Genomic DNA, 111,052 nt, shown 5'->3' with positions numbered 1-111,052 from the left:
TTCACTCTAGTCTTACACTGCTAAATTAGGGACGGCTAGCACATATAGCGTGGCCCGGCATGGCCAAGCGCGTTAAGGCATGCGACTCGTAATCTGAGAGTCGCGGGTTCGCATCCGCGTCGCGCTAAACATGCTCGCCCTCCCAGCCGTGGGGGCGTTAATATGTGACGATCAATCCCACTATTCGTTGGTAAAAGAGTAGCCCAAGAATTGGCGATGGGTGGTGATGACTAGCTGTCTTTCCTCTAGTCTCACACTACTAAATTAGGGACAGCTATATGCAGTGGACTAACAACCTACTCACTTAAAAACTGTTACAGAAACTGCAGTGATTGCGGCCCTATGTTCCTTAAGGAATTGAGTGGCAGATGATGAGCACACATAGCCCTCGAGTAGCGTTGTGCGAAATTCAAAAAGCAAACAAACAATCATTTTAATAAAAAAGGTATTCACAGTGAAACTTTACCCCAAAAGTCCATCTAGTTCCTGTGTGTCTTTTTGATGTCTCGTTAGCTCTTTGTCATTTCTTTGAAATGATTGGACTATGAGACACGTCATCAAGGTATTGTTTCTTTACAGTTAATTTCTTATTGTTAATTTCGTACAATCTTGTCTGTTACAGTTCCTTATTTACAGTATACTCTAGAAACAGTTCTTTTATCAAACAAGCTTTTATCTGTAGTTCCTAGAAATATGCCCATTCAAGTTAAAACACCTTGTGATTTATGTTCTCCATTCCATGTAACTGTATAATTGATTCTTTCAGTTCTAAACTACTGATAGGAATAACTGATGTTTCGTACAACAGGATCTGACATTCTCATAACTTTTAGATGTGATTTTAGTAACTCATCAGTAAATTTAATAAATACTAATTCTGCTACTAACTGCAAAGCATTCTTTTCGCAGATACACTTACTTTTATTTAACTTAATTATCATATCCTATTCTTTATGAAACATATACATTATCTAAGGGTCACGGGTTCGAATACCCATTACACCAAACATGCTTGCCCCTTCAACTTTATAATGGTGTTATAATGTCATGATCAACTCCACTATTCGTTGGTAAAAGAGTAGCCTAAGAGTTGTCGATAGATGGCGATGACTAGCTGCCTTTCCTCTAGTTTTGTACCGCTAAATTAGGGACGGCTAGCTCAGATAGCCCTCGTGTAGCTTTGTGCGAAATTAAAAAAATAAAAACAAAACATTGATCATGCACTAATGAATCCATCATTCCATGAGAAGCATATGGGTAAAATAACTGAACAAGCCTTTCCAAATCCTGTGCAAGTTCAGCTGAGATATAATATATTCTCTGTATCCTGTAACTGAAGTTTGCTCTGTATGCTTTCTTCTTGTGTATCACTCCAATCCTGTTGAATGACGCCGTTATTATTGCTTTATATTTGTTATAACTTGCAGCTGGAAGTTTACCTAATGTTGTCAAAGTTTGTTCTTGTAAATGAGCAGAAAGATGAACAACTTTTTATTCACCATTCCTTCTGTTCACTTTAGAAATGAATATGAACTGAGCCTAGTATTTCTCCCACGATATTCTCCTATCATTATCTATTGGTTTCTCATTCAGCTGAAGATGGACTGCCTAGCCAAATTCTTGAACTGGATTTAGTAATGACATAGCTAGAATAGTCCAGGAAGGTCCTTTAGTAATAGACAATATATCAGTACAAGTAATAGACACATACCAAATAATATACCTGATCATATTTTGAAGTAGATAATGTTTTACGTTAAAACTCACAAAGTTGATGCAAAAAGAGGTATGAATGGTTTAATATTTGCATTTTATTATTCGTTTTCACACGTTTTATTTTCTCAATAATACTTCACAGTGACCCAGTAGCACAACGGGAATGCGAACCCACTACCCTCAGATTATGAGGCTAGTACAGATAGCCCTCGAGTAGCTTTGTGCGAAATTCAAAACAAAAATTATACGTTCACGGGTTTATTGATGTATGTTGATTGACACTTTTTACATATAAATAGTTCGACTCGATTTGGCAAAGAAAAGTAGGAAATTGTTGGCAAAGATGAAAAAAAAAAGAAGTTTAAAGCAAAAACAAAGATATAGAACTTAAAAAAGAGAATAGCCAGGAATTACTTTTGCTCTAAAAAAATTCTTTACAACTGATAATATTTGTGTAATTGACATCAAGAAAGAGTGCATACTGGGACATGAATTTATGCATAAACATGGATGTAAAGTTAAGATAGCTTCAACCAATTTCCAAGGTTACGACTATTTGTGATACATGGATGTTCCTACATTTGAAGTTGAACTTCTAGCGACAACAAGGAAGGTGGTCATTGTACTACCAAGTGAAATATTAATTACTGTTGGGAAAACTCTATTAGATGTGAAGAATAACTATGTCAAAAATGATTTAACCCAGGAAAGATTTACATCAGCTTTTGATAACATGAATAGTCACTCTTATGTCAACGATGACAAGGCTGGATTGCATCAAGATGGCATGATATGGCATAACAAGGAAGGATGGAATACAAAAATTAAGTAAGTGTTGGGAATAATCGTGTGTTGTACTGAAAAGAATTTATGATGTGATTTCTAGAATCCAGAAGTACAGGCATTCTAAGCCAAATGTCATCCATCATCATCATCTTTGAAAGTATGTTGACGGGAAAAAAATATCAGGAAAAACCCAACGTCTTGAGGAACCCAGGGTTCTTGTGGAGACTGCTCCCAGAAGATGATCAAGGATAGACTGCTAGTGTATTCACTCAATCACCTATATAAGGAGAACTCTGCCAGTGACAGGAAAGTCAGTGACAACAAAGGACCAGAGATCATCCCATCTGTATTCCAAGGACTGCAGAAAAGAAAATCACCAAAAGGTTTTAGTGAATAGAAAGTTTATTACCTTATTTTAATTTTAAGATTGTTGAAAAGGATTCGCAATCCGAAAAAAAAAAAGAGTTGTGAGTTCTATTTTAATATTGCAATTTGTTTGTTTACTAGAGGGACCTGCAAATCATAATGATAATGCAATGATAAAAAGATTTTGCAAAATATTGAGAAGAAGAGTTAGCTGTAAATATGAATTACCCAACCATTTAGTAAAGTAGCATTTAGTTATAAAAGTTATGCAGTTACTTAAGTAATTGGCAATGAAAATGTACCAGTAAATTTATTTTTACATTAGTATAAGTACAATTACCAAGGTAAATCTAACTGAAAGTCATTTGTAAACTTAAGCTTATGCTTTGCAACATTGTAAAAGTGAAATTAAGAAACATAATGAAAGAATTAAATATTTTTTATTGTTACGTGAACTTCATCTCGAACTGTTTTCATGAAATAATTCAAAAGAACGCACCTAAAGAAAGAACAACTTTGTAACAATATTATACAACAGGTGTATAACTTTTCTATTTGCAATGAGGGAGTTGTTTTTCTTCAGAGTGTGTTTTGGTACACAACACCATGAGTACTGATCCTGAATAACAAGTATCTTAGCCAAAAAAAAAACAAAAAACAACGTAGGTATAGCTGAATGCTTTCAGTAACTTTTTATTTCTTGATGGCTGAAAAGAAATACGCCTTTAGTTTGACGGCCTTTGGATGACAGCAGTTTACTGGACAGCGGCTACTAAATTCTGACTAGATTTTGGAAATAATCTCTAAAACGGTTACAAAATAATTTAAGTTTAGAGGGTAAAACAGTCTGTTGTAAACTATTTGTGGATGTGATGAGATGCAACAGAAATATATGTATATGAAAAATATATAAATAAATACAGGTGTGTGGTCCCTCACATTTACAAGAAGTAGTTTATGAGTCACCACTCCATCTCCTTCCTACTAGAACCCTACACTGTTTCAATTCAAAATGAAATGGTAGTGGAAAATGGATCTAGGTCGAAGAATAGTTGTGATAGCCGTTGTAATCGAAAGGGCAACAGTTTATTTGTTTTGTTTGTTTTTGATTTTCGAGCAAAGCTACTCGAGGGCTATCTGCGCTAGTCGTCTCTAATTTACCAGTGTAAGACTATAGGGAAGGCAACTAGTCATCACCATCTACCGACGACTCTCGGGCTACTCTTTTACCAACGAATAGTGGGATTGACCGTAAAATTATAACGTCCCCACGGCTGAAAGGGCAAGCATATTTGGTGCGACGGGAATTCGAACCCGCGACCCTCAGATTACGAGTCGAACGCCTTAACCTACCTGGCCATGCCGGGCAAAATGGCAACAGAGGACAGCATGGTTAAAAAGGTTTCACAGTGTGTGTTCTTGTTTTTGTTTGTTTGCTTCTTTTTAAATGGTTTATTTTGCATTAAGCGTCTCTGTGTTAAAAGGTTTATTTTCTATTACGCATTTCTTTAGTAAAAAGTTTTTCGCTGTGTATTTGGGATTTCATTGTTTAATGGTATTTCATAATCATATTAATTCGTGATGTTTGTAACTACATAGGTTCCAAAACTCGGTTTTGGATTAAAATGCAAAAGTATATAACAGAAGCTCTTTTAAAAGGTGGGTCTTTCTTCATCAGTCTGCTCATGATGAAGAAAGATCTACCTTTAAGAAGCGCTCAGGCTATGCATTATCATGCCAACGTATCATTAAGGGTTTCCTTTTTTTTATTTTGAGTGTATTTACTTCATTATATGTTACGTTATATTATTAACTCTGGGTAATTTGATTTTGATTATGCATCTGATTCTTTGTTGAAGGATATTTTGTAGTGACATTTTGAATCATGATAGTTTTTGTTAAAGGGATGTGATATCTTGAAGCGTATAAATGTTTTTATTAGGAATTAGGCAGAGTTAACGCTCACCTCGATCAAGGAATGAATCTAGACCTTGCTGGTTTTAATGTTTAAGTAAACTGTTCTGTTAAGTACATGCTTGAAGTAGGAAAATTTGTAAATTGTGATATATGAATAAATCACGCATTTATGGCTTGTACTACTGTACTATTTATTGTAAATTTACCATTTATTCCATATAGTGCAAGTACGTGACACAAAACATGTGGTTGCGAAAGCTTACTCAGTTGATTTAATTTTGGCTGTCTTTGTTCCTTTATAATTTTCGAATAGATAATACCTATTCTGCTCGAGAACATATTTTACTGCAGTGCTGTGCGCTGTGAAAGGATGTCTGCAGCAGTATTTTCCAATGGCAGTCTAGGTAATATCTAGAGGCTCTGGCTTAGCTAACATATGTTTGAATGAGAATGGTTAGTTTTGTGTATTGTGGATAGTCACTCTGGATGAATAAAATATTTCTTGAGAATTAAGAAACACCGCATTTAGTCAGTGTGGCACATGAATTAAGCTTGAACAGTTGAATTCATAATATTACATAGAAGTGATTGTTTCCATGTCAAAAACAATGTTTTCGTATTTTTGTCTGTTATAATAAAGATTGTTCAATTTGTGTTTATTTCCTTTTGATTTACCATTCACTTTGAATGACACTGAGATTAAGAATTGCTTTGTAATCTGTATTTTTTCCGAATCTTCTGTTATTAAGTGCTAATTGTTAATTGAGATATACTTCGATATAGCAAACCCTTATCTGTCTGAATTGTGTCATATGACTCTTACTCTTTTTGCACACTCAGAGTATCAAATTTTCTGCTATATTTTTTATTATTCTTTTTTTAAACTGTACTATAGATGGCAATCACAACTGCTGATAAATGTTATTGTTGAATGTTACGGCCATTTTAAACTTAGTGCAGTTATTTTTTTTTTATTATTAGTCGGTAACGTGAATTTTTATATTAAAGGTATGTTTGGTGTTACCAAAATATCTTCTTTTAATTTTTGACCATAAAATTACTTTAGTTATGGTAGTAAGGTTGTATTTTGTTACTGTAAATATTTTGGCTGTTGTTTCAACCCGCTTATGAGTCGGCGTTATCACTCATAACATCAACAGTTAACATTGTTGATAACAATGTATAATTTCATGGCGAGAATTCAATTCTAAACTTTAATTACAACGTAAATAATATTCGGTAGTTCGTAACGTTAGGACAGTACTTTCAGTTTTCGTGCTTGTAGTATTGATATTAATAATAGAAATACTATTTTGTTTGCTGCAGTTGTACTTTACTGCTTGTAGAAGTAGCATGTGATACGGCCATAATATAGTACTTATCGTAGGCCTAATAATACTTTAGTATTATTAGTTCTACTAGTATTAGTAAGTATCAGGCTTAAGCCTTCCAAGTATTGTCATATTTTTCTGTTGTGGTGCTGGTAAGACAAAAAGAGTTTTAACTTTTAGATTGTATGTACAGAAATAATGTAACCCTAAAGGCTGAAGAGGTTATTTTCTTTTAGAAGACACTGTTAGGCTTAACTTATGTGTTCAAGCATCGGGCTTCCATTTGAAGTTCAAACTTCAGGGAGGACATTGGATTCTTAGAAAGGGTTCAAAGAAGGGCTAGTAGGATGATACTTAGGATTGAATGTTTATTATATGGGGACAGACAAAGTTTAATATTTTGGAATTGTTAATTTTAAAGAAACTTGATGCATCACCTTTCTCTCTTTTTTTTTTTTTGTTCTCTATCATGAAAATGGTTGGACAGAAATGTAAATATTTGGTAAGGTAGGAATTACTTTCAGCCAATACAGTTTTATTTTTCTAATAGTGTGGTTGAATAGGAAATTAACTTCTTGACACATTCAGCATCATTCCTAGTTTAATAAACTATTTATCTTAAATATTTGTTTAAAACTACTTTTTGATGTTCATAATTGTGTTTTTATTTGTTTTGAGGGCAAAAGTTTTCTTGTAGAAATGCATCTTCAATTATGTTATGGGAAACTATGGGAAAACATATTTTGCAATACAGAATTTCATTCTGTGAATAACTTTTGAAAAACACAGCTATTCCATATATCTAGGGGTGAATGTATTAAAAACATTCTAGAATTTTTTTCTTTAGAACTTGTTTGAAACCTCTCTTCTGGAAAACTCGTTTATTCTCCCATTTTGACCAGTATGTTTAAACCAAACCACAGGTTGCACAAAATACAAGTCTTGGCTGTGACAATGGTCAAGATGAACCTGTCTTGGGCAACACAAAAGTAATCAGCAACTAGCACTAGCAGCAGAGCCCCCATAAAACTTGTGTATATATCCTCACAAAACATTCTTTATTGAGAATATGATCATGAATAATTAGTTATTTGATGACTCAACATTAAGATATTGTAATGCATAATAGATGCACAATTAAATAAAAAAAGCTAAATAATCTATAAATTTCAATATTTATATTCAGTTGAAGGAAGTCTACTAAAATTGATTTTTCTTGGAACATTTTTACTTTTTCCATTCCTGACTCAGGGCCCTAAGTGGTTGCCTAACTCACCTGTAGCTAAATTTAGTCCTTGCTAATAATGTTGAAAATTACAGCAAGGAATGTTTTATGTATATTAAAAGTAAGTTAAATATTAAAAAGGGGATTGAGCCTTTGCCAAGAGTTTTATTGGTGCCTGAGAGATGGCTCAGTTTTTGAATGTGTCCTTGTTGTACAACAGACGATATTATCAGTATTCCTGATCCTGAACATAGTATGGGAAATACTGAAATTCATCTGAATTGCTAAATTTTAACCTTTTTTTGGTAAGTGGAAAGACTGAGTGATTAAAAATAAGGCACCAGGAACAGACAACATTTTATCCAGGGTTTTGAAGGTGGTCAAAGATAAAATCTGACAGCATACTATATAAAATGTATGATTTAGTGTACAGTATATTACAAAATCATTCACCTGACCACAGTAAATCTTTCATCACCATCAAGACTGACAACAAGCATTATAACATTTCCTCAGTTACCACACTAGCTACAAGCTGGGAAATTCACCTTATTTACAGTTGCATAAAATATTGTAGTCACAGATAAAATTCATAAGCATTTGGTTTCTTATTCTAATTTACTTATCACTGTTTGTACTGTCTGCTATAGTATTTACTAATATAATCAAAGCCATTGTGGAACAGGTTTAGTTTGGATAGTCATAAAATACATTAACATTTCTAGCTGACTATTAATGCCTGTAGACTTGTCAAAATGAAGTTCAGATTGCAAAGATAATAAAAATTTAATCAGTTTGTAATTTTATTTAAATTCCTCATAATCTTCAAGAATAATTATTTATCCTCAGTTTTCATTTTTGTATTGATTTAATTAGATTTGATTTTTCTCTGTCATGTTATTATCAGACAAATTAATATTTCAGATTTGAACAGCAAAGGCTAGTGACTTTTAGGTGTCCTCTCTTCCACCACTTGGGGAGCAGATCGATGTTCTATGTTAAAGATATATTGTGTTCTTATTTGATTGAAACTTGACTGTTTCACTGGTCTATAGTTCTGCCAGGACCTCGGCCTTAAAGATGTTGGACCCCATTCATGATCAAGGACTTTGGTTCTGCACTGGGGCTTTCTGCACAGCTTGTATATGTAGTCACATGAACCTTCTTTGCACCTTTGCCGTTTGCAACTGTCTTTACAAGATGCTTCAAAACTTCATTCCTTACCAAAGCATCCCTCTTTGGATTGTGTTTTTCTTCCTTGGTGGACCATACTTTTTTAGAACAGAATCTGCCATTGCTCCTTTTGGCCTTCGTATCCAAGCACAGTTGGATGAATTGGGTCTGTTCATGGATAACATTGCTTTATCCACTTGTCAGCCTATCTCACCATGGCTTTTTACAGTCCCTAAATGTGACTTGTCTTTACGTCATCTGAGAAAAGCAGACACTACCGATTGGAAATACTGTGTTATTTGCTGAACATGTTTTGAACCATCCTTCCATTCCTATTTATACAGATGGTTCAAAATCAGGTGACTGTGCGGGCTCTGTCATGGTTTGTTGTGGTTCAGTGGTTGCATGCAGAATCCTCTCTACAGATTCTGTGCTCACTGCTGAACTGTATGCCATTTCTCTTGCCCTGGATCACATAGAAGCTATGCAGTACTCAAAGTGCACTATTTATACTGACTTGCTAAGTTCTGTACTTGATCTGGAATTGCTTCATGTCAGTTCACACCCTGTTCTTGCCAATATTCAAAACTGACTGGTCCATTCCTGATGAAACTTTGAAGAATGGATATCAGCTACAAAGTTTCATCATGAATATTCTGCCTAAACAATCTATCAAAGAATGGCCCATTTCTCTTTAAGATCAACTTTAATCCAGTTTTTCCGGATACTTGCCTATGTTGGTATTTGTGGGAATGAGCTCGCTGACACCACAGCTAAGTCTATCTGCTCTGGTACTATTACTGCTGTGTTTGTTTCCATACATGGACTATGGTCCTGTATTCAAGGCTTAGCTCCATGCCAATTAGCAGTTGACTTGGAGTGTGCAACATGAAAGCAAACTTTTTCAAATAAAACCCTATATTGGATCTTTGCCAGCTTGCTTTCTTAAGGATCGGAAAGAGGAAGTTGTTTTAACTAGACTGCGCATTGGTCACAGTTTTTTAACTCATTGTTTTCTTTTATCTGGGACTGATGCAGCAATGTGTTGTCTGTGTAATGCTCAGGTCACAATAAATCATTTTACTGTCTTGCCGTATTTATGACTCTGAACTACGGCACCATTTTAAACATGTTATGTTCCAAGGTTTATCCATGATGTTAGACAGAGTTATTGGTGATGGTGACACTGTCCACCTTTGAAATGTTTTTAGTTTTTTAAAGGCCATTAATATTTTTAATGTAATTTAAGTTTTTTAATTTATACATTAGACTTTTTTAAGAATCACAGTCCATCTAATTCAATTTGTGTGACATCAAATAACTTGAAACCAGGACTGAAAAGGTCAACTTCAGGTGACTAATGCTTCTGTTTGAATTAGCCATTACTCATCCTGGTGAGTTGTAATTAAAATTTTGCTACAAGTCTTTTTTTTAAACTTTATTACTTTTTGAAAATGGCCATAATGTCAAATAACTTGGAATCAGGAGTGGAAAGGCCAACTTCAAGTGACTGACAGTGGTTTTTGAACTTACCTGTCAGTCTTCCTGGCAAGTTATGATAATTACAATTATGCTACAGAGTCATTTACAACTTGTATCACTGTAGTTTTTCTCTTACTGCTGTAGACTAGATGTTAACATTGGTTTTAATGGTATTTATGTTTTGTTTTATCTTAATTTTCTTTTGTGGATTTTACTAAATTTACTTTAATTTTAACTTTTTACCAGATTTTTGGCATAGATAGCCTAGCTGTTTTGTGCCATAAAACACCAAACCAATCAACCAACTACCATGGTGTTACATTTCATGTTCAGGGGTGCACTTGATCCAGGTCTTTTGTTTTCATGTCCCCTGCTGATACAACAGTAAGTCTATGGATTAACAACACTAAAATCAGGATTTCGATTCCCTTCAGTGGAGACAGCAGGCAGCCTGCATTGGCTTTACTGTGAGGAAACACATTCTTTGTTTTTGAAAGTTAGATCCTCTTTATTGGGCTGATTCCCATCATGTTATTCTACTAGTTTGCCATGTTCTGGGATTGATGTATTTGGTGGCAGATCTATTGTTTCAGCCTGACCAGATTCTTCTGATAGCATGGATGCTGCATATGAAATTTTCTGTTGGATGTGCTCTCAGTTGGAGAACCTCATGAGTGATGCATTTTCCACTCATTGGAATACTCAACAACCAACAATTTTGGTCTGCTGTATCTCACTATTGGCAATGAATGCATCCATTCAGGACTTGATGTTATTGTATGTTTATGACTTCACACAGATTCATATGTTATCCAGAGTAGAAGCTTTGATCCATTCAGCTCCTTGTCAAAATCTGTTGTGCATCAGATTCGCTGGCTCAACCCTGTTTTTCATTTTTTGCATTACCTTCAGGAGTGCTTATCTCTCTAACTACCACTCGATGTGGATTCCTGTACATGGTGAGGGGACCTCCCAGTGAAGGTTCTGTTCTTTCAGTTTACCTCCTCTGGGATCTAAACATCCACCCATGTGTTTGCCGTGCGTGGCGACCCGTGAAGGGGAGGAGAGGATCCTGGTGGTTGAGGGGTCCAACCCTAACACACCACTTTGGCCTTGAATTCCTGTAGATGGGTGCCCCCCTTGGGTCAGTCAGCTGGTCCACTTGGACTAGGGTCAAACATGTACCAGCATTGGATGTTCTCAACAGGTGTTAAGGACATTGTATCTGATGCTGGTGTTTAGCTATAGTGCTCGCAAAACCCTGGCGTTGCTGCAATGTCCTTGCATGACATTGTAGTACGTCCCCTCGTAGGGCTCCATGGTGGGTGGGATCAGTGGGTACCAAAATTTTCCTTTGTTTCTATGGATCCTTCAACAACAAAATTTAAATAAAATACTGAAAAAACAGTCAATAGGTAAACAACCATGTCTTGAAGACTCTGAGCAGCAATCTTCAACATCTGTAACACCTGTATCCCATTTTCTTATATTACATTCTCTTTCGGAAAATCCTTTAGGGAAAATGTCTCCATTGTTCATTCAGAACGGACTAGAGGGGCTTGCTCGCTCTCTAAAGTCAGTAAAGAAGCTTCGATCTGGAGACATATTGGTTGAAACATCCACATCCCAACACAGTGAACTCCTCTTGAATTCAAAGGCAATTGGAAATGTACCTATTGAGGTTACCCCTCATGCTACCTTGAATTCATCACAAGGAGTTATTGTTGAGGTGGATTTTAAGAATGTCCCTGAGTCAGAGATTCTTGCTGGTCTCTCCACTCAAGGAGTTTCTGCAGTGAGGCACATCTCCACTCACATAGACAGAGTTACATTGCCAACAGATATCCTCGTTTTGACATTTACATCACCATGTGCACCTGCCACCATCAAGGCAGGTTATCTAATTTGCAGGGTATGGCTATACACTTCAAACCCTCTTCGATGTTTCCAATGTCAGAGGTTTGGCCACTCAAAGATGTCCTGTCGTGGTTCCTTGACATATGCTCGTTGTGGTGGGAAGGACCATGATGCCTATGAGTGTCACACGGACCCACATTGTGTCAACTGCAATGGTTCCCACCCCTTCACACTTTTGTTCTTGCCCAAAATGGTTGGAAGAAAAAGAGGTGCAGCATTTGAAAACGACTCATAACATTAGTTATCCTGAGGCTCAGAAATTGCTGCCTGCCACTCCATCTCGGAGATATGCTGCTGCGCTTCGTTCCACAACTACAGCGGGAGTGCAGACAGATCTCTCTGTGTCTCCAAGAGGATTGTTTTTAAAACAAATGAAAAACCTTTTGACCTCCATGGTTAAAAAGGTTGATGAATTGACTTCTACACCCATCTCCGTTCCTCCCAAACATTCCAACAAATCTCAAGATCTACATCCTTTGGTTTCAAATACAGGCATTTCTTCTGACACATCTTTTTCTCCCATCCCATGATGCAAAACAATCATTCGTTTGCATCCTCAGTCACTGGAATCTCCTTCCAACAACAAAGACCTGCTCAATCGACCCAGGGCAAGATCCATTGAGGTCGATAGACCTTCTCCTATTAAGGACAGTAAGGAAAAACGACATGGTCTTAAACAGAAGGGTTCTCCAGCCACTTTGCCTACCCGTCATTAAAAAATGGCCACCTTGATACAATGGAACTGTTGAGGCTTACGTTCCAATCTGGATGATATCAAAACACTGATTGCTTCCTACCATCCTGTATGTCTTTCCTTATAAGAAACATTTCTAAAACCTGCTGACACAGTCACCATTCGGCAATTTTCTCTGTACAGAAATGACAAACTGTGTGATGGACAAGTACATGGAGGGGTGGCACTGTTGGTTGATCAACATGTGCCCACCCTGTCTTTGTCAATCAACACACCCTTGGAGGACGTAGCCATCCGTGTTTCCTTGGGTCATACCATCACTGTTCTCTCTACCTGTCCTCTGGAGAGACATTTGATCAATCAGACCTTGATGCTCTAGTTGAACAGTTGTCATCTCCATTTCTAATCCTGGAGGACTGTAATGGACATCATCCCCTCTTGGGAAGTGCTGTTATTGATAGGAGGGGTCACTCTGTATAGTGTATGCTCTCTGATCACAATCTTTCTCTTTTTGCTACTGGTTCTTCCACTTATTTTCATGCACCTAGTCAGTCCTTTACTGCTACTGATATCTGAATTTGCTCCCCTTAACTATTTTCCCATTTTTCATGGAGGGTTGACAATAATCCACCAGGCAGTGATCATTTTCTTGTACTTTTGAGAGAGACTGGCCGTGGTTGATGCCACCCTACCTGCGTGCCCCTGTGGAATCTGGATCAGGCAGACTGGCCCACTTTCACTGCTCTCGCAGAACTTGATCCTGCTATCATGAATTGTCAGCCATTAATAGACATCTGTGTGGCAGCGGTAACTGACTGTATTGTACAAGCAGCTGATCAGTGTATTTCTAAAACTTTGACACGTTTTCCACAATATCCTTGTCTGTAGTGGAATCCTGCTTGCCACTTGGCATGGAAGGCTCAAAAACAGTCCTGGGATACTTTCCACAGATATCCCACACTTTTTAACCGCATCGCTTTTCCAATGGGCCCATGCACGTGCTAGGTGGGTAAGACGTCAAAGCCAGAAGGAATCTTGGATTAAGTTCACAACTAGCATATCTTCTACCACCAGTTCCAAGGTCATATGGGACAGGATTCGAAAGGTCAGTGGGCACTACAATTCTGTTCCTCTCTCCATATTGCTCTCTGATGGCCAAGAGGTAGCTGATGTCTGGAGCATCGCTGATACTCTAGGTGAAAGCTTTTGCCAGGTATCTAGTACTTCTGCTTGTTCCTGCACTTTCTTGGCCATCAAGACTCAGGCAGAGTGTTCACCTCTTTCCTTTCAAACCGACTGTTTTTTTTACTATAATTGTCCCTTTACACTGGTGAAACTGAAAATGGCCCTTTATCGGTCTGGCAATACATCTGTTGGACCTGATGATGTACACTATGACATGCTGCGCTATCTTTCTCCTGCTTCTCTTGATATTCTTCTAATTGTTTTTAACTGGATCTGGCAGGAGAATGGTTTTGCTGATGCCTGGTGCCATGCTATTATCTTAGCTTTCTCTAAACTTGGGAAAGATCCCAAGATTCCTTCAAACTACCGTCCAATTGCTTTGACGAGCTGTCTCTGTAAGACCTTAGAGAGGATGGTTAATGCACGTCTTGTTTGGTTCCTCGAATCAAACAACCTCCTCACGCCCACCCAGTGTGGGTTCCGACGACAGCATTCCACCATGTACCACCTAATTGTTTCAATATTCTTTGACATCGAGAAGGCTTATGACACAACATGGAGGTATGGCATTTTGCGAGATTTCCATATATATGGGTTATGTGGCCATTTACCCATGTTTATTAAAATTTTTTTAATGGACAGGAGATTCCACGTTTGTGTGGGTTCGACACTTTCTCGTTCTTTTGTACAGAACTTGAGGTCCCTCTGGGCTGTGTTTTGAGTGTCACACTTTTCAGTGTTCAAATTAATGCCATCACTGAACAACTCCCTCTCACTGTTACAAACTGGCTCTATGTTGACTACTTTCACATCTCGTGTTAGTTGTCGAACATGATATATATTGAGCGGCAACTACAAACTGCCCTCAATTGTGTACTGAAGTGGACTACGGTGAACGGATTTAATTTTTCTCTCTCTAAAACCGTTTGCATGCACCTTTGCTGCCAATGGGGTATCCACCATGATCCTGAACTTCATATCGGTGAAGTTTTGCTGCCAGTGGTTCCTGAGACCAAGTTCTTGGGGCTTATCTTTGACCGTAAGCTGATCTTTATGCCACACTTAAAGCAGCTACGGGTCAAATGCACAAGAGCACTGAACATCCTCTGTGTCCTCTCTACTGCCAGTTGGGGAGTGGATCGATGTTCTGTGTTAAAGATATATCGTGCTCTTATTCGTTCAAAACTTGACTATGGATCAATGGTCTATGGCTCTGCCAACCCTCGGCCTTAAAGATGCTGGACCCCATTCATCACTTCGACTTCGACTCTGCACTGGGGCTTTTCACACCTCCCCAGTTCAGAACTTATATGTGGAATCTCACGAATCTTCTCTGCACCTTTGCCGTTTGCAACCGTCTTTACTATATTCTTGAAAACCTCTCTCCTTACCAAAGCATCCTACTTGGGTATGTGTTTTTCTTCCTCAGGGGGCCTTACTTTTTCAAAACAGACAATCTGCCATTGCTTTGGCCTTCGCATCCAGGCACAATTGGATGAATTGGGTTTGTCCTTGGATAACATTGCAGAATCCACTGGTCAGCCCATCCCCCCATGGCTTATTACAACCCCCAAATGTGACCTTTCTTTAAGTCATCTGAAAAAGGCAGATACTCCCGATTGGAAGTACTGTTTTTTTTTGTTTACTGAACATCTTTCGAACAATCATTCCATTGCAATTTATACGGATGGTTCGAAATCAGGTAATTCTGTGGGCTCTGCCATGGTTTGTTGCAGTTTGGTGGTTGTGGGCAGAATCCCCTCTACAGCTTTTGTGTTCACTGCTGAACTGTATGCCATATCTCTTACACTGGATCATATTGAAGCTGAGCTGCACTATTTATACTAACTCCCTTAGTTCTCTGCAGGCCTTTGAATCACTTCACGTTTCCTCACACCCTGTTCTCACTGATATTCAAAACCAACTGGCCCAATTCTCATTAACATCTACTTCTATCCAGTTTTTCTGGATACCAGGCCACGTTGGTATTTGTGGGAATGCACTTGCAGACATGGCAGCTAAATCTATATGCTCTGGCACTATCACCACTGTGCCTATTCCATACATGGAGTATGGTCCTGTATTCAAGGCTCGGCTCTGGCAATCCATTTGGAGTAAGCAACGTGACAACAAACATTTTCAAATAAAACCCTATATTGGGCATTGGCTGTCTAGCTTCCGTAAGGTTCAGAAGGAGGAAGTTCTAACTAGACTACACATTGGTCACAGTTTTTTAACTCATCATTTTCTTTTATTTGGAACTGATGCACCAGTGTGTAGTTTGTGTAACACTCAAATCACTGTAAGCCACATTTTACGTTCTTGCCTTTGTTACGACTCTCAACGATGGCACTATTTTAAACATGTTCTGTCCCAGGGTTTGTCTGTAACATTTGACAGTGTTATTGATGATGGTAACACTGTCCACCTTGACAAAGTTTTAATTTTTTAATGGCAATTAATCTTTTTAACCTCATTTTAGTGTTTAATATTTATTCATTACACTTTTTTAATTGTGGTTCCCTTTTCAGTCTCAATCTCTCTAGTTCAATTTGACATTGTAAAATGGCCAGAACATTAAATAACTCGACACCAGTACTGGAAAGGCCAAGTTCAGGTGACTAATGCTGCTGTTTGAACTATCCGTTTGAACTACCCGTTAGTTGTCCTGGCGAGTTGTTATTACAATTTTGCTGCATGTCTTTTAACACTTTTATTGCTTCATCTTTTGGTACTGGCCATAATGACACATAACCCAGAATCAGGACTGGAAAGACCAACTTCAGGTGACTGACGGTGGTTCTTGTACTTACTTCTTAGTCTTCCTGGCGGGTTATGATCATTACCATTCTGCTACAGGAAGTTCTTTACAACTTTTTAGACTGGATGTCAACGTTGGTTTTGTGCTATTTTCTGTTTTTAATTGCTGTTTTGTTTCTTTTTACAAATTTTTCTACATTTACTTTACTTTTACCTTTTTACAGGACATTTGAATGATTTTTATTACGATTTTGCTACATGTCTTTTAACACTTTCTTATTTTACCTTTTGATAATGGCTGTTGTGACAACATAACCTAGAACCAGGACTGGAAAGGCAAACTTCAGGTGACTGATGGTGGTTCTTGTACTTACCTGTTTGTCTTCCTGGCAGGTTATGATCATTACCATTTTGTTAGAGAAAGTCCTTTACAACTTCTCTTACTCTGCTTTCTCTCTTAACATTGTTGACTAGGTGTCAACATTGGTTTTATGCTTTTTCTGTTTTTCAATGATGTTTTGTTTTACCTTCATTTCCTTTTATGTATTTCACTACATTTAATTTATTTTTACCTTTTTACTGGGCGTTTGGTCCAGATAGCCTAGCTGCTTTGTGCCATAAAACACTAAATCAATCAATCTCTCTCTAACTTACTCTTTGGCTGTTTCTGTTAATGCATCCATGACTTGATGTCACACACTCAGCCATTCTGAAGCTCCAGCTTCATGCATAGAAGCTATGCTGTCCTTTGTATGGCATCAGGGTTTAACTTGTGAGGTTACCATGTATCTATCTCATTCTTTGCACATTTCCCTGATGGACATTTATCAAAGGAAATGGTACACATGTCAACAACAGTGTATTATGAGGAGGTTGAAACCACTTCATCTGGAAGTGCCAACTATAATTTGTTTTTTGACCTGACTTTGTGATAAGGATTTTATGTCTTCCACAATCATATTATGCTAGGTGGCCTTATCAATTACCTTTATGTACTCTAGACAAAATTTGAATTCCCAGTGCTCTCCATTCTGCTTAATTTCTTTCTGGTTTTTCATAACAAACAACTGTTTCAGTTACCTAACTGGGTTACTAAGATGGCAGTACATGCTCTTTCTCAACATCAGTTTGAGTCCTTACTTTCAATACCATGTATCATCTTTCTGTTATGGTTAATTTTTTTATGCTGCTAGCCTGTGGATGTTACCAGTTCAGAGTTTTGAGTTGCATGCATACAGGATGTTTTATTATTCTACCTATGTCTTCCTATACCAAGGCAGATCCTTCTTACCTAAGATGCAGCCAGGGAAGAGAATTAATCCTTTTCACCTATTTATTTGACTGCAATTTCTCACCTCTATTACTGATTGTATTTCAATCACTTGCTCTGTTCACTGAGAACCTTAAAATGTTATTTTGCTTGCACTAATGACTTTAGAGATGACAGTTGACTTTTTATTCATTGAGATCTTTTATTTCCAGTTACTTTATTGGGAATGGTAAGAAAATTGATCCACATCTCTTATTCTGGGTTCTGTTTGGAGGTGAGTGGACTTCTGCAAGTCATGTTTCATCAGATTTTTCACATATGTACATCCTTAGCAGCCTGGTTGAATTCTCTTCTGGAATAAATTGCTGTGGCTGGTGTGGGGGCCTCCACCAGTACTTTTGTCTGACATTATTTGCATGATTTGGCAATATCTTTCTTTGAGAATTTGTAATTACCTCCAGTAGATTTCTTAACTACATCTGCTAGGTTATTAGAAGCTGTGGGTATCTTTATTACTAATATTTTCTCTTGTTTACTTTCCAGGCTTCCTTGCTTCATTTTTTCAAGATTCCACTCTGTGGTGGGTATTGCCCAGGCAGGTGTGCTTCATCAAATTAATTTCACACTGTCACCCCCTAATTCATTGTACTCTATATAGGTTGCAATAGGCTCTGCAGAAATGGCATGCTCCATAAAACCAATTATTCTTACTGGGTAATGGTTACTGTGTAATGCTGGACTGCAATTCATGGACTATCAGAGTAAAGCATAAGGGGAACATGCATTATTGGATTGAAGAAATTGGTGTTGGACTGTTTAAAAAAATTAAGGATCTAGCTTCACCTATTTCATTATTTCCAGAGCATTGTTCTTCAGGAATTCACAATGAGCACTACCCCTATCCTGTATGCTATTAGTAGAGCTTAGGGAGCTCTTACTACACTCAATTTCCAGTCACTGTGATGGTGAACAGAGGTTTTTTCTTCCAAGGTGTTTGGATGAATTTTCTCCATTCTTAGAGAATGGCCCTTTTACCTGACCCATGGATTTTTCTTTTTTTTCACATGTTGGTAGAAGATTCACTAGGCTACTCATACCAGTTCATGTTTTATGCTTGGCTATTGGGTAAGGTTGAGCTTTTCCCTTCTTTTTGATGAGTATTGATTAAGTACATTGTTCATGGATGAGTGTACATTCTGTTCCTGTAATTCACTTAATCCAAAGTGGTCCCATCCTTGGTACTTGGTTGAGCATAGTTTATTCCATGTCCTTCTCATAATTCCAAGGAAGGGTGGAATTTATCTTGCCCACAAGCTTAGTGAGTTAGGATGAGTGTTCATAATTCCAGTCCATATGCATTCTGTTTCCTTAGGTTGAGTCTGGCATGTTGGGATCCTGCCATTCTGAGTTTGGGATGTTGTCTTTTGGACTTCTTCAGGTTAAACAGAAAGTTTGTCCACTTCAGTGTTGCTTACATTCTTTTCATGATTCCAGTAGTTAGGAACTCATCAATCTATAGCTACAGGTTGTAGGATTCACTCACAAGTATATACATATATGTGTATGTATGTATGTGTGTGTGTGTGTGTGTGTGTGTGTGTGTGTAGTTGTCCAAATGCCGTAGCCACCAATTTGGGATTTAGGAACCATGACCCTATAATTCCCAACCCTGAGCAGTGAAACCTTGATTACTTCATTGGAATCTGTCAAGTAGTGATGATGGGATTATGTTAAGTTCCACTTACAGCACATGAATCAGGTTCTGGATGTAAATCATACCTTTTATGGATGTAGTGCAGTTTTCCTACTAAGAGTGGTAATCTTCTGTTGGCATACCAATAGTTTTTGCAGATGCATTCTGTATGGGTAATGCTACATAGATCTAAAGAGTCATTTCATTGTATTGTAACAATAATTGTATTCATTAGTTATGAAGAAACTACTTTGTTAATTAATAATTAAGCTTGCACATGAACTATTTATAAGTTTTTTTTTTATAACTATTTAACCCTCTGTGTACTGGTGGGGATCGAAGTGCTCGTATCATAATGTTTTAGAGTTGCATTCAGAGTAATTAAACAACTTTATTATCAACTTCTGTCAGTAAGCTTGTCATCAAATCTAGTTAGTGATTCAAATATTTCAATATTTACTTTATATATCACTTGACATTTGTTTGCTCTGAATTACATGTTCAACAATTATTTCTTCCCCTTTTTTGAGCTTTTAAATTTTAGTACAAATAACATTATAGGTATTGCTGAGGCAAAATTTAATAGCCTCCAGTCATCTTGATTTAGAGATTTAAGCCAAGAAGTCAAACCCAGATGCTACACCCTTCTATCACATATTGCCTTTCCAAATATCTTAATAATTTTGTCATCAGTTATAATGAATAGAAAGAGAAGAATTTACTCTACTAAATTACATATGATACTAGCTTGTTCTGTTGACAGCTTTTGAATTATTTGGCTACAGATTCAGAGTTGCTATCTCTGAATTCACCTCAAACATGGTAAGGGAATTGCTTTAATTTGCTAGTAGATTAGTTAGAAAACCAGGTAAATTATAGTAGTTACAGGACAATGTATTCTTCGTGTGTATTGTTATTTTGTGTTCTAAAATTTGGATTTGATATAAATAAATGTACTGTGAGTGAAAAAAGTACAAGATCGTCATACTAAAATTGTTGCTTTAATATGTATATTTGTTATTTATTTAACTAAGATGTAAATCTTTTTGGTTAGATATGAAAATGTAATGAAAATTTTAAAATTATTCTCAGTGAGGATTTCTTGCTAGTTGCATATGCATTATTTAATTCACTAATTTGTTTACTTTTACTTAAGCAATGTACTCACCAGGTGATTTCTTGTTATGCAGGTATAATAGTTAGTCATAGTTGAAAGAACAATATAATTGAAATGTGTAAGCTGCTGTAAACATGAGGATAAATTATTGTTAATTTTTTGCTATTACAAACTGCAGTTATTCAAGAAAAAAGGTAGTTCAGATGTGTTTTTTCCTTTTTTGTGGTAGTTATAAGGTCAGTCTAATTGACTAAGTCTGCATAGTATTTAGGTAAAGCAAATAAGAGATAAAATATAAACTTTTACTGAAAAAACTTAATAGGTTTTAGTGGTTGTGTAAGTAAAATATGAAAATTATGGTACGAAGGAAGAAATTTCTGTTATGAACATGAAAATTATTTTTGCAACAGAGGCCACTTAGGGTTTGAGTCAGACTCACTAAATTCAGAGACATTTACTAGAAATATTGTATAAATTTAGAGTTTTTGTGTACAGCCTTATTTTTAACACTCCTACGAAAAGACGTTTCTAGTCCTGATTTCTCCAAGCCCGTTCCCCTGGCTGTGGTTTTGCTAGATAGTAGATAGGGACAGTGGGAATCTTGTTAATCCATTCATTAATGGATTTAAATGGCAATTTCATTTAAATACAAAATTATTAGCCTAATATTAATAACCCTTCAAGTTGCTCTGGGGCCTATTAGGCCCCACTTTTCGTAAGAGTGTTAAGTTTACTAAAAGCTTATTGGTGTTTATGAAAGTATATAATGTTTTTAGTTATATAATTTATAGTAAACAGTAATTCTCCAACGTAGGGTTGGTTAAATTAATTGAATTTATGCACATAAGGTTAATTAGTCACTGATAATAATTAAAAGTAATGACTGTTTAACTATTTGCTTTGAAAACGTGTATTCTAAAGTGCAGTTACTGTTAGCTTCAGCTTACATAACATTTAAAGACAACAGGGGATCTGTTGGTCCATTTAGATTGTCTCCTGCTAAACTGAAGTGTATGAATACAAATATAGAACTAATAATAGACAAATTTTAAAACTTGACTGGTTGATTTAGGTTTAAATTTTTGTAGCTATAATTCTTGCTTAGTTATTTTGTTCTCAAAATAAACTTTTTGTCAGGTTTGGTAAAAACAAACACATGCTTGATAGTGTAACTTTTTTAAAAAAATTGGTAAACTTCATTTTTAATTTAAAATCTCATTTGTTTAACTTTGTAAAAAAAAAAGTAAATAATCACTTTTGTATCTGTCCACTAGAATTCAAACTGCACTGTAACTTCAATATGTGGCATGAAGCAAGAAAACAAGAAAAGAAGATAAGAGGAATTATGGTTGACTATAAGAAAAGAGCTGAAAGGAGGAGAGAATATTATGAAAAAATTGTATGTATAATTCAGAGTTGTGGAATGTACATTGGTATACAAAATACTGTTAAAATCCATAAAATATAGGGATCAGAATATTTGTTCCTGCATTTATAAGAAAGCTAACTTTGCTTGAGGATATTTATCTTTTCCGTTAGCTTTTACAATTGAGAATGTATGATCCATCTGTATTCCTTTGGTCATGGCAAATGTAAGTGAACATATTACAGGGATAAAGTAAAAAATTCATGAGGAAATAAAACTTTACATGAGAGTGTGTAATATTCTGGAACGTTTTCCTTGACTATTTAAAAATGTGAATGGTATTTTCATAGTTTTTTAAAATTATTACTTAATTTTGTTTTGTATTTCATGTGAAATATTTAGATCATAGTGATGAACTTGCACACATTGTATTTCGGTACAATGATTTCAAACATTAAGTGTCAAGTATATGTAAACCACAGAAAAAAATGGAAATGGACAGTAAAGAAAAAAGGAACACAACAGAATGGAAAAAATCTACTTTTACACTTTCAAAAGACATTATGCTGTGGATTTTTGTATGGTGGAGTATGTAGCCTACAAGACCATATTAATTCTGAGCTTGTTAGGAATAAATTGGGAAGTTTAAAGAATAAGGTACTTTTGCCAGATAATACTTCCCCGACTATTTTGAAGGAAGTTAAGGAATATGTGAACCACTTACTAGTATTTTCTGCAAATCCTTGAATAATGCCACAAGATTAGAAGTTCATTAATGTTTCAATTTTTTTGTGGGGGGTTAGTAAAAATAAGTCTTCAGTTCTATGTCTGTGATGGGAAAAGTTCGTAAAATTCTGATAAAGGATATTTTGCAAAGTCATTTCACAAAGTTTAAAATTTTGTTTGATAAAAACCATGGTTTGTTTCACTTGGGGAAATTCTTGTCTCACTAATCTTTTGACATTCTTTAAATAGTTTTCTGCATATGTAGATGGAGAGTAAGGGTGTAGATGTGGGGTATATGGATTTTTAGAAAGTATTTGACAAGGTGCCAAGTAAAAGGCTTGTTTAAAAAATGATTTCTGTAGGTGTGTGGGCTAAGTTGGCATAATGGATAGAAAAGTAGCTGGATGAAAGAAAGCAGTAGTGTTATAAAAGGATTTAGAGTATTTGGTGAGTTTGAATAAATTGCAGGTGTTTTATTTGATTGGTTTCTTAAGCCATATAAGCAGGTTGCTGTTGCTATATGTAGTAAAAACAGGATTTGACATTCTCTCTATGAAAATATTGAATACACTTCTAAAAAGGTTATAATTTAATTATATAGGTCCCTGGTTTGACCACATGTAGAAAATTTATTTTTGTGCTCCTTACCTTAAAAAGGATATTGCATTGTTCGAAAGAATTTAGAGAAGGGCTACTTGGATAATACTTGGGAATGCAACGTTGACATATGAGAATAGGTTGAGATCTCTGAAGTTTTCTCTTTTAAAAAGAAGAGTTACAGAATCTACTTGAGGTATTTCAGATTGTAAAGGGAATTGATGGTATTGATGTATCATTTTTTATTAATATTTAACTGACAAAATTAGTAGAACTAGGGGATATACATTTTGGCAAGGTAGAAGTAATCTTCAGCTGAGACAGTTTTATTTTTCTGACAGGGTGGTTGGACTCTGGTATGGGTTGCCATCGGATGTTGTGGAGGCAGTAAATTTAAGTGAGTTTAAGGGAAAGCTTGATAATTATATGAATGACAAAGCCTGACTCTGAGTTTTGTTTTAATAATTTATTTTACTGGATGAGACAGCCAAGATGGCCAAAGAGATTCCTTTTTGTCCTTAAATGTAATAGCATATTGTACTGTTAATCAGAACCAAAGTTCACAGTGAAGTATCTCAGAATTTTAGATTTGACCAGCACTGCTGAGCTATAAATTAAAGCAATCAAACTAGCAAATTACTGGACAGTATTGCAGTTTTTCTAGTGAAACCTAAAAGGATGTAGACAAAAAAAAATAAAAAATAGGCAGTACACATTTTGTAAGGAATATTTGAAAAGTTTTATTGTTGGGCATTAATACTGTGATAATGGCATTTCAGTCTCTTGTACAGCAAGAATGAGTACACAAGGTTATTATAACAGTGATTAACAAGATTGTTCCACTTGCTCATGGGCTGCAGGTTATGTTATCCTCATTAGAGCTGCATAATATACTTGAACCAAGTGTCAAATATCAGTGTAATTAATTATTTGCTAAGTCAGTTAGCACTTGAGCTAATGAGCTAGACTCACACTATCTGGTGTCTGTAGTTTTGCTATCAATGTGGACATAAATTCTGTACCCAAGTGATAATTGTAAAATAGAAATTATGCAAAGTGTAAATGTTTCTTCTTTTTCTCCTCCACATTACTCTTAATGTGTCTATGATTAACATGAACATTAGGCCTTTTTGCTACTGATGCTGCACTACAATGTAATATTTAAACCTTATTTAAATAATAAAATACTTTCTAAGTGTAGGATGGACCTCAGCAGTGATATGTTACAGACTTTGTTGAACTATATCATTCATTAAATGCTGACAAACTTTAACATTTAATTTTGCTTTCTTACCATTCTTAATGCTAATTTTAAAACAAAATACAGCCTTGTTTTTTCAAATTGTCTTGGGAGGTCTTTCTATATGTTATCTGAGAAAACTAATTTTTCTGTTATGGTATTAATCTTCTGTTACATTTCAGATGTACTGCAGGAAATGTTTTCTCTTGGCTGTATTCTTAATATTATAATTTGATGTTTTAGTACATTTTCCAGTAATCTGGAAGCTTTGAAATGATCATGTTTATAAAATTTTAAGTTTCAAATGAATTTGAAAAATTTTTCTTGTTTGACCAATGTTTTTACAGCTGTCAAAGTATTATTTTCACCAGTCTTAATAATTAAATTTTTATTTTAGAGCCAACAGATTTTTGCTGTTTGAGTTGCTTTTGTTTGATTTAACTTTTTCCCATTCTTTGGAACTATTTTGCAAATATTAGGTCACCATCTGTTTATACCTTACTGTGATATTGAACTGTGACCCATTGCTACAGCTGATGTCTTGTATTATTTTATTTTCTCCTCAGTGGTTAGAAACTTGAGCCATTCACATAAGATCACTTACATAAGTTTATTCAAGAACCATGAAATTCTCATTTGTGTGTAATTGCACTTTTAATTTTACATGTACTGATGTGAGATAAAAAAAATAATTCTTTAATTGCAAAAACCATTTCATAAGTTATACTTCAAAATTTTTGTAATAAAATGTAATCTAAATCTCAGTATCAAGAGCAAAAGTGTTTGTATGATGGAAACTATGCAATTTGTACTAGCTTGACAGTGAAGTTCAATTTATAACTTATGCTTTGCTCCTCAAAAATACCCATCTTCTACCTATGTAGGTAGAACAATTACATTCAAGAAGTAAAGCTACAAAAACCACGCATTTTGTGTGTTATTGCTTTTCTTCAAAAGTACGTGTAAAATGTTTAATAGTGTCTTATTAATATCCAGGTAAAGCAAATGCGAGATTATGTAGTAGTTTGAAAAAAAAAGCTAAACAATTTTTATCTTCTGTGATGATAAGAAAAACCCACTTGAATAGAATTATATACTTAAAAACGGCTGGTATGGGTAGAGAACCTGACGATGACTGAAGAAGGTCGAAACATTGTTCGCTCCTCTACTAGTGCTTTCTCTACCCATACCAGCTGTTTTTAAATATATAATTTTTATCTTTTATCATAATATTTTTTGTTCACTTTCCAGTGTATTTGGGTATCCATGCTTGTAATTATTGCTTAACCCTTTGACACAGGTTAAAGGTCATGTTATTGCATTTGTTTTTTATGAACCTAGGTCAGTAAGTTTGGTATCAACTTGAAAATTACAATTCAAATTTTAATATTACACATTAGTAATTATTTTAATTTAAAGTTAAATATTAAAAAAACACACCTGAATATTGATTTTTGTATGTTATGGGGTACGTTGAATGCAGCATTGGTTCGTATTAAATGTTTATGATGTTCAAATATGAAGTATATAGTTTCTTATGAGTTAGGAACTCAGATTACCAATATTGACAAGCTAGAATATAAAATAAGAACCTTCTATTTGTTTCTGTTTGCTGGGGTAGTGTTGGAGTTACTGACCTGAAAACACTGGCCATACCCACCTCTTTTCATTTTTGGAAATGCTGATGTACACCTGCTTCTGGCTGTGATGTATGAATAATCAGTTGAAAGTTCAGAATGTGACCCTAGTGGCTTTGCCAGTCTTTTTTAAATATGCAGATATGGATTTTTTTTGTATATAAGATTAAAACAGAATGATATGGCTTTAATGAGCTTGAAATGTCATGTATATTTTAGACTCAGATGTAGCTTAGTTACTAAGCTGGTTTTGTTGGAATTCTATATTGATATAGTGATGTAAGATTTTTTAAAATTTAAACATGTATGTATAAAACCTAAAAACTCTGTTTCACATCCTACACATGGAAAATATTATAAGGCTTAGCAAACTACAGAAAGTAGCAAATGAGTACAATGTTCATAGTTAGAAGAGATAATTATTTGCTATACTTCATTTACAATTCTGTGTTTTAAGAAGAATAAGTGTAGCAACTCATTTGTAAATATTAATAATGTACACATGTACATAATATACCTGTAATGTGATGAAATACTAGTCCACTGAAACACAGTCAAGACAGGTCACTTTATAAAAGCCTGTTTTGTGTTCTTGAATATGGTAATGTGTGTGCAGGTGAACCACATCATTGTAACTTCCATGATGTTAATCAGATACAACTGGAAAGGTAATATAATAAAAATAATATACACACAAATTATTTTGACCAAACAATTGTGTTTTTTTGTCGTAATTTTAATGAAAGGATAACATTTTTCTAATTGTTTATGGTGGTTACAGGTAGTTAGGGTAGAGAAAATAAAAGATAAAATATGAAGTTTTAGTGAAAAAATACATTTAAAATGTATTTAGGATTTTGTAAAGGTTACATAAATGATTTGCAATTTTGGGGATGAGTAATAGTTTTTTTAATTGTAATATGAAAGTCATTTCACTCTGACTTTTATGTACAAAATAACTTATCTTTACTAAGAGTCTGCCAAGTTTTGTGAAGATACACATATTGTATTAAAAGTTATAGTGTAAATACTTAAAATGTGTAAATGTGTTTACAAACTTGTATTTTTTACTTTGCCCATTTTAGAAGGGTTAATATACAAGATGTGAAAGTTGAAATTAGTAAGTGTATTTCTTTTTAATATTTTAGCATTTTGTATGAAAAGATTGAGTTCTGACAGACTGAATGTAAGTTTAATTATACATTTCTTTTTATTCATTTTGCAGAAATTAGATCCAGCACAGTTTTTGCAAGTTCATGGCCGACCTTGTAAAATTCATTTAGATCCAACTGTGGCCCAAGCTGCCGACAGCCCTGCCACCATGTAAGTTTACCTATTCTTCCTATTTAGAATGCCACCAATTGTTAAGAAAAAAACTAAGTTTCTATTATTATTGTATCCCTATATAATGTAGTTTATGATATTCCATATACACTTTAAATGAGAAAAACAAAATTGATAAAACAGAGTTTACACAGTTTTACAAATGTTGTGCTGTAGTTTAATATATGTACAGTTTCCAATGCAAATTTAAAAAAAATTATTTGATATTTCTAGTATTAACCTTCTTGCTAAAGGTTTGGTTAACCTGTTAACTGCCAAGTATTTCAGCTGCTACAATACAGCTATAATGCTTCTTTATTTTGTAACTTTTTTCGGGACGCCATTTTGGATCAAAGTTAGATATTATTGAGAACAAATTAATTCGTCCGTGGTACTGTGTTACCAATTGGCTTGGAAGAGTTATCTTGTCTATGGGACTGAACAGGTTAAATTGACTGAATTAATGACCTCAAATTTACTTTTTTGTTTTCATACAATAGTTTCTGATACATTTTATGTATATTTTCAAAATCTTGTAAGCTTTCAGTACTTATTAAGAGTCATTTGCAGACAAAAAAATCAGAATTGTTAATGAAGTAATTTCTCTGAAACTTTCTCCATAAATATATAGAGTCAAAGTGTTGAATTCTAACATCAGTAATTTTCATGTTGAGATTGAAAACACTTTTCTTCATCTGAAAAATCTCAAATTTTATTTGTGTAATCTGTAAAAAATTCCAAAATAAATTTCAACTGTTTTTTCCATAAAATTACTTGAAATAAAATTTCTTTACTTCAGAGAGTAGTCACTTTCCCACAAATGTCTGCAGGCAGTGAAAGGTGATATAGATGTGGGACATTGTGTACTTGAGCATCCACCTCTCACTCTTTAAATTTCAATTTCTGTATATATTGCTACTTTTTTATTTCTTATGTGAGACTGGTGAATGAAAGTTAAGACTGATAGATGGTGTATTCCCACTGTAGTGTAGGTTCTACTTCTTAAATCACCTCCAAAACCTAGGATGCTTTTTACAATCCAACATTATAGTTTGTGCCCTGGGATCTTTTCAATTTAGTGCAGTATTTTTTGTTTCAGCTTGTTTTTTAAGTTAAAACAAACTAATATATATCATATAAATAAATATATTTGTGTATTTACAGAGCTGGTCAAATATATCTGATATTTAGGGGCTACCAGTAAATAGCTTAAGCCAGTGAGCAGCAAGTGGTTCATCTTTACTTTATTATAGAGAAATTTGTGACCCAGTGTCAGTTTTGTTCAAGTTATTAATTTTATTTATTTACTGCAGAGATGTAGTGCTGACCAAAGTACATAGGCTCTCTTCCCACCATTTGTGGAGCCCTGTCATTTTTACTTCTATTTTGTACTTGTGACATATGGCACAGACTCTCTCCAGTAATAACCCCAAATTTCTTATTATAATACACAGATCAATTTCAATCAAGTAGTATTCATCCTTTCCACATACTTTTGTGCTCATTCCACTTCTATATTTTCATCCTATTTCCTTCTTTTGGTTGCTTGTGATTACTTCTGTTCTATTTTTTCTAGTTCTCTCAGCCTGTTTACTGTTTCATTTATAACATCATTCGTAGATCTTACCAGTTCACCTAAGGACTATGCCATATCAACTACAGTAACAACAGAAATTGTTCGTACCCTTGCATCCTGAGTGGTTTATTGCTCATAACTTAAACAGTATCACGAGTAGGCTAATAGAAGTATAATATATTATAATTATTATACTAATACACATCTACATAAATACTTATGTCAATTAAACAACAAATAAACTGTTTATAAACAAATAACCAAAAATTGGAGGAGCAGAAAGTGTTCATACAACTCAGAATGTGTGAATAAACTGATATTCCCATAAATATTTTCTTTAGTTTGGTGAATAAACTACATTATACCATTCCAGAACTAGACACTGGGTTCATAATTTTGGAATTTAGCCAGCAAAAAAATGTTCTTCCAGAAATTTAGCACTGTCTCCGTCATTACCTGTTTGGTCATCATGGCAAACAGGAAACAACTGTCCAGTGATTTAAAAAAACAGATTATTGTAAAATACAAGCCTTGTGTGTCTCTTTCCGGTATTGCTACACAACTTAATGTGCCAAAATCTACTGTTCAAAACACAATTGCCAAGTTTAAGCTTAGAGGATTAACTGCTAACCTCCCTTGTTCCGGATACTTCACCAAAATTCCATAGAGAACCAAGAGGAAGGTTCTCAGAGAAGTTAGTAGGAACCCTCATTTAACACATAATGACATACAGAACTGGTAAGGGAAACTGGGTTGAAGTAAGCACCTCTACAGTTACGAACATGTTATGCTCTTCTGGGTTCAAAGCATGCTGTTCTCATAGAACTCCATATTTAAAGCCTGTTCATTTAGAAGCACGATTGAGGTATGTAAGAAAGCATGTAGATAAACCCTTTATCTATTGGAAGAGAGTATTCTTTGGTTAGACGAGACTAAAATCAAGCTTTTCGGCCAGATTGATGTTTGCTATATTTTCCGTAAGAAGGGGGAACGAAATCTTCCAAGGAACACCTTCTCCTTTAATGAAACACAGAGGTGGCTCGATCATACTATGGGTTTCCTTCAGTTCTTCTGAATCGTGAAAAAAGAAGAGTACATTGATATATTAGGCACTTACATCAAGAATGATGCTCTGAACTTGAGGCTTGGGCGTCATTGGATCTTCCAGCACAACAATGACCCTAAGTACACATTGAACTTGAGGCTATTGCTGTCACCTGATTAATTGCCATTGACCAGGTCATCAGCCATCCAAAAAAACTTCAAGAGTTGGAGGCCTTCTGTAAAGAAGAATGGAAGAAAATAACAGCCAGTACTGTCAAACGCACAACAACGACCCTAAGTACACATTGAAATAGTAGTGTAGTGTACAAATAGGTTTGTAGTGTAGAAAGTTCTAGGATCTTTATAAATGTGCGTATGAAATGTGATAAGAAGTTACTTAAAAGGAAAAAAAAAAGAGATAGGCTGGTTAATTGTTAATTTAGTTGTAAAGTGTGTATTTTGGTTAATTTTAGTATGTGATAATCACAAATTGTAATAACAGAATGTAGAATAATTTTTGTCAAATGGGTCCTAATATAATTGAACCAACCTGTGTGGACTTTTGATGTAAAAGAGAATTATTTTAAGTTCTGGATTTGACTGTGGTAATCAACTGTGTAATGAACATTTGTATATATGTTTGATTTGTTTTATTTTATTATTTTAAAACAAGCGGAATGTGTGCCATTTGTTTATAATTGAAATTTCTTGTCAAGAAGTTGCAGATACATATTGTGAAGAATCTTCGCCATATTAAAACCGGACTTTTAAGTATTATTGCTTCATACACCCTCTTTCTCAAATGCTGATATGGTTGTGGAAGCTCCAAGTAGTGCTTGGTTAACTAAAATTATTGTTTTGTTTTAATGTTGCTAAAACAAAGCCATTATGCAAGGTGTTGATTTGATTATTCCAGTTGCTATTTAAGCTGTGTTTTGTATCTCCTGTATCACTTTTCATTATTGACTTTGTTGTTGATGCACGAAGTTAGATTTTATACACCATTCTGATGTTGCTCTCATCAGGTTTATGAGGTTCCTTTGCTGCTCTTTCTGGGCTGCAGAATATTTGAGAAATATTGAAGACTCTTCACTGATTCTCTCTCAGTTGATCAGTATGTCACAACATCACAATAATCAGAAAAATGATAGTTCTTTGGACTTTTCTGTTTGCATATGTTAGCATGAAGAGTGAAGGTCGTCTGTATGTGATGTAATGAATTTCCAATGCCCATCTAGTTGAATGTGAATTTGTTTTTCTCTGTAGTGTAATGGCAGAAGCTATTGTTTTTTCCTAGCTTCTAGCAGACCCTCCTGTTTTCATTACTGTGAGTGAAAGAGGTGCTTGCAATTATGTCATCATGCTATCTATATAGTTTCAGCCCAGGATTCCAATCTGTTGCACATTTTGTGTACATTAGGTACGACAGGACTTGTCAGGGATTCTTCTAGCAGGTTGGAACAATTGGTTTAAACAGATTTAGACTTCTGTTTGCAAAATCTCAACTTTATACACCTGATTTGCAGCATAACCAACATACATCATTTTAGACTGTCTGAGGCACCCAGAGTCTTCAGTTTTGTTGGTATTTGCAAGGTCAAACAAAACCCAACTGTGCAGTGTTCTGATGTCTGTATACACTGGTGAGTGCTATGTTTGACTGTTCAACATTTGAGATTTTGGATTCATTTGGTCTTGCTCCTCACATCTTGGTAGGAAGACAATCTCTCTTCTTTAGTTATATTTTGTGCAAGTCTTTTTTCTTATTTTCTTTTCCATGAGCTTTATTCATAAATATGATATTACTGTTAGTCTATATTTCTTTGTTGTGTAATAGTCTTTGAAGGGTTTGGGCAGCACTTCCATTAAGCAGTTACTGAGGTTCTTCTTTCTTTTCTTTCTATCATTGAAAACTTATCTTTTTAGTTAACTTTGTTTTCATTTCTCTAAAGAGTTTTGGAATATCTTTCACTGTCTGAGCCTGGCACAGAAGCCATCTTTGTTATTTAAAACTTTATTTCCAGTACATCCAGTGTTACTGGTGCTTTATGTTGAATTTTATTTTTGGCTTCTTGAGACTCCCATGTCACAGAGTCTTGCCTCTTCTTGAAGTGGATTGATATACCTCTATAAGGTTTTACATTTTTCTTCATCACATTTGAGATATTTACCGTTTTGTCCATAGGTCTTACCACAAGTGAACTTGATACACTTTTCATAACTTTTGCCAGTTTCCATAACAGTTTTTTTTTTTTCAATAAAATCTAGTGGGCCATATTACTGACAAAAATAGTCCCATGTTGCTTGCCTAATTTTCTATGTTTTCTTCGAGTTCTGAGGCAGTTTCATTGGATTCTGTTTTCTTTTGCTTGATATCACGGTATGTTCATTACTGCTTAAATATTCTCTTTCTAAACTTGCTCCACTTCTTATGATGCCCATTTAAATTTAGTGTGATTATCACATTTATTTGTCTAACTCTTCATTCTTTTTTGACTATCATCAATGCTTGTGGAGTATCTTGTATGCTTGCTGAAAGGTCAATATAATAACAATAATAAATGTTATGAGATTTAAGATATTTAGTTTAAACATTTATGTTTCTTTTTTATAATATGTTATCATTCTAGAGCAAAAAAAGACAATTTATATTAATTTTCTAATTTTATACAGTAATTATGATATCAGTCAAATTGACCAAACCGATACAAAGATTCATTTGTGGAAACAACAAAATATAAAGTTCTTTCTTAAGAAACATTTTATAAAACTATCTGGATATTATAAAGTTTTCACTTACAAAATAGGAAAGTTTTTGATGTATAAAAGTATTTTTAATCTTAAAATTAAAATTACTTTGCATGTGTATGTAAGCCTTGTAACATTTACTGAACATAAACTTGCTAATTTAAAAGTTAGTGTGTAAATTATAACAAGCACAAAATGGTTGAGGTATATCCTAGGTACCAAGCCTGTACTGAAAAGGTCAGTGGAATATATGCATCCTTATTCCAATGAAATATTGTAATTTTATATTTCAACTAGATATTGTGTGATTTTTACTGTTTTTTAACACCATTATGAAAAATGTTTTCTCCCGTGTAAAAATTTGCTTATATGCTTCAGTAGTTTGTAATGTTATTTTGACACCATATTTTATTAAAGTATTTCTTTAAAATATCCTGGAATTTTTCCTACAATTTTCCTTTGACCTCATACAAACATTTTAACCAAAGATACAGGAAGGTGGTTTTCTACTCTACTAGAAGCAGTTAATAACACTCACGGAAAGTACTTTTGATTTTGTTTTCAGATTCAACGTTTAAGTAACTGTCAAGTCTTTTGGGAATTTAAATACTTCATACTAAATATTTTTGACTGCATCTAGCAGTATTTCTGAAACCTGTTAAAGACCCTTCATAATGGGAATTTTAATTTTGTTCTGGGTTTTATGATTGTATATTTCCAAGTCATTTAGAAAGCAGAGTACAACAGTCAATGTCACTGTCTTTTTGCTATAGTTATTCTTAGAACCAGTTTGTGACATTCACATTGAGTAATTGATTTTGCTTTTATAGACAGTGTACACTTGTACTCAATTTGGTCATAATGCTGGGGTAAATTACCAGTGGTCCTTCTGGTTTTTCCTTAGACTGGACTCAGGTTTTTGTATAAAATGAAACCTTAAATTTTTATGCATACCTTGAGGAGTTTGAAAATTCGACTTTGAAGTTAAAAATCTAAACAGAAGTTGATATTGCTCTGTGTACTGGTATATCTAAATAAAATTGTGATTAATTTATTAAATATCAAGTTTATTTACTCATTCACCAAAAGTAAGTGATTGTTTTGTTACTGTTATGAAACTGTAAATTTGATAATGAACCTATGAGAAAATATAAGTGTTCATGATAGTTACAGTAATTTTGATTCTTCTGAGATATGAGAGACTGTTGTTTTTTATTTAATAATGATTGTTTTGAGTTAAAGCAGCGTGAGAAATAAATTTTAATTTTTTTTTAAAGGATGCCGTGGCAGGGCCAGACTGACACTTTGATCGACAGGTTTGATGTCAGAGCTCACCTTGATCACATCACTGAATATGTATCTCCTGTTGAGTCCATCAGGTATTATTCGAATTGGAGCAATTTATAACATTAAAGAAAAAACATAACTTGCCATATTTTACATGATTGTGACTCTTGAATAGGCTTTTAATAACAATCCCTCTGTTAGGCACGATTTTTAGACATTTTAATATTTTCATGTTCTTATGTAAAAGTTTTGAATTGCAAGAAAATTGTTTGAACTAGAAGTGAAAACTGTTACCCTATTTTTTATTCAGTTAAGTTTTGCTATTATAAGTGATACTACTTTAAGAGTTATAACCTACTAACCCTTTATTTACTTTGAATGACATTAAAGAGCTATGCTTATTTGTGTGTCTTTGACTACTGATGAATAAGCTATTCAAACCAGAATTTTGGCTTTAACTGGATTGTATCTGTATGAACTATAAAAACTATTAAGGCATAATATTACTGAAGTTTTAGAAATTAATAAGTTAGGAATTTATTGATTACTTTATCATAAAGTATTACATAGGACATAATATTTACTATTTATCTTATCATAAGGTGCTGGTTAAAAATAAACTTAGTGAGTTTGTGAGCTTGTCAAATATGCGAGAGCTCATCTTTGTTCTGAACACACAGCTGTTTAACGTTCTTTTCCTGTACTTGTTAAAGTTTGATGAAGTTAATTATTTCAATTTGTAAAATAGACTAATACTGAAGTACAATTTTGTTATATACAAATGCTTTTTTTTTTATTTCACAACACATTTAGAAATATGAATTAAAATTATATTTATGTATTCAGAAAGAATAAAATGTTTGTCAAATTCTTAGTGAAATTTCAAAATGTTAAATGTGGTGCAAATATTTTACTGACTCGCAATTTGCAGAATTTCATATTTGAGGTGGGATGTCATTGTTCATACCTTAACAGTGTACTTGCCCCTACACAAAGCTGCCTGTGTGGGTAAGAGGAAAGAAATGGGGCATGACTGAAAATGAATCATTTTAAATTTTGTATGGAGTTTGTGTTTAAACATGTAAATGGTATTGCAGACATATGCCAGATGGTTTGGTGGTCAGACAAGGCAAAATTGAGCTTTTTTGTTTAAATCCAAAGTGTTATTTCTGGTTCAAACCTGGTATAACACAACACCAAGCATGGTGGCAGTGGAATCATGTTATAGGGATGCTTCTCATCAGCAGGGTATGAGAAGCTTGTCAGAATTGAGAGGAAGATGTATGGTACAAAGTACAGGTGAGTCCCAGAGAAAAAGTTACTTGAATCAACCAAGAATCTAAAACTGTGTGAAAGTTTGCATTTCAGCAGGACAATGACCCAAAGCATAAGATTAAAGCCACACTGGAGTGGATTAAAAAGAAGAAAGTGAATGTTCTAGAGTGGTTCATTAAAAGTCCTGACTAGGATCGAATAGAAAATTTATGACAAGACTTGAAGCTTGCAGTCCATCAACAGTCTCCAAAGAACTTCTCAAAATTGGAGAAATTTTGCCAGAAAGAATAGGCAAAAGCTACACTATCCCACTGTGCAAAGTTGTTACAAATCTGTCTAAAAAGTCAGCAGTAATTGCTGTTAAAGATGCTTCTACCAGGGGGCTGAATACTAATCTGGTCAGGAAATTTCAGTTAATGTATTTTCTTTGCAGGTTTTGCTGATATTCAATCTTTTTCACATCTGACAGTGTTAAGTTTGATCATTAGATGTTTGAATATGAACAATTTAATTATAAAACAATTGTTTACATTATTTGTATTCTATTAAAATATGGCATTATTAGGGTGAATACTTTTGCAAGGCATGGTAATTGTTCAGCCATTTCACGTCAGGTTGATGAAATTCAAACGAAGTGTCATTAACATCACAGTGACTATTCACTTCATCAGAAGCTGGTATAAATCTTTCCTGGGCAAAGTCATGTATGATATTGTTATTCTTCACATCCACAAGAGTTCTTACAACCAAAACTAGTATTTCTCTTCTTGGTGGAACAATGACCACCTTTCTTGTCTCTAGAATTTCAACTTTTGTTGTAGTAATATCAATGTATTACAAAGAAATTTTCTGGTCATAGATTTGTAAACTGTTTGAAGCTATTACATGTGTGTACCACAGAATAATAAATCATTTTATATGAAAATTATACACAAGATGGGAAATCAGTATCGGACAGTCCTTCTCAAATTTGGTCTGGATCCAGATTCAGATTCTGAATCACTTTGAAGCATTTTTTTAAAATATGGAGATTGGGCATTTTTATGGTTTGTGTTAATTCTATCAACAATGGTTATAGGTCAAAAGTTATGTTATTGCAGTTGTAGACTTGCATTCAAAACTTTATTGAACTACTGTTTTATGAATGTATGCTATTGAGTTTGGTATCAAATTGTAAAGCTTAATAGAATAAGAATAATAAACATATATAGGTGTGTAATGTTAAGAGATTTAAACTGTTTAGACTAAACATTTGTGTTTTTATGTTATAATTTGTAGTTATTCTTTAACAAAAAAAGCATAATATACATGTATTTTCTAATTTTTGTATGATGGTTATATGAAGTTTGTCAAATCAACAAAACCTGTACAGGGGAAACAATAGTGAAAATAACAGATAAAATTATGAGTATCTTAAAAAAGTTTGATAATTATCTGAAGGTTATAAAAAATTTGCATGTGAAAATTAACAATTTTCTGATGCAAAAATTATTTTTAATCTTAAAATTAGAATTCCTTTGAATGTTGGATATTCAAAATTTAAAAAAATACAACAATAAAACATTACTTAAAAATTTTAAAACATAAACTAATTTTTTTGCAGATGAAAGCCCTGTAATGTTTGCTGATAATTTGCAGATAATTTGTGAAGATATGATTGCTGTATTAAAAATTACAGCATGAGAAATATAAAATACATAAAATTGATAATGAATTGGTCATTGGGACCATGCATATAGTGAAAGGGTATTAAATACTTGGATTGCAGAATTCACTACCAGTATGGGCTGTATATTACATAAGATTGAATAATTTTTATTGTTCACCTATTAAAACACTCAAGTGTAAAGAATTGACCAAAAGATGTTTCTGAAATCACTCACTGTCTATGTAAAAATCTATATGTAGGTTTAATTGCAATACCTATTTTATTTTTGCAGTTTTTATGTGACTGACATGACATCTAACCAAACAGTTATATAATCACCAACAACTTTGTTCAGAAATAGTTTAGAAAAATGTTTTAAAAACAAAGTCCCACTGATAGTTCTAGAATTAGTAAACATACACAAAAATACCCAATGAAAATATTATTTGAATCCACATGTTTCATAAACCCTTAGTTTTAGAACACCTACAATATCAAAAGATGTTTATAAAATTAGACATTGCAATACCATGAAATAATGACTATATATGCAAAAGATTTAAAACAATTTTTAATTAACCATGTGTACTCAGTATGCTGAATATCCATATGAAAACTGTCTACATTGTTTTTCCTTTTCAAGATTGTATGGACTTGGACTGGATAACGTAAACATTTCACCTTCAAAAACTCAGAAAATCATACTCGAAGCCCAAATGATCAATGATCCAAATAATTTTTTGTAGTTTGATGAGGAGTCTAAACTTAATGTGCCCATGAAATGTGATATAAATCTCATCACACTTTACAGTTATTAATTAATCTTGCTGCTTCTAAACCAATTAATGCCTTAAATTTAGTAGTAATTAATACTATCTTGTTATATTGTAATTTTCAATTACCATAATTAACATAATAGAAAACTAATCGATTACATACCATTTGATGTTGTATTTTATTTTTTTCTTCCTTGTTATTTTATGTTTTAACAACAAATATCTGAGTCAGTCCACTTCGGTGTGGATTCCTGTACGTGGTGAGGGGATCTCCCAGGGAAGATTCTGTTCTTTCAGTTTACCTCCTCTGGAATCTAAACATCCACCCACGTGTTTGCTGTGAGTGGTGACCCGTGAAGGGGAGGAGAGGATCCTGGTGGTTGAGGGATCCTACCCTAACACACCATTTTGGCCTTGAATTCCTGTAGATAGGCAATCTTGTGGTGGCTCCCCCTTGGGTCACTCAGTTGGCCCATTTGGGCTAGGGTCAAACAAATTACCAGTGTTGGATGTTCTCAAAAGGTGTTGTGGACATTGTTGTACCTGATGGGGAAGTGCTGATACTGGAAGGAGGGGTCACTCTGTAGAGTATATGCTCTCTGATCACAACCTTTCTCTTTTCAATACTGGTTTTTCCACTTATTTTCACACACCTAGTCAGTCCTTTACTGCTATTGATCTCTCAGTTTGCTCCCCTTCATTATTTTCCCATTTTTCATGGAGGCTTGGCAATAATCCACAAGGCAGTGATCATTTTCCTATAATTTTGATAGAGACTGGCCGTGGTCGATGCCACCCGACCTGCATCCCAGGTGGAAGCTGGATCATGCAAACTGGTCCTCTTTCACTGCTCTCATAGAACTTGATCCTGCCATTATCTGTAAGCTATCAATAGATGACTGTGTGGCAGCAGTAATTGACTTTATTATACAAGCAGCTGCTCAATGTATTCCTAATACTTCAACACATTTTCCATGATATCTTTGTCCATGATCATTTCCACATTTGTTGCACTAGTAGTGTTTAAAGCATTTTATTATTTACACTTGCAAGTAAGCTTTAAACCTGAAATTTTTAACATCTGATTTCTAAGATTTTGTACTACTTTGAGAGAAAACATGCTGGTTCTCCTTACAGTTCCTGATGATTACTGGCTTTGTGAAAATTTCTGCAGGTACTGTATTACAATAAAAATATGACTCAGGCAGAGTTTAGCCAAAACTTTTATATTTATAAAACAAGAAAATAACTATCTTATCCAGTTCTTTTTAGCATTTGGATGGATTAATGAATGCCATTAGATTCCTGCTGCATTGGCACATATTCATAAAATTTGCAGAGAGTTGAGTTTCCACTGTGGAATACCATACATGATCCAATTGACTCAGGACTTAGTTAAAAATTTACAGATATTTATCCAAATTAAGGATTTTTAATTGTGTAAAAATGTAAAATATGTGTATTAAACTCTGTTATGGTGTCATAAACTGTGTAAAATGAAATTGTTGTACATACAGACATTTATTTAATACAACAATTCTCTTTGTTAACTGTTGAAAGTTGGTTTAATATTGTTGAAGATGTACACACACACACACACACACACACACACACACACACACACACACATACATTGAAGTTATTGTGTACATATGCTAGTCATGTCATATATGGTTTTTGTTTTTATTTTAGGCTTTCTGAAGGAGAAATGGAAGAAGAAAGACTGATTAATTATGAAAGATATCGTACACTGGTTCAAAATGAATTTTTGGGAGGTATGTCTTAGTTTATAGTCTGTATTCGTAACATTATAAAATATTCTTTTACAATATGTTCATCTCTTGTTTGGTCATATGAATTTGTTTTTACATACATATGTTCTGTGTAACTTTGATGATAATAATAAGCCTTGAATTAAACTGGTTATAAAACATTATTTTACTGTATGTTGTTTCTTTGATTATATGAACTTTGTTTTATGTGTGGATCTATTTCTACCTAACTTTGCTGATAATAATAAGCATTTGACTAATTGCATTTGTGAGAGTAACATTTTGTGTTATTTTTCAATTTTAATATTAATCATTAATCAGCTGTAGATACAATAGCTTTGTAGCTATAACTTGTAAGGACTTATTTTTTATGTGAAGGAACCAAAAGTAATCTTGTTGAAACTACTACTATTGAAATTCATTATGCTAAATATATGATATTATAGCCAATAGAGGAGGCTAAAATTGTAAAGTTGTTGATTTTGAGCTACAAATATACTTAAATATTCATGTTTTTGTTTTTTCTGAATATATATGCAGTATATGTGTGTTTTATGTTTGTAATAAAAAACATCAGTATATGTTTGTAAGTATAAACCAGAAAAGATAATGGTCTAAACTGTAAAAAAAGATATAAACTTTAAATGAGTATCATATGATGAAGGTTGTTATTCTTTTTGTATTTATTCATCTTGATCTTCATTTCAGTTACTGAAGATAAATTCTTACACCAGATTTACCTGGAAGAAAGGTTTGGACCGATTATTAAGCCAGGAGTCGAAGATGAAAAAAAAAAGTAAGTTCAATTCTTGTATGATAAAAACCTTGTATGTGCTTAATAGTCCTTTATAGTTAAACTGGGTTTTTCTTTTATCACCATTATTGGCAGCATTTATATGATCACTACTTAGTAATTAAAGACAAAGTTGTTGTTACGCTCTAGAATTCAAACCAGAAAGGATTAGTTGAAACATAGTAAAAGGCATGCTTAGATCTTCTTAAAATATTACAAAATCTGATTTATGTTTGACATGTTTACTTTGGTTTATTAAACAAAGCTCTTTTCAGACATTTGAAAATGTCCCTGATGTTCACGAAATGATTTAATATAATACAGTGATCATGAAATGCAAAACAACAGAAAACTTGTCAAACATTTAGTGTGTTTTGAGTTTATATCAAAGTTACTAAGGCTATCTGCTTCACATTTAGAATTGCCAACTCAAGGGAAGTTAATCAGTCATCATTACCCTTCTTCACACCATCCATAAAAAGTTGATATTTATATTGCATCCACAACTTAATGTCTGGGAAGTAGCTACTTAAATAATACAATTTACCATTCTCTCTCTCTCTCATTTTATTTTTAAAAGCTTTTAGAACATTTTGATGTTTTGGTAAAAGTTCTGTAAGAGTTTCATTTTACCACTCAAGGTAGGATGGAAACTTGCAATATTATTCTTAGTGTAAAGCAGGTAGTATTTGTTTGATACTCTTAAGTCCATTTGTGAACACTATCTGAAAAATAATGGAAAAGGTAAGACTTAAACTTTTTAATACACTTAAGTAACAGTTGGGCAATTTCACATGCACATTCCAAGAGTTAACTCTTTCTACTGGGGTATCATTTACTGTGTGCATCACAAAGTTTTAATGTCTTACATTCAGAATTTTATTAAACTACTTTGTGATTATGTTATACCAAGTAGTATAACATAATGTGATAGCTAAAATCTATACTTTAATGGTATGTAGGTTTTAAGTTCTTAATTTTATAAGGCAATATTTTACAAAGGTCCTGATTTTCCTTTAGTGTGAGAAAGGTGACATATTTTCTTTAGGCATCCTGTGTTTTATATTTCATTCACTGTCGCTCCAGTAAATATGAAATTCAATGTAAATTACTAACTATAAAATCACCATTGCTCAGACAAAGTACAAAATTTATTGCTTTCAATTTTGTATGGTTACAGAGCTATTTAAAAAGAACCAGACTCCTTTTCCCATACTCACCTATAACATCCTCTCTTTCAGGATTTATAAATATTTATGCTCAATTGTATGTAATCTATAACTAATATAAAGCTGAAATTTTCATCTGTTAAATGACATTATATTACATTGTGTTCCAAACAGAAATTCCCTTTTACTACAAGCTGTGTTCACATGGAAAACATAATGACCAGCTTGGATGAACTTGTGATGGCTCTTACCACATAGCTGGAAAGCCAGAAAAATTGTGATAGTTAGAGGAAATTGTCTGATTTTTGCTTTTATTATTTTATGTTGTGTGGTGTATTATTTAATGAAATAAAAATGTTGTGGATTACTATCATCAGTATACAAAAAAGATAGGGTTAAATGTCATCAACAGTTGTCAGCGAAAAGGAAAATCACGTGGGTAAATGCTATAATTTTTGTTTGTATTTTATTTATTATTATAAAAGTAACTAAAATGTAAATTTAGGGATCTCTCTCAACTTGGGCTCGGCCATTTTAAATAAGTCTTGTGTAAATAATAATAGTGTGAGGCTTTCAGGTATGAGGTTAATACTTGTTGGTATGTTACTTTTTTCATTATTCTTTAAAACATTCTGTAATCATATTTCTGCCAACTTGGATGGAACTGAAATTCAAAAGCTGACAGTTACAGTCACAATATCAGTGATATCAGTAATATAATCAGTTTGTTGAATACCCTCCACTAAGTTTGGATATATTTGTTAATATTATCTCTAGATTAGCTGAAAAGAAGGTTGCTATAGGGTATACATATGAGGACAGTACTCCTCAAGCATCAACTTTCACCAGAAAAGACGAGGAAATAGAAGAAGAAGAGAAAGATGACGATGATGATGATTTGAGTGACATTGACTTGGGTACAGTAAGACTTTTTTTAATATGTGTATAATTGTTTGTGCAACATTATGTAGTACTGTAATACTAATGTTTTGTCCATAATCACTCAAATGAAACTAACTAATGAATTGATGACAGAAGCTAAATACTTGCTGAACTTACTGTGTTCTCACTATGTGGATAAGCAAACTTTCTTTTAAACAAAGACTGATCTTAGTTTTGACCTTAAAATTATTTATTGGACAACAATGTCACAGTTACAGAAGCTGCATTGAAGTACTTACATTGTGATAGGTACTTTATATTTAATGTTCTCTTACACGGGTCTATAGCAGTCCTGTGGAGAAATACAAGTATAAACCTTGTGTAAAGGAAGGACAAATAAAACTGATAAACCACATAAGCTGTGATCATCAGCAATATTTTACTTTTGTACCTGAAAAACTCTTTCAGATACTCTCTTGGTTTAAAAATGGATCTCAACTATATGTGTGAGTGGATTTTGTGAGAAAGCTCATGCAATTGTGTTTTTAACACATTAACCCTCTTGCAGTAGGTAGGCCCAAGCATGCATGTGACAAAGTTCTTCAGTTACATCCTCTGGGTTAAGGTGTTTGACTTGTAATCTGAGGGTTGCGGGTTTGAATCCCCATCACACTAAACATGCTCGCCCTTTCAAGCTGGGGGGTGTTATAATGTCATAGTTAATCCCACTATTCATTGGTAAAAGAATAGCCCAAGAGTTAGCAGTGGGTGGTGATGACTTAGCTGCCTTCCCTCTAGTCTTACACTGCTAAATTAGGGATGGCTAGTGCAGATAGCCCTCGTGTAGCTTTGCGCGAAATTTTAAAACAAACAATCAGTTGTATTCAAAATTTAGTTCAACTACTTTATTACCATTGTGTACAAATCAACTTGTTATCAAAATGTAATCAATAAATCAAGTTTTGATATGATTTAAATTTTAAGTTTTTAATGTTATAATAAAAAATATTTTTTTAAAAAATCATAAGTATACTTTAGTATGTGAATCATGACATTTGTTTTCTAAGTATCTTTTCTCTCGTGTATATGGTTATAGATACTACTTAAGCGAAGTTTATTTTTATAGTCTTTCATCTTATTTTTATGGAGACACAAACAAGAAAATCAGACCCACTTGCTACGCCAATTTTTCTCGTCCTCTGTTTCACAAGTTGTCAATAATTCATTGATTTTTATATACTACATTGTTAATGACAATTGAAAGGCAGAATTTTAGTGTATTGAATGATGCATAATGCTAAGTTATTTTCAGTATGGAGTATTGTCAATTTTTTCTTGAGTTTGAACTAATCTTGTGGTTTTCAGATTAAGTTGCAAAGTGAAATAATTTAGGCCTCTCGTGTTTAAGTTAGAAAGCAAGTTAAATAATAATTGTTATAGGAGATTGTTTGCTTTATCTCTATTGTTATTCATGTTCCTTAGGTGCATTATTTGAGTAAATAAAAATTTAGTATACAAGTACTATAATTATAAAAAAAAAGTAGGTTTAAGTTTCTTTGGCAACCAACAACAAAATACAAAAGAGGTCAGAAGTAAGTTTCATGTATGTTCTTTGTTTATAGTTAACAAAAAATAACTAATGCAAAAATTAGAAACTTGTTACATTAGGTAAGACAGTAATAAAATTCATGAGAGATGAATTGTAATGAGAGATGGGTGTGCTGAGTGACTTAAAACTTATATGGCAGGGTTAATAGTTAAATATGGTTCAAAGGATAATAAAATCATAAATTTAAGTATAATCAGGTGAAGACTGTTATGATGTTTAAGTTCTTTAGGATAAACAACTGTAGTCTTGTTTTATAATTTGCAGTAATTTGAGAAAGAAAAATGTATAATTTAGATTTTTTTGACAGTGTTTACAAGGTTGGTCAAATCAACATATAGTTATTGTAGAGAAAATAACATGAAATATAAAATGGTTCTGCAAAAGAAACATTTGATAGTAATTTGGAAGTTTTAGAGGTTGCACAAATGAAATTTTAAAATTTTCAGTTGAATTAAGTGTATTTAGTATTAACATGAAAGTTATTTTGCACCTGGAGCAATCAACATCCTGACTCCATATGTTCGTGGATAAATCTTTAGTAAAAGTATTGAATAAAAATAATGATTTTTTTGTGTACAAGACTTGTAATGTTTATTGAAATCTTATTAAATTTTGTGAAGATACATATTAAAAGTTACAGTATAGAAACACTGATTACTTTGTGGTTACAAGATTGGTCACATTGATTTCATGTGGAAAAAGTGAAATTGTTGGATGCAGTAGAAATGCTATGATGTTGGTTTGATTATTGCAGTGAAGTATGCTAATTTCTTTGATAAATCATGTCTTAGAATGGTTTCAACTAGTTTTAGGACTAGTCTATTAATGATGGGGTAGAATAATTCTTTAACTTGAACACATTAGCATACATATTCATAGACATATATAATATACATATTTTTTGATGTTTCATCTTGTTTATTTTAACAATATTACTTTTTCATATACTATTTCATGGTTTGTAAGAGTTTCCCTTTGCAGGCCAACAGTTTGCTTCTGCACTAGCATGCACATTAGGGCATTCTCTATCAGTTAGTTCAGAGGTCACTTTTTTCTATCATCATATAGACCAGGGGTTTCCAACTGTTTTGCACTCACGACATGAAAATGTAATTGATGAAATAAAATTAAAGTTATCCCAAGCTACTTCTAACAAGGCTACGTGACTCCCCTGCCAAGGCTTTGCTACCCCCCTGCCAAGGTTGGGAACCCCTGATATAGACGAAGTATAATTGCTTTAACTTTGAGGCTTCATGTTATATTATTCATATTTATTATTTTGTACCTGTTACTCAGGTTTTATGGAGTTATTGTCCCTTTTTTAAAATATGTATGTAGCGTTTTCTGCTTTGGAAAATTTTCAGACTATCTTTCTTTAATTTAGCCTCTGAATCTTTTGATTTTCTTTCACAAGAGGAAAATAAATTACTGTTATTTTCCGTAAATTTTGCTTCTGTTGTTAAGTGTGTGCTAAAATTATATCTGTGTCTCTTCTGTCCTAATTTCTTGTGGCATCTAAATGTAAAAGTTCTTTTGTGGTGAAGTGATACTTTTGTCATTCATATCCTTTCCTCATACTAGAACAGTTTAGGAGCAGTTTGAGGATACTTTTCTTCTTAGGAAGATTTTTGCAACTTTTTGGCTTTTTTTAGAGTCATACTTAAGAGTTAAGTGATTCATTTTTAAATGCAGAATTTCTTTCCTTGTTCTATCTGGTGATTTTGTATGGAACTTGAAGCTTTGGTGGTTTTTTATTATTATCTTGTGTTCTTGGCATTCTTTCTTTGGAAACTCAACAGTATGCCCAACTTTGTTTTCTCTTAAATGTTTTACAGTATGCTTTTTTACTTTAAGGAAAGAGCAGCTGAAATAGATTAAAATTTAACCTATTGCAGGTTTTTTTTCTGGTTGCATTTATTAAAAAGAACAAAAAACATTAATATTTAATTCATGCATTTTATTCAGAAAATTATTATAAAAAATCAAAATTATAAAAAAGCATAAAAATATATTGTGTAAAAAACATACAAACACTTGTATATTAACTTTCATTTGTGTATAGTAGGAACTTTGTACATGTAAACATGATTATTAATTACACCACAAAAAAGTCAGCATAAAACCATTTATTCTGCAAAATTCAGCCTAATATGTTTTCTACATCAGAAAATAAAAGATTGATTCAAAATAACACAAATTCAGAGGAGTAAGTCCAACATATTAACACAATCTGAGACTGTGTGTGAACTGTGCCAGCCACAAACATGTGGCAGTATTTGGCAGATCTATAGGCTAGAAGTTAAGTTTAGTTATTATTCATTTGTGTTTTGCTTTGAATTATAATGTGGAAAAATAAAATTTGGCGTATTTGCAGAAATAATCTTATTACTGAAGAGTTGCTTCAAGTTAACATTCAATAGTTTATAATTTTAAAAATCTAAGAGTAATACATTACTGTACTCATTTAGCAAGTGATATTATGAAGTTAAGTATTTGGAATACCAGATAATATTAAAAATGATGGTCTTTGTTGAATGGTACATAGCCCTCCATGGTGTGAGTTGTGTCATGAGTGCTACTTATGAAAAGTACAAAATTTGGGCAGTGAGTGTCACAAGATTCTATTCAGTAACAAATAAAGATATCTCTATATTTTTGGCTATAACAACATGCACTCAGATTAGTTTTATTCAGACTCATTACTCCATAAATTTACAAACAAATGTTTAGTTAAATAAATTTCATCCTAAAATCCAATTTTGTGTTGAAAAGACTTGTAATATTAGCTTCTTAAATTTTGTGAACATGTAACCTACTACATTAAAAGTTACAAGTGATTACAAGTTTGGTCAAAATGACCTAGTTTTGATTATTATGTTAACTTGCACGAAACTGTAACAACAGGTTTGTCTTTTATATTGCAGATGTTGGAATTAATGTTGAAGAGTTGACTGTGGAGCAGTGTACTGAAATGAATGCTTGTTCCACTAAATACGGAATGAAAGGAAATGATTACATCAGGTAAGATATTTCTTATTTACATATTTTTTGTAAGAGGGTAAAAATATTTGTACTTTTTTTCATTACTAGATCACTGCTACACGTGGGTTAATGAAAATGTTAGAGTACAGAAGATGTAGTCAATGTCAATTTTAATTACTTTAGAGTTGTTTTTAATGCAGTTTTTAATAAATTTTGTGCAAGTGTGGAGAAGAAACAAAAATTGGATCAAGCTGTAGAACTAAAAGACTATAATGTTAAATAATAATGTATTTTCCACAGTCTTCATCCATTTGATAAGTAAGACTTATTTAAATTATTTTTACTTTTAAAGTGGTACTAATGACTGCAGTTAGTTTGTGTCAACATTAACAATCAGTTCTATGAGTATAGACACAGTTACATATTTGTATATATAATACTGAAGCTTTACAGAAGTGAATAAATTAAGGGTGTTTATAGTAATTTTCATATATTTTTTGTGCTATCTTGTACTGCCCAGTAATAACTTGTAACACACATTTATGTATACTTCAACCAGTATTAAAAACATAAGAAATGCTTACTCACTTGGTACGTGTATTATTAGTTTAACATTCGGTTAAACTGTAAGATCATTAGTTATTGCTCTGAATATGATTTGAGTCAGTAAATTAATAAGTAACAAACATTCCACTCATTTTAAAGGATGCTTTAAAAATCAAGAGAGACATTGAGAGTGGAAGAACTTTAATAATTGAGTGTTCTTGTTGTATTTTCTTGCTGGACCTGTTAGTTATATTAAATTGCATTGGCTGTTTTTGATATTAAATTATCAGAAATGCACACCATGCTAAGAATAATGAACTAAAACCTATTTATAACCTGTGAGTTTGGTTACTAATAGTGTTCTGATGCTTCTAATAGTGCAGTTGAGAACACATAGTTAAGCAGGAAACCACTAATAGATTGCTAAGAGATTTGCAATAATTTTACAGTTTTCTTCATGAGGATAGAGAAGAAGCAGAACAGATTCGGCAGGCAAGAGAACTGGAAGAAGAAAAGGCTCTCTATTCTGTAGGCTTTTTTGTTACTGGTTTCATAGAAGTTGTATTTTTTGTGTTGGATAATAATACAGATAATTTTATTTTTTATTTATGGGGATTAAAATCTGTTTGATCACACTGAAGTAGTTTAATTTATATGAAAGGTCTTGAATTATTGTTTTCAGATCTGTTTGATCACACTGTGAAGTAGTTTAATTTATATGAAAGGTTTTGAATTATTGTTTTCAGATCTGTTTGATCACACTGTGAAGTAGTTTAATTTATATGAATGGTTTTGAATTATTGTTTTCACATGCAACTCAAATGATTTTTTTCTGAATCTTCTATTGCTCTAAATTCTGTTTTTTGAAAAAACCTTGTTTTTTAATATATTTTGATGAAAATGTGTTAAAATAAGTGTGAAAAATTACTTAGCTTCAAAACATCTATCTATTTTAGTTAAAAATTTAATATTATACTTGAAACAATAATTTTGGCTGTATACAAACAAAAAATTCATAATACTGTGTACGTTTCTGTATGAAGTGTAATCCCAAATTTTTTAACATTTTTATGTTAATCATGTTTTGTAAGAACGACATGGTACAATGCACTGTTCTTCAGTCATTATAACTACTAGTTCAATATGTCATTAATGTGAGTTAGAATTGCACTGGAAGTAATTGGAAGACTTGCATACATACTTTCAGTAGTAACTTAAATATCGACTTCATATTTAATGTGTTTATATTTTAAGGTTTGATACATTTGGTAGGCACAGTGCAAATACCATGTTTTGCAGATTTGTTTGCAACTTTGTGCTCAGTGATAATACCATAAATTTTAACCCAAATATTCAACAGTGCATTTATAATAATACAGAAGGTACTAGTTATCTGCTGTTTTGTTTGAAGAAATTATATGTGGAAATAAAAATAGAAATGAAAGTTATTAAAAAAACAGCATGTTTGTGACTTGATTATTGTATTTTCCTTCAGAGAGCATAATAAAACACATTCTTATTAGCAGTTAAATGCATGATGTTTGAAACACAAAATTTTTTTCTGTGACTAAATTGATGTAATTTGGAATATTTATTCCTTTTCTGAATTTATTTATCAAAAATCACATTTTAATATGAATAACAGTTTGAGAATGTTTAGTTTTCTCATCGATGACTTTATTAATAAATTTGGCTTTTACTCCCAACACGATACTTTGGCAGAAAATTTAGACTTAATTTGAAATAATACATTAGAAATGCATTCTTACTAAAAAGCTCTGTTTTTTTCTTTCTTAAATGTATTTTGAGTTTTTTGTGTTTAATAATTTGAATAATGAGTTTCCATTACAACTAGTTAAATTACTCTTGCTTTAAACCTTTGTTTTGTTTCATCCAGGGAAGAAAGTCTCGTCGAAAAAGAAGAGCTCTTCGAGAGAAGGAACTTCAAGGAAGGAGAATAACTAGTCCTCCAAGGTATTGTGAAATAAATTGTTTTCATGAAAAATAAAAGTTCTTACTGTTTTTAATGTTGTTATTAAATAATTAAAAACTACTTTTACTAGTAGTTAAGTGATTGTTTGAAGTTTTACTTCATTATTTGTTTATGAGTTTAAAAGTCTTAAAACAAAATAAAATTTTATGATTTATTTCATTATTGTTTCCCCATTTGATATATACTTCTATCAGTTATTGTAAAGTATCTGATTTCTAGGAAGTACATTTAAAATATTTTAAAACAGTGGTGAAATACGTATTCAGTGGAGTTCAAAGTTTCCATGTGGTTTATGCTCAGATGGAAAATTTTGAGCATTAACCTTAAAAGCAAAAATAATGAAACTATAAGTTTTTACATTAGCAGTTTTGAGCATTTTTTTATGTGCTTTACTTTGTTATTCTTATGACAAAGAAAATTTGGATACATGCCATATTTGAGTTTGTTAAAGATGGATTTTCCATAATATTATTTAAATATACAGGTTCTTGATTTGTTATTCTTCGTGTGTGTTTCTGTATGTCGTTGTTTTTGTTAGGTTACTTCATTGGTTGGGATTATATAGTTTGTGTTCCAATCATTTTTGTGTACATAGTTATTTAGTTGACACAGACTTCTTATTTATTAATTATAGTTTATTTGGGTGGTCATAACTCTATCTGTAGGTATTGTACTTTTGTAATTTTTTTTTAAATACTGAAAAGATAACAGCTTTGTTTTGGATTAATCTGCACATGTAGGTATGATACTTTTATGAATTTTTCAAATACTGAAAAGAGAACTTATGTTGGGACTTTATATATGTAGACATGATTGTTTTAGGGAATTTTTTAAACACTAAACGATAACAGTTGTTCTTTGGTCTAAAGATATTTTATGTCACCTGCCGAAAAATGAAAAGAGTGGTAAAGTTAGTGATTCCATTGCTTTACGCAAATTACAATAGATACAAAAACAACTAACCAGCTGGATATGATTGTATACATCATTTGGTCTGCAGTTTCAAATAAATTTGTGTTTGTAGTACTTTGCATCACTTGTGTCAATTTCATTTGTGTTGGACACAACTTAAAACGATTACAATCTGGTATTGAACTGTTTGGCCACATCACTGATTCAAACAGCCACTGTGTATTTCATATTGAATATAGTGTAGTATAGTATGGGAGCTTATGAAGTTAGTGAAGCAGTTATTAGCATTCAGAAGAAAGCATGGGTATATAACTTAGTTAATAGTTAATTAACATTTGAGACACTAGTGTCATAATAATATAGTATCAGAAATTTGTCAAAATTTATAATGATATTTTTAATTGCCTTTTGTTTTGTTTTTGAATTTTGCACAAAACTACAAGGGCCATCTGCACTAGCCATCCCTATTTTAGCAGTGTAAGGCTAGAATGAAGGCAGGTTGTCATCACCACCCACCACCAACTCTTGGGTTACTCTCTTACCAACGAATAGTGAGATTGCTGTCACATTATAATGCCCTCATTGCTGAAAGGGCGAGCATGTTTGGTGTGACGAGGATTCAAACCTGCAACCCTCAGATATTGAGTCGAGTGCCTTAACCATCTGGCCATGCCGGGCCTTGTCTTTTAAAATAAATGTTATTAAACAACACTTAAGGTCATAAGCACATGCTCAATATAATGGACTTGTACTATTTTTTATAGTGTTAAATATTTTGTACTACATTGCTTCATCCTTATTTTGTGAAATATTTCCATTGATGGCTGTTAAATACTTGAAATGAAATCTTGGTTTTAATGAAATTTGTAACAAATTAGAAAGTAAAAAAAAAGTAAATGGAAACTATTAAAAGACAATTTTATATATCAACTTATCATTTGAAGTAACAAATACATAAGTGTTTTCATTACATACTGGATGCTGATATTTGGCTTAACTTCACAAATGGTGTCAGTTTATGAAAATTTAAAAGCTGTTATAAAATTGTGAACATTTGTACATGCCACAGATATTTCACTTATTACAACTATGGTTTCACCAGTAAAGTCGTTATCAGTTACAGACTGAAATAGCTTCTAAACAGATATAAATACATCTTAAAACAAAGAAGTGAAAGTAACTCTGATACTCAGCATATGGCAAACGAGGTGAGAAATGGGAAGGTACTTCAGTTTATTTGATCATTTTAGATCTTTGCCTGGATTCATTTTTATGATTGTTTCTTTCTACTACTTCCAGACATTTTAAATGTATTTTTTTCTTTTTTTCACAGTTGTTTAGAATTTTGCAGTTTTTTTTAATTTTTAAAAATAAAACTGCTATTTAGTTTCCATAAGGTTGAGTCCATTTTTCCCAATTTCCAAATTTCTCAATGCCTTTCAACTCTTATTTCTGTAGACTGTTCGATCTGACCTACTTACACATAATTGCAGTCTCGATATCTTAATTGCCAAATGTCGCTGTGGCTGCATTTTACAGTTTTGTCTTTGTTGTTACATAATGTTTTCTCAAGATTGTTTGTACAGTACAAGGCTGTCTGTAAATTTCTTTGTTCAGTGTATTTATATATTTTGTGAAAATGTTTTCTAGTTTAATTTTTTGCCATTTCTTTTTTTTTTTAATTTTCATTTGGTACAGTATGCAGGCATTTTGATTTTAAGTTAATGGGCCTTTAATTTTTTAAACAGCAATGAATCAATTAATTTAGATGTCTAATCATTATTTACAGTAATTTGTTTTATTATTTTCAGTGCTGTTTCATAATCATCAGGTAACAAGAATAATGGATTATTCAATTTATACAAGTTGGTTAATTTTTTCCAACACTTTGATGTAGATCACATGAATAAACAAACTTTATATGTATGCCAGACAGTAACCTGCGCGAACGTAACTCGTGGATTAAAAACAACATAAAACTATTTATTTTATGTTATACAAAGCATTAAACAAGTTTATAGCAAGCCTGCTTTCTATTATGCGGTAAACTATAACTTTCATGAAAGTCTACAGGAGTGCCCTTTTAATGACAAAATTCAGGATTGGATCTTGGCTCTTCCAATCACATACAGTTCTTCTTAGGCCTCTCTTCATGGAACAATAGATTAGTAATCAAATTGCAGGATAGATTATAAACTAACTGATAACTAAAGATAAAATTTAAGCCAGTAATTAGCTGTTAGGCTTAGATAACTATAACAGGCTACCAACCATTATAAAAATATTAATTTTATAGTGAGCTAAACAAAACTGATTTTTTTTTTCACAGGATCTTAAGAGGAACTTAAATGTTTTGTATTGATTTACAGTTATGCTGCAAGAGAGAGTCCAACATACAAGCCATACACAAAGTAAGTGTACTTTGTAATTTTCAAGTGTTATTAAAATATTCATTTTATTGGAAGTATATTATACTTTGAAAATGTTTACAATTTTACTAAAAACCTATATGATAACTTACTTAGCCATTAACTCTTTATGTTTCCCTAGCTATTGTAAAATGATTATCACATTTGTCATGGTATATTATTACAAGAATAGTTAAGAACTAGAAACAGTGTATGATGATTTTAAAAAAGTCTTATTGTGTAATTATTTTTTACAGGTCTCACTCCAGCTCACGCTCTCGGTCACGATCTCCCATCAACGCTGGAGAAATAACCTACATTACCAGTTTTGGTGGAGAAGGAACAGATGAAGACCGTGGAAGAGCATCAGGGTTAGCTAAACAGAAGAGATCTTCCAGCACCCGTAGACACCATCATTCAGGGTCCAAGTCTGGCAAACACTCAGACAGGAACTCTCGGTCGGTAGAGTGAATCAAGTCCCTTCTCTCTCTCTCTCTCTCTGTTTCTGTGTCTTGTAGCAGTGTGACTTCACATGATCCTGGGGCTTTCTGACAACCACAACAACATAATGTGAATTTTCTTACAGTGAAGTCTAGGGCCTGGAATTTGAGATATTTGATGTTAGGGTTAGTATAATGGGAGAATAGTGACTTTAATATCATATCATCCCTCCAGTTGTGCTTAAAATTGTGCACTTTATATGTTCCAAAGATAACTTAAAGCAGTGTGAAACAGTTTGTTCTGAAAGGCGAGGCTACACATACAGCATTGATTTTTGTCATTTTGACACAAGAACAGAATAAACTGAAATATATATTGTAAAAAAATGTTCAAAATCTTATAAATAGGATATCTACAACACTTTTCTTATCCTTGGTTTCTTTCATGTAGTATTTTGCAACTGGAGGGAAGATTTGTCATCTGTACAAAACAAATTCTGAAGTTAGTGATGTCGAGAAAACCCACTTGTAGAGAAATATATATGCAAAAACGGCTCGTTTGGGTTCGCTCTTCTATGTAAATTAGTTTCTCAACTCAAACGAGCCGTTTTTGCATATATAAATTCTGAAGTTAATTGTATTTTATTAACAAAGCTCTTTCTTGTTTGAAAGTTTTAAAACCAAAATCAGTACAGGTAAAATGTCACATTTTTCCCATTATTTCATACCATATTATATATGTAAATTTCATGTGAATGAAAGAAAGCAACAGTTTATTGTACTTTCTTTAGAGTGTAAACTGCTACTAGGATTTCCAGGGTCATTAATTTTATGAATTTTCACTTTAAAAAATAATAAACCAGATGTCCACTGTAATGTATTTTTTTGTGTTTATTCTTACATTAGTTTGTCATAATTTGTTTTTCAAAATTATTACCATAGTAGTTGTTTTTTTCATGGTAAAATAAGATAGTACAGAAAATGAATTATTTTGTAGTTGGGTAGAAATAAGGTACTATAAGATAGTTAAATCTAACAATGTGGTTTCAGGTTTTTATTCTATTTTTGTGTATATATTTATTTATTCTAATGTTAATGTAAAAAGAACAATATTTACTTTTGTGTTCTTAGTTAAACATTTCCCATTCATTTTGCTACTTTAAAGTTCTTACCTATTAATGTAAGCCATGGTAATTTCTCCTACATACTCTTTTTGGAATATTGGATTGGCCCCAGGAAAACAAAAGGAAAATAATCATGAATTGTTGTGCCTAATAGTCAGTGCCAGTCAATGAGAAGAAATCCCTGTGAAATCATCATCATGTTGACATTGCTACATCTTTTTATCATGAAACTTGATAGCTCATGTTTTTTTGAGAACCGTACACAAAAGTGCTTACACAGAATATTGCATACCAGATGCAACTGAAAATTGTTTATACATATTTTATTGTATATAAGTTGGTATTTATAAATGGTTAATTTTTATATCTTATGTACCTAAACGTGTATGGCTGCATTTTGTATTTTTTCCTGAACATAATTATGTTGTTCATTATATGTGCATTGTGTGTCTTTGTGTTTAATTCTAAACAAGCATTATATGTGTTTTAGTATCTAACCTGCTGAGTATCATCTACTGTTAACAAAGTTGATTATTTTTATGACAAGAACAATCATTTATGTTTAGTCATTCTTCTACAAAAGTAATAAGAAGTGATCTCCAATTAGTAGCTTTGGATTATTAACTCGCTGTGTCCTGCTTGTTTGTGAGGTTCAGAGAAATATAATTCAGAATTGATTCATTACAACTGGGGGTTGCAAAGAAAGTTCCTTTTGTGCAATTGAGATGCTTCTGGTTGATATTCCAATTATTGTTATCGTGATTGTGTTGTTTTGGATTTGAAAACTCATAAGGACCGTATTTAGAAAGATCTAAAGCTTTCATGTATTAAACTTTAAAAAACATAGGCCAATTATATTTATTCTTTAATAAATATTTTTGAATGTAGATCTCAGAAGAAAGACTCTCCAGCTAGGAAAATCATAGGACCTGATCTACCAAGTGGTAGATCTCATAGAGGAAGAAGATCACATAACTCACGCTCTCCATCAAGATCCTCAAGACACTCTTCAGGAAGTTCTTGGTCATCTCGAAGCTCATCGAGGCACCACAGGAGAAGGCATAAAGTTTGGAGACGAGATGAAACAAGGAATAGACATAGACGAACAAATAGAAGGAGGTCTCGTTCGAGGTCGTCGTCTTACAGTTCTCGTTCTAGATCAAGATCTCGTAATCAGAGAAGAAGAAGAAGAAGTATCTCTTCTTCTAGGTAATGAAGTTTGTCATTGAGTTTGCTGAATTAGAATTGTTACCAAAGAAGAATTTCAGTATTATTCACATCGAAATCTAGCTTGCCAGATGTGTGTGTGTGTGTGCACACATCTGTTTACACAGTAAAATATGTCATTGTATTAAAGAAAACATTTTACCTACTTGTGTTATGAATGAGCAGCATGTTCATGAAAGTACTTATCTTAATTTAAAAATATATAATTCTGAATTTAACATATATTCATATAATTATGTTGAGTATTAAAGTTGCATTTCTTCTCATTGTGCTTTTTTAGACTGTATCTACAGTGCTGATTTAGTGATAGTTTGTGGTAGGTGAGAGTAAATACCAAATTCAACATACAAAGATACTGAAAAACTGTACATATGTATTTTGGAAGTTCTAGAGGTTATACAAATTCAGTAAATAACTATGATGTAGAGAAATATACTTATTTTTATTGTACATGTGAATGGCACTTTGCACACACAGTTGATTTTTTAAAATAAAAAAATATAAGTAAGTAGCGCTGGTTGGTACCATGTTTGTCTGTATATTAAACATGATTCTATTTCATTATTAAGATCCAGATCGCATTCTAGAACAAGGAGGAGAACAAGATCTAAATCTTCTTCACGTTCAAGATCAAACATAAAGCACAAAGGGCAATCAAATTCTAAGTCTCATTCCAAGACTCCAACTCGTGATTCACTTGAAGACCAACCAGTAAAATTACCAAGTCCACCACGTAAAACGTACTATCGGCCCAGCTTGTCTCGTTCTGGCAGTGAATTGTCAGAAACCAGTGATACTGAAATATCTGACAAGTCCAGCACCAAAATGTCTACAATACCGGGAGCCAAGTAAGTATAATTAGTATTAAAAACATTCGTTTAAGTAGTTTATCTTGCTCCCTCTACTTACTTGTAACTACTATTGGACATCACTCACTCTATGTATGTATGTATGTATAAATAGCTTTAATATTCTGTTCTAAGTTACGATATTTGCTGAGTATAACTTTGTAAGATCAAGTCTCATCTACCCACACAACTAGTGTTAAAACAGATTTATACTTTAATTCTATTTATTCTACTTAGTGTCATTTTTTAAAAAAATTATAAATAAATTGTTACAAATGTATAGTTTTTACAATTTGAAGTTGTATTTTAATTAATTTTTAAATTCCAAACATTTTGTAATATACTTCAGTACATTTTTGTAGGTGTAATTAAAATTCTAGAATTTTTATTTTAACGTGAATGCCCTTGCCATACCTTCTGAGAAGTAAAATGATGAAGGGTAGATTATTTACTGATTTCCATAATATGCATCTGATTGTTAACCTTGAAGAAAGATATGTAAATGTACCTGTCAGAAGGAGTCTTGATGCTTGAACATTGTTTCATTTAGTATCTTAGCATTTGAATTTCTTAATAAAAAAAAAAGAAATGTTTGTTTACATCAGGAAAAAAATTCTGGACAATCATAGCACGTTTTTATTAATATTTCCTTTTTTTACCATCCTGTGTTATATTGATAGTTATATTTAGTATTCAAATATATTTTGAATACTTTTATTTTGAAACATAAGTCTTCCTTAAAAAAAAAAACAGTTTTCTTGACCGACTTTAATAATAAAAGAAAAAGGGTAACAGTATTACCTTCTGTTTTCTTCAAAGATTAATAAGGCAGACAGTATTATGTTTATTTGTTTACAAAGGGTAAAGGTGGTTTGTAATACTTGCATAATATAATATCTGTAAATCCATGAGCATTTGATGTTTGTGATTTGATCATAATATCTGTTTAGCAAATGGAAAGACAAGGATTTCTGATATTATATATGATGAAATTCAAGTTTAGAGTAGTAAGGATATATTGCACATTTATTAACTACTGTACAAATATTGACTGATAATGGGGACAGTGGGTCATTTGTCTGGTAAAGTGACTGAAGTCTGTTTCCTGAGGCTTCCGTCCATGAGAAACCTTCACTTGCAACTTTTATTCACTCTTGAGAATCTACAAATGATCTTTTGCCTGAAATAACAAGTCAGTTATTTTTTTAAATAATCATGAATTTTTTTAACAAAACAATGATTATTTTATTGTACTCCCTTTCTGTTTTCAATTTTGTGTAATTAAACAGTTTTTCAGTATTTTAACATATGCAATTTCAATTTGTAGGTCTATTTATTTTACATATAACTATGGAGCCCACTTTTTAGATTATTATAATTTTTTATGAGAAATTTTTAACTTAACTGAGGATTGATCCATATTAATTCAGTAAGTTTATCACTGGATATCAGATCTCAAAAATGGTTGGTCCTTCATGTGTTTACAAATTACAAGAAATGTATGTAGTATGCACCTGTCTATTGTCACTGTAAAATTTACCAACAATACTGGTTATATTTCTTACTTTATCATCTACAGTCACTCTCATTGCAGTAGAGTATTCCTTGAACAGTTTTCTGTTACTTTGATGTTATTTTTAGTACTCTTACTGCCATTTTCTGCAATGAGACTGCAGCTGTTCACCTGTGAGTAATTGAAATCTTATACCATTAGATATGTTCACATCCATTTAGTGAGTTTTAGCAAATTTCTTATAATTAAATTTATGTGAATCAGAGTGTTTTCTCTGTACTGTGTAAAAACTACAGTCTGCAAATTTCTCAATATATGCATGCACAACAATCACTTTGACAATCAGGCAACAACTGTGATCTCTTGACTGGATTTACAGGGACATTTCAAATATTTCATAGCACATGATTTGCTGTTGGCCAATTATTGGAAAATAATTCATGCTAGGGATAACATGATAAGTGATAGTACATAAATAATGGCTATGGAATTTCCAAGTTATTGTAATCAGTTAAACCTTTGTGAAGGTAGCTTTTAAAAATTGTAGTTTCTTTAAATAGGTTTTTTTAAAGTTAAGAACAGTTACTTTTTTTCTCTTAATTTTTACAGACCTGTTCCCATACTGGGTAAAGCTGTTCCTGCCACCAAAGTCAGTAAGAAATTGTCCCTGTTGTTATGATTTCCTATACCACATTAAGGCTTTCCCTCTTCTCTGGCTCATATATATATATATGTATAATTCACTAATACTTTAATTCCAGTGTTCCAGCAAAGATTTCATAAAGGCAGTGGGTTAAATATTATACATATTGAAATTATATGCATAAACATAATAATTTAATTTTTTTCTTCTGATTTTATAATGTTAATTTCATTTTAATGAAAAAGCAATTGTAAATCTTAGTTATAAACAATAACACTTTTCAATATCATGTTATATATAAAGTATTAAAAACAAAGTGATAAACTTCATATACTAAGATATATTGTTACTTTTGCATATAAAACTAATTATTGTTTGTAATTTTGTTTTCATAAGCTAGCCTATTATAGCAATTTTGTCTTATCTAAGGTCATACAATAATATTAACATATGCTTTACAACAAATATAATACAGTAACTTTCTGAGACAATAATTTGCTTCTGCACACAGAGGCCCGACATGGCCAGGTGGTTAAGGCACTTGACTCGTAACCTGAGGCTCGCGGGTTTGGATCCCTGTCACACAAAACATGCTCGCCCATTCAGCTGTGGGGACATTATAATGTGACAGTAAATCCCACTATTTGTTGTAAAAGAGTAGCCACAGAGTTGGCAGTGGGTGATGATGACTAGCTGCTTTCCCTCTAGTCTTATACTGCTAAATTAGGGAGGGCTATCTGCACTAGCCGTCCTCTTGGTGTAGGGAACATGACACAGTTTCTATGCACAGTAACTCCCCCTAAGCACTTGCATTTAATACAACTTTTTTCTTCTCCTTGGCATTGTATTGAATAGATGTATTTAACTTTCTCTTCTGAATTTAACTTGTTGAATTTTGCATTGTTCATCAAACTTTTTGTTTTCTTTAGTTTTTGTTTTATGTGCTTTAAAATGTTTATTGTGAATTCTCAAATAAAATTGATGTATACTTAGTCCTGTGTAAGTGGTGTTATTCACACACAGGCCTTATTTTTGCTATGGCTTTTGGAAGCTCCTTTACTGTGGGGTCTGCTGCAGCTATTGGTCAGTTTATTGTGGATTACCATGTGCTTACTGGATCTCCTACTTTTGTTCCTTTGGCTGAAATTCTTTTTCCTCAGTTGGAAATGATCTGCTGGACTATGACTTTTGCCTGATTTACTTTAAGTGGTGTCTTACTATTCGAGAAATAACCTTAACATTCCAATATCCTTCTGAATTTCATTCGAAGGTATGTTCATTTCCTTATTTTTTTGTGTCATTTATTATTTTTTAATATTATTCCATAATCCACAGTTTTTAAATTTACCTTGTTATTAGGACTTGTCCCGTATCTGTTCTTTTATGATTCTTTTCTAACATTCGAATTACTTGTCTCTTTCAGTATCATGATATTTTGTCTTATATTGCACACAGTCTTTCTTTTTTCTCATTTCCCTGTTCTTGTTATTCATTTGGCCAGCTTGGGTGTCAAACCTCTTTCCTTATGTTTTGTTCTCTGGTTCCTCATTTTGGCACTTTTCTTACTACTTTTCTGTATTCTGTTATCTGCCTGAAACTTTTTCCTGAGGAACTTCAGTGTACTTAATGTTAGTTTTTTTTATAGATATTTGTTCATTTCTCTTTGCAAGCTTAGTCTGTTCCATTTGTTTTGCTCTGTCCTTCCTTACCTTGTTCCACTTATTTTAGGAATCATTGGGTTGAGCTGCATTCCTTTTTATTGTACTCATTCCTCCTCCTTGTGTACATGATATTCTTCAGGTTTCCTTTCTTTATCTGTATGTCTTCAGTACCATTCATTTCTCCCTAACAACTTGAAAAGATGTTTTATATCTGTTGTCATAATTATCTTCCTATATTTTCTTCTTCCTTGACCTTACTCTTTACTCCTGATTTTTCATTTGGATTGGTCTTCCTTTCACTTTTCCCTTTCTGGTTCCATGCTTTCCTCTTTTCCTCATCATTCCTCTACCAGACCTATAATTCATTGTTCTTCTTGTCAGTGACTGTGTTTCATGTCTGGTCTTGTTGGTATCTGTATCTTCCTTTTCTTCTGCTGTTTGTCTCATTTGCTGGCAACAATCATTTTTCATTTCTTTTTCACGATCTTTCTCTTAAAAAAAAAATATTTTCTTCCCACTGACCCCTACTTATGGTCTTTTTTTTTTACATCCAGTCTACAGTTGGCCATGGTCAGTGTCTTAAAAGTCTTCACTTTTGACCCATTTTCTGCATGTTTTCTATATTTTGCTCATCAGATTCATTTTCTCTTTCCTTACTTTTCCTTTCTACATAGTGTTGGTCCCTTCTGTATTCATTTGTATTGTGAAGATATCTGCTCACCATGTTCAAAGCCCAGGGTTGGCACATTTTTCTTGAATAGTTGGCTTCTTTTGGTCTCTTCTCAGATGATATTTTTTCACACCTCTCTTTCTTTCATGGAGTGACTTTTCATAATATATATATATTTCCTCACACATTCTACATATTCAGTACTTCTATGCATTTGCTTCATCTCTTGTCCCTGCCAAATTTAGCCTCGTCCTCTGTGCTTACAAGCTGTTGCATATTTATGTACCAGAATTTGCTCTTCTGATTCTCAACAAGTTTGAAGGGGTTCTTTCACTTTTTGTGATTCTAGTGCCCCTGGAATTTCTCATTCTTTTGGGGCATGCATACATGTGCTTCCTCTACTGGACCCATTGTTGTTGTTTTTTGTGAATCTCTCCTCTTTTCAAGCAATTGTCTTGATGATTGGAGTGTGACCATACTACTCCTTGTATTCTTTCAGTAGCCCTATAACTAAATCTTTCTATTCTCTGATGCTTTTTACTCTGACTGAGATATGTTTTTGGACAACTACGTGATTTCTGACATGTAGATGCAGGCTGAATGTTAATTCTACATCTACATGTTTGAAATTATTGCTGTTAATCAGGCACATTCCCATTTGTGCTTCTGCTGATGAACTACTTAGTCAGGATCCACTCTGACAATTCCACAGTTGTATCTTTTGTTGACCCTTCAAGAGCCATTCACCCCAGAGTTCATTGCTTTATGATGTTGGACCTGCTCTTCTGGTCCTTTTCACACCAGGTTCTTCTTGTTGCCTGTCATTTACTAGGAGCTAAGAACATTGGGGCATACTGCTTCTCATCTGGTCCTCATTATACCAGTGAAGTGGTCTTTGCACCTAAAGGTCATTTGTTGTTGTTTTTTTAATTGGGCATGCTTCTCATCGACTTCTTTGCCACCCTTCTCAACTCCAGGCTTACTCCTTTCTTGTTCTCTGTGCCTTGTTCTTTGGCTCTGACTGTGAATGCCCTTAGCAAGGCAGGGTCTATACTTCTCTTCATCTTCTCCTTCAGGTTCTTGCCTTGAGATAGGGCATTCCTTGTTTGATCCTGATGTTGACGTGTCTTTGGCCATTGAGCCTCGATTTTTCACCTTTTCCTGACAAATATTCCATCTTTGTTACTTTGATCTCAAACAACCAATTTTCATCAAGGAATATCATCTCTTAATCTTTACATGTGAGGTTTGACTAGTCTTTCTCTCTTTTCTGTATGGGAGATGAGATATCTTCTTGAAAGTTAACATTTTTATAATCTGAAAATGTATTTCTGATAGGTCTATGGTAAAAATATACCATAGGGACTTTTGGTTGCAAAAATGCCCTTGTTAACAAAAAATAGAATGTTATAAGGTAAACTTCATAGCAAAACATACCATAGTGTCTTTTACCTTAAAAATGTACTTGATGAAGAACAGGTAAGTTGAGGAAATTGTTTATAAAGTGAACAGATGTTAATTAAATAGTAATTATTAAAGAGTAAAAACAAAGGGAAGATATCAAAAAGTTAATTATATATTTACATATACTAATAAAAATAAAGGTATTCTGTTTGGTTATTGAACTTTTTTTTTCTAATGTATGTGTATGAGACAGCAAAGAAAAACCAGTACCAAAAAGGCTATCTGTGTTTATTATGTACCATAGACTCGTTATATGATAACCATCAATAAGAATATTGGAACATTATGGATGATATTTGAATCTGGGTTACGAAAAACAATTTTTCTTTCTATACAATAAAAACATGAAAGTATTATGGATGGTATATTTATTTAGAATATTTTATTAAATTAACACCATCTGTTTATAAGGAACAGCAGCATGTGTTACAGAAACATTATTCCTACAGTGGACCTTGACTATTGTTGTTACCAAAGTTTGTCAGTGTATCAGGAAGCAACATGTTCTTGCTCTTTCCATTTTGTGACTGATGTTACGTAAGGTCACTTTGAACGCAAAATTATACATTCCAAAATAACGTTTTACATCTCGAGGTTAATTACAAAATATAGTTCTAATCCGTTTCAATAATTTTATGCTATGAAGCAGTGAAGAAACTATTCTAAAATATTTAGTAAATGTTATAAAATGAGAGAATGTCTGTTTTTCAAAATGTCTGTAGGTACCTTCATTCTTTCATTTTTTTCATCCTTTTATAACCACTATAGTTTATATTAATAAAATGTGTAGAATTCAGAAGAAAATTATATATATTCTCAAAATTTTGGAAGCAGTATGAGTTGAGCTGTTCATTACTGGATGATGCACTACGCATGTCATATCATTACTGGATGATGCACTACACGTGTCATATCATTACTGGATGATGCACTACACGTGTCATATCATTACTGGATGATGACGTGTCATATCATTACTGGATGATGCACTACGCGTGTCATATCATTACTGGATGATGCACTACACGTGTCATATCATTACTGGATGATGCACTACACGCGTGTCATATCATTACTGGATGATGCATGATGTCATATCACTACTGGATGATGCACTACACGTGTCATATCACTACTGGATGATGCACTACACATGTCATATTATTACTGGATGATGCACTACACATGTCATATCATTACTGGATGATGCACTACACGTGTCATATCATTACTGGATGATGCACTACACGTGTCATATCATTACTGGATGATGCACTACACATGTCATATCACTACTGGATGATGCACTACACGTGTCATATCATTACTGGATGATGCACTACACATGTCATATCATTACTGGATGATGCACTACACGTCATATCTCCCATATTTAACAAAAATACACATGCTGTCTAGGTAACACTTCTTGTAAAGTGGAAAAAAACTAATTTTCAAATTGATGTAAACAACATATCCTTGTGTGCTATTTTTGAATAAATCATTGGTAACACAACATATGAAGGTCAGATAGAAAGTGCTTTGAGAATTAGTGTAAGTCTGGGAATTTCGTTTGTTTTATTCTGAGGGTTTTTCTTGTTGGGTAACATCAGATTTGAGTTTTGTAGTTTTTGCATGGAAGCTAGAGTTTATTTTCCATAAACAAGGTCAGTTAAGGATATTTAGGACTGTTGGGTTGCAGTGTTTGATTATAAGACATTTTAGATCATGGAAAATTATATTATTAGTGAGTAAAATAATTATTTTAGTAAACAAACAAAGATACAACATAAAAACAGCACTACGTGTGTGAGTGTAATATACTCAGCAATGAATGTAAAACACGATAAAATTGATATATAAAATACTAGCTATAATTTATAGTATGTATAAAATGGAACTTTCTTGTAAAATATCATAAAATATTTCAGCTTGTTTTATTCATATACAGTTGTTTTATTATGTATGTCAATTATCACTTGTGCATTTGGATTGAAAATTTGTAATTTTCCTAAAGTTTTAGGCATATAATAACCAAAAGTTGAATACAGAATTGAATAAATAAAAACAAATAAAAATGTATTTTTCACAAAAACTTCCATTTATTCTTAACCATGGTTTTGTAAGTATAAAAATCATCAGGTTTCAAATTCCAATTAAATTAAAAGAAGTCAGTCTAATGCCAAAGAAAATATTTTTGTTTTTAGATGTAGTACTTCTGAAAAAATTGAAAAAAGTAATTTAGAAATTCTTATAAACTAAATGTAATAATTATTTTCTTTGAAGCTGTGCAAATGAAAGTTTGTTTCACATTGTGTAACTTCGGATATAATAGTAGTTTGTTCACACAGTCAAAAAGACTATCATAGTAGTTTGTTCACACAGTCAAAAAGACTATCATAGTAGTTTGTTCACACAGTCAAAAAGACTATCCCAAGAGACTGAACTTTAACAACGTCATAAACAAGTATTCAAAACTAAAGAACAAGTTGTGTATACATGCTTCTAACATATCACTTCTTTTAAAGAAATATTTATACTTCAAGAATTAGTCTTTTGGCTGGTGATGGGTAAAGCTTTTAAATTATTTTAAACATGTGCAATCATGAGGGATGGTATCTGTCATTCACTTTTATTATCCATCTGCATGCCTCATTCAAATCAAAGTGTTTGGGGGGAAGATGTTAAGCCTCAAGATAAAACACTAGTAATATTAAGCTCATTTGAGATTCCCTTGTCTCACTTAATATTTTTTCTAAGCTGAAATCAGTCTTTTTAACTGGTTGGTGGGGAGACACCTAACCAATTGCAAAATCGTCTGAAATTGAAACTATCTAAGTATCTTTGAAATGCACAACTCTTTAAAATGCAGTTATTAACTGTAATTGTCTTTTTTGCCCATTTATTTAAAATTATATAGAATTTTTGATATTTTTGTGTGTGAAATCCTGTAGATTTAGCATAAATTTGATAGATATTACATGATGTAAGATGGTAGAACAGGCAAAATTATCTAAATAGTTTTTGATAATTAAGATCTATGTCACAAATTAATCATATAGATGTATTAAATGTCACATAAATTTTATATATTTTTAGTCTCTTAAGTTATACTAGATATGAGAGTAAAATATTACTAACAATATTAGATGCAAGAAAAATCAGTTAACCTCTACATAATTTTATTTACCTTGTTTTTACAGGAAAATAAAAAGTGGAGATCATTTGTACAATTTTGAAATGAATCATAGTAAGATTTTGTTGTCAGATCATATTAACTAAGTTTAATATTAAGTGCAAAAGACATTATTGGTAAAAGTAAAGTCTCATGGAAGGATACATGATGAGATGAAAAAACTGTTGGGTATATGATAGAATTTATAACCACATAACATTTTCAGTGCAGTATCTTTCTATTTTCATAAATTATATGTTATGTATATTCTTTCTTTGTATTTTAAGAACTCAAATGATAAGCAATGAACAAATGGTAGTTTCTGTTTACTAAAGTGGGTTTTCATAAAAGTTAGGGGTTTTAGAATTAGATATGTATATACCCATATATACATGGGGAAAGAGTAGGACTACTCTGGCAAAATCATCTAGCTGGAACACTGGAATTTATTTTGTAAATAGTTTCTTAATGGTGATTAGTATAAAATTTTATCCCTTTAAAAGCTGTATGTATTACCATTATTATCAGCATCAATTTTGAAATATTCAGTTTTAGTTGTATTTTAAGTGATATTTCTAGATTCATCATAGTGATTAAAAATTAAAGTAGTGATCATTATTTTTGTTTTAACTATCAAAGATCAGTTTCATTATAGGTTTCTTGTAAATGTACTATTGTAAGTTATACACTCAGTATCTCATCACTTTGTATAGTGGTGATTCCTCAAATTGAAACTGATATTTTACTTTTAAAGCATGCTATCTAATGGTGTTAGAATGTGTGTGTGTGCACACACATGCACACAAGAGTAAGATTTGGTGATTTATTTAACATGTTTAAGCCTATAAAAGTAAACATTGTCATGTAGTAGTACATTATTTTAAATTCTACTTTGAATCACTTGTAGATTGATATCATTTTGGAAATTAAGTATGATCCTAGTAAAAATATATATACCTTTGCATGTCTTGGCTGCTCTTTTTATCTGTATAAACACTTTAAAGATTTATCAGTTAAATACATTGCTGACATTGTAACAGAACTTGTAACATGTATGCCAGTTTTGTGCTACCGTTGTGACTGTATTTTCTTGATTTATAACAGTCGAAGTTGACTCCACAAGAAAAACTTAAACGAAAAATGCAAGCTTTACTTAATAAGCAGTGTGAGTATTCCCCTTTCTGTGCTTTCAATGCATGTTTATATATTTCCTAGAATAAGTGATACAGTTATTGGGTATATTTTGAACACTGCAGGAACGTGTGTATAAAAACAAAAATGTATTTATAACAATGCTTATGTTTCCACACAAATGTGAAAATATTTGTCATCAGTAAAGTTTCTCCTTTTTTTGTGTGTTTTTCCTCCACCATTAGTTATTGTTTGTAATTATGTCTACTTGTCTGTTTCTCGATTTTATACCAAGCTGATGAGGTAAACATTTAATAAGAAGTGGTCCCTACACTTATAAATAGAACAAAGTAACAAAACATGACAGGCAGATATTAGTAATATGAAGATGTTTGTTTGTTATGTGTATTTTATTAGTAATGCAATAATATGCTTAAAGTTATACTTTCAATGTTTTTGATACAAAATATTTTAGGATTTAAAATTATTTAAATATGTTTGGTTTGCATATATTAATGTTTTCCTATATCTGTTACTACTGTAAGTTATAAGTTACTGCTGGTTTGTGGTTGGATTTTTGATGTTCGTGTTAATGCTTTTCTCACCAATATAGATAATCTGGCTTCCAGCATTTTGCATATTTGAATAAGGTTTTTTTTAGGGCTACTACTACTAAAAATGAAAAAATAAAAGTTATGTTGATAAAATTTGCCTAAAACTCATCTAAAATTTGTTGCTTTGGGGTCTCCAACTTGTGTTTTATAATACAAGTGTGGTTGTTTTTATAGTAGGAATAAGTCAGGTGTACAATATATGCAATACAAATTAAAATCTCAAGTAGCATGTAAACAAAACTTCATAAGCATTTTACATGTACTACTGAGTATTAAAGAAACCAGCTGCAGAGTAACAAGTCACCAAAGCACTTGAGAATGTTGTCAGAGTAAAAGCAAAAATCACAAAATGGTAAATTTATCACTGACTATCTGACAGACTTTCTTACATTGTTGAAAAGGCAGAGCTTTCTTCTGGCTTCACCTTATACAAATCTAAATGCATATGATTGAATTATGCTACCTTTGATAAAGGCATTTTTCTTAGTTTTACTTATATACAATTTTGGTAATAACAAGTGATAACAAAAGCCTTTTTGCAACACGCTAATAGCCATATTCTCTGATTATAATTATGCTCTGCAAATTTCCAAACAGCAACCCATTCCCATATTACATGTGGGTACACAATTACTGATAAGTATATGCTACATGATCAACCTGCAGCTGTATCAGCTGCATCAAGAAAAGTGTACTGTATAGATTCTCTAAATCTAAGTTCTATGATATAAGCTTTGAAAACAAAGTTTTTGGTTTAAAACATCTGAATCAAGGGCTCTATGTTGAACAAAGCAATTCTGTCATACTAGTCGATAACTAAGACATGAGTCTCATACATGAGTATTAATGCCACTATTGCCAAAGTCTGACATGGCTTTGCTTGAGGACTCTGAACTTAAACAAGAACAATAAGTTATATAATTTACTTTATCATTGCTTCAAACTATATGTGATCTATTGACATATAAGGTAGTGCTTGAAACTGTGATTTGTAAAATTAGGGGAAAGGAGAAAATCTTATGTTGATAACCTTGAAAAGTATTTGTCCCAGTGAAGAGAATGTTACTGCTATAACAGGTTTAAGGTTAGAAACAGTAATGTGCAAAACAAACCTTAACCATGAGAAAAGCTTTGAGAAAGACAGCCCAATCACTTTTAAGACCTAGCACCAAACAAAGCACAGTAACTCTTGACACTTAGTACCAAGTTACAAAATTTGCAATATATTTATTGAATCCATCATTTTGGCTTTGCCCACCACTTCATCATTTGAGAAGACTTAATTTGTTTATCTGTGCCTACTTTTCTCTATTTATAGGCTTATAAGAAATTGAAAGCTCTACATTTCCTCTGTGTAATTCTGTTACTCTTTCTAAGTTATTTATGAGAGAAAAGCTCTGATATTGTTGGCAAATTTGAAGTATTATGATCAATGCTTTTTGCTGAACAGAAATGAGATTTTTTAAGATCTTAATACAGCATAGTTAGGAGGAACTCTAGTGAATTAAAATAGATTTTTGTTATGTCAGTATAGTTGATTATAATTTTGTGGTATTCTAAAGTGCATATATAAAGTCTGCAAAAAATTGTTTTCATCAACATGAATTTGGACAAGGCTCATAAGTGTTAGCAAGTATAACTTATGAATACTAAAAATAACTTTAAAACATTGTAAGTAGTGGAGATCATTGTTTTTTAAATAATTTTTTTATGAAATGTTCTTTGTTTTACAAGAAAAATAACTGAAATTTAAATATTTTTTTGCAAATACTAATACTATATGCATGTACATATGTAGTATATGCATAACTGAAATCTTATTGTACATTATGAAATATTGGAAACTATATACTTATGGTTACTGTGTAAGTATGGTAAAATGGGAAACATGTTTACAATTTGTGATGACTAGAAATTCCCTTGAAGTAAAAATGTATTCTCAAGATGGTTATTATGGGTATTAGCACTTTGATTAGAGTACAGAACAAAGTTTCGACCTGAAGATGATTTGAGTAGGTTGAAACGTTGTTCTGTGCTTTAATGAAAGTACTAATACCCATACCAGTCGTCTTGAGAATACAGTATGTTTACAAGTACTTTCACACATGTATTTCCAGTAAGTCCAAACCACCCAAGTTTATTGGATCAGATACAAATTTGTACAGAGCTATTTCATAAATATATTCTTTCACTTTTATTTAGTACTTTACACAGTTCTTGTTGCAGCAACTGTAACAAGCCAATAAATCTTACCTCACTGTGTTTTTAGAGCCAGGATTCAAATGGACTCTGTAGGGAACTTCCACTTACCAACCAATATTCAAATACCTATCATGTTTATTTTATCGGCCTAGCCATAGCATAAACATTTTATGATACTTTTAACAGTTCTCATTGTAACCATTGTTGCTGTTAACAAGTTGATAAATTCTACTTTACTGTGTTTCCAAAGCAGGGAAAGTTCTGGGACTTGTGCTGTAAAGCTTATTTGATATTGATGGTGTTAAAGTACAGTGATACATAAACTGGAACAGTGATTTAGTGCTTTATATTTGTTTCAAAGATTTTATTATACTTATTTCTTCCAGTAACATATAGCCCATCAAATATTACAGGGCAAATATTACTGAAATAATGTTTGTAAAAATCAAGTTTGATCACAGAGAGGCAGAACATTTTGTATAGAAAAGCCAGTGTGTTTCCGAAATACTGTGTTCCAATGATGGCTTTTATGTAATGTGCTTAGCAACAAAAGTGTAGCCTAATAATGTTGTTTGTCTGTGTACTGAGAGTATAAAATAAAATGTATAGACAACAAAACTGGAAAAAAAAATTTGTTGATTTCTTAATTTAGTCTCTGTTGATTAAAGAAATTTTTTTTATTTAAAATGTTGGTGATATAACAAAATAGCTTAATGATTTAAAACTGAATTGATTTTTAATTTAATAACAAATTTTATGTATTTGAACTTAGGCTAGATGATTCTATACTATATCTTTACTTTAGGCTTGTTATTATTAATACTTGCTAAACTTACAAGGTTTCATGGCAACTTCCATTACACCCCAGTCACTAAAATCATTATGGGCAGATAGTAATTGAACTATTCTAAATGGATAAGTATCTTTTGGTTTATATGACTCCTATTTCAAGAAATTAAGTGTGATGTCACACACGTTGGCTTTTTCATAGATCAGGTAATGCATTTAATTAAAAAGTATATTAAGTTTTATACTGAGTATTTTATATAGTATCATAAATTATATGGAAAAAGTACATTGAGATATTAACACAAGTCTTCAATGCTCTCAGTGTGTGCCCAGTGGTAAGTCCAAGAGATTACAGTGTTAAAGATGAAGTTTCTATCCCCATGATAAGCAAAGAACAGATATCTCATTATGTAGCTTTGTGTTCAACAAACAAACAAACATATGCTCTTCAGTACATTTATACAGTTAAATAAATCAGAATATCAATGAAATATTAGACCTATATATGGACACTTGGCAAACATCCAGAATGTATTTTCTAATACTGATTTTGAGCATGTGCACCATACCTGAATTGCAAATAATGGGAAGTCAGGATAAAAATCACCTGAACAAAGAAATAAGAGTAATAAATGAAATATATTTATAAAGGTGTGGTTAATCATGACATATGGATATTATGATGTGCTAAAATATGACTTGCTGTAATGGTTTAGTCCAAGTGACTTTCTTTTTCAAAATATTGAACTTGTGTTTTGATGACCTCTTTTTATTTTAGTAAAGGAAAAGCTGTTCTTGTGTGTGTGTATATGTATACATATATGTATGTATTTTACTTTACATAACAGATAAAGCTGATAAACGAGCACAGCAGGAGAAACAAGAAAAACAAGAACAGGAGAGACAGGTTTGTATAATTTATGAGTAGGAATAAAAACAACAGGAGAGAATATTATTTATTTGATTGTTTCTTTAACAATGTATACTGTCTTCAGAGCTTATGATTTCATTCTAAAGATGCGTAATAAATTTGAAAATATAGTAGAATCAATTATCTTTTTATCTTGTAGATTAATATGAGAAACATTATAAAATACTGAAATGCAAGATATAGCTTAATGCGTAATTATTACTCAGTGAAATAAATAGCTTAAATTTACGATAGTGTTATTTTAACTGTTATTTCAGGACAGGGCTGAGGAACTTCGGGAAATGGCCATCCGGCTTAGACAAAAGTAAGTATTTGAATATTTTTATGTGAATGTAAGCAATTGAAAAACCTTTTAATTGATTTAAAAATTACTCTTTTAAATAGTAAGAAGATATTTTTTATTAAAATTTTTTCAAGTACTTAGAGTAACCTTGGCAGTCTTTTACACAATAGGAATATCTAGATTTCTGTGTTCATCTATCCAAAGCAGTATGCCATTAGAAATTAGTTGAACAGATAGATAATGAGATCTGATTACTGATGATCCCAGCTATTAGCTTAATTGAGCCTTGTTACCACTTTATCTAATTGTTCAAATATTTTCGTCTTTTTAAGAAAGGTCAGATTTGATTTTAATCTGACCAACCAATCACTGATTTTTGTTTAAATGTTTATGAACATTTGCTATTACAGTTAATTTTGATTGAGAGACAATTCAATAATTTTAGATGAAATGGAATTGTATGTGGAGATTTTGATGCATTTGAATTTATGAACTTACAATTTCCAAATAATGCTTATTGAAATAGACATAATGCTATAAAATCAATGTTTTACTTCTGGCAAAAAAGTGTTGTCTTACTGTTATAAGTAAACAAGAACAAGTAGAACAAGACCTTTAAAATATCCTTGTGTCAGTTTTATACACCTATTATATGGTTTGTTTTGGTGCCTTTAAAAAAATATAAATGAAATAGTGTAAAACTGGAACATATTATGTTGCTTTTGCCAATAAAATATTTTTATATATGATTTTTTTTTCTTAACTCAGTTATACCTGGCTACAAATATTATTGGTTTCTAACTTTTCTCGCTTGCAATATTTTGTTCTAAAAATAAAAGAAGTGGATGGAATTTTTAAAAATCTGACTAAAACATTCAGAAAAGTAAAATATTTCATTTTCATTTTTTTCTATTTCTAATAAATAAAATTCTTTATTTAGTATAGTTATTTGTATTTGGACTCTGAATAGTTCACCTGCAAGGAGATTTTTATATGAAGTATAAAAATACTATTTATTATCTTACAATTTTCATATTTCATTTACATAATCTATAGAACAAGGAATACCTAAAGTTTTTTAAGGTAACTGTTTTTTTTAATTATCTATAGTATATTACTAATTCTATTTATTACCATCAATGTACAATGTAATGAAATTTTTAAATTAAGAACTATGAATATGTATATTCCTTTTAGCTCTTCCTAGAAGTCTTTAGGAACTTATTTTTTAATATGCATAATTTCAAATCTTTTATCTTTTCATTTATAGTAGTTCACTTTAAACTTCTCAGTTCTTTGTCTCATTTATGCTGACACATCAACTGGTGCCCCCAGGGATTTATTATTATTATACTTGTTTCACTGACACTGAGCATGTGTGAATGATGCTATTTTGTTCTTACTCTTTTGCACACCAGGCTGCAATAAATTAATCATATAAAATCTTTAAAACCTATCAAATATGAATTTTAAAACATAAATAATACGTAATTAACTAAAATATAAAAGTAAGATGCAAGTACAGTTTAATTATAGCATATTCAGGTAAGAAACCACTAAGTGCTATAGTTGAACAAGTTGACAGCAATACTAATGGAAGTCACATGTACATTGTGAGGGGAACTGTTTGCCAGTTTCAAATTAATCCTTTGTGAAGTATTGTTTAAACTGAGCTCTTTGTAACAACTATATACAATTGTGTCAACTAACTGCATGTATGTTGTAGATTTCAAGGTAAAAAATTGAGGGTGAGCATGGCACTTATTAAGGGTTGGAAAATTTGTTTCTCAGAGAAAGTAATTACAAACTTTGAATGTGGCATGTCAGATAGATCAGGCACACATACTTAGCATGTGGATATTCATGTATCTCGCTAGCTTAACTGGCTAAAAGTGAACTAGTGCTAAATTCGAAATTTTTTTGTAACCTGTGGATCAAGAGAGACAAAAATTGAAGTTTATGTTGTTATTTTTTTAAGTTTTCCTTTGAAACAAAGGAATTATAACTTGTATAACATAAAAATTATAACATGTTATAATGCTAATTTCATTCAGATATATTCATAATAAATTAAATTTTGAATGTAATGCAGTACCATATGCAGAAAGGAATTTAAAAATGGCACTGGGGACAGTAGGGTTAAGATGCATTTGAAAGTGCTTAACTATGTCGTAGATTTGGATTACTGATTTTTATGTATTTTCACATTTCAACATTATTTTAAAGCTTTCTTACATGGTTTTTATTTTATATAACTGTAAATTTTGACGTTGTTTTAATTTCAAACACTACACACAGTTTCAGAGTGTTTATGATCACTGGTTAACAATAAAAATGATTTATTATACCAAAATTATAAACAAGCCAAATTTTTTATAAAGTTATTAATCAGAAGATTTCATTTAATATATATTAAGTTTTAAACCTATATAATATTCTTTTATTGTTTTTTCATTTTCCTTTTTAGAACATTGAGTCAGTTACTCAGACTGGCGAGGCCTAATGTAAACATGGCCTAACTAACTGATTTTTCCACTGAAACAAAATTTGATATGACAGAGTACAAAGAAGTCTAACTCACACTTCTAGCACATTGTGAAAAAAACCTTTATCTTCCTGCGTGATCATTACTGAAAAGTATTATGAAATGTTAAAGCAAGTTTTTAAAAAGTCGGGAATGTAATTGTGGTAGAAGTTGTTCATAAAGATAGTTTCTACTAACATGTTGCCAAGCTAAACATTTATTGCCTTGTTGATTCTCCACTTCTTCATTATGACATTCTTTAGCTTAGATATAGACAATTACCTCACAGTATGAAAACTGAGTTTGAGAAACAGTACTTGGGTAAAATTAACTCTTTCACCACAAGTTTGTATAATTTGCAGAAAAATATGTCGGGAATTTCACTTGTGCAGCAATACATATGGTAATTCTGAGATTTCTTGATGTATTCTCTCAGAAACTGGTAAGGTTTTGTTAATATTAAGAGTATCTTGTAATGATGTTATTTTAAGTTTTTGTACTAAAAATGTTTTAGTTGCTTGTATTCAGATGCTGAATAAATTTGAGTGCAAGATGATTTTCATTTCAAGTATAAAAATATTTTTCTTGCTAATATAATTTTCATAACCTCAAGAACCTGCTAAGTGAACATCAAGTGTTTTTGAGGTAAATGTTTATATTTTGGTTTTCATTTTCTCTATCATGTCAAGCTGTAGCTATTATCATTAATGTGTACAATACAAAGAAATGATTGAAATTAAGAAATAGGAAAAAAAAAACCTTTTAATTTTAAAGATTTTGGTTAAATTCATAATTTCATTTTTTTTCCTTTTTACATATAATAATTTTTAATATTTTACTTTCCTTTCTTGTCCTCTACTACTTATTAACCTCAACACAAATCAGCAGTGTCCTCAAGGTATATTATTAATTTCAACACAAATCAGCGGTGTCCTCAAGGTATATTATTAATCTCAACACAAATCAGCAGTGTTCTCAAGGTATATTATTAATCTCAACACAAATCAGCTGTGTCCTCAAGGTATATTATTAATCTCAACACAAATCAGCAGTGTCCTCAAGGTATATTATTAATTTCAACACAAATTAGCAATGTCCTTAAAGTATATTATTAATCTCAACACAAATCAGCGGTGTCCTCAAGGTATATTATTAATCTCAACACAAATCAGCAGTGTCCTCAAGGTATATTATTAATCTCAATATAAATCAGACAGGTATATTACACTGTCTTTGGCAAAATTTACATGCACTATGTAATACTGTAAACCTTGTTAAGTAACACAAAATATGTGTATTAAAAACGTTAGAACCTTTTAATTATACATTTTAAAACATTAATACATACATGACTAACATAATACCTAAATACAATTTGTGTGTCTAACTATAACGTATTTAGGTAAAAAACAACTGTAAGTGTTATTTGATCAAGCAGTCAACAAAACTACTGTCAGTTACATGCACTTCATGATGACAAATTTGAAATAACCATTGTTGTATTGTAGTGTAAAGTAAGTTATTTCTGTGTGCGTGTGTAATCTGTATGTGTAAGTTATCAATTTCAAACCTGTTGAAGGTGAGCATTATACTTGGTAGGAGTTGATAAAATATGTTGCTTGTTTCAACTACATTCATCCAGAGATCTTTGGAATGTACGTGGAAATAGTTTAAGTGAGTGTCTCATAGTCTTGACTTAACATCTAAACAATTGCCATTGTATTATGGAAGATACAGGCTGCTAAAACAGAAATTTCATGTCTTGTTGGTCTGAAGTTGTAAGTAGTTTTTGAAGGTTTCTTTTGAATAAATGACTTAAAACTTGTATAAAGTTTGAATCATACCATATATTATAATCTTAATTTATTTCACATGCAATGATAGTCAAGGTGTTTAATTACATTTTGAATGTAACAAGGTCACTAGTGCAGAAAAGTGTTTGAAAGACGTATGCCTCTGTGAAAAGGGTTAATAAAACTGAACTTCCATTAAAATTTTGAGGCCAAAATTAGCACTTGGTAGAAACTATTTCAGTTTTTTCCTGTGGTCTAAGAGTGCTGTAATTCTCATAGAAAAAAAAAAATTCAGGAAATTCACAAGTAATTATGAATTCATTCAGAGCACATTGAAATCAACTTCAATTTTTTTTATTTTAACAAGCAATCATTGACTCGAAAGCAGCAGAAATGGTAGATTAGCTTCTAGGAACCATAACTGGTGTTTGGTCTTTCTTTCTTCTTCTTTCTTTCTTTTTTTTTTATCTATAGAAATATGCATTATTTTATGAGGAATCAAATTCTGCCTACTGATTTATTTTAGGATAACTTTCAAATTAGTTAATCGTTTTTTGTTGTTTTTTGAAAAAAATTTTTAATCCTAATTTGGAAGGTGGTTATGGTATTCTTTTAGTACATTACTTGAGGAACATTTGCCATTCCCAAACTTTGTGAAACTTGTGAAGAATTGCTGAGACAATGAACCAACATCATCTGACTGTTTTTTGTTTTTTTTTGGGATGTAAATAAAGCTGGATTATAAGCTTAAAAGTGTGTAGGGGTAGTATCTTTTATGTAAAATGCATTCTCTGTATCCCTAAATAAAGGATACTACCCACTTTCTTGACATCATAAAAGATATTAATTTGATGGACAGTTACCATCCACTAGTCTTCTTTTCATGGTGGATGTTTCTTCTCTTTATGCTAACATTCCACATGATGATGAACTAAAAATTCTGAAGTCCATGTTAAACCTTTCTAACTCATCAAAATCTCAAACCATAACCAACCTTGCCAGCTTGGGTTTAACTCTGATAAACTTTGAATTTAATAATGAACATTACATTTAGGCTAATGGCACTGCAATGGGTACCAAAATGGCTCCCAGTTATGCCTACATTTTTATGGGTCATATTGAAAACCAACTTTTATAACTCAGCTGTATAAAACCTTATACGTGGAAACATTACATAGATGACATTTTTTACTTGGACAGCTGATCTTATGTAACTTAAAGAATTTTTCACACATGCAAATTCCTTTTAGAAAACAATCAAGTTTACCTGCTTTTACTCACCTATGCAGATTAACTTTTTGACATTGTTTTTTCTGAAAAAAATGGAATTTTACACACTGACTTGTACAAAAAAAATATAGAGATGGATTGCTATAAAATCTGTCATCTCTCTCACACTAAATGAAACATTACCTACAGTCAAGCTCTTAGAATAAAGAAAATATGCTCACATGAAGCAGACTGCAAAAAACACACTAAAAAATGCAATTACCAATATTTAAGAAGATTTACATGCTAAAATCAGGGGTTTAGTTTCCCTCAGCAGATAGCCTGATGTGGCTTACTGTAAGAAAACACGCACATACCAATATTTAGGACATACACAAACAACTCTTAGAGAATGTTTGATTTACCATAAATCTTCTTCTAACACCAAAAGAGATCTCCCTGATGCTCAACACTTTAAACAACCCAGTCGTTCCATTTATTATGTTACTCTCATTGATATTGAAACATGATTCAAAACTAAAACACACAGAGAAATAAAAGCAGCTTATTGGATTGTTAATGTAAACACTGTTCAACTTTTTAGATTTAATCTAAATTCTGGAATCATTGATCTCTGTTCACTGGTATCATTTCTGTCAGAAAAAGAAAACTTTATTCTATGCTATTTTTTCATGTAATATGAAAGCTGAATTTCCTAAAACTTTTGAAGTAATTTTTCATACCTGTTTTTATAAATTACTTAGTATAACATATCTTTTTCAATCAGTCTCCAGTTGTCACCTTTATTTTACTTTAAACACCTGAGTATAGTTTAAAATATACATATATTTAGCTATTTTTAAATTAAAATTTCCCTAACACCTTTTAACAGTCACTCACCTTTTGGTCCATTGTACAATAAATGAGACACTTACAATAGAACAATGAGAAATAAATATTTCCTGGAAAACCAAATTATATCACTAAGCTCCCTCCTTGTATATATCACTTGTTCAATTACACCACTGTTTCCAGTTTGCTCCTAAAGAAGAAAGGTACACGTTTCAAAAGTGCTTGGGTTGTAAGGTTTTTATTTCATTTTTAAGGTTTATATATAAAGATAGCCATATGAATTTTTCAATTTGTATAGGTGCATGCATGTGTGTGTGTGTTGTTTTTTGGTGTTTTGTTTCAAGTAAATATAACGACAGTGTGTCACAATAGGATATCTGTACAAATAGGCATTTGTTATATTTCTTATAATTATTTTATTTCCTTCCTTTCTGTTGGCCATAGTAACACTGATCACAGTTTTGCTTAAGCTGACCAGATTTCTGTAACATTTTATACATTCTATTAAGTTAAATGTGTTACTTATCAATTGTGAATTGATAATATACCTTTCCTCCATTTTTGATAGTTTGGGTTGTGACCCTTCTATGACCCTCTTCCACTGGCAAAACTCTAAACTATTGTGTATTTTATTTGAATCTAAGTATTTTCTAAATCAAGTGTATAGCTACAAAAGTTCTGATTTACTTTCTCTGATAATCATATCTGTTTGCACAGCTCTTGCCATTCCTTACAATGAACTTCAAGGATGGCTTTTTTTATTTGCAGTACATGTGAAGTTCACAATCACACAGTGTTGGGTATAATTCAACACTTACAGTCAACCATCATCGTGATTACTTGAAATTGAGCTTGTTGCTATCTTTTGAACTTCAACTTAGATATCTGTTGTTGGAGGAAGCCTAGACATTTGTATAACATGGCCCAAATTGATTATACAATGGTAAAAAAAACACTGAGCCTGTAAACAGTGTCATATCCAAAAGGGCAACAATCCTATATATAAAATATGTGACGTGAATAAAGTTGCAACAGTAAAGTTAATAATTGCTGTGGTACACGTCTTTCCTATCATGTAAACATTAAATTAGATTTACAGCCTGTATGAAGCTATATGTAGTCGGTTAAGAACACAGACAACATTCGAATGATTGGGTGAGAATGGTTATATAGCTGTTTTTATTTGCTAGGTAATCAGATGAAATGAAAAACAATTGTACATAATATGCAATGATGCATTTAGTAATACTGTCCAAGTTTTGTTACAATAATCATATCCATGTTGTGCCATGTAGGCTGGCAGAACAGTATTAAGTAATAATAAAGGAAAACAAATATGTGATCTGTTATATGAAGCACAGTAGTGGTTCATGATAAAATACTTTTCAGTAACGTATGCCATTTGTGTTGTGAATAACATACTTTATGCTTAGTAATGATAAAATAAATGAAGATAATAGCATAGCATTTAATGTTCTTAATTATCTTATATCTGACTTTTTGCTCAAGTTCAATAGAATATGTAAAGATGACTGAATGAAACCAGAATGGTGAAACTTTGGTTTGATTTGAAAGATCTGTAAAGTATTCTGCTACTTTCTATGTATTATTTATTATAGTCTTGTTATTGTATAGACCTACTAATTTACATTACAATCTAACATAACTTTGAAATACTATAGAATAGGTGTAATACATACTATCAGTTTCACTTTAGCAACAAGGCAAACATATGTGAACTTTAGTATGAAATGGTACATTACAAGTATGTGTATCCATATTGACTGTGTATGTTCAAAGTAACTTGGGAGTCAATTGGAATATCGTTATAAACTAAGAATATTAATTGTGTCTTTAATAAAAACAGAATTATCAGAACGTGACATTCAGTTATCTTTATTCTCTATCACTCCTCAGACAAGATTGTAAGATAAAAGATTTAGATTGTATTAGATATAAGGAAATGTCTAAGACAATAGGTTAAGTAGGGTGAAAGAAAGTATATTTATTGACCAGTTTTCTACTTAAATTTACATATGCACAAACACTGAAATTTCCAGTTAAACTTCAGGTGTTAAATAAAGGAAAATTATTAAATAAAGGAAATAAAAACATTGAAATTACTTTTGTTTGTAATGAAAGCAACATCAGTTAAACATTTAACTTTTTTAATGCTGTTAACAAATACACAAGTGATAAAAAACTTCATGTCATGTAAGATGCATATTAATAATAGCTGAGAAAACAACATTTGAAATGTTTCTGTAATATTCTTCATTGTTACATTATATTCATGTACTTGTTATGATGAGAATACTCTTATTTAAAACTGTTTTATGATAAAGAAATAGCTGTTGCACATACTGTAGCTATTTTTCTAATTCTCCGAGCGTTGAATACCCAAGATATGAAATTTTTTTATGGATTTTAGTTTGTTGGTGTTACTCAGTGGATTGTGTCATACTGTATTTATTATTTCAGTCTGGTAAATGTGCTGGTAACTTGATGCTGTGTTTGTACACAACGACTTTGCTGCGATAATTCCTTGTGACACTAGTCTAAGTGGCAGTAAATCCAACCGACCAAGAGATTTGGATTATATTAGCTATGCATAATTGTCTTTAATAACATATAGTCATTCTAGAAAGAAGCAAAATGGTAACTGAGATTTATTTTTTATTTTTATTTTTTTTGTGGTGACAAGGTTGGTCTAAAAGACCGAGTCTGTATACAGTGTTAGTGGAGAGAGTATAACAGATAGAATACAAAGTTTTGCTATACAACAACTTTTGATATTTATTTAGGAGGTTTCAGAATTATGCAAATATAGCAGGAAAACTATACAATAAAAAAAAAGTATTTAATCTTAACATGAGAATCACTTTGCACTGGGAACAGTCAAAATCCAAATCACATTCTAGCTTCATAAATTCATAAACATATCTTTAATATAAAAAAAATATTAAAAATCTCTGAAGAATTTCTAAAATAAACTTGTTTGAGGTAGTGAATTTTCACTTGGATGTAAATATTAGTTAAAAATACGTAGTAGTTTGAGTTGTGCTGTCAATTCATTCTTACAGTAATTTACGATTATGAATAAGTAGACCTGACTTGGTTAAAATGATGTTTGCCCCCTAGTGTCAGTAGATAAATCTGAAGGCTTATAATGCTAAAACTGGGTTTTGATACCTATTGAATGCAGAGAAAAAATAGCTCATACTTGTTATTATCATGACCAAGACTGCTGATCGTTACAAACTTTGGCATGTTAAAGTGATTAGGTAATGTACATGTACAAGCAGTTATTTTAAGATGGCCCTAACTCTTTTCAAGTCATGTTTTGGTAATTAGTTATTGGCATCAAGATTATTATGATCAGGTAAACTTTATATGAATATTGAGCAACTAGTTAACATGAAATCAGGTGGGTATAACTTTGTAAGAATGAAAATCATATGATTAGAAGAACTGAACTCAGTAAGAATTATTCCCAAATAGTTATCACGTGGTAATGAACAGGTAGCTTGAATTGATTAAGTTTTTATGGTCATGTGTCAAAGATCAAGGTTACTAGTACATAGAAAGTTTTCCCCAGGGTTGTGAACAGGTGCTACATCATTAACTTGGGATGACTTAAATACACAGAATAACATAGTGGAGGCAAATTATGTGTCATATATACAATGTATACTATTTGTTATTTCATCTGTCAGCAGTGTCTTTTTAACGTATTTCCCATTGCATGATTGACTTTTTTAGATTTTTTTAACGTCTTACAGTTCAAGAAGTTTTCCTCTTAAGCTTCTTTCTCAGTGTGTTAACATATCATAGCTCAATTTATTTGTATTAGTTTGTTTTTTGTTGAAGAAGACTTAAATTTCTTAAAATATGCAATCTTAAAACATTAAATAATAATTAGAAACTCAAAGGTTTGACTTAATTCTATATAGTTGTTAAAACCTCCAGTGTAATTTCAGGGAACGAGAAAAGCGACACAGACAACGTGAACATGATGGAGATGTAGATAGTGAAGACAGCTTAAATTTTCCTTCCCGACATGACTCAGATACCAGAGATGATGTTGAAAAGCCACCTTTTAGTAGGTCTCCTGATAATCGTGATTCTGCCAGTCCTCCGAGTCGGAGCCGTGGTATTATAATTCAGAAGCAACGTACAGTTGACTATCCTGGTATACGAAGCCATCGACCAAGCAGGAGGCACAGTCGTAGTCGTTCTCGTGATAGATCAAGTAGTAAAAATCGGCATCATAAATTTAGTGAAGTACACAACCGGAAAGTAAACAGGTTAATTTCGAGAGAATAGTTTTGAAAGTTTTAATAAGCAGGCTAGAATTTTTTAAAGAGAAAGAACTGTATGAAGGGTCTGTACACGGTATCACTTTAATTACTGTGATTTTACTATGCATGAAAGCATACTTTAGTTTTTTTCAGACATTAGGTATAAAGTGAAATGTTGCTTGCAAAAAGTTTTCTAATCCTTCTCTTTGTAACATGAAGAACTTAAAATATGGAGAAAAAAATAATTAAATATAAATACGAAGATGCACATTATTGTTTTAATTTTATTCATTTTTTACAAATTGTAATTTGTGTATAATTGTTTTATTTCCAGAGACAGATCAAGGTCACGCTCTAGATCAAGTTCAAGACCTACAACTTTAAGACCACTGGTAGATTATTAATTTGCATAAAACTGTGTTCTTGATTGTTTTTGAATTAAGTCAATGAAACTATGCATCCTTTGGCTTGTATTGGCAGAACTGTATTTCTTTTGGTTTGTGATGATGTTGGCAAAACCTTGTTCTACCTGATTTATGCTAACATTAACAAAACATTTGTTTTGGGGCATTATCAGTGGATTCAAAACCTACTATCTTCTGATTTGTATTGCCAGTGAAACATTATACTGATTTTAAATTAACATAAACAATTCCTTATATGATATGTTATTCATCATGTTGTTTTATCAACACTTAACAGAGCCTTGTTTCTACTGATTAGTATTAAAACCCCAAACCTTCTGGTTTACATCATCATGAAGAGAACTTGTTTTGTTTTTTTAACATTTTTATTTAGTTTTTAATTTTTCATTTGTATGTTCCAGCATTGTCAAGAGAAATTTAAGTTTAATAAGACAATGTCAAAATAATCTTAATTATCTTGAACTCTTAACACAAAAACCATAAACTGGCTTGTAGTTTTTTTTTTCCAATAAATTTTTGAATTTTGATTCCCACTGCTATTATAACTTGGAATAAATTGGTTATCATAAACAATCCCCTGTTAAGGCATGGGCTTACCATTCTGAAACCCAGGGCTTTACACTAACTAGGAAACCCCAAACTTTGACTGTAAATGTATTGCACATAGGGGTTCTGTTTTGATGGGTTTCTATAAGTTGAAAAGCCTAGCGCTAATAAAACCTTTAATATGTTCTTGATCATAAACATAACTGTTAAGATAGCTCGGGCATTTTACAGAAAACACTGTCAGCAGGATGTGTGGGATAAAATATCATTGACAGTAAAACTTTTGCTACCTTGTATCTCTAGAAAGAAACACATTTAGTGTGACTTGGTTTTAATCAAGTTATTTTATATATTAAAAGTATCAATATAAATAAAACTTGATTCTAAGGTGGTATATCAGTATTTACTATATCTGTATCTAGTTTGAAAGTTCTGTGTGAAGCATCATAACTTGGTTTGTGTTTAATAAGGCATATATTGAAAAGCTAGCATGTTTCTTTGGAAATATCATAGGTAGAACCTTGAGTTAGGCATACATAGTCTTTTTTTAGAAACATTCAACTGAACTGTGCATAACTGGGTTTTTACCAACTTTAAATGTTTAATATTTTTGTATTTAAATGGCTATTGTGTTATATGTGCTAAAAGTTGTACGAAGTTGCAGATTTTTTTTCAGCATTTCTGTTAATTAGTTTGTTACAGATTTCAGATCAATCACAATTTGTAAAAATAGCACATCAGATTTGTCCTATGTCTGCCATAATTAACTGCCCAAGATGTTTTCTTGTGTTCATTTCTAGAACCAGTTCAGTTAGTTGATCTGTAGTTTGATGGCAACCAGAAGATTATACAGATGCTCTTTTATGTGCACTGTGAAAAATATTAAATATTCAAATTTGACAGAGCAGTGGAACCATTTAGGTTCAGTATTTAAGGAAATTAAAGTAAGTTAAAAAATATTTTTAAGTGATTTTCTTCGTTTATCTTATGTGTTTACATCCATAATATACTTAACTAAAAAGAATTTGAAAGAAAGCATTTTATGTTTCTGTACAGCATATATTAGACTCATTAGCATTTAACACTATGCTACAATAATAATTAGCTAACAACATCAATAATTAGTTCTGTTCACCACAATCAATAGCTTATGTATCCTTGAACAAACAAAACTTACTGTTTTCAACTTTATGAAATTGCCTTTGCATTCAATTTTTTATGCCTCTGACAAGCCTTTATTGTAGGATGTAGAATAATTTCTGAGTTAATTAGTTAGAGATAACTGTTTAATTACTTTTGCAATAGAGCATTGTTTAGCAATATGAGTGACTTCTGAATGCAGAGCAAGCCAAGAATAGAAGTTAAAAATTCAGTGTTGGTATATATTTAAAAAATTATCCCATAGTAACTGCAATGTATTATGAAAAAAAATACTCATGAAGGTTGAAATTAAGATTAATTATGATCACAGAATACTGTATTACCAAAGTTACTAGTTAGAATATTAAAATTTTATGGTGGTTAAGTGATGCTAATTATTCTTTTCTGTCATTAGCTAGAGATTGGTTAGTGTGTCAGATATCACCTGCATTTTGATTAATCATATCTTATGTTTTTGAAACTCCAAAAATTTCTCTATGATGGTAGGAGATTAAAATTCTAATTCCTTTTCACAATGTTTGAATCTTTTGTATGACACTACCTCTGCTTCAGTAATAAGTGAATAAAAACGTTTTAAAACGTGTCAATAGTTTCTATGTGTATCATTGCTTTAACAGTTACTATACTAATAATGCACCTAATTCTGATTAGTTCCAACCCTCAGTGATAGTTGTGAATAAAAATACATATTTTGCAGTCATTGATTCTATATGGATAACATTGTTGTTCTATTGATTCTTTCAGACTTTAAAATAAATACAAAAAATGGATAAACAATTTATAATAAAGAAAAAAATGTCATAGTGAAGTGGTTGTAACTTGGGTGTGAAAGCTTCTCGTGAAGTTTAACAAGAATGAACAAGTAATGTTGTATGTATTATTTATTTTAAATTTGAAGCCTGCAATTTCAGTTAAATGGGAAAATTTAGTAAAAACCAAAACATTTAACATTATTTCTTGACATGGAGTTAAAGTTCTGAAAGTGCAATAAAGAAAATATGTCTGGAATGGTATTTGTTAAAGTTTTAACATTGAGCACTGATTAAATACATTATTGTCATAGTATTTTCTTAAAATTTGGAAGTTTGATAAATAGTTGATGTCATTTAAAACAGTTATTACAATAAGGGTTTTGTAATGTCACAAAAATTTTATTTCTTTTCATCTGTATGTTGTTTTCATTGTAACATTTGTGGAATCAGAATGCAAAAAGGAAGCAAATGGTTGTATCCATCGTCATGAGCATTTGAGGGTTTTGTATTAGAATTAACCAAAATGTGGTTTTTGGTAGTTATTTCCATTTATCTGCTGGTGTGAATAATATTGTTTGATATGTTAATATCTTTAGAAGCCTTACGGCTTTTTAAGATAAGTTAAAAGAATGGTTTATTGATAGATTCTTGCAGGCATTTTATGATGTGTGTATGAATAACAACACAATTAAAGCTGTTTTAAGTAACTAAGAATAATGACTTCATAGTGTTTTTGCCAGGTAAATACTGAGTGTAATATTTGTACTTGCACACAGTAAATTATTGATTGATCAAAAACTTAAATTATCATACTGTGGTGTTAACAGAAAACAGTAGTTGGTTTTATGTTTGGTATTATATGTTTGATAGTTACCTCCACACATAGAATGTGCTTGTATAAGGTTTTCTGGTAATATTAGTTGGTATTAAATTCATGAATTATTGAATCGAAAATCTTAGCAGTACTTGTATAATATTCGTAATACACTCTAATGCTGTAAGTTATTAGTTTTTTGGTTTGGTTTTCAAAAGTATGATGATCAGTTCTTTATGATGACGACACTTTTACATTTCCAAACATGTTTTAAGTTTTCCGTATGTTATTTTCAGAATTTCTTGAGTGTTCTACATCATGTTGTTGCAACACTTGTTCTTAAAGACCAGAGTTCTATTTAATATGTAGGAACCATGTAGGTAGGAGACTGTGAAAAACATGTTTCACTAACCATCTTTTATTAGGACGTATGATTGGAGTAGCTAAAACATCTTTCATAAATGTACATTCCAAACAGTGATCATAATTTTCTGTTTACATTTTTCATTCAATTACAGTAATTGATGTTGAATAAAGTGGATATAACATACAAATATCATGGGATTACTTCCTCCATTGTGTGCAGAATTAACTATAACAGAGTATAGTCAGATGTTAAATGCTTATAATGCCATAGAACCAATCAGATGATGCCAAACCAACATAATACTTATAAAAGTACAGGTAGTCATACTACTACCAGAAGTGGTGTAGTAATAGGTAAAATCATTACTTGATGAAGGATTCTCCATACAACACGTTGAGGCAAACTATTTCATGATTCAATAGGAGCTGTATGGAAGTTCTGAGAAGGATGGATGAAACTAGTACTGTTGATAAAAGAAGCAGTCAATTAGAGATCTTGCTAATAAACCAACTGTGTGTTCAGGTAAGAATGTTACCTCCAGAATTAGCATGATGTGGCCTCAACCAGTACGTATCTGCTAAAAAAAACTACTACTTATGAGAGATAACCAGACCTGAAAGTTTAAATTGGCATCAAACTTTGAAACAATGTTATGAGCAAAGCAGAAGGAGAGTGGTTAATCCAAATTCAAGTTATTTGGCTACAACAAACAATAATTTGTGTAGTGGCACAGAGCAAAAAGATATCATGGTCAGCATATATTTACTGTGAAGTATGCCATGAGACCAGTCCAAGTGCATTACGTGTTAGCCAGTGTTGGTAATGATGACAGCCTGACTGTTGATACGTGTATGTTCTTGTCCATCTTATCATTCTCTTATAGCAGAGAATTACGTAGTTAACCCAAATATACATTAAATGTGGTGAAATATGTACCTGGAAGTAAAAAGAGGAACATTGACAATCATGGTTTGGTCTGTACTGAATTATCTAAACTGAGAATGTCAAATGGCAGCCAAACAACTTGGTTGATGTGTGGAGAATAATACATTTTAAACAGTATCTCACACTAATAAACTGAGAGTGACATGAATATTAGTTATACTGTTCTATTTAGAGAAAATAGTAATTGGAATGTGTAGCTTATTTTGTGGTGTTTTTTGTTTTTTTTTTGTTGTTATATGACAAAGTGACAGTTTAGTTACAGCTACTATTACCTATTACATGTGAACTGCCTATATATTTGCATGTTATTTCCAATGCTGTATTTCATTCTACTATTAGATTATTAAAAGCATTGTCTTGCAATAGTTTAAGAAAGAAGTCCTTTTGGAAGCAAATGATATAAAACTGCTTGAAAAACAATGTAGAATTTTTACACTGGATATTTCAAGCTAGTTTGTAACTTACAAATAAAATAACCCAGTTTTCCTTTAATTAAAAGAAAAAAAAATTATTGAAGTAGGTTCTCAGAAATATCCACAACTTTGTTCTCTCAAAAAGGTGGGCTGATTGATTTTTAAGTCTTAAACAGCTTACGTGCAGTAGGTATACATATTTTATTATATAAAAAGTAATGGTGTTCTGATAAATGTATATTTAGGTATATATGCATACATGGGTAGAATTTCCTGTATTTGTCAAAAACCATTAGAAATTATTACTAAGAACCATTAAAAAAAATTACACAAGATCTTTGTTGTACACTTCATGTATCCCACCCTTACAAAAGTAAATTTATGTACTAGTTTTTATTTTAATTTGAACTTAGTGCAAGGTTTTCAGAAGTTTAGTCTTATATTTTGCATGAGTAAGTAAGTTACGAGTTAAAACAAGATATGTTTGATCAAGATGGTAGTCTCCAGTTGGGACAGCCATGTTAGAAATTTTCTGGCAAAGTTTATGTGGATATTAGTTACTTGCTGTGGGTTATTTTGATTTTAAAAAATAATAGCATTCATTCAACATCATTACTATGATCATGTTCAGTGATTTTATTCTTCTGGAATGTATATACAAAAGGATTGTTGTTGTTTTTTTAATTAGTCTATAACTTAACAAAATTAATCAGTGATTAATATTTACCATTCATCAGTTAAATCCTAACCAAGAAGGCTTATTTGTGAGAAATATTTAATTACTAATTTGCGATAAGTAACTACTATCCAAACACCTTTAGCACCAAAGACTCAACTGACACAACTTGTGTCTTGTAACAGTAGAATAAATTCCAGCAGGATGCAGCCCTGATGTCATTTCTGAACAATTACAAAATGTCTTTTGTCAGTAATTTGATGCAACAAAAAAAAGCATTTTTGAAACTGTTAGTTGAGTTATGCTATACTGTGAATACATTTTTTTGTTGTATTGTCAGATCAACCTTTTGATCTGCTTAATGACATTTTGGAAATGGAATTACTTTGGTTCTATTCTTTGTTGACAATGTAAAGTTACTGTGCCAAGAGGTGATACTTATTTTGTCAAGTAACATTCCTGGAACATTATAGACATGGCCAGTACAAAGATGGATCAGATACTAAACAGTGTGATATTTCAACTGTGAAAAGGCTTATGGGTATCACAGGTGCTAATAGTCATTAAAAAACAATGTGCACTGAGACTATGGGCATTAGGAATAAGAACATTTTAATATATCTTGATGTGTTCCTTCTCCCTTACACAAATGTCTGAATCACTTGAATTTAGCTTTTTGAACCTTGTTTCTTGCTTCGTGTAGACAGAATGTGATTACAAAAATAGAAGAGCCTGTGTCAGTATTAAGAGGTCATAAATGAGTGGTGTGATGCCTCACATATACTGATGACATTACTAGTACTTGACAGATAATTTTAGACTGTTCTGTAAAACTTAAATAAGACGTTCCACAGAAAAAGAAAATGATGTATACATATTTGAGGCATATGGTTGGGAGTGAACTGTTATCCACTGTTCCAACTTATAATGAAGGGAGTGAGAGAATCTACAAATAAGCAGGTAGTTGAAAATCTTCCTTATAGCATACTACTGGTATTTCTGTGTTGCAGACTGCAATAGAATCACTAGCTTCCAACAGTTAGGATGATTATTAGATTAAAATAGAGTTTTAGCCCTTACTTTCCAGTATACTGAGTAGCATTCTGGTTCAAGTAATTGGTGAATTACTCAACTAAAAGCTGCAAGTGTATAGTTTTTCATGGAGATAAAACGAGGAAACGTAAACAGGGGCAGAGAGAGTGAAATATACTATTGTGAATTAACATTAGTTGGAATGAAAATCTTGCATGTTCTTGAACAGATTATGTAGTGGTAAGAAAACGTATAAACACAAGAATTAATAACGTAGAAGTTGACTTTGTTTTAATAGTTGTATTTACCCACATTTCAGATGCTTATTATTTTATGATGACAGAGGGCAGGGTGACAGTTACTCTTTTAGGTTGTACAAAGCTGCAGGCCTTTGCAGCAAGTTGGCTTCGGTATAATGTTCTTGTATGTTTGTTCACTCCTAAATGAATTAGGATTTAAGGTATATCGACGATTGTAACATAAAAATGAAGAAAGATGTGAAATTTTGGGACACTGGATGCAACGTCAAACATTCAAATACACTTATTTTATTTTGGGAGATTTTGAAGAAAAAGAAACCTGCAATGATGTAAAACAGTGTGGCGAGTATTAACTTTATACTGTTTTTGTTTTTCTTACAAATTTCGTTTATAAAACTTAAAGTGAAAGTTAATATTGAGGAAGTAAATACGACGTGTCTAACCACACACACACACACACACACGGAAGAACGTAACGAGCTTCGCATGACTTATTTGAATGATTTTATACCTGGTTGATTCAGCTAAAGGAAAAGTCAGATTCGTTAACAACGTACGTGATTTCGCCAACTAGCTGGTGCTTGACATAGGAGCTGTTGTTTAAAGTTCTTATCTTTATGAGAGTGAATGAAGAATCAGTCATTCCAGAGGTGGATGGAGATAGCGTATTTTCTACAATTAAGATCACATGTTGGTTGTTGCTTCTGAGAGTCATTAAACTCGTATGTAATTGTAAGTAAGGACAAGAGCGTTCTACTCGTAATCAGAGGAACGCGGGTTCGAGTCCCCGTCACACCAAACATGCCCTTTCAGTTGTGGGGGTGTTATAATGTTCAGTCAATCCCACTTTTCGTTGGTAAAAGAGTTGGCGATGGGTGGTGATGACCAGATGCCTTTCCTCTAGTCATACACTGTTAAATTAGGGACGGCTAGCGCAGATATCTCTCGTGTAGCTTTGCTAGAAATAAAAAAACAAAAAAAAACATTTCGTCCCACATTTTGGCAACCCCCAAATCTTACTTGTATCTTTTTGCTGTAATTGTTAGTCTGAGTGAAGGGAGGAGAATTAATATGAATTTTTAACAGTTTAATTTACATTATCTTCATTTATATAGTTTTTAAAAGTGAAATATGGCCATTCCAAAACAACATGAGACGTTTTTATTATTTTAGTGATTTCAATTATTATTTGATAAATTAGGCCATTTTTATTCTTCCACTACAAGTGTTCCTTTAACAAAAATCTTTAATAAGTATGAAAAAATGTGTATATTAATTTAAAGAGTAGAAATATTAAATAAAACAGTTTAGGTTCATAATGCATGGCCAAGAGCGTAAGGCGTGCGACTCGTAATCCGAGGGTCGCGGGTTCGCGCCCGCGTTGCACTAAACATGCTCGCCCTCCCAGCCGTGGGGGCGTTATAATGGTACGGTCAATCCCACTATTCGTTGGTAAAAGAGTAGCCCAAGAGTTTGGCGGTGGGTGGTGATGACTAACTGCCTTCCCTCTAGTCTTACACTGCTAAATTAGGGACGGCTAGCACAGATAGCCCTCGAGTAGCTTTGTGCGAAATTCCAAAACAAAGGTTCATAATATTTCTTATTTTTACATTTTATATCGGTAACAAATAGAAATAGGGTTAGACACTTATCAAAGTCATTTCAATGCTGGTATTGTTACATGACGAAAGAAAACAATAGCATTCTTTGAGAAAGATTTTAACATCATCGAGACTTTTATAGAATAATCAAATTATAGTAATTTCTGTTTCTGTGTCTTGAATATTTCACTCTGCAGGAAAAGTATTCACAATTTCAAAATCAAAGTTTAAAACGTCGTCTCAGAAATCCCTCCTCTTTTATGTCCGTCTTCTTGGGGAAGTTTGTAAAATTACGTTAACTGAAAAATAAAAATAAATAAACGAAACTTACTTTCTTGCAGTAAAGTAATGAAAAATTAAAAGTAAAGGGAACAATAGTAATGTTAATTACTTGATAATATGACGGCCATTAAAACTTAATACAGGTTAAGTAGATTAAAAACTGAACAGATTTCCTGGGATCTTTTCTAGAGTATAACATTTACATTAAATAATGGATATTTGTTCAGAATACTAAAATACTGCTGCTAAATAGAATGATAAAACACAGACTGGCAACAAATTGAGTTATAAAATTAAGACGAGCTACCTTTAAAGGTAGTTTTAAAACAAAGAAAACAGACATTTTAGTTATCTTGAAATTTAATAACTTTATAATAAACTCTATCTAGAAACTAACAAATAAAAATGTTTTATAAGTCATATGTATATATAATGTATATTGCGTTAATACTCATTTAAACATCTTTTATTTGGACAAGGTAGAAAAATAAAACTGAGATATTCACATAATAATAATAATTTGCCTGTCAATCAGTGTATCAGGTTTTCTACAGAGGAATTATGATTTTATTAAATTACATGCATGTAAATAAATGAATAATAATACAGATTAGCAGATACAAATACCATAAAGTATTGAATTTTTGGTATGATTATAATAAATATCAGTAGCGCTTCTGAGTATTAGCGACCGTATTATAAAAAGCCTGTTTGGTTATAGTTTCGGAGCTAACGTAGTCTGGTGGTGAGGGTGCTCGGCATGAAACCTGTGGGCTGCTGATTACTGCACATGTTTGCTATTTCAGTTTTGGGTACGTTACAAAATCTGACAGTCACTACACTTTTAGTTTTATGCAACGTTTAATACATGAATTATAACGTGTATATGGAAACTGAAAAGCATGCCTATAACATAATTTCCAGTTTCCAGATGTAAGTTATAATCTATAAAATGTGGATCAAAATTGCGAGCTCAATCTCAAATGATTTATGGTATGCAAATGTAAAAGATATTGCAAGTTTTTATTATACATTACAGAAGGATGTTTCATAAATGAGTTATCACTTACAACTGTGATATTAGCTTTTGGAAAATACAAAGAAAAGAAGTTAATAGAAAAAGTTAAGTTCTGTACTTGACCATCAGAGGCAAAAGATGATTTTTTTTTAATTCTTCTATACAATGAAGATGTAGCAGTATTGATTGTTATACAAATGTGCTTTAAATTCGATGATTAGATGTTCCTCCATAATCTCCGTAATCCAAGCTTTCACGGAACAGAGTTTCAGGGTCGTAATTGTAACATTGAAAGTAACCAAGTAGGAAAAAAGCTGTGAGACTCGTCAGCTCTGTGTTGATGTTCCTTGCTAATGGCTAAGGAAAGAGTTCAGGTTTGTTTGTTTGTTTTTATATTTTCGCGCAAAGCTACACGAGGGCTACCTACGCTGGCCATCCTTAATTTAGCAATGAAGACTACAGAGGAAACAACTAATCATCACCACCCACCGCCAGCTCGTGGGCTACTCTTTTACTAAAGAATAGTGGGATTGAACATCACATTATAACGCCCCTCACGGCTGTAAGGACAAGCATGTTTGGTGTGATGGGGATTCGAAGTTGCGACCCTCAGATTATGATTCGAGCGCCTTAACCATCAAGCCATGCCGGGCCTAAGGAGTTCACTTTTTTTTTTCATTGTTATTTTAGCAATTGTACCACTAAACACAAGCAACAGCATATATTTATATTACTTACAATAACTTTTCGCGACATTTAAATTTAAAGAAAAAGTTCAGGTTAATCCTTATTAAGTGTAGTATATCATAGCTTTGTGGAACAGATGTAAGTCTCATATAAATCTCTACCCAATTAGCGTTTTATGATTACATATAGGTTTAGATTTACTAAACATGAAAACTGAAAGATAAACTGCATGCATTTGTATATAAAATAACTTTTAATAATACAAAATTTAGGTACAATTGTTTTCAAACATTAAGTTATCTGTTCTAAAACTTAAGGCCCGGCATGGCCAAGCGTGTTAAGGCGTGCGACTCGTAATCTGAGGGTCGCGGGTTTGCAACCCCGTCGCGCCAAACATGCTCGCCCTCTCAGCCGTGGGGGCATTATAATGTGACGGTCAATCCCATTATTCGTTGGTAAAAGAGTAGCCCAAGAGTTGGCGGTGGGTGGTAATGACTAGCTGCCTTCCCTCTAGTCTTACACAGCTAAATTAGGGACGGCTAGCACAGATAGCCCTCGAGTAGCTTTGTGCGAAATTAAAAAAAATAATCGAAAACTTAAAATATTTTTACAACGTATGACTTATTATAATTAACATTATAAAATAAAAACGTCATGATATATTTAATTTTTCTTTGAATTTCAATTATTATTAAAAATTATTAATATATTTTACAATAATGTGAAAATCGAAAACTGTTTGTGACTACATATTTATCTATACATAGTTTAACCAGTTCATATTAAAACAGAAATTAAAATCTCTATTACCTTGTGATAATTGAGGAGGATAGGACTTGAAACTAAAGAGATATTTACTCTGTCTAATTTCACAAAAAAATAAAAAAAAATAACACAAGTATATGTTGATCATACAAATCTGATTTAATTTTACCAAAGGTAAAACTGAAAATATAATTTGTAACGTAGGGGCTTTGATATATGATTTGATTAGCGGTACCTCCTGCTGTAGCCCAGCATGGCCAAGCGTGTTAAGGCGTGCGACTCGTAATCTGAGGGTCGCAGGTTTGCATCCCCGTCGCGCCAAACATGCTCGCCCTTTCAGCTGTGGGGGCGTTATAATGTTAGGGTCAATTCCACTATTCATTGGTGAAAGAATAGACCAAGAGTTGGCGGTGGATGGTGGTGACTAGCTGCCTTCTCTCTTGTCTTACACTGCTAAATTAGGGACGGCTAGCGCAGATTGCCCTCTGGTAGTTTTGCGCGAAATTAAAAAAAAACAAAACAAATAACCTCCTGCTGTTGACTGCAGTTTCACCTATCTAAAGCTCATCCGTACAATCTGGATATCCAAACCTAAGTAAGGGCGCATTTCAAAATTAAACATCAACATTTAATGTTAAAGCGTCATATTCTTACAAAATCGACGTTCGTGATCATTGAATTTCTGTGTTGATTCAACACACTCAACGACTGTTGAAACTGATAAATACAAGATGGTAGCTTGTATGAGGGGTATGACACTTGTGATGAGTCAGTTACAGTTTACTCTAAATTTGGACGTAGGAATGTTTTTCTTTTGAAATAAAAATCACTGTAAAAGCACAATTCAAATTTTACTTTTTGATAGTTACTGTACAATGTTGTACGAATTCCATTTATCCTGAAAAATATTTTATTTTGCTTGATGTTTATATGAGACCTTTTAACAAAGTAAGATTTACAGTCAGCGTTGAACCAAGCGTCATGTCATGCATAGTTTCAACGTTTATTAGCATAGCTGAATTTTGGCCAAATACATTAAGACGTCTGTGATACCATGATATCAAACAGTTGATCCACTGTATAAAGCCGAATAATAAATTTGACGCAACGCCACCATAGTATTTACACACTTAAATTAATTTATGCTACTACCTAGGTGCAGGGGCATAAAGAAATAATGTAGGGCTGGATTTAATACTTTGTTTGTTCTGTTTTCGAATTTCGCGCAAAGCCATCCCAAATTTTCCAGTATATGACCACAGGAAAGGCGTGTGTTTTTGCGTGTTTTTCTTATTGCAAAGCCACATCAGGCTATCTCCTCAGCCCACCGAGTGGAATCGAACCCCTGATTTTAGAATTGAGAGGGAAGGCACCGAGCCATCACCACTCACCGCCAACTCTTGAGCTACTCTTTTACCAACGTATAGTGAGATTGACCGTCACGTTATAACGCTCCCACGGCTGAAAGAGCGAGCATGTTTGGTGCGATGGAGATTCGAACCCGCGACTCTCAAATTACGAATCGAACGCCTTAACCCACCTGGCCATGTTGGGCCCAGATTTAATATATTAAATCAATAATGTATATTTATACGCATCATTTATTTCACACATAATTTATTTTACACATTTTATTTCACACTTACTTTATATTTCATTACATCAATTGTGTTAGAGTTAATTTACTTTGCTTTTATTTATTACTTTTACGAATCCCTCTATACAGCTTCATTGTTTGTCGATACTCTGAAGTGATTTTGACAGACAACTTTAGAAATTGTTCCTCCTTCCTAGGCCAAAATTAAAGAGAAAAATCAAAGGGCTATACTATTTTAAGGGGCTGACCTCGTGCTTTGATGACTGTTTTTTTCTAACAAAAATGTGAATGTTTGACATTTTTAATGAAAAAAAACTAAAAACTTTTTAAGAAAACCTCAACAACAAAATTACAAGAAAAATTAAAAGCAAAAATCAGTAAAAGATTGGTCTAAGGCTGTGGAATCGTTAACTAAACAAAAATATTTTTGTTGTGACCGTTACGCAGGGTGACTGAGGCCGAGTAATGACCACCTTATAACACGTCTTTCGGTATATCATCCTACTAAGTGTGGTTCAGACCGATCCAAAGACTACGAAGGGGTTGATGGAGAAACAGATTTTTTTAATACACTTACGAGTACAAAAGGTTATTTATTATCGTGATAAGGTATCTGGACATTAATTTCGTCCAAAATTTAATTATCAGAAAGTATTTCAAAACTAGTCTGACAAAAAGTAATTATTGGAACTTTTTTTTTAAATTCATATCGTCTACAAAATATACAGTTTATTATTATATAGAAGTATTATATTAACCCACACTAGGTTATTTAACTTGCTGCGGCTCCCCAGCGGCTCAGCGGTATGTCTGGGGACATACAACGCTAAAAACCGGGTTTCGATACCCGTGGTGGGCAGAGCACAGATAGCCCATTGTGTAGCTTTGTGCTTTATTCAAAACAACATTAACTTGCTGCGTTCTATATTCCGTGACTTTGAAATAAGTGCTTCACATGGTAATAAACGTTTAGTTGAGTTTAAAAGGTAGTGTTGAGGTGTATTTTTAGATGTTAACAAACTGCTTACCTATACAGACATCATAACATTCCTCTATAGTTTCAAAGTTGTTTTTGTTTCCGCCGCAGCCACCGTAAATAAACTGTTCACATGTTCCTGTTTCCTTGTTAAAATAAAATCTCGGGATGTATGCTTCGCAAAGTCCTGTTTCTGGTTCTAAGTCGCAACTGTTAGATTGCCTCGAGGTTTTGCGAATCTTGGAAGCTGAAAAGCAAAGATTTATGAACTGTGTATGCTGTTTATGATACATTGTATTTTTATATACTTAAAATTGTTTGTATTTCACTAGAATTGTGATGAGACCTTCACAAAAAATCACTAAAAATGGCATAAAATAAAGGATAGATAAAAAGCAAACTTCAAATGGAAAAATTATTTCGAAATTAATATTTTTAATAAACTAGCTTGATTAATAGAAATGTTGAATAATACTGGTTACCATCTGATTCTTTAGTAGATTAGTTTTAAATTTTAACTCCTTAAAGCCCCATAGAGAAATGTGAGATTAAAAACTAAATCCATACTTTGACGCAACTTAAGGTAATTTTTGGCTGCTGCCAACAACAAATCAAGATTAATTAACACTTTCCTTAAAAAATATTATTTTTGAGTACATATTAATATTTTAAAAAGTATTAGATATCAAAAGGACAAACTGTAACAACACATTATTTTCCAATATAAAAGTGACAGAAAAGAAAAATGTACCTTCTTCACTTCCATTAAAAATAAGCAACTGGCTCGGTTCTATATTCGTAACACGCTTAGTTTGTTTGTTTTTGAAGTTCGCGCACAGTTATATGAGGGCTATCTGCGCTAGCCATCCGTAATTTTCCAGTGTAAGACAAGAGGGAAGGCAGTTAGTTCTCACCACTCACCGCTAATTCTTAAGCTACTTTTTTACCAACGAATAGTGAGATTGACAGTCACATTATAATGCCCTCACGGCTGAAAGAGCGAGCATGTTTGGTGTGACAAGGATTCGAACCCGCGACACTTAGATTATAAGTCAAGTGTCTTAACCACCTGGCCATGCCGGGCGCCCGCAACAGCATCGCAAACCCGCAATTACATCACGTTTAATGGATATATAACAACAAATTCATACGTTGCTTGTATTATCACGTCAAAAAAGATATTTTCTAGAGTGGGTAGTTAATTTTCCTATAAAGATGTCCCCCGCTAGTACAGCAGTAAGTTTATGGATTTACAACGCTAAAATCAGGGGTTCGATTACCCTCGATGGGCTCTGCTATAAGAAAACACACACACACCTACAAAGATAATAAAATTTGCCCAGAAATGAAGTCTTTATAATGGTATCATTCACTGCAATTATGAAACTGTTCTGGAGAATATTTTGAATATAATTTTATCGTAAATAATTTTTCAATAAAAAGTTAAAAATTTAAAATAATAAATGTTTATTTTACTGCTCTTTATTTATGCGTAGTTTCCATATATACAACACAACATTCAGGTAAAATAAATTGTCTAAACATCCAGTAAGTTGTAGGTAAATGTATTAAAGATCCATCGCTAACAATATATTCTATAATTTATCCTTAAAACTTTTAAATACATTTTATACCCGAAGGATGCTCGTTGTGAGCACAGCAAAGATGGCGTGTTGTGTAGCTTTGTTCCAGCGACAAATGAGCAAGTTTTATCATTTCGAAAATTGTTTGTTTGTTTATGAAATTCGCGCAAAGCTACTCGAGGGTTATCTGCGCTAGCCGTCCCTAATTTAGCAGTGTAAGACTAGAGGAAAGGCAGCTAGTCATCACCACCCACCGCCAACTCTTGGGCTACTCTTTTACCAACTAATAGTGGGATTGACCGTAACATTATAACGCCCCCATAGCTGAAAGGGCGAGCATGTTTGGTGCGACGGGGATTCGAATCCGCGACCCTCGGATTACGAGTCGAACGCCTTGACCCACCTTGCCATGCCAGGCCACATTTCGAAAATAACCCTTTAAACACGTCTGCGAGTCGCGAGTTCGAAACTCGTCACCGAACGTGCTCGCATTATAGTGTGTGATCAATCCCACTTTTCGTTGTTAAGGAATGCCACAAGAATTGGCGGTTGGTGGTGTTGATTAACTAATTTTAAAATCAATAAAACTTCAAGATTAGGGACCGCTAACACTGGTAGTTTTCAAGTACCTTTGAAATTCAACAAAAACAAACAAACCTTTAAACGGTGTATTTAATTTTCCAGTTCGCATGAACCAATGGTTATTTTCATTTCAGAAATACATTTCCTTAATTATACACTTTTCTTGTGACGTTTTATCATTTTGTTTGTCTTCGCTGTGAACAAGGCAACCTGAGACAGAGAAACTGCGCATACAAACTGTATATGAAGTCTAGGGAAAAAGATTGATTATTTACATATTAAACAGTATAACCTGAAAGATTGGTATTATGACTGGTGCTCAGATCAAAATGTTATGATTTGCCACTGATTATGAAACTTTAGGTATGCAAAAACAAAACGTTAATCATTCAGCAAAGCAGCCTCTCTTTAAAAACTTCTGATTTTATGTTTTTAAGTAACTGCGAAAAACAGAATTGTTCAGTGGTACTCACGACTTAGAAACATAAACACTTTTAGCTCCTCAGTATTAATGTCTGCTTATAAAGATCCACACAATATTTGTGTATAAACTAGTCACTGTTTATGTTATAAATTTGAACACACACGCATGTTTCGTTTTGTTGTTTCATTCAGATTTCATTATTACAAAGAAATAAAAGAACAACGGTTTCAATCGATCTTTCCTAAGTTGTCTTCCAAGACTTTTCACTTAAAGATAACAAACTACATCTTGTGATCAGGCATGTGATATGAAATGCTTCACTTGAGATTTACAGGTTTGTTTCGTAACGTGTTCAAGCTAAACTAAAACGTCATTTCATAAAAAATGAAAACACATGACTATTGCTTGTTACCTTTACAGGTATCTAAGCATTCTTCTTCAGTCTTGAAGTTATTTTCGTTCCCTCCACAACCACCATAAATGAAGAGTTCACAAGTTCTTGTCTCAGGATCGAAGTAAAACCTGGGCATATAAGCATCACACAGACCAGAGTCTGGTTCCAGGTGGCAGTTATTGGCTGAGAAAATAGAAATGAAATAAATATAAGTTAAAAACTATGCAATACCATGTTTGAAGCCTACATATAAGAGAAAAAGCTACAATTTGGAGGAAAAAAATTATTCCGAAAATACTTCCATGAAACAATAATGAATTTCGATGATATTATATGCTATCTTCGGCCCAGGGTTGGTTAACACTTGTTAATGTGTTTATATACACCTTAGAAAATAAAGTTACATTATCGTTTAAATATTATCCTATTCACCGTGTTTACTTGTTTTTACTGTTGTTAGCCACGGCATAGCGACTCACAGAATAGGTTCGAGTTTTCCAAGTACAAACTTTTAGCTCGTATCTCCGTCACCTCTTAATCCATTTGAGATCTAATTACAGTTTTAAACTCTTTCAGTTGATGTATTTGATTTCGTCCAAGATCTCGTTGGTTAATATATTTTAATTGTACCGAAAATGATTTCAATTTGATGGTACTCTGGTGGAGGTCCTGATGAGAAACAAAATCGAATCGGGTATGCGTGCACCCCACTTTTGGTATTTCTGGCTTTTAAAAATACAAGTAATAAAAATGAAAAAAAAAAATTAACCGTGACATAGCAATTCACAGAATGGATAAAGTTAAATTTGTTACATCTGCTATATTTACAAATAGGTTGGCCAAGCAAAGACGCAACATATGCAATCTAAGTACTACATGTACAAACACACAAAACAAGAAAAAATGACGTTCTTATGCTTACAATTCTTACGCTCATCATTCACTATAAAAACAAAGTAATATTGGTAATACGAAATATAAATTTTGTTATATGTAACCATGGTAATCCATGATGTACTTATATAGATCAGTAGAGTAGAGGTGTTGTAATATTTAGACAAAACTTTAAATCGTGTAATCGTACTATAAGATACACACAACAAAATCTCACCATGAATTTGGACGATAAGACCAAGAATGCAAACTAATATAATGTAGTTCATGTTTTCACCAAGTTGGTTGAAGCTGTAATAACAGAGCAAAATAATTTCTCTGCAAAATCTATCTTTATATTACGTAAGTTACTCAGTAAACACTCGAGTTATCTGGTCTCAGGCAATGTCTGACACCAAAACAACGTCAGGTAAGCCAGGTGCACGTGTAACACGATAAGCTTAGACGAATCAGATTACATTTCTTATCTGAACAAAGAAAAAAAAACGACGTTAAATTCTCTTCACTGCTGTTGTTGTGCCAAGATGATCTTGAAATTTACGTGCTGGTTCTCTCCTATCTCTCTTCTTCTTTCCTTTTAAACTAATTATGAAAAAACATTTTAGTGTAGTGTACATGTTAACATAGAGTTTTATTGAATGTGAGAAACGTACTGGCATGGCGAGGTGGTAAGGGAGCTCTACTATCTCAGTATTATAGGTTCGGATCTCCGTCACACTAAACATGTTCGTCTTTTCAGTCATAGGGGCATTATAATTTGACAGTCAATCCCACTATTCGTTGGTAAAAGAATAGCCCAAGAGTTGGCGGTGAGCGGTGATGACTAACTGCTTACCCTCTTGTTAGAGGGCTAAATTAGGGACGGCTAGCGCAGATACCCCTCGTGTAGTTTTGCGCGAAATTTAAAACAAACAACCTTAAGAGTTTCTACAAAGTTCTTTTCAATTCTCTTACGCGAATTTCTTCTGATCGTATCCGTGCTTTTCACGTGCGTTTCTACTAAGAAATTTTCACGATGTTCACCTCTATCTGTCCATATAAAAGTGTCTAATGACATAGCTCGTGAACTAATTCCAATGAAATATGAGAGGGAAGTTCAAAAGGACTCCCCCGAGATTAAGGTCAATGAAATAAACAATCGGAGTGAGGGTTTAATAAACAAGGAGCTCAATAGCAAATGAAGTGAAGCCAGTGGTACAGAAGTGACGTTTAACTTTGCGAATAGTATCACGTGCTAAAGATAGTGGAAATTGGAAACCAACACTCTCATTATACCTTTGTTTTTAAAGCCCATTATTACCGCGTATCATTGTTAGTCTCTAACAAAGATTATTATCATTGCCAACTAGTGTTGCTAGTCTCTTAACAAACTTAATTGATAAAAGTAGATTTGCATAATCGAAGGAACCATAGGTGTTCACGTTTTCCTTCAATAGATTCGCAATTTTACATTGTCTATCGTTGGATAACTGTTTCATTTATAATAGAAGCTACTTCGCTTATGAACATTAAAATATACGAGGCTTACATTCTCCCGTTAATAGAATATGGGTGTCAGTTCACTTACCACATGTCTAACAACACACTGCAGAACATCCAAATATAACAAAATAAAATACTAAGAGCAGCAAACCGACTACCAACATACACACCTGTCAAGTATGTACACAAAATCAGTAATCTACCCACTCTTAGGAATAGGCTAATTGAAATTGCATACAAATATTACTTAAAAGCAGAACATAGAAATGACCTAACTGCGTCACTGTACAAACTACAAAATACACCACACTATACAACATATTTCAACAGTCACAAATCACTCGATAAAACACACAACATGAATAAAGTACATATATGTTGTTGTGTTTTTCAGCTCTGAGCACAGGACAGGTAGAATATTCGGCGCCTGTCCTGTGAAAGTGGGTTTTCTGGAGCACTTCCGTTTCCTCCACAACAAATTCTGAGGCACTGGGATTTGTAGATCCCAGCTACTCCACGGCCCTGATCACGGATGTTTCACTGATTATCGTGGGTTTGTTCTGCGGTTTGCTTCTTTTCTGCCGGCAGGCTCCCGACTTGTCAACTTTTTTTTTTGCCGCCTTTGTCTCACTCAACGTGCTCACTCGACATTTTCATACTGTCCTACCTCATTTCATTGCCTTAACAAGCCAAATTAAAATACAGGAAAATTCCCACGTACAGAGAAATAATCTTCCATGAGCGGGGACGAAGATGAACTACAACGTTCCTGAACATTCCTGTTGGGGAGAGAATTCCTCAGACTTCTCTCCCTCTAAACTAAACCCCTGCCAAGGTTTTGTTTGTTCGTTTATAAACAATCATTTGAAGTTAACAGTCTGAATGCCTATTTCCATATCGGCCTGGCATGGCCAGGTCGTTAGGACGCTCGACTCGTAATCACAGGGCCATGGGTTCCAATCCCGTCACACCAAACATGTTTGCCATTTGAGTCATGGGGACATTATAATATTACGATCAATCCCAAAATTCGTTGGTAAAAGAGTAGCCGAAGAGTTAGCGGTGGGTGGTGATTACTAGCTGCCTTATCTTACGCTGCTGAATTAGGGACGGTTAGCGCAGATAGCTCTTGTGTAACTTTTCGTGAAATTCAACAACAAACAAACAAACCCTTACATATGTCTCTGTGGTTGCATTTTTTTTATACATTTGCTTAATCTTTTACCGTGTTATTTTGAAAATACACGATAAAACATCCAAGGATAATAAAGAAACTTGATTTGGATACAATTTTTTTCACGGCACTCCTAGGCAAAAAAAAAAACCTAATAGTTCCGTTTATTAAGTAGTTAGGTCCAAACAACTTAATAATTAATAAATATTTATATCCTTACAACTTAGTAGCCGTTTGAAAGAATAATACACATAAATTGAAAGTAAAATACTTTTATTTCATTTTTAAATAACCACAATTACTGATGAGATGTGTGCGCCTGTTGGGCACTGTACAGCTTCTCAAACCTTGGAATCAGATTGGACACCGCTACCCTCATTTCCTGTTCCACAGTGATTTTCGCGCGGTACTTGCTTTTTATCACAGTAACCGCTGAAAACCTAGCTTCGCAGAGATATGACGTCGCAAATGGAATTGGGATTCGCTGAGCTTTAGACTAAGCAGCGGATATTCATCTTTTACTAATATCCAAAACTCAGTTACATTCTGCTAAATTTTGTTTTTAAAGTCTTGTCACAAGACAGCTCAATAACATTTTCTTCTTTTGCAGAGATAAATTCATATGGGGTCTTGGTTCCATGCGAACTTTATATATTCTGGAAAGTGATTTTCAAACCAGTCACTGAGCTGTGTTAGATGCTCCTCAAAAACAGATTTTTGTTCATGGATCAAATCAACTTCATTGGATGTAACAAACTACTGCAACAGGGGAAATTTTCCCAGTGGCTCAGCCGTAAGCCTGAAGGCTTATAACACTAAAAGCTGGTTTCAATACTTCTATTAAACATACCACAATCAGCCCATTGTGTATCTTTGTTTAACAACAAAGAAACAAGCACACGCATTACTACTAGCATGGTTTAAACTCCATTTAAGGTAAGTTTTGTAAATACCACTTTTATGGATTAGTATTATAAATTGCGGTTTTTCCTTACCAACTACTTATAATAGTACTATACTTAGATCTTTAACTCAATACCTGACTCTATTAGGTCTGACGAATTACAACATTCAAAATATATACGTCATCACCCACTAGGCCTGATCAGTTTTCTTTATAATAAGCGAAATGCTTCACTTGCGTGTAAGGAACTATTACAAAATATTGTTTATGGAAGAGCACTAAAGACTAGCTAATAGAGATATGTACGAAAGTTTTATCAGTCTCAATTTTATTTTAAAGCACACTTATTACCCTGTTTTACAAACAAGTCACCTGATTAAAAATAAATAAATAAAAAAAAATTTCTTAAATAGTTCCTATTATTTTAATGTATATTATGCATTAAACAACCTCATTAATGTGCTGTACTTTTATTCACTGATTTATTCCAATATATTGTTGTGCTCATTAGATGTCACCGCTCTTTACAATAACACACTTTTCTTGGAAGACGTCCATGTTGTTATCCAATTTATTGAATAGTAAATTAATAGTTTATGTTCTTTTGAACTAAGTGCTAATAAGATAAATTTGATACCATTCTTGAGAATAGCTTTTCGGGTTTCTATGGGCAGAGATCTGGGCTTAGTAAAGCTATAAAGAGGCTCGACTTCGTTTGAAACAAGAGGTTTGCCAATTACAAAAAAAGAAACACTGGAACAGACCAGGCGGGGCTCTGGCCTGGACCAAAGCAATTATTAAGGAAATAGCAGTTACTAAACAAACATCTATGGCTGCTTTAGAATATCTGCTTTTAAGGCTCAAATATGGGTGAGGGGTGTTGGGCTTTGTGTTTCTCAGTTAAAATGTTATGCATATCAGAGGTTCTACGGATTGTATATATGTGTATATTGTGTATATTCTTTTATGCCAGTTATCCGTGAAAGGGTTTGTTCAATATATTTTGATTTGAGAAGAAGTATTAATGTGTAGTAGTGTTGTTCTAAATTAAGTGCCCCCCAGTGGCTCAGCGGTATATCTGCGGACTTACACGCTAAAATCCGGGTTTCGGTATCCGTGGTGGGCAGAGCACAGATAGCCCATTTTGCTTTGTGCTTAATTCAAAACAACAACAACTAAGTTAAGTATTATTTTACGTTTTTCATCGTTTAAAGGTTAGTTTACCTTTAGAAAGGTATTTCGTGTTCGAAAATATTTAATGGCATGGCCAGGTGGTTAAGGCGCTCAACTCGTAATCTGAAGGTCGCGAGTTCGAATCCCAGTCGCACCAAACATGCTCGTCCTTTCAGCCGTGGGAGTATTATAATGTTATGGTCACTCCCACTATTCGTTAGTAAAAGAGTAGCCCAGGCGTTGGTGGTGGGTGGTGATGACTACTTGTCAGACCTCTGGTCTTGCACTGCTAAATTAGGGACAGTTAGCGCATATAGCCTTCGTGAAGCTTTGCGCGAAATTCAAACCAAACTTGGGTACATTCTATCAATAAATAAACTTATAATATTATTCTATGACCTAACGTTAGGCCTTTTTTAAAAGTTTTATTAAATTTCAATATGTTGTTGCATAAAACGTCTACTCGAGTATATTTATATTCGCCTTTTAAAATGAAATGGACTTGCACGTGTAGAGAGTAATGTATGCGAGCATTTCATGACAAATAAAGAGTGAATATTATTGTAATATGCGCTTCGTCTCCTACAGTAATGCTGCTGAAAGTGAGCAGAAAATTAATGATATAAATTTTTTATAGTGAAATACTCACGCAGAATTAAAATCGAATAACTGTTTGAATATAATAAACATAATAAAATACCGTTATAGGCATTGTACTGGAATATAAAATATCCGTAAGAGTTCCAAGTTTCACTGTGTCGGTATTTGGGTATTGATGTTGTTAAATACCCAGGAGGGTCAGGTACATTTGACCTCTTCCTCCCTCCCGAACGATTATAGCGTCTGTCTTTAGGTTTTTTTTTTGTTGTTTTTTTAAGCTTTGGGCCAGAGTAAAAGTATATCATCATACTCAGGCCCATTTCAGGGCTCAGTCCATGCATGGACGAACAAGAAGTTTTTTTGTTTTTTTTCCTTTTATTATTTCTCTTATGTTTTTTCTTCATTTTTTATTTTTTTGTATTTTCACATATATATATTTTTTTTGTATTTTTCTCCTTTTTCTCGAAAGAGAGAATGCTACTACTACTTGTAGTAACACACACACGCACAAAAAAGTAATAATAATTATTATTATTCAATACTTGAATAATAATTCAAAAAGAGAGGAAAAAATAAAATGATTAAAAAAGAAAATAATAATTATAATAATAAAAAAGAAACAAGGACTAAGTGTCTAGTGCATAGTGGCCAGTATCCGTAAGAGGATTGTTTGTTTGCTTGTTTTCGAATTTCGCGCAAAACTACTCGAGAACTATCTGCACTATCCGTCCCTAATTTAGAGGGAAGGCAGCTAGTTATCACCATCCACCGCCAACTCTTGGGCTATTCTTTTATCAACGAATAGTGGGATTGATCGTAACATTATAACGCTCCCACGGCTGAAATGTGGAGCAGGTTTGGTGTGACGCGAATTCGAACCCGCGACCCTAAGATTACAAGTCGAGTGCCTTAACCACCTGGCCATGTCAAGCACCCGCAAGAGGATCGCAAACTCGCAATTACATTAAAAAAAGATATTTAACAGTTCACATACATCTTTTACGTATTAATTTGCCAATGTTACAGAGGTAATAATAATTAAAAAAAAGCAATTATGACATCGATATGGACTGTATACTGTAGATGTTGTCGAAGGATAAGAAAATACGAGAGTTAGATTATTTTTTAAAAATTAGATTGTTTTACATCAGATATCGTACATATGGTATTACACCTAATGGAATGAAAACCTTCTTTCATATGGTGCATAAACATATCCTAGCATTCAAAATAAGTTATTTTTCGCGAAAGAATATTCGAATACAAAAAAAAGTTGTTTCTCTAAAATTAGCAATAAAACGTGTTAACAACTAAGTCTGTTGCAACTATTTAAGATTACACAGATATCATTAGAATTACGAGCATTAGCGCTGAGCAAAAATATAAAATTAAATTAACAAGGACAAATTAATAAATTTCAAAAACTTTTATTATATTGTGATATAGATATGAAAAGAAAAAATAAAATATAAATAAATAACCTCACGTAAAGTTAAGCGACAAATATTTTACGGATATTAACCAAGTGTACTATATCTTGGACTTAATTTTGTTCCAATGTTAAAACTAATGCATTATGCTGACTGATATTGGCTTGATTCAAACAGCCGCTAATACATTAATATTAAAACTGTTAATGAATTTTTTCCTAGTACTAGAAACCTGAAATAATCTGAGCGAAACTTCGAAACAACTTAGCTAAAGAGGAATATTAAACAATCAGTAACTTAAAGAAGAACACACAACTGTTATATTACTTGTCAATAAAGAGAATGCTACAGTACTCTCAAACTGTCATAATTATTAGTAGAAAATAAAAGTAGTGTTTGAGTTGTAGTGGAACATCTTTTCGGTACTTATTTTAATATATAGGGTCAATGTCCGTTGCAGGTAAGATTCACAGAACACCAAAACAGAAATTTAAAACCGTACTTCAAATATATTGGCTATAGCCTTTCGCGTTTAGGAAAACGAACGCATAACAAACACAAACATTATAGCTAGAGTTGTAAACATCAAACTGAGAAAAATCCGTCCTAAGCAACGGAAAACAGTCATTTAGTACTGTATGAACACCACTTATTTAAGTGGACAAGTATATCATGTTATTTTACCGACATAAAATTAAATCATAAAAATATTCATATTTTTATATGGCTACAAAGATCGAGATCTTACTTATTCAATTCATGTAAAAGATAAAATATTTGTCTGTTAATTATGTATTTGTCATAATTCTTTTTCAGCATTTTCCACACAGGTTAACAACTTTAACACCAGATGGAAGATATTTCTAGGACTTGTCACTTAGTGACATCAGAGCAGCGTATTCCTGAAATTCGTAATATGTATATGTGTGAGTAAATTACATTGTAAGCAGCACATTAAGATACTTAACCCACATAAAAAAAATCAATTTTAGGAATATATAATAATTCACTAATAACCACTTAACACGATATTTTACGTTTAAAATATGGATTACTTGATAAATATTAAGTTAACTTATGGTTAGGCTTATTAATAGTAAGATGAATCTAAAAATTGAAGAGCGTAGATTGGAAACGATGTAGTTTTAAAACCTACTTTACTCAGTAAAGATATATACAAAAGAAGATAATTTGAAAAAAATATTTCACAAGCATGAAAGTTGAAGTTGTGTTAAAAATGGCAAAGCCTTTGCGATGACACTGCTAATGGATAGAACGTTATACAAACACATTATGCAATATTTCTTTCCTGATGTTACAAAGATACACAAATCAAGAAGTGTTCCCATGAACCTGGAAAGAGACAACATAAAGTTCAAAAACCGAAGAAATAAATATAATCTCTCACCTCTTCAACACCATTGCATTTACAGAAAATGCAAGTAAGCCTATCGTTAGTGCAAGTTTCAGGCCTAAACTAATAACAGTTAGGCTAAAAATAAAATATGAATATTATTATCAATATAATTTTATTTAAAAATTAATGTTATATTAAGTTCATCCTAACAAAATAGTATTAATATTTGATATAGAAATTTAAATTCCAAACACAATTTTCTTAGCGTTATTATGATTTTTATATTTGACTGTTAGTTATGGTTCTGATAGGTCTATATGGTAAATAACAACCTTACAAGTGTTAAGCAGTAATGTAAGCTAAATCTTAAATATTGAACGACAAAACTATTTTATTTTAATATATTTAGTAGCGGTAATGTTAATATAAACTTACAACATGATACCTGAAGTTTTGGTAACTCGCTTTAAATAACATAATATGAGTATATTTATAGTTTCACTAATATTCACTAATACAATACCCATCAGACTTCCATTTATGCCGATATCTTACCGTTAGTGTTAATTCTATCCAAAATTTGATCGACTGTATTTAATGTGGTAACTCTAAAGCAACAAAAGCCTGTAAAAAACGAGCAAAAAGAATAAGTTTAATTATACAGAACGTTCCTAAGCTAATCACTGTTGCTGCCTTTATATTAGAATATTTCTTTGTTTATAGTTAAATATAAAGCTACACAATGGACTACCTGTGCTGCGCCAACCACGAATATCAAAACCTGACTTGCCGCTAAGTCACTAGGAGGTGGCCCGGCATAGCCAAGCGCGTTAAGGCGTGCGACTCGTAACCTGAGGGTCGCGGGTTCGCATCCCCGTCGCGCCAAACATGCTTGCTCTTTCAGCCGTGGGGGCGTTATATTGTCAATCCCACTATTCATTGGTAAAATAGTAGCCCAAGAGTTGGCGGTGGGTGGTGATGACTAGCTGCCTTCCCTCTAGTCTTACACTGCTAAATTAGGGACGGCCAGCACAGATAGCCCTCGAGTAGCTTTGTGCGAAATTAAAAAAAACAAACACTAGGAGGCAAATATATCGAAATGCATTACATACGTAATTATTCTTGTGACAAGCTACGTTTATCTGCGAAAAATTATCAGTAGCTGAACAATAGTGAGGAACAGGAAATTTTGAAATAACTCTCGAAACTAAAATCAAAATCACACATAACAGCAAACGATATTATTATTCACTACTAGAGGATATAACATTACTCAATACACCAATGATGCTCTCAAGTGGCACAGCAGTATGTCTGCGGACTTAATCGATAAAAATCGGGTTTCTATATCCGTGGTGGACAGAGCTTTGCGCTTAACGACAAACAACAACAACCTTAATAATAAAAAATAACTTAGTTCTTAAAAATGAACAGCATTTGAGATAAGAGAACAAATTAAAGTTAAACAGAAAGGCACTCACTGGGTCTGATGAAAATACAAAATAAAAATTTAGAAATGCCTCTGTTAGAAACTGTGTTTTATACTGTACTTTAGGCATATACTATGTTCGAGACAAATTTTTTTACCAAGAATTGTCTTCACCCCAAGCAGTGGAACAGGAAGAGAATAGACACTGGGAATATTCGCCCCCACTATTTTACAAATTAGTAAAGTGTTCTTTTCAGAAAAAAAAATATATATGTATACCACTAAAAATAAATTAAACTCGAAACTAGTACTCAGACTCTAAAAATGTAAGACGGGTGGTAGATTTAAGTTGATATCTATTTTTGACAAATCATTTAAAATACGAAAGGTGCTCCGTCAAATTAAAAGTTCTTCCACAGCCTATGGACCTCACCCCAGCTTATGCAGTAAATTTCGGAAGGTTTTAAGTTGCATTTGTTGACTCGGCTGGTCGTATTAATTGCTATTAAAGAACTGTCCTGGCAGTTGTAACTTGAAATACAAACAGTTTAAACTTACTTCATTGAATTGCCCGACAATTCTTGATCTATTAAAGAAAGTGAATGGATGTTAAAAGTCAGTAACTTTATTGCGTAATATAGATGAACAAATCTTAATAATAATGGGCTTTGTTATAAGAGAAACACACACACTCAATAATAATAATAAAAAAAGGCCCAGCATGGCCAGGTGGTTAGAGCGCTCGACTCTTAAGCTGAGGATCGCGGGTTCGAATATCCGTCATACCAGTTATGCTCGCCCTTTTAGCTGTGGGGGTTATACTGTGACAGTCAATCCCACTAGTCGTTGGTAAAAAAATAGCCCAAGAGTTGGCGGTGAGTGGTAATGACTAGCTCCCTTCCCTCTAGTCTTACACTACTAAGATAAGGACTGCTAGCGCAGATAGCCCTCATGTAGCTTTGCGCGAAATTTTA

General features: G+C 32.6%; 2 protein-coding genes across 5 annotated transcripts; one reads left to right on the top strand and one right to left on the bottom strand.

The window, feature by feature from the left end:
* The first annotated feature begins 5,664 nt into the window (after positions 1-5,664).
* On the top strand, positions 5,665-85,054 carry LOC143231027 (uncharacterized). Of its 3 annotated transcripts, none has more exons than XM_076465498.1 (20): positions 5,665-5,793; positions 21,907-22,031; positions 27,424-27,521; positions 34,167-34,268; positions 39,568-39,650; positions 40,356-40,443; positions 42,387-42,526; positions 47,025-47,121; positions 48,078-48,156; positions 49,526-49,602; positions 52,903-52,944; positions 53,199-53,399; positions 55,394-55,714; positions 56,302-56,580; positions 58,703-58,742; positions 66,811-66,871; positions 71,291-71,349; positions 71,631-71,677; positions 82,015-82,341; positions 82,670-85,054. In XM_076465498.1, the coding sequence occupies exons 2-20, from the start codon at positions 21,933-21,935 to the stop codon at positions 82,737-82,739; spliced, it is 2,310 nt and encodes a 769-aa protein (XP_076321613.1). In that variant the 5' UTR covers positions 5,665-5,793; positions 21,907-21,932; the 3' UTR covers positions 82,740-85,054. The 3 variants fall into 3 exon arrangements, with proteins under 3 accessions (XP_076321613.1, XP_076321614.1, XP_076321615.1); XM_076465499.1 differs by lacking the exon at positions 5,665-5,793 and adding an exon at positions 5,896-6,212; XM_076465500.1 differs by lacking the exon at positions 5,665-5,793 and adding an exon at positions 20,306-20,337.
* A 6,254-nt stretch (positions 85,055-91,308) lies between these two features.
* On the bottom strand, positions 91,309-100,911 carry LOC143231026 (thrombin inhibitor hemalin-like). Of its 2 annotated transcripts, none has more exons than XM_076465497.1 (4): positions 100,747-100,905; positions 99,654-99,818; positions 96,705-96,899; positions 91,309-91,626 (listed from the first exon to the last, which is right to left on the bottom strand). In XM_076465497.1, the coding sequence occupies exons 1-4, from the start codon at positions 100,796-100,798 to the stop codon at positions 91,586-91,588; spliced, it is 453 nt and encodes a 150-aa protein (XP_076321612.1). In that variant the 5' UTR covers positions 100,799-100,905; the 3' UTR covers positions 91,309-91,585. The 2 variants fall into 2 exon arrangements, with proteins under 2 accessions (XP_076321612.1, XP_076321611.1); XM_076465496.1 differs by lacking the exon at positions 91,309-91,626 and adding an exon at positions 92,795-92,984 and having other exon boundaries at positions 100,747-100,911.
* Positions 100,912-111,052: the final 10,141 nt, after the last annotated feature.

Source organism: Tachypleus tridentatus, chromosome 10, assembly GCF_004210375.1.
Source record: "Tachypleus tridentatus isolate NWPU-2018 chromosome 10, ASM421037v1, whole genome shotgun sequence".
Lineage (NCBI taxonomy): Eukaryota > Metazoa > Arthropoda > Merostomata > Xiphosura > Limulidae > Tachypleus > Tachypleus tridentatus.
Note: the sequence above shows the minus strand (reverse complement) of the source record. Positions and strands in the feature narration are given on the sequence as shown.

What these genes read in the sequence shown, in the direction of transcription:
- LOC143231027 (XM_076465498.1), top strand. Translation starts at nt 21,933, where the DNA reads ATGTGGCATGAAGCAAGAAAACAAGAAAAGAAGATAAGAGGAATTATG. An exon ending in AGCTTTACTTAATAAGCAGT is followed by an intron (nt 66,872 to 71,290) that starts GTGAGTATTCCC and finishes TTTACATAACAG; the next exon opens with ATAAAGCTGATAAACGAGCA. An exon ending in GCCATCCGGCTTAGACAAAA is followed by an intron (nt 71,678 to 82,014) that starts GTAAGTATTTGA and finishes GTGTAATTTCAG; the next exon opens with GGAACGAGAAAAGCGACACA.
- LOC143231026 (XM_076465496.1), bottom strand. Translation starts at nt 100,798, where the DNA reads ATGAACTACATTATATTAGTTTGCATTCTTGGTCTTATCGTCCAAATT. An exon ending in TCTTATCGTCCAAATTCATG is followed by an intron (nt 99,819 to 100,746) that starts GTGAGATTTTGT and finishes CTATTTTCTCAG; the next exon opens with CCAATAACTGCCACCTGGAA. An exon ending in ATGCTTAGATACCTGTAAAG is followed by an intron (nt 96,900 to 99,653) that starts GTAACAAGCAAT and finishes TTTGCTTTTCAG; the next exon opens with CTTCCAAGATTCGCAAAACC.